This window comes from Mustela nigripes, chromosome 7, assembly GCF_022355385.1.
Source record: "Mustela nigripes isolate SB6536 chromosome 7, MUSNIG.SB6536, whole genome shotgun sequence".
NCBI classification, from domain to species: domain Eukaryota; kingdom Metazoa; phylum Chordata; class Mammalia; order Carnivora; family Mustelidae; genus Mustela; species Mustela nigripes.
The window spans coordinates 135,298,386-135,438,841 of record NC_081563.1 but is presented as its reverse complement, the minus strand read 5'-3'; the positions used below and the strand labels follow the sequence as shown (position 1 = coordinate 135,438,841).

At 53.3% G+C, this 140,456-nt stretch overlaps 3 protein-coding genes and 1 long non-coding RNA gene across 6 annotated transcripts; all 4 read right to left on the bottom strand.

Moving 5' to 3' along the window:
- Positions 1–37,017: 37,017 nt before the first annotated feature.
- On the bottom strand, positions 37,018–40,528 carry LOC132022818 (uncharacterized). The gene is made up of 3 exons (XR_009405741.1): positions 40,314–40,528; positions 40,108–40,208; positions 37,018–38,541 (listed from the first exon to the last, which is right to left on the bottom strand). It is a non-coding gene; the product is annotated as an uncharacterized LOC132022818 (long non-coding RNA).
- Positions 40,529–48,244: 7,716 nt separating this feature from the next.
- Positions 48,245–71,218, bottom strand: RBM38 (RNA binding motif protein 38). 2 transcript variants are annotated; one of them, XM_059407285.1, is made up of 4 exons: positions 70,858–71,218; positions 69,922–70,045; positions 69,372–69,426; positions 48,245–48,399 (listed from the first exon to the last, which is right to left on the bottom strand). In XM_059407285.1, exons 1-4 carry the CDS (start codon positions 71,092–71,094, stop codon positions 48,300–48,302), a joined length of 516 nt encoding a protein of 171 aa, XP_059263268.1. In that variant the 5' UTR covers positions 71,095–71,218; the 3' UTR covers positions 48,245–48,299. The 2 variants fall into 2 exon arrangements, with proteins under 2 accessions (XP_059263268.1, XP_059263267.1); XM_059407284.1 differs by lacking the exon at positions 48,245–48,399 and adding an exon at positions 55,873–57,517 and having other exon boundaries at positions 70,858–71,185.
- Positions 71,219–83,558: 12,340 nt separating this feature from the next.
- Positions 83,559–103,877, bottom strand: RAE1 (ribonucleic acid export 1). Its single transcript, XM_059407283.1, has 12 exons — positions 103,676–103,877; positions 101,046–101,142; positions 100,374–100,478; positions 97,804–97,896; positions 92,923–93,009; positions 91,925–92,011; positions 91,729–91,800; positions 90,783–90,890; positions 87,660–87,766; positions 87,502–87,577; positions 86,766–86,960; positions 83,559–84,009 (listed from the first exon to the last, which is right to left on the bottom strand). Exons 2-12 carry the CDS (start codon positions 101,133–101,135, stop codon positions 83,923–83,925), a joined length of 1,107 nt encoding a protein of 368 aa, XP_059263266.1. The 5' UTR covers positions 101,136–101,142; positions 103,676–103,877; the 3' UTR covers positions 83,559–83,922.
- A 6,512-nt stretch (positions 103,878–110,389) lies between these two features.
- SPO11 (SPO11 initiator of meiotic double strand breaks) lies at positions 110,390–122,917 on the bottom strand. 2 transcript variants are annotated; one of them, XM_059408025.1, is made up of 13 exons: positions 122,712–122,917; positions 120,604–120,717; positions 119,250–119,338; positions 118,536–118,602; positions 118,212–118,320; positions 117,663–117,749; positions 116,959–116,995; positions 116,528–116,637; positions 115,058–115,157; positions 114,724–114,761; positions 113,754–113,830; positions 111,196–111,307; positions 110,390–110,697 (listed from the first exon to the last, which is right to left on the bottom strand). In XM_059408025.1, exons 1-13 carry the CDS (start codon positions 122,840–122,842, stop codon positions 110,578–110,580), a joined length of 1,191 nt encoding a protein of 396 aa, XP_059264008.1. In that variant the 5' UTR covers positions 122,843–122,917; the 3' UTR covers positions 110,390–110,577. The 2 variants fall into 2 exon arrangements, with proteins under 2 accessions (XP_059264008.1, XP_059264009.1); XM_059408026.1 differs by lacking the exon at positions 120,604–120,717.
- Positions 122,918–140,456: the final 17,539 nt, after the last annotated feature.

Below are 140,456 nucleotides of genomic sequence, written 5' to 3'. Positions count from 1 at the left end.
CTGCAGCCCAGACACGCTCGCACGTGGGGGGTTGTTGTGCTTTTGCGGAAGTTGCCCCAGACCACACCCGTGATGCAGCTTGCTTTCTCTCCCCGCCAGACAAATCTCGGGCTTCCCGACCAGTCCGCAGAGAGAGCGAGCCCAGCAAACGCCGGCTCTAGCCAGACTGGCATCTGGAGGCCTTTTCATTCATTGCTCCTACCGAGGGCGGAGAAGTGCAAAGACCTCTGGAGATTTCTAAATTTGGTCAGAGTGTAGGAGGCTGCGCAGGGTGCCTGTGTGCTAAAAATACCAGGGGTAGAGGCTGCCCTGGGTGGCAGGGCACCCAGGACTCAGGACAGCTCGGTTTCATCTCCTCCTAGGACCCTTAGCACGCCCACAGGAAGCGGTGCCCCAGGCCACAAGGAGCTGGTCTCCAGGCGACCATTACAAAAGTTGCCCCACCCTGAGTTCCTTTCCCCTGGGGTCTGGTTACCCCATCCTTCAATAGGACTGCGGACCTTGGACCAGACCCGGATACCACTTCCCTGACATATACTCCTTTTCAACTCGCTTTTAAGAAATCAAATACAGGGTGCCTGGGTGGCTCAGTGGGTTAAGCCGCTGCCTTCGGCTCAGGTCATGATCTCAGGGTCCTGGGATCGAGTCCCGCATTGGGCTCTCTGCTCAGCAGGGAGTCTGCTTCCTCCTCTCTCTCTCTCTGCCTGCCTCTCTGCCTACTTGTGATCTCTCTCTATCAAATAAATAAAAAAAATCTTTAAAAAAAAAAAAAAAAGAAATCAAATACACTGGGGCGCCTGGGTGGCTCAGTGGGTTAAAGCCTCAGCCTTAGGCTCAGATCATGATCCCAGGGTCCTGGTATCAAGCCTGGCATCGGCATCGGGCTCCCTGCTGAGCAAGGAGCCTGCTTCCCCCTCTCTCTCTCCCTGCCTCTCTGCCTACTTGTGATCTTTGCCTGTCAGATAAATAAATAAGATCTTTAAAAGGAAAAAAAAAAAGAATCAAATACATTTATTTTTAAATAAAACCTCACAACAAGGCAGTAAATGGAAAACCAACATCACCCGTCAGAAATAGTAATTATATGTAGACAGCAATATGTAGCATGATAATAAATAATGCTATTGACATTTTTGAGCATTTATTCTGAACCAGGAGGGGCTCCCGACTCCACAGTATGAACTCACTTAATGAGTTGCCATAACGTGACTCCCTCCCTCTGTTGTCCCTTTTGGTGCAGGTGCAGGTGCCGGAGAGAAGAGGCTCAGAGCAGCGGTCCTGAAAAGAGACGAGTCATCTCCTAAACCAAAGGCCAGGATGACCTCCAGCACCCAGGGCCCCCAGCCACGCCAGACTCTGATTCTGACTTGCTTTCCGCATTCGCTTCCTCTGCTCATCTACTCAACAAGCATTGCTCAGCCCCCACAGTGTGCCCGGGGCGGGGGAGGGGGGAGTGGGGGGACTCTGTCCCTGCCCCGGAGAGCCCCCCTGCTCGAGGAGAAGGATGCATGTGGACAGGCCTGTGGTGGGCGTCTCCGAGCTACAGAGGTGGGAGGGAGAGGGCGTCCTCCAGCCTAGACTCGAGGGCAGGGGGGTGATGCTGGGCAAAGTTTCTCAACCTTTAAGGGTGATAGGAGGTAGGTGAGTGGAGTCAGGGACGGGGACAGGGCAACAGGGCAATTCAGGTGCATTAAAGAGGTGGATCGAAGTAGCTTTCATGTCTTCACTGACACCCCTATTGTTAACATGCTAAGAGGACTGGACCTCAGTTTCTTTGTCTGTCAAATGGGAATAATAGAGCCAGCCTCCTAGAGTAACATCCACGAGGAGGAACATATCATGCACCCTATAAAGCATTCTGGCAGTTCCTGCTACGGAGTAAATGCTCAAAATGTCCTTACTAATAATGACAATGATTATTGCTTCTAGCAAGTAATAGTGTTTTCCATATACGTAGCGTCATGGTAAAGATTTTTTTTTTTTTTTAATGTGCTGGATTTTTCAAAGTGAGTTAAGAAGTAGCATGCTCCCAGCAAGTTTAAGCTAATATCCATATCCCCGTGTTTGTTCTCATGTGCACACACCTTGGAATTTTACAAACACACATCAAAATTCCCCTGCGATGTCCACAGGTTCCTTTTCTCTCCCTGAGACTTTATTTAGAAAGATGTGGAAATCCAAGGCTTTTCTTTTAAACTAATAGAAAGTCATTTCCTTGGTGGGGAATTGAAATTCCTTACCAAATGGTAAAAGGAACCTAATAATAAGCAATATTTGTAAGTAGTACAACTCCCAGCGTGGGGCTTTCTAAGTCTAATCTAGGCGGGCACAACGTTCATCTTTTACAACCGATGTTTCCCTTCGCAACGCGCCATGGCCTCGCAAGGACATCCATCAGAGTCACCGAGCCCCAGCCTGGAGGCAGTGGCTTTTCCCCCTTCTCTCCCCACATCCAAATGTGCTCAGCAAGGCATCGAGGAAGAAGATGGTGCTTTATGGGAAATTAAAAATCTGGAATTACTGTTTCATCAGGTGACAGAAGAAAGAGCGCAGGCTGAGTAAGACCAGCCGGGTCTCGGGTTCCGGCCACCTCCTCCCACTTGTAAGGGACGCCAGGCTTGTTCCCTCTCTGTAAGACAGGCCACCCCTTGGATTCTTGATTGCGCTTGGCACAGACCCTGGTACCTAGGAAGTGTTAAGTGAGTATCTCCTATTATCATTACTGTCCATATAGACTGAGGGTAAGCCCGCCCTTTCTGCAAGGGACTTGGAGAACCCCATGGGATAGCCCTAGACAGCATCTGCCCTTTAGAAACAGCCTTAGAAATTTGGCCAGAGTGGTGCCTAGATGCCTCCGGTGCTGAGCAGGGTGAGATCCAAGGTCACAGCCAAAAAAGAAACAGAACCCCAGGTAAAGAGGCTGGCTCTATTATTCCCATTAGACAGACAAAGAAACTGAGGTCCAGTCCTCTTAGCCTGTTAACAATAGGGGTGTCAGTGAAGACATGAAAGCTACTTCGATCTTTTTAGAACTTTTCTTTGCAGGGAGTACAAACCAGGGGGAAACCTGTGCCAGCTCCCTGTCTCCACCCCAAACACCCTGTGCCCCCTACACACATGATGCGCAGACAAAACCTTGGCTGATCCGGGATGCCCACCGAACCCACAGCTGGAGCGCGAGTGGGGAATGTGTGCTGCTCCCATGACAGTAATCCCCGTGGGATGACCAGCCCGTGGCGAACGTTCCAGGCTCTCCCCACTGCAAGCACCTGGTGCTGATTATCTCATTTAATCAACCATCCCTTGAGGGAAATGCCATCATTATTCATCTCTTACAAGTGAGGAAAGCAAGGCACAGAAAAGTCAAGAAACATGCTGCAGGCTCCCCAGCTCCCAGGTGGACCTAGGATTTGAACCCGGGCCGTGTGACTGCAGAGCCCAGGTGCCGGAGCCCCCAAGACCTGCCTCCCCCACCCACTGCCGGAGCTGGATGCTGATCTGAGCCTCAACGGAACGACCGCCCTTGGCCACTTAGTCCTTGACCTCAGAGGCAGAGCTGTCCTCTGGGAGAGCCGGGCCGAGGGTGGGGACAAGAGAGCCTCTCTGCCTTGGGCTCAACGTTTCAGGAGGTGTCATCGGACGGGGACGTGTGTTCCAGGAAAGGGGGCTGGCCTTGGCGAGCTGTGGCAGGGAGGCAGGGAATTCCCGAGGCCAGAGTAACAAGGGCCCGTCCAGGAAAGCTCAGAGGTGGGGAGGAAAGGGACACCGCGGCCCCTGCTCACCCCTGAGCTCCCTCTGACCCGCTTCATTCAGACCGAGCGCCGCCCGCTAAACCCAATGGCTACCTGACAACTCAGTTTCTGGAAACGAAGCTGTCCATTACCTCACAGGCACCCAGGACTTGGTTTCTGTGGGAAGTAGACTGCTGCCTTCCCAAGACATCAGGCCTCCACCCGCCGGGCGCTGGGTTCTGCCGAAACCCAGATGAGCAGGAAACGGACTCTCCCCCAGAGCCTCCGGAAGGAACGCAGCCCCTCGAGGCCCGTGTGGGACTCCTGAGCTCTGGATCTGTAAGAGATCAAGCCCCCAAGCGGATGGCCCTTTGTTACATTAGTAGCAGGAGGAACCAGACCCAGTTCTTGTTTTATTTCAGTTAAACTCTTGATCGGCCGGTGGGGCTGGCATTGGTGCGGGGTGTGCTGGGAACTTGGTAGTCGCCTGGTCCAAAACCTGCATCGGAGTGTGGCCGGGAGGAGGGGGCCAGGCGGGGGCGGCCAGGGGAAGAGGTGGTACAGGAGCGAGGAAGGCTGCTTCCCTGGGCCCCTCAGGACAGGAGGGCTGCTCGGCCGGACACCAGAGACACACCATGCGTGCTGTGCACTCGTTTTCTTTGTCTATTGCGACATTCTCTATGTCGGAAAAGGAGACAATCCTTAGATTCCTAGGAGAGGAAGCTGCTAAGATACATACTAAAGACCATGTCATTCCACTTCAGTTATTTTGAAGGTGAGCAAGAGCAGCCCAGAAGGGCCAAGGAGCTCATCGGAGGCCACACAGCCAATCACCTTAAATGGAGCAACACTGTTTGGTCCAGCTCCCACCTGCCGTCAGATGGTCCTTCTGAACAGATAGGATTTGGCAGAACATAGCAGAAACTGTGGGTTGTCTCCAGAATCTGTGTTCCTCTCTCGTTCCATTTACAATTTTAGCTGGTCACAGGACCACCCAGGATAAAGATACATTTTCCTTGCAGTGAGGTGTTGGCCGTGGGACACAGCGGTGTGGAAAGTGTTCTTAAAAGGAGCAGAGGACCCCCTTCTGTCTTCCTTCCTCCCGGATGGAAAGGAGGTTTGATGGCTGGAGCTCAAGCAACAATTTTGGAGCATGAGGATAGCAGAGTCACAAGTTGAAAAAGGCTAAGACCCCAAAAACTTTGTGAAACCTCCCTAGCCAAAGCTAAGTTAAGCAATAAAGGGGGGAAATTAGCAGGTTTTCTAGGAGATAAAGACAAGATACTTCCCAGACAACGTTTTAGGAAAGGCCTTTTATGTCCTCCATGACTATTGCCGATCCTTCTCAATTCCCATCCTGGGGAGGAGGCTGTTGGGTCACTTTCCTGAGGTGATGCTCTGTCTGCAGGGTCCAGGATGGTTCAGCTTGGTGCACCCCTGCCCTTAAGAGTGTTTCCCATTGGCCTGTGCCAATCACATGACCATAACTAACCCCACAGCCCCGGGCAGACTGAGAAATGTAGGGTATATCCTGGGCAGCCCCTGCTCACACTCGGGGGTCTGTTACTATGCAGAGAAAGGATGTCAGAGGTCACAAAGGTCCTTGCCACATGAGGGCTTGACAGCTACTGAGGAAAAACAAATTCAGTAAGGAAGTCCCTTGTCCCATAGGCACAGAGCTCTGTTGTCCGTAACTCGCTCTCGTAGGCCGAGACAGATACTGAAATCAGGGTTGGCCCAGAGAATCCAGGCTGCGAGGCCATGTTTTCCCTTCCAGGAGTCAGGCCGCCGGCATTGGGAACGTATCACCATCGCTAACTTAGCTCGGCAACCTTGTGGGTTTCCTTCGGCTGCTGTACGAGGCACCACAACGTCCGTGTCTTAACACAACACACAATTGTCCCCTTATGGTTCTGGAGGCCAGACATCTGGAGTGGGTCTCCCTGAGCGGCAGTCAAGGTGTCGGGAGGGCTGCGCTCCTCCCGGACGGAGGCTCTGGGGAAAAATCTGTTTCCTTGCCTTCTCTGGCCTCTAGCGGCCTCTTCTCCCATCTCCAAAGCGAGGAAAGGCCCGTCTTCGCTTTCTCACACCGACACTGGCCCTCCTGCCTCTCTCTTCCACGTTCAAAAGACCCTTGTGATGACTCTGGGCTCGTCTGGATAATCCAGAATAATGTCCCATTCAGAAGTCGGCTGATTAGCAATCCTACTGCCGTCTGTGACCTTCATTCTCCTGCCGTGGAAGGCGACACCTCACGTGTTACAGGGACTCGGAGGGGGACATGTCTCGGGGGGCCTTATTCTGCTCCCACAGCATCCTTGGGAAAATCACTTGTCTGAGTGTTTCCTCGTGTCTGACTCCCACGGAGACTGGTGTGAACAAGAAGCAAAGGCACCAAACTGGCCACCTGCTGGCTTTTTCCCACCACGGGCCGGAGCGGCTCTCCTCACCTTCCTTCCTCTGAGTCAGCGGCTGACGTTGGTAAACCGGCCCCTTTCACGCGAACATGCACAGGTCCTATTTCTCTTGACCTAAGGGTAGATCCCGCACCCTGGGCCTGCTCGCTAGGATGATGGCAGGGACTGGCCTGAGCCTCAGCTCCCGCAGGCCCCGCTGCTCCCTGGTGCTTGTCACCTGGTCCGCTGCTTCCATCACGTGGCCTGCCTGACCCCGCAGGAGTGCAGTTCATACCATTTGCCAAAAAACAAAAAACAAAAACAAACAAAACAAAATATACACACACAAAGAAAACCCCCAAAATTAAAAAAAAAAAAAGAAAACCCCCAAAATGAAACAAAACAGGGACGCCTGGGTGGCTCAGTGGGTTAAGCCGCTGCCTTCAGCTCAGGTCATAATCCCAGGATCCTGGGATCGAGTCCCACATCCGGCTCCTTGTTCAGCAGGGAGCCTGCTTCTCTCTCTGCCTCTGCCTGCCACTGTGCCTGCTTGTGCTCTCTCTCTCTCTGACAAATAAATAAAATCTTAAAAAAAAAAAAAAAGAAAAAAGAAAAAAGAAACAAAACAAAACAACAACAAAAAAATCCATTATGCAGAAGGTGCCCGATAAAGGGTGGTTAATATTACCCCTGTTGGCAAAGATGCGTTAACACGCTGACTCACTCTCGAAGCTGGGTGTGCGTGAGAACTCCCGAGGGAACTTCGAAAACTCCTGGTGTCCAGACCAGTCGCGCCAGAACCTCCGGGGTGGGGCCCGGTTGAGGGTTGCTACAGCCCCGCAGGGACCCCAGCCACCTAAACCCGCAGTCAGAGCTCGGGCAGCTGCCAGCACTCCTTGCAGCAGACCTCCCTCCCCAGCCGTCCCTCTCAGAGGGAGAAAAGGGGCAAATGTGAGCCTTGCGGACCTATTCACCAAATGCCTGTGGCTCGAACAAGCCTTTGCTGCCTGAGCGTCCATTTCCGGCTGCAGACACCTGAAGGCTGGCTGGAAGCTTCTGGAAGCTTCCAACAGTGACCGGTGTGGGCTTCTCAGACCAGTGAGGGGCAGATTCCAGACCCCATAGCTCTATTCTGTCCTAATCACAGACCCCTGGGGTTAGAGCCTAGGCGTGGGCCCCTGACACCCCAGGAGGCCCGTTCTGGCGGCTTTCCCAGTGATTTCAGGTCCTTTCTGCTCCTCATTCCGGGGATTCCGAGGATGGGAAACCCAGGAGAAAGAAGCACCCCATTTATGAACCGTGTTGACTGCATCTGCAAGCATTTATGGAGCTCCTACTGTGTGCAGGGCTCTAAGTGCTAGGGACAAACCAGGCTGAGATCTGGCCCTTGGCAGAGCTTACGTCTGATGGCAGGAACAGACCCCAGTGAAAGAATCAAGAGGTGTGCTGGACCGGGCCGGGCAGAGGGCGGTGGTGTAGGTATGATGCCGGGGGCTGGGGGGGACAGCACACATGCGGCAGGCAGGGAGAAGAGGCCGGACTGAATATGTTTCCCCACTTTCCAAGAAAACATTCTAACATTACTTCCACGGAGAAAAAGACTTGAGAGAGAAAGTCCATCTGAAGGGAGAGGCACAGAAACAGAAGAGAGAACTCTCAGCTGCGCCTTCGGAAGGAGCCTCGCCATTTTACACACTGGAGGCCCCACTGCTCTCTGCCAGCCCGCTGGCGTGTGACCACGTTCCTGCATGTAAGCCCCCCAACAACCACGGGGCCCCCCACGGGATCCAGCCCGCCCAGGGCCACAATTCAAACACCTTCCAGGCCGGGCAGGCGACCCAGATGGGCAGCAAAAAGAGAGACTGCGTTTTCATGTGAACATGGCCCGTTATTCTTACACACCGGCCACTAATTTGTAGTTTTTAGGAAGATTCCTGTTTGCTAGAAAACACCATCTGTGCTAACTTTGCCTGTGGACTCCCATCTCCCCTCCTAGTTGGCTGCTCTGGGTTCCTCCCGGTCCTCCTCAGAACACGGTGTCTCCCCGAGGCTTCCCATGACCCAAAATAGCCACAGGCCGGCTATTTTTACGGGACTGTAATGGCACAGGTCTGAGGGGCCAAGACCAGGGCGGTGCTGGGACTGGAATCCTTTATTACGCTTTATCATCCAGCCCCGCATGGACACAGTGGGGTGGGGCTGGAGGCATTCAGAAGCCCAAGAATGTTCCCACCGGTGACTGCAGGGTGGGGGAAGGCAGGCAGCCCTGGAGGACTATACACTGGACACCCCAACAGGTGGAGCCCAGTGGGCAGGCAGCCACAGGGAGGAAGGCGGTTTCCCGCCCCACATCCACTCAATCTGGTCCTCTCCCGGGGCCTAAGGGAGACATTTCCCTAAACATTTGCACGGCAGTTGCCCGAGTCCTCAGTCAAAATGCAGGCAAATCGAGGGCTGTGTCCCAGAGTTCATCCTTGTCAGATGCCCTGAACTGAGCGCTCCAGGGAGAGCGTGTCTTTCTTTCATCCCCCAAATGCATACTGAGCACTGGCTTTGTGCAGGCCGTGTGCCGGGGGCTGGGTCGCCAGAGGGAGCAGACCAGCCTGGGCTCACGCGCCCAGCGCGGAGATGGACTCACAGAACTGCGCCGTGCCCCTCGCAGGAACCGGTGTCTGTCAAGTGCGAGGGTAAGATGTGAAGCAGGATTATGTTAGAATAGTCTTTGCAGCTTCATTGACAAGACCCTCAGACTGGAAATGCCCACCGACAGGGGATGGGGAAGCAAAGGGTGCCTGATCACAATAGGATATTCTAGATTACTGAGAGCAGAGGAGACACCGAGCCACAGGGACGCAGCTCAGTACAGGCCACGAGAGCATACTGTGGACTCCCACCCAGAGATGTCTCCAGGGCAGGAAAGTTAATGCATTGGGCTGGGAATAAAGACAGTGGTTAGCCATGGCATGTATTTGGGAAGTCTCACGCACCTGTCAGCTCGGATTTGCACCCTGTTTTCACGCCTTATCAATAAAAAGTTTACATGAACTAACAAAGCAGGGAGGAGGGTGAGGAGGGGAGGCTGGGCCAGGAAACAGCGCTAAGACGCAGGACACCCAGTTAAATTTGAATTTCAGGTAAACAAGGAACCACTTTTGAGCCTAAGTATGTCCGGAATACTGCCAGACCCACGAGGCGTGTGAGCGGGACCGTGTCCCCCCCCCCCCCCCCCCCCCGTGTCCCCAGAACTGGCTCCCTCCGTCCTATCCTGCAACCTCTGGGCAGAGGTTGGCAAACAGCACCTCCGTTCCCCAGATGGGCCGTGCTGGGGTGCCCGGGCTCTGCACGGAGACCTGGGACTTGCGGGCAGGGAGCAGGTAAACAAAAGCCCGCAGCTGCCGACGGGACCTTGCAGCCTCCCGAGAAAAACATAAAATGGGGGTGACAGCCAGAGCCCGATGGATAATGGCCACGAAAGGTCCCCAGGGGCCCACAGCTATTAGGTGCCTCTGTTGTGATGAGCAGCATTTATTGGATGCCTGCTGTGTGCCCCACATCCCGGCACTTACTCAGAGGAGAACTTTGGTAAAAATGTCAGTCAACTGGATGAATGAACTGTTGGTTTGTGACTGTAACCCTCACGGGGGCTCTCACAGCCCCACATACCACACGGGGGCGGCTTCAGAACCCTCCCCTGAAGCCTTGGTTTCCTTCTCTGCAAAACAGATGACAGCAACTGGCCTGCAGAGCACGGTTCTGGGTCTCGCCAACAGTCCTTTGGGCCAGATGACGCTCAGCTGTGGGGCTGTCCCCCATCGGTCGGGGTGTAGCGGCTTTCCTGGCCTCGACCCCCAGACGCCAGGCACATGCCCCTCCCAGCTGCCACAACCAAGGAGCGTCCCCAAACACCACCAAGCGTGGGGGTGGGGGCTCGACTGCTGGTTGAGGGCCTCTGGGTTGTTATGAAGATGAATGGGGTGGGCTGATGTCGGGGAGGGATGGAGCAGGACCCCCCAGCACTTACTAGTCGCCGTTGATGGGGGCATCTCACGCCAGGGCTGGCTTCTAAGCCTCACCCAGCGCCCAACTCCCAGGGCCCACTCAGAGGGCAGGCTCTGAGGTGGCGGGTCTGGGCCAGGACACAGCTCTAACCTGACTTTGTTTACTGTGTTCTGTTTTTGTATATCGTTGGCCGGGAAAGGGAGCTTGGTTTTTTGGCTTTTTTTTTTTTTTCCGGACTTTTTTTTGCATTTTGATTTTTTTTTAAGTTGCATTCGAATAGCATTTATCTTGAGGCGCTTCCTGTGCCTGAGGGACTGCCTCCCGGCCTCGCTCTATTCCCAGTCCTGTGGGAAGGGCTGCAGGAGGTCTCCGTCAGGCACGTGGAAAAAATGCACACCCAGAAGCGACACTGTCCTGCATCTACAGCCCACTGCTGTATCCTCCTGGCTCTGAGGCTGTGGGCAGCAGCCTGAGCTCTGGAAGCCTCAGTCTTCCCCCACTGCAAAATGGGGCCAGTGGTGTTCACGCCTCCTGCTGGCAGGGGTCTTGTGGGAATTAAATGAGATTATATACACAGAAGCTCTTGAGAAGGCTGAAAAATAACAGTCACTGTCAACTGGAAGGCAGGGTCATGTTCAGATCCATGGCGCTGAGGCCAAGGAGATGCTGGGAAAGCCTGGGACAGGCCGGGGAGCTGTTGCTGGTGACTCCGCAGGTGGGTCTGGAGGGTAGGGATGGGCTGAGAAAATCCATGACACTCAAGTGAAGGGGCCCCTGCAGGACGAGGCTTGGAGGAAGGAGCTCTGGGGGCAGACAGATGCAGACAGCGCGCCGGGGGCAGCCCGGGAGTAGGGAGGCCTGGCTGGAGGGGCCGGTGGAGGGCCCAGCAGCAGCTCAGCTGCCCTCTCGCCAAGCCGGTGGGAGGGGGACGTCCCGGTCCCCGCGGAGAGCTGCAGAGAACAGTCACCACACCAGCAGCCACCTCCCCAGGTGCCAGACCTGAGCGAGCAGAGAGGGACTCGCCCAGCACCACTTCCTCGGCCACCAACCCCATGTGCCATTTTGGAGGCTGGTCTGGGCCTGGGGACAGGCAGCGACTCACTGGGTGGCCTGGATGCAGAAAATCAAACTGAAAGTACAGAGCACCATTATTAGCCTCCATTATGGGTGAGTAAGTTGAGGCTCAGAGAGGTGGGTAACCTGCCCGTTGGTCACCAGCTAATACACAGCAGAGGGCACTGATGCCCGGCTCTGTCCCATTCGATTATAAACGCCTTCTTCTTTCCCACTGGCCTCTCCCCCCAGGGGACTCATTTTTGGCCCAATTCCTCTCAAAAGATGCTTAACATCCTCCTGCACCATCCGGTTTCTCTGTCTGTGAGAGCTGCCTGAGGGGAGACCCAGGACAGAGGCCCGCTTGGAATCTGAAGATGTTGTTTCCCTGGGATGACACACCTCCACCAAGCAGCTTCCTGTCCTCCTCAACCTGAACCCGGTCCCTTTCCCAAGAGCCCGGGGGGAGGGGCGGCCTCCAGGAAGTCAGGCTGCCAGGGGCTCCGCTGCTGTGCTGAGGTCTGATTTCAGCAAGGAAATTGGCCAAGTCAGATTGCAGATGTCAGAGAAAGTTCCTCAAAAATCGTGTGGCAAGGGAGGCGGGGAGGAGGGTGTCCCACACCTCCCACACTTCGGGCTGACATATACGTCCATCTACCTCAACAGATTTCTCTCCTGCAGCTAACACACAGGCCTGTTGTCTTTCCAGAATTGCTTAAGAGTAAAAACAACGCCGCTGAGGTATCACGTCGGCCTGACAGAATGTGACAAGACCATTCCGTCTCTGCCGCCCTTTTGCAAAACCCCATAGCCCTGGTCCAACCATGAGAAAACACACCAGGCAGACCCGGGCTGGAGGGAGTTTCACAAAAGTCCTGAGCTGCGCTCCCCAGGATGCCCGGATCACCCAAAGCAACGAATACTGGAGAAAGTGTCATGTCCCAGAGAAACAAGGAATCCTGAACGAGTCCCCGCGTCCCGGACCGGCCCTGGAGCAGGGAAGGGAGGGGGAATACTGGTGAATTCTAAACAAAGTGTAGACTTTAGCGGATCATAATGTGCCAGTATCAGGCTCTCGGCTGGGACAACTGTACCCTGTACCAGTGTCGGGTAGGATGGTAACAGTACGGGAAGTTCAAACTGATGGAGGGCTATATGAGAACCCTCCGTACCTTCTTTGCAACTTTGATTCCAAGTTCAAGGGCACCCTTGAAGTGCACAGGGAGTCCCAGGGAGCTTGTATATACAGAATTGTACAAAGCCAAAATTCTAACTCCTTTTCAGCCCTTCTGCCCCAAATCCACTCCCCAGGAGCTAAAATGTGATGTGTGGCTTTCCTTTGCCTTCGGGGATTTCTTTCACTTTTTTTTTTTTTTTTTAAGTTTTTTATTTATTTGAGAGAGAGACAGCGCAAGTAGGGAGAGGGACAGAGGGAGAGGGAGAAGCCGGCTCCCTGCTGAGCTGGGATCCAGACTTGGGACTCGATCCCAGGACACTAAGATCATGACCTGGGCTGAAGGCAGAGGCTTACCCAAATAAAACCACCCAGGCGCCCCCGGGAGTTCTTTTAAAAGGCTCTTCCGGGGCACCTGGGTGGCTCAGTGGGTTAAAGCCTCTGCCTTTGGCTCAGGTCATGATCCCAGGGTCCTGGGATCGAGCCCCACATCGGGCTCTCTGCTCAACAGGGAGCCTGCCTCCCCTCCTCTCTCTCTGCCTGCCTCTCTGCCTACTTGTGATCTCTGTCCGTCAAATAAATAAAATCTTCAAGAAAAAAAAAGGCTCTTCCAATGCCAGATGACCCATCCTTTTGGAGGAGCCCCGAAGCATAATGGGCTGTCTCCAGAAAGGTCCCACTTGGTCTCACTTCAGAGAACATAAAGCCCACACGGTCTGAGCTTCCACCTGGCGCTAGGCCCGCTGCCCCCTCGCCTTGTCTCACTGTCGCTAGCCTGAATCACAGCCAACAGGGATGGAGCTGGGATTCGGGCTAAACCTGATGGCAAAGCCCTCACCAGTCACACCACCTCCTAAAGCTTCTCCTCCACTAGGGCACATGCCCCCTCTCCCTGTCCCTGTCCGCACAGACCAGCCACATCAGCGTCACCTGGGGACTGGCTAGAAATGCCTCCAGCTGCCCTAGCCTGCTGGGTCAGAACGTGCCTTGTAAGGCGCTTCTGGGGCCCCGGTGGGCACTTAGAGCCTAAGAAGTCAGCTTGGACACTCTCCCCTTGTAAGGGACTCCAGCGAGAAGACCCCAGGCCCATTGTGACTCCGGAACCCACGCTGAGAGCAGGGACAGCCAGGCCAGGAGGCACGGTGACGTGGCTCAAGGACATCCGGGTCTCACGCTTCAGCCAGGCACTTAATTGGCATTTTCTTCTTTCCGGCCCAGGAAAACGGCTTTAAAAAGCTCCCTTAGAACGCAGCCTGGGAACCCTGGCATGGCCAGTCCCTCGAGTCTCTGGGGAGGCCACTCTGCCAGGCCGGGCAAGGCCAGGAGAAGATGCACGGATGCAGAGGTCCGGGCTGGCCCCACACAGGGCTCTCCTGCAGCCCCATGGGCAGCTGACCACCCCTCCCCAAGGTTGCAGCCATTTGGGGGGGACTTATACAACCTCCGGCACAGAGTATGCCCTGGGGCAGGGAGGCAGCTCGAGAGAGGGTGTAGACGCAGGACACGCTCTTCTCTCCCCCAATCCCTGCCCTTTGTGGGGTCTGGAGCTCCGCAGACTGGATGTAGGACTGTTTTAGCCACCCACAGCCCGTAGTCTCTGCAAGCTGCTGCACCCACATCCCAGCCTCGACTTCCCCATCTGTAAAATGGAACTCAGGAGGGTCTCCTGAGACAAAGCAAGACGGTACCGTAGAACAGGGCAGCAAGCCCTGGCTCAGACTCAATGAATGCCAGAAAGGTCAAAAATGGACAAAAAAGCAGGAGGATCAAAATGGGATGTGGCCGGATACCCAGACAGTGCCCGAGGGGCTCTGCACCCAAGTGAGGGAACAACGTCAAGGGGATACCACACAGGAGGACACAATCCTTCCTGAATGTGGACACAAGTGCTCTCCCCATGGTCGGGGCCACCGCAGGGCCCCCAGCCGCTCCAAAATCCAAGGGCAGGGCCTGGTGACAAATGAAAATTCGGGACACTTATTTGAAACGTTCTGAGAATTTCAAGACAGTGACCTCAGAGCATTAAACCAAGATGGGGGCCCTCAGAGTTCGGGGCCCTGAGGAGCTGACCAGGTCACAGGCCCGGGAAGCCAGCCTTGCCTAGGGGCCTCTCTGCCTTGAGAGTGAAATCTAGAGACCACTGCAAACAGAGGCCTTTACCCTCCCCTGCCAGCCGGGCCCATCTGGCCCGCCTGGTGGCTCCCCATCGGTCAAAGTGCAAATGGGTCGGCGGTCGGTGTGGCCCACACCATTATCAAGAGGGGCAGAGGGAAGAGGGGAGGAGGCTCTGGGAAAATTCAGACTGTCAGCAGACAGCTACAAAAGATTGAGGCCCTCGGCGTCGGCAGCCAGCAGGACGCCAGACACCTGTCATGGTACCAGCCATGGCACTTCTCTCGTTCCTGTGGTCCAGGAAGAAAATCAGCTCGTACAGAGGGACACCATCACCCCCTCCCCCATTCCAGGCAGGGGCAGGCAGGCCCTCCGAGCCGTCTATACAACCCTTGGGCACACTGCGGAGGGAGCCCGGCATCAGGTAGAACCCCGTAGCGTGGGGGGGCCTTCCCAGAACAGCCCTAGGAGACCTCCGGCCAATGGCAGCCAAGGGGACAGGCCTGGGGCCTACACACTGGGGGAGGCACACTGGGGAAGGCTCCTGCTGAGGCCTTGACGCCTCCTGGAGCCCTTCAGATGGGGGCGCACAAGGGAAGGAAAGGAAGCAAAGGGATTCTGGGGGTGCCTGGGGATGCCTGGCCGGCTCCATGGGTGGAGCAGCGCGGCTCTTGAGCTCAGAGTTGTAGGCTCAAGCCCCGTGGTGCATGCAGAGATTACTGTAAAAAATAATGATAACAAGCTCTTTAAAAATAAATAGATAAATAAACAGAGGATTTTGGCAGGGGTATCACCAGAGGGGCAGGCAAGGGCCCGGGGGTGACAAGGCCAGGTGACAGGAGGAGCACGGGAATGCAGGGCAGGGGATTAACTCCTCCCCGCCAGTAGCGGTGGCCACAGACTGAGACCAGGCCCTGCTCTCGGGGTGCCCAGATTCTGGGGTGACCACAGACAGACAGCAACCCCAGCCACGCATGAGCCAGGCCATGTGTAAGTTCTCCCTACAGACACGGTGACCAGCACTGTTCCACACGAGCTCCACTCACCTGGCAACAGTTCCGCAACACACCACCACCAGTCGCTAGAGGAGGAGCCTGAGGGTCAGAGAGGGGCCTCCTCTCTGGGCTCACGCAGGGGTCAATGGCAAAAGCCGGATTTAGCCCAGATTCAAGTCATGTTCATTTTCTTCTGCCTTCTCGCTCCTCCCAGCATGCATAAGCGGAATCAGTCTCTTCTTACGGCAGCCCAGAGAAGGCAGGGGTCCAGGGGGCTTGCCTGGGGTGACAAGAACGCAACAGTGGGGGCAGGAGGCATCATTTGACCCAATTCTTCTTCTAAGCCAAATGACATTTGATTTTTGGAAGGAAGTCCTGGGCTCCCTCCCCCACCACTGGTGGGCTTCGAAGGTGGGCTTCCCCACGGGGTCCCATGTGTGTGCGCAGAAGGGCCTGTCCTTGGTTCATGGTCTGCTGTCAGCATCTGGAAGTTCTTCATTATTTCTGAAAACAGGCCTCCATTTTCATTCCGCATTGGGCCCTACAAATTCTGCTGCTCGTCCCATGCCACTGTGCCGGGGTCATGCAAAGGCAGGGTCTCACCCCAGGTGGAACATTCCAGGAGCTGGCTGGCCAGACCACCTTCATTGCCTTGACATGCTCAGTACTGGAGCCCGAACTGCCCCTTATAGGGGCAGATCTGCAGCCTTTGGCTGGGCCAGAGCTGGGGAACTTGGCTGGAGCTAGAACACCCCAAGACGGGCAAGGCCTTACCAGATGCCCCAGGAAGATGTTCCCCCTCCCCAGAGCTCCTGCTGTCTACCCCTCACCCCTGCACTTCAAGAAATTTGCTGGCCGCTCTCCCCTTCCCAGTCAGGGGCGGCGTCGCCCTCCCAGGAACAGCTGCACCTCCTTCTGCCCTGGGCTCTTCCCCCCATCTCCTCCTCCTGCGCTGGAGCACGCATCTCCTCAGGCTGTAGACGTTCCCTGCATTGATTTCCTGGCCCCGGGTGGGGTGGGATGGGGAGGTGTTTGTGCCTCTCCGTTTGTCTCACCAAATGCAAAGACAGTTGTCACCTTCGACACCACTCTCACCTCCTGCTTCCTAACCCGCAGGATGCATTCCCACATCTTCTGGAAAGAGTACTCAGAAAGTTCTTCAGGACCCCATCGCACTTGAATCCCTGTGTCTTGGGCAGCAAAAGCCCTGCTCCAAGAATCCAAGGGTGGCCACAAGGCCCAGGCCTGACTGATCAGTTTATTCCATCCTCTAGGCCTCAGCCACTAGTTCAGGGAGAAGAACGTGACTCAAATTGATATGATCTGAGTTAATTCTATGAAAGCGTTGGGAAGAAAGAACCGGACTTTCTACTGGAAAGGGAAAGTGGGAAGATGTAAACTTTGAGCTGTCCGGGGCCGATGGGAGAGGAAGACAGAGCCAGAGATAGAGAGAAATCAAGTCCCGATGACAGCATTTGAGCCCCTGGATCCAGCCGTGCCTGAAGCTAGACCAGATCATTTCAGCCACATAAACATTGTCTTTCTGGGGTACCTAGGTGGCTCAGTAGATTAAAACCTCTGCCTTCGGCTTAGGTCATGGTCCCAGGGTCCTGGGACAAGCCCCGCATCAGGCTTTCTGCTCAGTGGGGAGCCTGCTTCCCCCTTTTCTCTCTGCCTGCCTTTCTTTCTGCCTACTTGTGATCTCTGTCTGTCAAATAAATGAATAAAATCTTTAAAAAATAAAAAACAAAAAACATTGTCTTTCTTACGGCAGTTGAGTCAAGTTTTGTGTCACGCCTGCCAGAAAGAGCCCTGAGCAATGTACTGTCTCCCTCTGTTGTGAAGGATACAGCTGTTCATGTACAGAACCCACACTCAGCTCTCCAGCACAGTTGCCCAGGACTTGGAGAAATTGCTAAAGCTGGCCAAAGGAAGGTTTTGGAAAGCAGCCCATGCTTCATGCTGGTTTTTCTTTCTAAGGCTCTTTGGCCAGGAGTCCTTCCAAAGAGAGGTCTTGTGCTTTCCTGTGGCACAGAAGAGGTTACATCCCTTATAGCAGGGGGAATCCTGGTCCCAGTTACAGGGTCCCTGCAGAATTCCCATCCCCTGAATGTGGGCAGGACTGTGACTATGACTAAAGGTCAGTCCCATGAGTAAGTTACTGATTCGTTGACTTGGAGTTCACCAAAAAGGAGATTATCCTGGATTGGTCTGATCAAATCAGGTGAGCTCTTCAAAGGAACCAGGCCTTTCTGAAAGTAGGCACTGAAAGTGTGAGAGAGCCTAATGAGGGCAGTCGCCTGGTCAGACCTATGAGCAGCCTCTAGAAGCTGAGAGCCATCCCTAGCCCACAACGAGTGGGACAATGGGGTCTCGTTCCTGAACTGCCAACAACTTAAGGGAGCTTGGAGGTGGTTCTTTCCCCACTTAAGACTCCAGATGAGAACACAACTCAACCCACAACTTGTCTGTAGCCATGACTGACCCTAAGCGGAGAACCCAGCTACAACGTGCTGACTCCTGACCCACTCCCTTATTACCCTGAGATAATAAATGGGTGTTGTGTAAGCCACTGAGTTTGTGGGAATTTGCGGCATTGGGGGTCCCTGGATGGCCCAGTCGGTTAAGCATCCGACTCTTGGTTTCGGCTCAGGTCATGATCTCAGGGTGGTGAGATGGAGCCTTGTGTGGGACTCCTTATGGGGCGTGGAACCTGCTTAAGATGCTCTAAAAAGGAAGGAAGAGAGGGACGGGGGGAGGAAGGGAGAGAGACGGAGGGAGGAAGAAAGGGAGGAAGAGAAGGGCATGGGAGGGGAGGGGAGGGGAGGGGAGGAGGGGAAAGAGAAAGAAGAAATGTGCAGCATTGGAAATGCACACACCTCTCCTCTGCCTGGCTCACTCTCTCTCCTCACTCAGGTCTCTGCTCAAATGTCCCCTCCCCAGAGGCCTTGCCTGACCTCCCGTTTCAGGCAGGCTCCTGTCCCGTCACCCCCGCCCCGTCACCCATGCTCATAGTCCCGCATCCCATGCTTGCTGACTCAGGGCCAGCTCCCCTTTGGATCTGGAACTCCGGAGAAGAGCCTTGCCCTGTCTGGGCCCCGGGCCCCGGGAACTGGCCGGTGAGGACGCCTCGCTAGCACCAGCCGAACAAACGAGAGAGTGAGTGAATGAACGCATAAGGAAGTCAATGACGAACCACCAACTTAATTGCCCACGAGCGCTGCCAAGTTGCAGCTCTTGTGGGGAGCAGATAAGACTGCGGTTTCCAAAGTTCCGCTTCCTCTTGAGCAGCTGAGACGCTCCCCATGACCCCTGTGGCCGGGGCCGTGGCCCCCCCTCTCACAGCACATGTGAACAGGAGGCTCGGCGGCCTTCTCCACAGAGTCCCCTGGCAAAGGGAGGCCGGCATCCCAGGGCCAGAGCGGCCCCCCGGTCTGTGTGGTCTGGGCCTATTTTCTGACCTCTCCATGCCTCGGTCTTTTTATCTACAAAATGGGTACAGCAAGAGTTTACCTGGCTCCCGAGGCTGCCTGAGGATTAAATGAACACATACACGTGCAAGCTGGGAATGGCCCCAGCCAGTGTCCAGTAAGCAGGTGTTAGCACAGAAGCAAATGTGCCGTGCTACGGAGAAGGGTGGTCTTGCTTCCCTCCCCTTCCCCCTTCTTGGGTGCAAGTTGTGGCACGTGATTGGCCTGATCTGGGGCACGGCCAGGCCAGAACAGGGAACGTGACAGACCATTAGTACGACAATGTCCCACGGCCATGGGTAGAGGGGCTATGTTGGTAGTGGAGGGAGTGTTTTGCCATGTTGCTCCTTTTGGGGGACTTGCCCGGAAGAAGTCCCAGGGCCCCCCTTTTCCTGTCCCGAGCAGCCCCTGAGTCTCTCCGTTCCCACCACCAGCTTCGCTCTGGAAGACACCAAGGACACAGAATGCCCAGCTCCCAGCCAAGAGATCACGCAAAGGCAGCTCTTCGGTGAAGACAAATTGGGGAAGGGGGCTCAGGCCTGATGGGCCCTGGGCACTCTGGCTGGATGACCCTGGGGAACGCAAACACCTGCCACGCCCATCGCCAGGCTCGTGTCCAAGCAGGGACCTCACCGTCCAGGAGTGGGGCTTGGCCAAGAGCCACGGCCTCCCAGGGGGCCGGAGGGAGGAGCGTGCGCATTGCTCACAAATGGTGAAATATACATCCCATCTCTGGCTGGCTCCCACCCCAGGCTCCTCCGTGCCCCTCCTCCCGTCCTCCCTCGAGCTGGGTCCCCCAGTGCAGGGCAGAGCAGAAGTGTCCTGGAAACACGGTGTCGACAGCACATTGCCCCAGACAGGCCCTGTTGCCTTATCTCACCCCTGCTCCCAGGCCGGGCCTCCGGCGCATTTCGTCACCGGCCCCGAGCGAGCTGCCAGGCCCGTGGAAGCTGTGCTCAGCACACGCGGAGGGAAAATTCCCAGTTGACACGCCAGCACATTGACTGAGGCCAAGCTCAACCCAGGATCAGGCAACCTTCAAGGAGCTCCCAAGCATGGACACAAGGACATGCTCCCCAAGGGACGCCGTTGTCTCTCTGACGGGCCCCCTAGCCGTCCCCACCTGTCTCTGCAGCCAACCTGCCACCCAGAAGGGCTGACCCCCGCCCTCGATGGAGCAGGGCGGGTAGACAAGAGAGGCCCATGTTCACTGACAGCCAAGGGCTGGCTGGTCATAAATCAGGCCAGCTCATCGACCACAAGAACCCCAAGCTGGGTCAGAGCCACACAGGGTGGGGAAACAGAGGGCCTGTGGGACGGGAAGGCACACATGTCATCGTAGCTGCCGGGCCTCGGTTCCACCCCCTCCCTCCATGTTTCGTCACTCTCTCTCTGACCCTGCCAGAGGGAGCTCCTACCTAGAGTCACTTGGGGAACCTACAAAAATAAAGATGTCTGGGCCCACTCCAGCGATTCTAAGGCAATTGGTCTGCGGTATGACCCAGGCATCAGGATTTTAGAAGCCCTTTGGATGACTCCAAGGGCAGCTGAGGTTGAGAACACAAGCTCCAGGTTCAGAAGCAGAGCCACGGCCCACAGGCTTGAAGGCTGGACCCCACCCCACTGCGAAGATCACACAGTCTGAGGTGTGACCAGAGCCCTGGAATTGTGCAGTGCATAACGTGCAGCATGACCCAGCAGCCATGATAGGGGCACAGGAGAAAATGAGTATCCAGTCTCCTTTGGGGAGAAATTACTACTTAAATGTGCAGATTTGAATCCTGGTCTCACTGTCTGCTCAGGGGATTTGTGCTCAGTTCCTCCTGCTACCAGTCGTGGAACTGATGGTCTCCGGAGGGACAGAGGCAGAAAACAGAGAATCTCACAAATGAATATCAATAACAAATTTGACACATGCACTTGATGGAAAATATCAATAAGGTAAGGGTGGAAGGCCGAACAATGATGTCTCAAATTCGTCCATGCCCCAATCCCCAGAACCTGTGAACACCCTAGATTATGTGGCATAAGGACTCAGGGCTGCGGATGGAGCGAAGGTCACTGAAAGGCTGACTTTTTTTTTTTTTTTTTTCACATATCCACTAGATTCGTTTTCCTTAATTTGAAGCACTATCTACAATTGATATATGTTACAATTTCATATGCATCGATAAGCTTTCAGGCTGTGGGGTCACTTAGGCAGACAACAGGATACAGAAAGGCATTGGGGATTACAGAGTGGAGTGGGAACATGTAGGCAAATTAGAACAATCCACTTCTAAGGGAACAAGTCAAAGACGGTGTATGTCTTTTTTTGAATTTTAAATTTCTACTCCTTATTTTATTTTACATTTCAGTTTACATTGAGGAAATCTTCGTTATTTTAAATACATTTAATTATTAAAATTATTTATTTATACATTTATTTATGGAGGGATAGTGAACACGTAACATTATGTTAGCTTCAGGTGTGTGCCACGATGATTTGATGTTTGTGTCCACAGCAATGTGATCACCACAATAGTCTAGTTAATGTCCCTTGCTATATATTGTCACAAAAATTTTTCTTTTTTTTCTTGGGGTGCTGAGAACTCTAAAGTCTACTCCCTTAGCAACTTAGCCATATGCAATACAGTATTATTGACTACGATCACCACGCTGTACCTTCCATCCCCAGGATGGACTTATTTATCTCAACAGCTGACCTAGAGGTGAAGACATTATCCTGGATTGTCTAGATGGGTCTGATGGAACCACAAAGATCCTTCAAAGTGGAGGATAACACATACTTAATGTTTATGTCAATTATGCCTCAAGGAAAAAGAAGTGGAAGAGAAAACTAAAAAAGAGAAGCAGAAAGACAGCAGATTGAGGACCTCCTTGATGTGGCTGGCCTGAGGATGGAGGAAGGGGCCACGAATCATGGCACCGACTCCTGCCAGCAACCCAGACCAGCAGGAAACAGGGGCTCCTTGAGCCTCCAGAGGGGAGTGCAACTGGCCAGCATCTTGCACTTGGCTTTGTGAAACCCAGCACAGAGATGGGGGAGACCCTGCACCTCTGACACATGTAGAACGTGGTAGTAGGAAATGCATATAGTGTCGTCCGGTTTAGGGGTCGGAGAAGGAGGCTTCCCAGAGAAGTGGAGTTTGAGGTGAGACACACAGGATGAGCAAACATCGACCCAGCGAAGGGAAGAGGCAGAGGTGCAAGGGCCCTGAGGTCAGAGGGGACCTGGTACAAGAAAGGGAGGAAGGGACTGAAGCCCAGTGTGGCTGGAGCCCCAGATTCCTCACCCGTGAGACGGGACTGTAACAGTGTCCCCTGATTGTGATGAAGAGGGCCCGGGAGCCGTGTAGCAAAGTATCCGAAAGACTGGGGTCTGCAGTCCGACCAGACCTGCGCTCAAAGCGCAGCAAGCCTGGGTGACTTTGGCATGCTGTTCCCCTCTCTGCATCCCAGTTTCCCCACCTGTCAGGCTGCTGTGAGTTTTAGTTAAGAATGTGTCAGGCAAGAAAGGGGAACCCTCCTACACCGTTGGTGGGAATGCAAGCTGGTGCAACCTCTCTGGAAAACAACATGGAGGTTCCTCAAAATGTTGGAAATAGAACTGCCCTTTGACCCAGCAATAGCACTACTGGGTATTTACCCTAAAGATACAAACATAGTGATCTGAAGGGGCACGTGCACCCGAATGTTTATAGCAGCAATGTCCACAATAGCCAAACTATGGAAAGAACCTAGATGTCCATCAACAGATGAATGGATAAAGAAGATGTGGTATATATACACAATGGAATACTATGCAGCCATCAAAAGAAATGAAATCTTGCCATTTGCGACAACGTGGATGGAACTAGAGCGTATCATGCTTAGCGAAATAAGTCAAGGGGAGAAAGACAACTGTCATATGATCTCCCTGATATGAGGAAGTGGAGATGCAACATGGGGGGTTAAGTGGGTAGGAGAAGAATAAATGAAACAAGATGGGACTAGGAGGGAGACAAACCATAAGTGACTCTTAAACTCACAAAACAAACTGAGGGTTCCTGAGGGGAGGGGGGTTGGGAGAAGGGGGGTGGGATTATGGACATTGGGGAGGGTATGTGCTTTGGTGAGTGCTGTGAAGTGGGTAAACCGGGCGATTCACAGACCTGTACCCCTGGGGATAAAAATATATTATATGTTTATAAAAAATAAAAAATAAAAAAATTTTAAATTAAAAAAAAAAAAGAAGTTAAAAAAAAAAAAGAATGTGTCAGGCATGCTCAACAAATGCTGGGTGTCACTGTTAGGAGATGGAGGCCCAGAACTGGAGAGGAACGTGCTCAGGTTCAGAGCCTGGTAGCTGAGCTGGGTGGAAATGAGTCTCCTGGCCCTGGCCTTGGACGGGCCCAGCTTCTCTGTCTGCAGGGCCATAACCTGAGGCTGAGAAACTCACACCAGGAGAGCTCTGTGAGTGTGAATGTGCACATGTGTGTGCACATGTGTGTTTCAGAGTGTGTGGTTGTGTTACAGAATGCATGCATGCAAATGTACACATGAGAGTGTGAGTGTGAGTGTGCAGGAGGGTGTGTCTATGTAAATGTGTGAAATGCCAGGTGTGTCTGCACATAAACAGGCATGTGTGCTGTGAGTGTGTGTGTGTGTGTGTGTGTATGTGCACCTGTGGATGTGCAGGTGAGTGTGTACGTGAATGCACACACATGAATAGGAGTGTGCATAAATGTACCTGGTGTTGTTGAATAGAGGAGTGAAGATACTTACATGGTTGGAGGACAGACAGACAGTGGCTAGTAAGTCCCTATGTTTAATCAACATCAGTCCAGCCAAACTGGGACAGTGGAAGAAATACTTAACAAAAGGCTCCTGGCCCTAGTGGGTTTCTTGCAACTATAGGCTCTCATTTAGGAGTGTTCTTCCAGAAGGCAGCTCACCCTCAAGGCAAGTTTTACAGAGATGGTAGGGGAGGGGCAAGGAGCAATCCTTCCCTTGAAGAGATTTTGGCAGCCCCAGCTCTGGGCACTTACTCTGTACTGGGCACCCCGCTAATGACTTCACAAGCATCATCTCATTTAGTTCATGCAACAGCCATGTTGTTCACTTTACAAATGACAAAACTGAGGCTCAGGGAGCTACATAAGACTCAGTGTGATATACTGAGTTTTGAAGACTTTAATTCTCTATCCCTCTCTGTATATAAAACACTTTGCAAATGACTTTGCGGATGCAGCCATCAAAGTTTAGGGGCGCGTGAGTGGCTCAGTTGGTTGAGCAACTGACTCCTGGTTTTAGCTTAGCTCATGATCTCAGGGTCCTGGGGTCAACACCCATGTCAGGATCCGTGCTCAGTGGGGAGCCTGCCTCGGATTCTCTCTCCCTCTCCTCCTGCCCCTCTCCCCACTTTTATTCTCTCTCTCAAATAAATTTTTTTTAAAGGGTAGTGTTAGGGTGCCTGGGTGACTCAGTGGGTTAAGGCCACTGCCTTGGGGTTGGGTCATGATCCCAGGGTCCTGGGATCGAGCCCCGCATCGGGCTCTCTGCTCGGCGGGGAGCCTGCTTCCCCCTCTTTCTCTGCCTGCCTCTCTGCCTGCTTGTGACCTCTGTCTGTCAAATAAATAAATAAAATATTAAAAAAAAAAAAGGGGGTAGTGTTTACTTCCCCACCTCTAGAATCTGGGTTGGTCTTGTGATTTGCTTTGGATCCCAGAATTGCTGGAAATGACTTTTTACCATACCTTAGCTTAGGCTCACACAGCCTTACATGCTTCTTCTCTCTCTCTCTCTCTCTCTCTTTCTCTCTCTGTCTCTCTCTGTCTTTGACTCCTGTCTCCATCAAGAGAACAAGACTGTCAGAGAACTCGCTACCCAGTTGTCTCCATCACCTGGATGATAGCCAGCTGCTCCCCAGAAACAGCGCCTCCGGCTGACCCAGCAACTGACCACAAACACATGAAGGATCCCAACTCAGACCTGAGGACCATCCAGGGGATGGTTAAACTAAGTTGCCGAGTTCCCAAATCGTGTTGTTTTAAGCAACTAAGTTTAAGGGTCATTTATCACACAGCAACAGCTAGATGATACACTTATAATCATACGAAGCCAGGCTCATTGGACTCCACAACCCGTGCTCTCGACCCCTATATTCAGCTACCTCCCAGAAGGAGAATAAGCAACAAAGCCCAAAGCTGCTAAAAATCCCACTCTGGCTTCCGAAATGTCATGTACACCTTCTTTGGAAGATATCTAATCCCCGTTCTCACCCACCTTGAGACCTCCTGGCTGGGTCTGGCTCTTTTCCCTCCTTCTTTCCCCAGAATCCAGCAGGGATGGGGCACTTGCGTCAGCCTGTGGTTTCCCCCGAGCTCCCATTTGATCAACACCAACCCTGCTCATTTCCGAAGTCAGTTCAGAGTGTTGGCAGAACGAGCCCAGGGTTTCTACACGTACATATCAGCCGCTATGATAAAAACCAGCTGTAAGCTCTAAAAACAGCCTCTGCGGGCTCCCAGAGAGGCCAGGTTCCCCGCTACGGAGAATGAACCCCAAGGTGGGGCACCATGTTCTGGGGAGATGAACACCTGCCACGCCCGGCAGTCCTGGGCCAGCCCAAAACCTGCCTGTGGGCTGGGCAGAGCCTGAGTCCTGGGAGCAAACTCCTCCAGGAGACTTAGATAGGGAGCCGGGCCCTCTCCTCGGGGAAGTCGAGGCAGGGCCCAGAGAGTACTCCAGAGCAAGGATGTAAGCTGGCCTTCTTGTCAAGTACCTCCCTTCCCTTCTGCTTCTCTCTCCCTGTGTCATCACCTTCATAAATAAAAGATCAGGCTGTGGAGGGAGGCCACCCAGGCTCCGTCCTCGAAAGCTGAGCCTCAGCTGCCTTGGCCACATGAGGCCCGTGCCTCAGGGGCAGTGGTCAGGGCCCACAGGATGTGCGGGTGCGGAGCTGAGCACAGGGACGGGCCAATGAGCCAGTGTCCAGCAGCTGCCATTCCTCCCTAGAGAAGGGTGGCAGTGACGGCGACCCCGCCTCTCTTCCTCTCCCTCATCCGTGCCCTCCTTCTGGCCCCCAGTCCTCTCCCTGCTCCCCTTGGGCCCCTGGCCTGGCTCCCCGGCAGGTTCAGAACCGGGGCCCATCTTGCTGAATTCCACCTGCAGCCTGACCCCACTGCTGGGACTTGCCCCACATCCGGCTCACAGAGGGAGCCTGGGCAGGCACGCTGTCACCCTCCTACCTCTGTTAACTCTCAAAACAAGCCCTGGGGGCTGTTGGCTTCACGGCTGTATCCCAGCGCCTAGAACGCTGTGTGGCACATAGTAGGTGCTCAATAAATGTTTGTTGAGGGACCAAAGGAATGAGCAGGTTTCTTATCATTCCCGTATTACAGATGAACAACTGAGACTCTAAGAGGTAGGTTAGCCTTAGCATGTAGCAAAGCACAACCCTCGGAGGGTGAGGGAACCCAGGCTTGGGTGGATGAATGGTCCCAGAGTCAGGGTTTGAACAGAGTTTCTCTGGCACCAAAACCTGAGTCCTAAACACTGATGACTGCCTATTTTCCTGCCTCTCCTAGCTGATTTCTCCAGCTCAACATGCTTGCCATCCAGAGACCATCATGCACACGCTGTGTGGCCTTAGCTAACACACAACCTCTCTGAGCTTTGGACTCTGCCTCTGTAAATTACACAGGAGACCAACCTAGCTGCCCTCGTGCAGGATTTTCCTCAGCTCATTTTTCATCCAATTTCTTGGTATCTAGTGCTGGCCGTGGCATGCCGTTGGTGCCAAATAAATCTTTGTTGATTCATTAATTGAAAAGACAAGTTTACTTTAGAGCACAGAAGTCTGCCCAGAAGCTCTGGGTCGATTGTCTCCGGGAGCCTATTTCTTCTCTCTCCACTTTAAAGAAAGAAATCGCAGAAGGCAAGAGAGCCACCGGGCGCACGGCTCATCCTACATCAAAAAATAGGCAAGTGCACGAGAAGCTTTCCATTAAATGAAACGTGGAAGGAGCAGAAGCCACGTGGGGTATGATCCCAGCCTCAGGGGAGGGCGTCGAACACCAACTCCTGGTTCTACGCTCTTGGCTGAGAAACGTTCCACTTTCCTCCACCCCCACAGGAAGCTGATGGCTCTTCCCTTCTGTGCCAATGTCTTGCCAGGCTCTGAGAGATGCTGGTGAACGAGCTAGCCCACTCCCTACCCTGAAAGGGCCATCCAGAAGGTTCTGAGTGGAATCTCTGTGTTTCCAACAGAGCAGCCACCAGTTCCCAGTGAGCACCTTCAAGTGGCAGGTGGGTGGGCTCTGGAGATCATAGAGAACTTTCCAGAGAGGTGGGGGCGTCCCCTGTCCCCCCAGGGCCAGCATCAAAGGGTGGCAGCCACGAGGGTGGCAAGCCCCAAGCCCCTTGCAGGAGCCTCCAGGGGGTAGCCCCCTTTTACCGCACCAAGGAGAGGCTCTGGGCTCTCGGGACGTCTGGTGCCCTCCCCCTCCAGGGCTCCGCAGCTCTGCCAGGCTGCCCCGTCCAGCAGAGGCCCTCCTGGCCCCCCCGGGGGTGAGAAGCTCACAGACAGCCTTGTCTGCAGCGTCCCGGCCAGCCCCCGCCAGGCTGGCTCGCAGCAGGAGCTGCACACGCTCGCCTCCGGTCTGTGGGAGCAAAGCTTACTCTGGGCTTGAAGAGAGCTGTAGGGAGAGCATGTTTATTTGGGGCAGATCTCCTGGCCATGACTGCGGGGACAGGGTCACTTTCACTTTCAGAGACTTTATAAACCCTTCCTGCTGACCCGACCGCCACGGCTAGGCTGAAGTGTCCAGTGGACCCGGCCCAGGCCACACACCCAAGCTGCTGGGGAGAGGGAGGGCACAGGGCCCCAGGACTCATGCAGGGTCCCCCATGCTCAGAAGGGCCCCATGCTTGATTTAATGCTCTGCTGTTGCCATCTTGTAAGACTTGCTACTCTCTGAATAGTGGCTGCACAGTTTCTGGGCCCCCAATTCTGTAGCCAATCCTGGAAGAGGGGTTCTGAGGGCCCAGCAGGTGAGCCCTGGGTCCCTGAGATGCTCAGATCCTCCGGAGAGACATCTGCCTCCGGAGAGGCGGTGGAGAAACGCTCACTATCCCTGGCCTCCTCATGGCCACACTAGGGCCCCAGGTGCCCAGCCTTCTGCAGACATCCTTGCTTGCACAGCTGGGCTCATGGAGGCTCACACACGTTCGCCTGCACTCACGCGTGCTCACACACGCAGCAGCTGGTCACGCCGAGCCACAGGCTTCCTGCTCGGGAGACCGTAAAGTGCCTCTCCAGCCCGCCCAGGCTACTGAGAAATCAGGGATGGCTGCACAAAGCTGGGGAGGGGGCGTCCGGGACAGAGGGAGAGCCCCCGCCTCCCCCAATCTCCCAGGAAAGGAGGCATCCCCTCCCTGGCCCAGGATCCCCTTCGAGCCCTCGGCACCTTATCCCATCGAATCCCCGCAGCCAAACCCAGGTCGGGTTTGTATTATACCATTTTAAGCATGAGACACTGAGGTTCCAAGAAGAGAAGCTGCTTGCCAAGGCAGAGAGCCTTGGCAGGAAGACTCAGGGGCTCCACGCTCCACGGCGGCTCCTGAAGTACGACAAGCCTCCTGGTCCCCTTGGCGCCGCCCACCCCCCCGCCCCCCAGCGGGCTTATCCCTTCTTCCAGGTCCCTGCCTGCAGGGGTCTTGTGGCCCAGGGGACTGCTCAAGCTGGTTCACAGGGATGGAGGTCCACCCTGCCCCCCAACGGCTCACACCCCCACCTCACCACGGGCACGGGTGGGGCAGGGTCCCTTTGCTCCAGAGTCCCTAGGCCCCCGCCCCAGCCCTTTGGCTGGCCTCACCCTTTGACCTCACAGACCAGGCACCAGGAAGGGCTGCAAGGCGTGACTGGTGACCCACAGGGGCCATGAACCAGCGAACACCACAGGGGCCAGGACAGGGACACACGTGCACTGCGGGAAGGCAGGCCAGCAGGGGCTCCCTCAGGCCCAGCAGGGGCTCCCTCGGGCCCAGCAGGGGCTCCGTGGCCGCAGCAGGAATTCGGGGAATCTTGACTCTCAAGGTTCTAAATGGGGCTCCTGAAGGTTCCAAACAGAACATTCCAAGGATCCCAAACGGAGGCTCCTCTCCCGGGGGTGCTGAATGGCCCACTGGCTCTGCTCGCTGCCTCAGGCTCAGCGGGCAGGACAGTGCGGTGGGAGGAAGCGGGGAGCAGACAAGCCCGCCGCAGCCCGCGAGCCTGGCCAGGCCCCGCTGCCCAGGCCTTATTTGGTCAGAGCCTGCGATGGTCCTGCCACTCGGGCTGCAGCTGCCGGGGCACCACCGCCTGCTCCCGCCCACCTGTCCTCCTCCCCAGGCCTCCTGGGCTGGAGGTGGGCGGTCTGGGACGCGCGAGATCCCCAGGGTCCCGCCCGGGCTGTGGCGGCCTCCCTGGGATCGCAGCCCAGGGGATGGGAGAGGGATTCCCCAGCTTTTGCCTATATATGGCCGAGGCGAGGCAGCGGTGCTTGGACGGGCCCACAGGCCCTGGACGTATTGTCTTAAGAGGGTGTTTGGCATCGGGCAGCGAGGCCTTGGATTCTTGTAAAATCCTGGCAGGGAAATTGTTTGACAGCTCTGACAATGTTCTGGAATCTCCACGAGAAGACTGTCCCGGAGGGCCGAGGGCACGTGGTGCGCCAGGCCGGTGAGCTCGGGCAGCGGGCTCGGGGCTGCCTCCCTCGGGGGCCTTGGGCAGGGAGCACACCGACGGGGCCTCTGTGTCTGGAGCGGCAGTGAGTGTGCGTGGCACGTTGCCCCTGGACTGAGGATGCAGGAAAGCACATGGGTTCAGAGGGTGCCCATGAGGTCACCATGGGGGTTGCTGCCGGCCTCGGGGTTCTACTGCATGTGGCTGCCATGGAAGGACAGGTCCGTCTTTGTCACTTCATCCAGGCCTCTCGGGCCCCAAAGAGCTGGATCTTCCTGGCGTCCCTGCTGACCGATGAGGAAGCCAAGGGATCAGAGAAGGAAAGGGATTTAGGACTCTGGGCTCTTCCTACAACCCTGTGGGGGCCTGCGCAGGCCAGTGTGCATTGTTCACAAGTGTGTTCACAATTGCGCCCTGGGCTCAGCTCTGGGCCAGGCATCCACCTAGGCTTGGGGCAACCACAGTGAAGCCGCTAAGAAATGCCTTGTCCCCCAAAGAACAAACATCCTGTCAAGTAAGGCACACCGAGGTCTCTCTGTGCAGACAATCTTTAAATTGAGGCCTAAAGTTGAGAAGGAAGCAGTCCTGGGAAAAACAGAGGTGGTGTTGCAGGCAGAGGAAATAGCATGTGCAAAGGCCCTGAGGCAGGGAGAAGCATGGTCAGGCCCAGGCCAGCCAGGAGGCCAACATGGCTGGGGCAGAAGATGCAGGCACAGGTCACAATCCCAGGAGCTTCAAAGATTCATGTCAGGAGCAGGGATGGGTTTTATTCCAAGAGTAGCGGGATGCTGCATTTTAAGCAGACATCTAATGTAATCATATGGGCTGTCATGTATGAGATGTCTACACTTGGCTACGTGCTGTATGTTCATTTTCTCTTCTGATTCTCCAGCATCCCTGTGATGGTAGTGGAATCCTTATCCCCATTTTACAGATGAGGAACTGAGGCTCTGAGAGCAGAAATGAGGTGCTGTGTCATTAATATGGGATAGGACAGGAATTCCTCCCTCGGCTCTGCCTTATGTCAAAGCCAGTGCCAGTGCAGACTGCCCCCGCTTCCTTCCCCCACCCCGCGAGGCACGGGGCCAGAGGGGAGCCGCGCCATGTCCTTGGGCATGGCTGACCCCGTCCCCTTTCCACCTGCCGTCCCGCCCACTGCGCCCCACGCACGGCCTCTTGCAGAGCGGGGAACAGTGTGCCCTCTTGTGCCTGGGACTTGCCCTGTCCAGCACCGCAAGTCCTGTTTCCCGGGAAACCCCTCCGTCCAGGCACAAGATGGTCATCACTTGCCCTGCAGGTGGCCCACTCAGGGGCTTGGGTAGCTTGGACCGGAAGGGAGACATCCAGGTCCGCCGCGCCCGCACACCTGGCCCCACGCCCGTGTCCGCCCAGACCAGGAAGGGGCTGTGGAGAGGAAAGCAAATAGCAACCCCTGTGTTGCCCGCCTCAGCCTCCCACCGGCACCGGGGCAACGCCACCTGCTCCCGGACAGCCGGCGACAGCAGGACAAAGGGAGGGCTGGGGCTGCCTGCCAGGGAAGCAGAACGCGGGAGCAGGCCCGGGAACAGGCCAAGCAGGGCGGGCTCGTCTCCGCAGTGGGGAGACTCAGAGGCACGGAGGCCGCCTTTGAATCTAGGGGCTCTGGGCCTTGAGCCTCTTCTGGACCTCAGTTGGCCCGTTTATTAAAGGGGAAGGCAAGGATAGCCGGCAGTAGCCGGAGGTTTGCTGAAGGCCAGGCTCTGAGCCAACCGTCACCACCTGGAAATCTCGTGCTATCCTGGGGAGAAAGGGCTGTTAACTCTGTGCAGAGAAGGACCAAAGCCCAGAGAGGCTGAGACAGCTGCCCCAGGTCACACAGCAGCTAACTGTCAAGCGAGGATTTGAGCCTGGGACCATTTGCTTCCGACCCAGGCCCCGTGCAGGAGAGAGCACTCTGCGGAGGTGGGGAGCAAACCCCAGGCCCCAGATGGTGAGAACCGAGGAGAGGCGAGGAGGGACCAGGCTGGTGAAACCCACACTATTGGGGCTGATCTTGCTGGGGACCAAGAAGGGCCATGGCCTGCAGGTCCCAAACTTGAGACCAGCTCTAGGGCTCTGACCACGGCCTCTGACCTGCCACCTGCTTTGTACTTATATTTACATTGGCTCTTCTTATTTTTTTTTTAACCTATATAAGTTTATTTCAAAAGGAAATTCTCTATCAACAATGTCAGTGGGAAACCAGTATCACCTGCCTCTAATAGAAGATAGCCCTGAAAATGAGCACAGTGGAGACAAACCATAGATAATACTGTTGCCTGCCCCCGCCCCTGGGCCTGAGGCTTCTCTGTCTCTGCCATAAAGGGGGCTCGGAAGGGCGGGCCAGCCTCTGAGACACGCCGAGCTTCCAGCCGAACTGAGAAGGACAGGAAAGCCACTGAAAGGGAAGGGCCACCTCCCCGGGCGCCTGCCCACCCCACGGCAGCGCGGGGCCCACGTTTATGACACACCCATCTGCACTGGCCCGTTCTTTAGAGACAGGGAGGCCGGGCCCCAAGAACAGGAGCCACGGTTCCTTGAGAGTCTGAGACACGTCAACACTCACACTAGCCTCTCAAGTGCCACCAAGCTGAGTCCCCTCCTGTGCCCTGCTCAAGAGACGGAGGATCTCCCAGCTCTGCCCTGTGACCCCTCTCTAAAACGTCATGATCTCCTTGAAGCCAGAGTTGCCTGGGCTGCGGCCCTCCGTCCAGCCCCTCTGACCAGGCAGCCGCTAGCATTCCTGCCCCCGGGGTAGCCCTGAGATGTTCTAGGCTTTAGGTCAGGGCTCCGCTCCCATGAAGGCAGCGTGAAGGGTGCTGGCTTGGTTCCCGGGGCAAACACACAGTGCGTTTGCTGGCCGGCTCTGTGGGCTGGGACTAGCTATCTCAAGACCGACACCAACGGCAGGTCTCCAGGAGGGTGGCTCGCCCACATTCCAGAACCACAGGCCGGGGCATGCCTGCCAGGCAGCGGTCTCACAGTTAGCACCCGGCAAAAGCAGAAAGAAGCCCTTTTATCCTTTGGATTGCCTCATGGTGACAGCACACGCCCACGGAGCTACATGTCACCTTCTCTTAGGTGGACAAGTCAACCTTCATGCTATAGAACAGGAGTGTGGGGTCGGGCCTTCCCTCTCTGAGTTGCACAGAGTGGGGGGCGGGGGAAGCGCATGGAGCGCACAGGGCAGCCTGCCCTCAAACCTCAGCTTGGCCGCTGAGCACCTGAATGACCACAAAGACGGGGCCGGACTCCATGTGCTCCCAGGTCCTCCTCTGCGGTGCGGGGGTCAGAAAACACACAGCTCTCCGAGGACTGAAGAACAAATACACGTTCAGCTTTTCTTACAGAGTGAGCACTCCACAAATGTTAGCCGAGGGCATCTGGGGTTTTTGGTCTTTGTTTTTTCTACCCCTCCGCACTTTTAAAAAAGGCAACTGTAAATGTTTTTGTCCCTGAGGACCGAGACATGTTGCCAAAGGACAAAACGCTGGGTCAGAGGGCCTGTGCGGTTTCTCAGCACTTGTTCCTTGCACCGGAGATTGACCTTCCAGATCGGAATGTGTTTACAGCGAAGCTGATGTGTCGTTTTCTCCACATCCCTGCCAGCACCGGGTTTTATCACTTTATAACTGTTTCATAATTTGATCAAAATGGAGAGGGGCTTTGTCTGCATTTCTTTCTTTGCCTCCAAGTTTGTGCATTCTTCCATGTAGCAGCTGGCTATTAATTCCTCAGGGATGAATGGTTTGGTGGCCTCCTTTGAATGTTTCTCAAGGGGCATCTGCGACTGTCCCTTGTCAGGTCCACATTTGGAAGCATCTGAGGAGCAGGAAAGCGAGAGGGGAAAGGTCATAGCTTGGGATGGCAGTGAAAGCTTCTACCCCACCCACACCACCCCCTGCCTTCCCTTCCCCAGAGTGTCTTCAGAGCCTCCCCACTTGAGGAAATCCCTTTCTGGGACTGGGGTTGCAGGCACTGCTGCTGGGGGAGGAAGAAATGGGGGACCAGAAGAATTGATGGCATTCTTAGAGCAACAAGCCGGTTGCTGAGGCAGAAGGGTAACAGACTCCATTCCTATAGCTCCGACAACTGCCATCCTGCACCCCAGCCCCACTCTTCCAGGAATCCCTGGGTCCCGAGAAGTTTTCCTTCCAAACTATGGGGTCAGAATAACCCCCTCCACCCAGTCATGACATGGTGATGCCTCTCTCTATTCCTTGATCACTTGGGCTCCTGGTGCTATATTGGCAAGACACCCAGAACCCCTTCTTGGGTCCTCTACCACCTGGAATCATCCAAGGACCCCAAAATCATCCTTAACAGTAGGGGTGCCATTGCTTCCCCCCCCCCCAACTTCACTGCTGTTATGGCACCCTGTGACCACATGGGGTTGTTGTTGGAGATGGCCCTGGAACACCCCTGCAGTCCGTGCCCACCTGGCAGTGAGGCCTGAGCTGGGTGAAGACCCACTGCCTGGGTTCTGGGGGTCACCCACACTTGAGACTTGAGGTTACAGCTCTTGGGGGGTCACTCCTAAACACTTAGCAGAAGGACAAGTCACATCCCCGACCTACGCACATCCTAGGTCCCAATACCGAGCACTGCATAGACCTTGCCCAGAAGCCCCCTGGGGGGATAGGACGGCAGCGTGGACAGAGACGGAACTGGGGCCCCCCAGGGTAATTTTTCCAAAGTCACTTGGCCAGTTAGCACCAATTCAAGATGAAACCCAGTGTCTGGACTCCCCGTCCAGTGCTCTGAACATCTTTGCATTTAAAGGCTGCCAGGGCAAGTCTTCTTCTGGGCCCACAAAGCCAGGCAGGATGTGACCCCCGCCTGCTCCCCAGCCCTATCCTACCTCCTCATCCAAATTCAAAATCCTTTCCCGCCTGCCTGTGCACCTGCCTCCGTCTCCCCGCAGTCTCCCCCTAGGCTCTCCAGGGCGGCCTCTGCTGCCTGTCACCTGCTGCTGGGGCCTCTCCCTGCCTCTCCCTGCGGGCTGTTCCCTATGACGTTCCTTCTCAACAGTGTGCTTGTCGCCCGTGTCCTGTCCACTCGGCCTTGAGCGTACACCCCAAATCCCTGCCTCTCTCCTCCTCCACGGTCACCTTGGTCACCACCTCCTTGGCCAGCCCCCCGCCACTGACACTTGAGGCCGTTCTGGGCTCCGCTGGGGGGTGAGCAGTGTCGCTGACCTTCACCCTCTAGATGCCAGGACCACTCCCACCCTAGCTGGGATACCGAAGACACTTCCAGACTGCCCAGTGTCCCTGCGGAGCAGAACCGCCCCCAGCGGAGGAGCCCTGGTCTAGACTCCAGCAAAACAAAGCTGGTGTCCGCTGTCTGGTGGCGTTCCCCGATCTTTGGATCCCAGCCCTATCTTGGTGGCCCACAGCACGGGGACCTGCTGGACCTCAGCCACCCCTCTCTCCAGCTTGCCCCGCCCCCAACCCCGGCACCCGCTGTCCCCTCCACCGTCGGTCGTCCTCCAATCTCTTGTCCCATTCCAGGCCCTTCATGCCCTTGGGGCCCCCGACCATGCTGCCGGAGTGCCCCCCCGCCCGTCACGGAGTTGGGAGCTCACTGAACCTCAGTCTTCCCGTCTGCAGGATGGGTTGACCCTTCTCCATCCATCTGCCTAATTTATCAACTTCGTTGCCTTTCCTGGAGTCACTCTGGTTCTGTTTCTCATTTACAGACATGTTTACTTATGTCTCAGCTCCATGGGGCAATACAGCCCCGGGCACACAGGAGACAATCTGGAACCCCGAGTTCCACGAGTGAGCCAATGAGATGAGGGTGCTTCTCCCGGCTTCTAGAAATGGATCCCGACTTCCCTCATGGCTGCGAGGGAGAGGGAGAGCCTGCCAGGGAAGCCAGAGAGGGTCCCTTCCATGGGCCTCGGGCCCTGAGCCCACCCCTACCCCTGCACTCACCCCTGCCCCCAGGCTTTCTGGGGCTCTTGGGGAAGAATGTGGAAACCTGTGGGCCGGAAGCAGCCGCAGGCCCGGCCCTCCTCAGCGGGCTCAGATCGTGAGGTCTGGTGTCTAATTATAGAAGGCAGGTCTGAGAGGAAGTGGCAGCTCTGATGAACGCCCTGGGGTTTGTTCACTGAGACCGTCCCCATGGGGAGAGGAAATGTGTGAAATGAATTCAGCCGCCAGGCTGGGGGGCCTCCGGCTCCTGGCTGATGGGTGGCCTGGGAGCAGGCTCTGCCTCCCACGAGCATGTCCATGGGAGTGAGCCTCACCCTCTCCGCACCTTGCTTTAAGAGAAAGGGATCTGGACCAGATTCGATCTTCCAAGGGGCTGTCCCATGGTGGTTCAGGCAGGGGCACCAGAGTCGGGAACTCTGTGAACCTCAGTCTCCCCGTCTGCAGGATGGGCTGATGGGAACCGCGCCCTTCAGAGAGTCTTGGGGAGGATCAGTGGTGGTGAGGCCCACACCACCGGTTGGCCGGGGATGGGGTTTGGCGCAGGATGGGGTTTGGTCGGTGCTCCGTGTTGTCAGATCGGCGAGGGCCAGTCAAAATGAGAATGTGGGGTCCCTTGCTCAAAAGAAGCTAGGAAATTCCAGATGGAGACAGCAGAGCGAAGTTAACCCTGGTGCAGGGCCCCTCTGAGTCCCACGTGACTACCGAGGCCCCCTCCACACCGGTGACATGGGTGGGGGATGCACCCCAGGGGGCAGAAGGGGGTAGGAGATGGGGTGGGGGTTCCTTACAAGGATGGATCCCTCTCTACAAGCTCAACCTGCTGTGGAGAGGAAGACACAACGTCAGAGCAGCACACGCAGCACGCGGAGGCTCACATGCAAGGCACAGCGGCAGGCACAGGACAAGGTCCTAAGTGGACAGTCACCATCTGTATCTGGGTAAAGACCAGGGTGGGAGGCTGAGGTTCCCATATCCTCTCTCCCCCCGAGGCTGGCTCTGGGTGGGGAGTTAAAGCAGGATTGAGCTGTATCTGTAACCTTTCACTTCTTGAAGAAAAGAAGATTAGCCCCTAATGTGACAAAAATCACAAGAATGTTTAATTCGGGGTTGGCGGTTTTATTGTTTTCGGAAGCATTCCGTACCTTTTAAATTTTCTAAGAGTTTACCACTTTCAAAAGCTTGTAACAAAGCCACTGGATTAGAAAGTACCTATTCTTTTACTATCATCCTGTGAGTAAGGTGCCTCAGAAATGCACGAGCATTCATTGAGCACCTACTGCATGCCTGGCCCAGGGCTGTATTCCAGGGAAACAAGTATTTCCAAGTATTTCCAAGTGTTTCCCCTCCAGGAGCCCAGAGCCCAGCAAGGGGGACAGAAATCGGACATGAATGTCCTGTGCCAGGACTCATGTGACACAGCCCCGACCCTGGCATGGGGCTGCCACTTGGTCACTTTCACAGGAAAGCGAGATCAGGTGGTTTTTGGCTCCTGCAGAAGGACCCCCAAAGCTTTGTAGGAGTCCGCTGCTAGGTACCCAGGGATGGGGGTGGGGGGCGTGCGCCACAGCAGACACACTCAGACACAAGCACGGGTGGGTGGAGCGGAGCACCCAAGGCTGCCCCAACCCCGGCCGAGTCCCTTAGATGAGTCAGAGGAATCACCCTGAATTTTCAGCAGCCTTTCCCGCGGTAATGAGGAGACTGACCACAGGCAGGACAGCCTGCCCCTCTCCCCAGTCCAGGCTTCAATTTTACAGAGGCCTGGGCTGGTGGTCCCTGCTGGGCCAGCGGGACAGGCAGTCCCCTGTCCCTTGCCACATTCTGTCATTTCTGTCTTCTTTGTTTCAGCTTTTTATTTTGAAATAATTTAAACTTGCAGAAAATGTATAAAGAAAATGCATATCCCGGTCCCCCAGCTTCTCCTAATATCAGTGCCCTACATAATAGCTCAACTGTCGGAACCGAGACAGCCACGTGGATGCGGTAGCACTAACACAGACTTTGTTTGGGGTTCACCAATGTCCCCCTGTCACGTCCCCTTCCTGTTCAGGGATGCCCAAGGCTTTAGTGATCATGGCCTCCGTCTCCGGCAGCCTGGGGAGGCTCTCTGCTCCTCTCTGGTCTTTCATGGCCTTGCCATGTCTGAGGAGGGTCAGTCCCGTATCGTGTACGTTGTATTTCAATTTGGGTTTATCCGATGTCCTCTCGTGTTTTAAAAGAGAATTCACAGTCCATAAAATGCGCCCTTTTACACACACACAATTCCGTGGCTGGGAGTCTGCAAAGGGTTGTGCAACTGTCACACGAGCAAGTCCCAGAACATCTCTCTCACCCCAGAAGGAGGGCCCCTGTCCCCCTTCCCATCCCCCGCATGGCACTTTCTCTGGTTCGCTCTCTCTTCGCGACTCTGTTCCTGCTTTTCTTTCGGTTTCTGTTCGTGTCTCTGCCTGTGAGTCACACTGTCGCTCTCACACATGTTCTGTTTTTCTCTGCGTCTGCATCTGCCTCCCTCTTTCATTCAGAAAGGGACACAGGCCAATCCAAGAAAATAAATGAAGAACAACCAGAGGGCATGCTCAGGACTCTGGAGTCAGACAGGGAAGGGATAGAGACTATCTGAGAGTTCCAGCTAGATAGGGCAGCCAGGGGACCCCTCTGAGGAGGTGACAACAAAGCCTATCCTATGGGAGGAAAAGCAGCCACTGCTGGGACACATCCAGGCAGAAGGACAGCATGAGCAAAGGTCCTGGGGTAGAGAAGAACCCCAGGGGACAAGCCAGGGAGAGACAGGGGAGCGAGACAGGGGCCTCCCTAGGCACCAGGTTCACGGGCCCTGAGGCAGGAGTCTGAGCCAGCCCACTGCAAGTAAGTCACTGACAAACCTCAGAGAACCTTCCAGCATCCCCACTGAGGGCCAGACCGATTCAGCTCTGCCTTGGAAAGAACCTGCAGGGGGAAAGCACAACCTGGGCTGAAAACAAAGTCTGTGGACTGATTTGCCCAATTGTCTGCTTCAGAAACACAGAGTGCTTGCTGCACGCTAGATGTTAGATCCATAGGGGGCTCTGGTGTAGAAGGAGCAGCAGCCACCCCCTCCCCCTGACCGTGTAGGGGAGAAAGGCCCGTGCTGACAGCTGACATGGTCGCGGACTCCCCCAGCAGTGCACGGTGGACAGGCACAGACGAGCCTCGAGGGGTGGCGCACCTCACAGTGCAGGGTTCTGGAGTGGAAGTCCATGGGTTCCGGTCCGCGTTCTGCGGGGTATCAGCTGAGCAGCCTTGGGGATACCAATCCCCCTCCCTGAGCCTCAGATCCCTCCTCTGTTAAGAGGCCCAGCTGAGAGCTAAGAGAAAACATGCTGAGCTCCCCTGACATTGGAGAGCCCTCCTTGGCCAGCGGCTGTGGACGGACGGCTGGATCTCCCAGAGGGTGTGGTGAGGCAGCTGGGGGAGGGGGCAGCGGAGGCAGCAGCTGGCTCCTGGCTCCTGTCCTTAAGTCACTGAGGGCAGCACCAGGCCGGCTGGCTGGAACCCAACAGCCTGAGTCTCATTTGTGATGCAAATGGCTGGCAGTGGCTTGGGGCCAGGGCACAAGTCCCCAGCCAGGGCCCCAGCTTTTATTCTGAGTGGAGCCTGGGGAAGGAAGGAGGGGGAGCCTGCCCCCAGCAGCCCAGCCTCGGGGGAGCTTTCCAGGTGGGTTAGGGGTGAGCTGGGTCCCCAAGGCAGGGGAGACACATTCCTGGGTGCTGACAGGGACGGCTGCGGCTGGAGCCACCCTCTGCTTCACCAGTGGCGGGAGTGGAAAAGTGGTGGCTGGCCCAGGGCCCTGTCCCCCTGGAACCTAAAGGTCACAGGTCCGGGTGATCGCCCTAGGATCCCGCAGAAACCAGAGCGCTGCTGCGCCATGCCCCACCATTTCTTGGCCATGCGTGGTGGCTCCGCAGCCCCTCCTGGACGCCTGGCAGAGCTGTGGCCACGCTGACCTTCTCCCTGTCTTTCTCTGGCTCGCAGTTGCTGCCGGGCTTCCCACAGGCTGTTTCTTCTGCCTGGAGTGCCTTTCCCTTCCCTGACGCTAGTCTAGCTGTGGGTCTCTGGCCCCTCATGCTGTACATGTAATTGTATGCATATTCATTTTCTTAGCGATGGTCCCACAAAACCTGCCTCTTTCCCCAGTGGGGGGATAATGTCCCCTGACGCTCTCGCCCCCCCCACCCCGTCCCCGATTAGCTGAGTAGGTCACATTCCCCATTAGGTAATTCATTCTTTCAACATTTACTGAGGGACTTTTCTAGGCACTGGAGACAGACCAGGGAACAAGACAGACAAAAATGCCTGCCCTGTGGCCCTATACTCCCCCAGGGGTACAGGTAATCGACAGACAAGAAATGTTCCAGCAGTAATAACTGGTAAATGTTGGTTTGAGGTGTGACCAGAGCTACAGAGAAAAATGAGCACAGAGCATGGGGCTGTGATTTTTAACAGAGCAAGGTAAGAGGAGAGCCTTGTGGGTACCTGGGGATGAGCAGTCCAGGTAAAGGGAACAGCACATGCAAAGGTCCTGAGACAGAGGCTCACCTGGGAGCGCTCCGCACTTCTCTGCAGTGTTTCTCAGCCTGAAATTAAATAATTATTCACATGATGACTTCCACAGTTTCAGTCTTACCACTAGGACCTTGTATTTAATACTTGTTTACTAGACAAATGGAGAAAGGACTTACCGATGTGTTTATTTGAAGGGAGGGGTTGAACTAGTGAAGTTGTCATGGAGCCTCAACCTCGCCCTGAGGCCCCTGGGCAGCTCCCAGGCTGGAGTCCCTGCAGGCCAAAACCTGGACTGGCCCTCGTGTCTGGGGACAGGGCAGCAGGCAGCTTTTCCCAGGAGCCTGGGCTGGCACGAACAGCTGAAGAAGAACAGGGAAGGCTCCACAATCTCTCAGCGTGGTCGGAGGCCTACGTGAGCCCCTGTAGACACCCCAGAAGGAGCGGGAAAACCACAGGGCTGGGTAAGGGGGCAGGTTCTTGCCAGGTCACTGAATTTGGAAAATGAATTTTAAAAGTATGGCCCTTCAAGGCATATTTCAGGGAAGGGCACCTCACAGGTTGCGTGTGGCTCCTTGATCTGGGCGAGCATGGAGAGACCAGCAGGCACAATACAGGTGAGTCCAAACTGGAGGTTCCAGATGCTTCCAGGGAGAAAACTGGGCATGGGACAGGATGGGACATACTTGCCTCTGTGACGCTTAGTCGAGACATTGGGGAACAGAAGCTGTGCAACTATCCTGATGAAAACGCCACCACTATTCCCAGCAGGAAGGTGCCAGCCCACAGTTGGCCCAGGGTGCAAAGGAGGCTGGGGCGCTGGGGCTTGCCGCTCCTTGGGACCCGTGTGTGCCCTCCTATCCACTAAACCAACCACCCCCGCAGCCCGTCCCCGCCAAAGACCAGCAGCGCTTCCCCTCCTCTTCAGGGAGGAAGGGAGGGCGGAGACAGCTGGGGGTGGCAGGTGGGGACCTCAGGGAGATGTCAAACACTATTCTGGGCGGCCAGGCGGAAGCAAGAGCGGAAGTCATGCTGGCGAGACCATCTTGGCTCCATCACAGCGAACATGGAGATGCTGGGGGAATGGTACCCAGGGGAGGGGGGAGAGCAAAGACGCCAGGGAGCGCTCCTCGTCAGGCCCCATGCTCCCAACCCCAACCCGTAGGAAGCTGTGCCAAAGCCACGCTGGGCACCTGCTTTTGTTTTGGTGGGGGGCTGGGGGGAGCGGCTTAATGCATTCATCCCTACCCAGTTCCCTAGCCGCTGTGCCAACCTCGGCCTCTGGTCCCAGACCATGCTCTTGCTGTGCAGGCCTCCCTACCCTCCATCCTGGCTGGGTACATCCAACCTCAGGGCCTTTGCACATGCTGTGACTGTTTCGAACCGCTCTTCCCACTGTTGCCTCTGTGTATGACCTCTGTCTAGTGAGCTGTCTGCTGGACCCACCTCTGACCTGGACCTTCCTGATTCTTCTCCAGCCACTTCCCTGTTTGTTTCCTTCACAAATTTGTAACTCAGTGATTTCTTGGCTTGTTCTCCTGAGAAGGCGAGCTCCTATTAGGGCAGTAGCTACACCTATCTTTTTACTGCTGCACCCCCAGTGCCTGGGCCAGAAGAGGCATGAGCATTTGTAGAAAGGGCAGAAGGATCTGGAACCAGCCGGGGCCCAGGGCGGATTCCCCAGAGGAAAGCGAGGGCACAGTTACAGAAAGTTGGCAAATGCCCACAGCGACCTGAGCACAAGGGGGCAGGTGGGAGGTCCGACCTCACAGAGAATTTGCTGTTTTCCTTTCCGGTAGGGAAGCTGGTGCAGAGTGGCCTGGGAGGAAGAGTCCCAGGCCAGCCCGCAAAGGTGATTTAGAACCTCCAGCAAACTTCTCCCCAGCTGAGCCCCATGCTACTATCTCCTACCCCGGGGGCCGCATTTCCAAACTTATGCAAGAGAAACAGGGAAGCCTTTCGGTTACTGGGAAGCATGCTTAACTGGGACACAGAGTAAATAAACTGATATTTATACCACGGCCCCACCGGGTGGCCACTTGGCTCTGAGGCAAATATGGTCAAAACTGAGTGCGGACGGCCTCGGAGAAGAGTGAGGCTGTCCCCAGAGGAGCTTGGTGGGAGACGTCCACATCCCACACTCCCATGGACGCCCCTGATCACCCAGGAGAGTCTAGAGGCGGGGAAGGGGTCGATTCTCCTTGTCCCCATGGCCCCCAGATGAGGCAGCTCTGCTCCTTTCCCCGGGGTCTGGATTTCTGAGGGCCTTTTGCAGGTCTGCTGCTGGCGGGTCCCGTGCCCGGGGCAGGTACCCATGTCCCCCATGAAATTTCTCATGAAGACACGCCCCACGCTGCCTCAGGTGACTTCTCAGCTTGAAAGATTATTTCCTTTACATTCTTTAGAATCCATATGTTCCATGGGCCTGGCCCTGGCACCGCGGCTGGTTCAGAGATGGGTCAGACACGCTCCTGATCCACCCCAGCGCCCAGTCCAAAATGGGAGACATGCATTAAATGGGCAAACAAAGAAACACACTGAGATGCCCAACCCCGAAGGTTGCTCCGGAGGGGGAAGGCAAGCAGGGCGCAGAGTGAGGGGAGGGAGCAGGGAAGGGATGGGCACAACCCATGAGCCTCTGTGGGAAACACACTCCAGGGCAGAGGAACCTGCCCGTGCAAAGGCCCTGTGATCTCCTTCCTTCCCAGCTCCTCTCTGGTTCTGTAATGATCTTGGTTATTGTTTGTTTGTTTGTTTTTAATTAATTTATTTATTTGAGAGAGAGAGAGAGACAGCATGAGCAGGGAGGAGAGGCAGAGGGAGAAACAGACTCCATGCTGAGCAGGGAGCCCGACATGGGACTCGATCCCAGGACGCTGACGTCATGGCCTGAGCCGAAGGCAGAGGCTCAACTGACTGAGCCACCCAGGCGTGCCCTGGGATGATGTTGGTTGGTTGTTTCCTTGCTGATTGCCCATCTCTCCCAGGGAGCTAGAAAGCCCCCTGGGGGCAGGAGTCTGTCCACTTGGCTCCCGGCACTATCAGCAGAGCCTAGAATAAAGTCTGTACCGCAGGAGCTGACGCGTGTCAGCGCCGTTCACGGAACGCAGAACCCATGAGTGCGCTGTGCTCCACAAAACCGAGCAGAAAAGCCAAAAAACAGCGAGGTCCTCTGAAGAGTGTTTATGTCTGTGTCACCCTGTCCTAGGAGAGAAATCTGGAGGGACACACACCAATGTTATCTCCAGCGGGTGGCCTCGGATGTAATTTCTCACTGTACTTGGCAGGCTTCTGCTGCCTTCCAGCGTTTTACTGTGAGATTATATTTATTTTTAATCTGATTGTTGTCGCTGTTGTTGTTTTAGCATCTACAGGAGCAGTATGCATTTGTGGCTCCATGTTCAAAGAGAAAAGTTCGTGTTCACTAGGCACAGCCCCTCGTCCTGCCCTGAATTCCCTGAGTGCACCTGTCATCCCAGCCCCCGACCCCCAGGGTCACACCTCATGGTTGGGGAGGAGCTGGTCCCCGTGTCCACACACAGGCCGTAGGGCCAGAGGTTGGGGCTCAGGGGCGAGTGTAGGTGGAGGTCAGGGAGAGGGCTGGGCCCCTCTGGCCCCTCCCCAGTGCCAGGAAGCTGGCCGCCTCCCTCCCTGTGCGACCTGGGGACACAGCCCCCCACAGTAACCCTTTCCCTGTTGAGGGCCACCCCTGCCCCTGATCAGGAGCTCTACCCCGCGGGGCCGGCTAAGCAGAGACTCCGGGTGCAAACGAGAAGGAAGAGGTAACTCTCCAACACATCATTCAAAACAGAAGTGACATGCACGCATCCATCGAGCAGGGAGGGCCCCCAGAGTTCTGGGTTTTCCCACGGTGATTTCTGTTGCTCTCTTCTGGAATATTCTTTCAGTCTTTCCTCATTTCTCCAGAATTGCTGCCTTGCTGGTTTCTGAAGAGCTGCTTGGTGAGGTGTGCCCGGTGAGCGGTGGGCACCCCCCACCTCCCCCGCGCCCCAGCCCCAGTGCCCCCCTGTCCCTCATGTCCCCAACCCCCGTGCCCCTGTCCCCCATGCCCCCAGCCCTGGTGCCCCCCAGCCCCTGGCAACCACTACACTGTCTCAGTACACTCGCTGCCTGTACGGACTGGCCTATCCCGGACACATCGTGGGAAGGGGAGCACAAAAGACGGGCCCCCACAACGGCTTCTTTCCCTCAGCATCTCATCCTCAAGGTTCGTCTGTGTTGCAGCATCTCTCAGCATTTCCTTCCTTTTTATGGCTGAATAATATTCTTGTCGTATGAAGAGACCATATTTTTTCACTCATTTTTCAACTGATGGACATTCTGGCTACTATGAACAGAGCTGCAGCCAGCACTCATGGACAAGGCTGTGTGTGGCTGTTTACTTTTACGCGTCTCGGTGTGTGTGGCTGTTTACTTTTACTCGTCTCGGGTAGACACCTAGGGGTGGCATTTCTGGGTCCTGAGGCAGCTCTCTGTTTAATCATCTGAAGCCCCACTGGGCTGTTTTCTGCCGCACATTCTACCAGTAGAATTCCAACCCCTCCACATTCTTACCCACCAACACCCACCAACTTACCGACACCTACCAACACCAACCAACACCCACCATCTTACCAACATCCAACAATGCTCACAAATGCCTACCAACTTATGAACACTCAACAACACCCACAAACCTATCAATTCCCACAATACCTACACACACCCATCAATGACCTGCCAGCACCTGCCAGCATGTGGTATTGACTGGCTTCTCACTCTAGCTATTCTAAGGGTGGGAAGTAGAATCTTACATTTTTGCTTTGATTTGTAAGCAGTGTTATTCTTTTTTTTTTTTTTTTAAAGATTTTATTTATTTTAGAGAGAGAGCACACAAGCGGGGGGAGGGGCAGAAGGAGAGAGAGAATCTCAAGCAGACTCCATGTTGAGTGGGGAGCCTGACACCGGGCTCGAACTCACGACCCTGAGATCCTGTCCTGAGGCGAAATCAAGAGTCAGAAGCTTAACCACCCGAGCCCCCCGGGCACTCCGGCACTCATGTTATTCTTTAACCCAGTTTAAGTTGTCCTGAAAGTCAGCCCCCTGCTACACTCAGGGAGGACCTCAGAGCCCATGTAAAGGAAAAAGATGGAGGCCCCCAGCTCCCCTGCTCTAACCAGCTGTACTCCAAGAGGATTCACCAAAAAATATTTTTTTTTAATTTTTTATTTTTTATAAACATATATTTTTATCCCCAGGGGTACAGGTCTGTGAATCACCAGGTTTACACACTTCACAGCACTCACCAAATCACATACCCTCCCCAATGTCCATAATCCCACCCCCCAAAAAAATATTTTTTAAACTGAACCATGAAGACCCTAAAAAGGAAACAAATGTGAGTTCTTCCTCTAATCGCAGAGAGCAGAGTCCTTTCCGATCTCTGAAAGAACTGAAGAGAAAAACAGAAAAAAAATAACGGCCAGGGGGAAACATAAAAAAATTGAAAAGGACTGAACATGACAGTTCTCAGGCCAAGCCTCACCCTAGAATCATCTAGAAGCTCTTGAAAACACAGCCATGCCCTGGCCCTTACCCCCGGAGATGGGGATCCTGGGTGGGGCCTGGGCAGGGCTGTTTTGAGAAACTCCCAGAGGCAGGTTTCGAGGCGCAGTGAGGACCGGAGCCCCGATAACAGGGATTGCTCTGGGCGGGGCGGCGAGGGCCTTCTGCTTCTACCACGGAGCGCAGACGGAGCCCGGGGTGGCTGACCCCTGCCCCGCGGGGGTTGGGCCAGCAGCAAGCGATGCTACCCGTGTGGGTCCCCTGAGCTCCTGAGCTCCTTGGAACTGGAGGGGTGGGGAACCCTGAGCCTCCTCAGAGACGGACGTGTTTTCTCGGGACGGGCAGGCAGAGCAGCAGGAGCAGCATGGGTAGCGACAAGGCACTGCCCCCCACACCCCAGGGCTCGTCCCTCTCCCTGGCCCTAAGTGCTCTTCCCAAGTGTGTCTTGTGAGGCGCTACGAGCCATCGCTCTCCATCGCTTTACTGATAGGAAAACTGAGGGTCAGAGAGGGTGAGTGACTTGCCCGAGGTCACGCAGCTTGTAAGGACTCAAATTCAAGCTTGAGTCTGTCTGATTCCAAACCGCTGCATCATGAACCCTTGCACTAAACGCTCTTCTCGGGCAAAGTTGACTTTGCGGAGTGGGAACGGGGGCTGGCAGTCTCTCCAACCCTCCATCTGTCTGTCTTGCCATCCCTCGACCTCTGAATCCGTCCCTCCTTCCCTGACTCTGTCCTTTCTTCCATCCACGCAGCTGTCCCTCTCTGCGCCCATTCAGGGCTTGAACTGCCTGAATGTCCTCTAGTTAGACATCGGGCCGGGAAAACGTATGTGTGCCTGATGTGGCCCCTGCCATGGTCCCCACTTGACTCTCACCCGTGGCTCCTACCAACAAACTAAAATGCCTCCCCAGAGCTTGGTGAGAGGCCCAGTAAGGCCGGCCGGGGACGGTAGTGAACTGGAGCGCGCGTTTCATCATTGCTGTAGGGGCAGGCGGGCCCAGGGCTGCCAGAGAAGCTCCGGTTGGTGGCTGCTCTTTCCTTCCCCAGAGCCCTGAGAGCATCTCTCCGCGGCAGGAAATACACCCGCGCGCCTCATGGCTCATCGGGGCTGCATCCTACTTCACATCCCTGCTCCCTCCAGTGGACAGCCTAGCCGCAGGTTAAGGGGCTGGCTTTGGGGTCTGCCAGCTACTGGCTATGTGGCCTCTGGCAAGCTCCCTAGCTACCTTGAACCTCAGTTTCTGCGTCTGCAAAATAAGGACAGTGTACACGCATCTTGCAGAGCGATGTGGGATTCAACGAGTGGATACCGCGGAGCGGCAGGCGCAGGACCTGGCACAAGCTAGGTGCTCCGTCAGGGCCGGCGTCTCTGACCTGCCCGGCCCAGGAGGAGGAGCACAGCTGCCCCACACCCCTCGTCACCCCGGAGGTTTCTCTTAAACCTCGGCTTGAGATTCAGGACGGTGGCCTTTTTCACAAGCCATCACCTCAGCCTCGGCTCGCGGGAGCCAAGCAGCCTCCTGCAATGTTGTCCTCTGCCTCGGCCCGGCAGAGTTCAGGACGTCCGCTGGTCAGCGACTGGGTCCTGCTGGTGTGGGGGTGGGGCTCCTGGGCAATGGGAGCCGTAGGGTCGGGCAGGGGCGAGGCCTACCCTCTGAGAGTGGCTACATTGGGGGAACGCAGCCCAGAAACCCCAGTCAGCTCCCAGGAGGAGCAAGAGGTTGCCCAGATTCACTCCTAGGACGTGCGGAGGCCGCGCTCAGGCCCTTGGCCCTGATGCTGGCGACAGTAAAAGAAACAGCTGCTCAGAAAAAAAGAAAAAAAAAAAGTAAAGAAAAGAAAAGAAAAATGAGAGAAAACAGGGATAGGGGTGGGGAAGCTTAGACAAGGAGACCCGGGAAGCTATCTGGGGGCTGGGGAGCAGGGGTGACATCTCAGCGGACACCCAGTGACTTTGGAACTAGGACTAAGGGGCAAGAAGGAGCCCAGCAGGACATCTGGTGGGAGAGTGGCTCCTGAGAGCGGCGCCTGAGAGCCGCCAGGGCCGGCTCACACCAGCCAGGGAGGCTGAGACCAGGAGCTGGGATTTCATTCCCGGGCAGTAGGGAGCCAGAGAGGGCTCTAAGCCATTCTGTGAGTTACCTGCTTAGAAAATCAAGGGGTTTGTCATAGAAAAGAGACAGGAGGGTGTAAGAGCAGCTGCTGGACCCCCACTGGCTCGGGCTGGTTGGGGGCACCCGGGTCAGTGGGAACAAGCCGACAGCCGCGGAAAGAACCCCTCCCCGTTAGTATCCGGAGTCCGTGAGCTCACACTTCGTTTTCTGATTTTTATGACTCAGCCGGGAGGAGCGCAGAGCTCTCGAGTAAGGCTGCCTGCGGTCCGGCTGCCACTCACATCAGCTCCATGTCCTTGCTCCCGGGCACACGCCTGTCGGCAGAGTATCTTAATACGTTTATTTTAGAAACCCCCCCAACCATGTTCATTTCATAATTTAGAAAAAAAAACAACAACTTTATTTTTAATTTCTCCAAAAATGTCCCCATCACAGGAGCGGGGAAGCCAGCAGGCGGCACCCGGAAGCAGTGGGAGACAGCAACTCACTTGTCTCTGACGCTCCGAGCTCTGGGGGCCGGGCTTGGGGAGGTTCTCCCCATCATCGACGGCCAGGCCGCTGCGCACCCCGACGCGTACTCCAGGCTGCGGGGAGAGTGGGCAGGGGAACGGGGCTGATAAGCGGAGCCGGGCACTTATCAGCCTCCGCAGGAGGCCCGGGAGGTATCTGGAGGGCCAGGTGCCCACTCCACGCCGTGCCCTGCGCAGACACCCAGCCCCAGGGCGCTCTGGGCAGCTGCCCCTTCCATTCTGGCTGTGTTTGGATGGTCCCGGCCCAGGGGCTCCCAGTTTGGTGTTTCCATCTCTGGAGCACAAACACAAGTGGACTCAGCCACCAGGGCAGGGACTGCGGAGGGTCACACGCCCAAGCTGGCTGTGGGGTGAGGACGTGAAAGAATGGGGCGGGGACCTCGGGCAGGGCGGTATGTGGCCTCCAGAGGCAGGATTCTTGGGCCGGAATCCTGCCTCTGCCATGCACCAGCTTTCCTGCCTGGGCAAGTGGCGGCGTGCACCCGCCTTCCCGGCCTTGGCTTTCCCATCTGTGAACAGGGCGCAGTCAAGCTCCCCCAGGCAGCTGGGAGTGTTCGGGGAAAGGAGAGACACAAAGCCATAGGAAGTGTTCAATCCCTGTCAGTTCTCATCAGTTCTCATCAGTCCTGGGGCTCCAAGGACCACCCCCATTCCCCGCCTGGGGGTGGCTGTCTCACGGGACTGCCAACACGGGTGCATGTCCACAGGCAGGATGCTGAGAGGCAGGGGGCGGGGTTTATAGGAATTAGGGTGGTCTTCTCCCCTCCAGACTCCACAGCTCACCTAGCCTCCCTGCGGGCGTGGGGGCTGGGGGTTCCACGAGTGTCCCCCGCACGCTTTGCCTACCCCCTGCCACGCCTGCAGCGCGTGGTCTTTCATCCTTGCCATGGCCCGGGCAGGGTGGCCACGGTGACTACCCCACATGCAGGTGATATAACCGTGACCCAGCCTTCACCCCAGGACAGGCAGTGGTAAGGCAGCAGCAGAGATGGGGGAGCCCCAAGCAGCTGGCCCTTTGCACTGCGTGATAATGGCCCTGGGAGGAGGGGTGCGGGGCAGGGGGAACAGTGGGAGGCCTGGCCAAGACGTTCCACTGTAAGCTCCTAGAGGCCACAGGCCAGCAACACGGCCCTGGGGCCAGGCACACCAACCTGAGCCTGGAGCAGCCATTTCCAACCACGTCACCTTGCCCCTCCGAGCCTCAGTCTTCCCTTCTGTAAAATGGGACTAGTAACCCACTCCTTGGGGGAGGGTTCTGGCAATGAGGAAATGAGCCAGCACACGGGAGAATATCAAACCATACCTCCAGGGAGTGCTAGACCGAGAACCCCACTCGAGGGCTCCCCATGTGAAAGCACTTCGGGTCTCAAGTCCCACTTGAGCCTGACATGTCCTAGGAGGACTGTTCACCAAACTTGAATACATCAGAGAGGAAGAAGTTCAGCTGTCACCCCTCAGCCACCCCCGGGAGTCAGGGGACGAAGTTCCGTGAGCATTCCCAGCCTCAGTTTCCACATGTGTGAAATGGGCACAAAATGATAGTAGACTTAGCTCTGCGGGCTGGCGTGAAGGTGGAGAGAGGAAACAGGCTGAGTCGGTGACAGTCTTCACAAATCCCCACGTGACCGTTATTTCCTGGACGTCCAGCGTTATTGCTGGAAGAGCCCGACACAAACTACAAGTTGTCTACTACCTAAGGGACATTCTGTTTTCTTCCTTAATAACAGAAGGCTTCCTGGGGCGCCTGGGTGGCTCAGTGGGTTAAAGCCTCTGCCTTCAGCTCAGGTCATGATCCCAGGGTCCTGGGATCGAGCCCCGCATCGGGCTCTCTGCTCAGCAGGGAACCTGCTTCCTTCTCTCTCTGCCTGCCTTTCTGCCTAGTTGTGATTTCTCTCTGTCAAATAAATAAAATATTTAAAAAAAAAAAAAAAATAACAGAAGGCTTCCTGTATCGAGGTAGCTCTACACCCAGCCGAACACCTAGCCTCCCTCGCAGCTAGGGATGCTCAAGTGACTAAGTTCTGAACAGAGGAACATTCTGGGAAGTCTCTGAAGGAAGTCTCAGCTTGAGGTACACTTTTCACATTCCTCTTCTTCCTTTTGCTGCTTGGGACTTGGAAATGAGGGCTGGAGCTACCACAGCAATTCTGTACCACGAGACAGTCTTGAGAAAGGAAGCCATGCTCTGAAATAGTATAATGGGAAGTTAGAAGGAGCATGAGTTCCTGATGACTGTGAAGTTGTCATTGAAACTCTGTACTGCCTACTTCAGATTTTTTTTTTAAACATGGGGAAAACAACTTGTAGCTAACTAAGAAGCACTGTTATTTTGTGTTTTCCATGTATGTCACTCAATCTAATTCTAAGTAATGCAGGCCCATTGAGACTATGTATGTCCAGAGTCTTGGTTGCAAGGGACAGAAGAACAAAATGAAATAGGCTTATGGAAAAGGGGGAATTTTTTAGCTCTTATAAGAGAAAAGCCCAGGATCTAGCTGCAGGCATAGCTGGATCAAGGGGTTCCCAATGGTGTCACTAAGACCCTATTTCTTCTTAACTCCTCACCTCTACTTGCCCTTGTCCTGGCTTCCTTCTCAGGAAGTGTCTCCATAAGCTCAAATCTTCCCTCCCCATCACCCCCTCCCTCCCAGCAGCTCCTGACTTATCTGCTCCCAGCTTGGCTTCCCAGCAGAAAGAGCTTCCTTCCCCAGACGTTCTCGTAGAAGTCCAGGACCGACTCTCATTGACCCAAACTTCGTCACATGCCTATCCCTAGGAGCCAATCACTGGGGCCAGGGAAGTAGAACATGCTGATGGTCTGAGCTATGGAGTGGAGATGGGGGCGGGGGTGGCCAGCTCCTCTAAGGAAAAACCAGAGCATGTTTGCTGAGGAAGGGGGTGGCACCTGCAGATGTCCCTAGGGATCATCTCATCTGTGCAAGCAACTGAGGAGCAGACAGGCCAGGGGCCAGGTGAGCCCCGCCCCCACTGCAGAGTAGCATGGAGGTGACGTGTGGCCCCATACCCAGCCTGTCCCTTCGGGATTATAACACCGGAGCAGGAGCAACAACCCAGCAGTCTCAGAGAAACCCTTTTCTCCTTCTCTCCTCTTTGGCCCTCAGTTTGCTCAACTGGAAAGTGGGATAATGAGGCTCCAACAAGTAAAGGAAATGCCTCCCACCCCCGTGGCTGGAACCCCACCCAGCTCCCGTGGCAGCAACAGTCCCTGAAGTCCAGGGGGGCCTCTCCCCACTACAGCATCCTGCCCTGGCCTCGTGTCCCTGCCGGCTCAGACACCTACCCACAAACTGGCGGGGGATAGGGGGACCCTCTGTGCACCTGCCTCCACCTGTGGAAAGGGGGGAAACAGGACCTGCCCGAAGGGCCCATGGGGAACAGGGAGCCCACAGATTTTGAGCACTGCCCAGGCCTGGGCACAGGGTGCATTGATCCCCATTGCGGGGTCTGTGATCACGCTTGGCTGGCTGGGCAGGTGCCCTGCAAGCCACAGTTTGCTAGGGACACGACCCCAGGAAGCTCAGCACAGAGCAGGGATGTGCTGGGAGGGGACGGGCAGGGGGTCTCATGGAGACGATCGTCGCTGTGGGCCACTGGAGCTGCATCCCACAGGGGAACACGCACCCCAAGTTATTCCCCACCCCCAAGGGTGAGGGAGGGGGTGCTTGCCCAACCCCCACCCAGCTGTGTTTGGGGCCACTCCCAGAGGCTCATCTCCCCAAGGCCAGAGGACAAGAGCAGGGGGCTAGCGGGGGCAGTCAGCAGTCTTCTGGTGAGCCAGGAGGATGTGGAGGGTCCCTGACGTCCCGTCCGCAGCCGCAGCCCCAGACACTTCCCCGCACTTCCCTTTCTGCTTCCAGGGCAAACCCTCACTCCCTTCTTCGGGACCTCAGCCAGCCCAACCCCCACCCTCCCACCGGCACCCTGTGAGCCACGGGGCCTGGCTCACCGCCCACGTCCCTCCTCCCAGGTGGGTCCGACCTGTGAGTCCTTCCAAACCCTGGATGTTGCTGACACACTTAACGTGGACCCCAGACCCCGGCAGCGGCTCTGGGCTTGTGGGTGCGCATGTGTGAGTGAATGTGTGCCTGTATACATGGGCACAGGGGAGTGTGCTTGCCTGTATATACATGGGTGTGTGTGTGTCCGTGTGTAGCATATAGACGTATGTGTGTGGGTGTGTGACTTGTGCAGTGCCTATCTATGTGTGCACATCTATGAGTGTGCACGTCTGTGTCAGTGTGTGTCTAGATGCGTGTCTGTAGGGATCGGGGAGAAAAGGAGAAAGTGTGTGTATGCGTGCATAAGCACTCGTGTGTGTGCGCGTGCCTGGACCTCTGGGTGTGTGGGACCAGGGATGATGGGACAGATGCAGATGAGGAAGGAACTGGGGACCCTGGACCCCCTCCTTGAGCCCACGCCCCCTAAGCTGGCTGTTAGGGACACAGGCTAAGGGGACAGAGACCTACCCTTGGAGGGTGGTTGCAGCCCCTTTCTCGAAGAGGCAGAGGGAGGTGGAGGCAAGCCACACTCTCTCGGCTGGGCTGGGTGGGGCCAGGGCCCCTCCCCTCCAGGGCAGACCCCTTCCAGAATGTCCACCCCCAGGGTGACTGAGACCACTGGTGAACGGCGGTCGGCGCTGGGCCTGACCTGGGGCAGCGCAGTGGAGGTTAGCAGCTGGGGGATGGTCATTATTTACAGTCCCTGTGGCCGAGGCTGGCGGCCATGGTCACAGCCACCCAGGCTCCACAGCAGCCTGACCTGCCTTCCACTCGGCGCCGGCGACTTTGGAAACTCTCTCCGGTTTGCCACCATCCAGAGCCCTTGGGCCTGGGACCCAGAGGGTGTTTTCAAGGCCCAGAGGCCTGTCCCAGAGGCTGCCACAAGCCGATAGTGACAGGAAATGGGCTGGCAGCAAGTGGCCCTCCAGATAACCCTGACAGCACCCGCAAGCCCCTGCCGGGCCCCTAAGCCTTTATCAGCTGCAGCAAATGTCTCCCCTGAACTGGGAGCCCCACGCTGACCTCCCTGACCCCTTGCCAGTGTTTGCAAACTAAGACCCAGCAGGCCGGGAGGCGGGGGGACAGGTCCGGGTCCCTGGTAAGAAAAGCCAACACGTCTGGCAGGATCTCACCCAGCTTCACCCTGGGAACCCTGACCCTTCCTCAACCAGAGACCAGAGGTCCTGGGCCACAGAAAAAGGGGATTTGTAAATCTCCAAGTCAAAGTCACTGGAAAAGGCCCAAGGAGATCCCTTGGGGACCCCCAGGGAAGATGTAGAGAAGGCGGCCCCAAGTCCACCCCAAGCCCCCTCCCCACATCAGGGCGACCCCATCTCACTTCAAAGCCCAGGGCAGACCACATGGAGTAGCGAGTGTGTCCTGGGGTCAGATCCAGCTCTGTGCAGGCGCTCGGCTCACCATACTTCCTTCTGCCCCAGTCCACGTGGACACTGCAGTCACTGGTCTCTGTCCCGCCCTCTATTCCTCTGGCCCAGCCTCCCCCGGCTCAAGTCTGCCCTGCATGCTCCACCCTGAATGGATGGTCCCAAAACCCCTGCCAGAGGTCTCTGATCCTTGCTTATCATCAGCTGAATCAGGTTCAGAATGCTTGCAGGCTCCAGGTTCCCTGAACTCAAACTTCTGGGCTGAGAGCCGAAGGTGGGACTCAGCTGGTAGAAGCTAGAAGACTCTATAGCACGTGCAAAGGGCCTGTGGTGGGCTGTAACTGGTGTGTCCAGCCGACAGGGAGGAGGCTAGTCTGGGTCTCATAGTTCACAGTGATAGCATTGGCTTTTCCCTCTAGGACCACCAGGAGCCACAGAGGGCTCGGAGCTGGGAAACGCAGTCTCACTTACGCTGAATTCTGATCAACATATCATAATCCTAAATCCTGGTTGCACATGGAGCATGGACTGTAGGAAGACAAGGACAGAAGCAGCAAAGGGGCCATGGGGAGGATCCAGGAAAGAGTGTGGTACCTGGGTTGGGGGGCAGTTTAGCTGGCAGAAACTTCTGGACATGGAGACAAGTTAGATGTAAAGATGAGGGAGAGAGTTAAAAGGACCTGGATTCTCTGGCTCAGTCAGAGACGGAGGTGACAGAAGGAGATGGGGACAGATTGCAGGGTATGGGGCCCAGCTCTGCTCTGCGGGGTCAGGGGATGATAAGCCTGGTGCCTGGCATACACCTGGCCCCAAGTAGGCCAAAACCACGACTTCCAAGCCTTTGCTCCAACTGGCCCCCTCACCAGGGGCACCCATTCCATTTGCCCCTAAATTTCCAGGAGTCCCTCCATTCTGTGCAGCCCAGCTGGGGCGTCTCCCCCACCCCATCCCCTCCAGGCTCAGGGGCCTCCCCATTGACAGCATCAATCAGACCACACTGTGCTAAGTTTGCTGGGCCGTCTGTGCACCACTATCCCTCCGCAGACTGCACACCACAGCAGGACCATCCCTGGGTCCCCCAGCTTCCAGTTCCATCACTTCTCTAAACCCATCACCTGCCACTTTCTCCTCACTACCCCTTCTCCACAGCCACACTGGCCGCCTTGCTCCAAGCACCTACCCCAGGGCCTTTGCACTTGCTGCCATCTGCCTAGAACTGTCATTCTCCAACACCCTGCGATACCTCCTTCATAATGCCAATCAGTATCTAAAATGACCCCATATATATGTTTGTTAGGTCTCCCCCACTAGATTATAAACCCCAATGGGTAGCATCACGTCTGCTTGGTTTATGACTCTCCCTAGTGCTTTGCTTCTATACCAGGTACATTTCTTAAATTGAATGAATGAGTGAGTTAATCTCCTCTCCATCCTTAACACCTCCTCCGTGAGTCCCCCATGATTTCTCCAGCATGGAGCTGTGGCTCTAGCAGAGTTCTGTGAAATGCCAGGACTACCTCTGGCCTGGGCCCCCTCAGCCGCACACCGAGACTTCTCTTCCTGTGACCTTGCACCCTGCCTACCAGCACCTGTTGGGCAGCTGGCAGACACCTGTGCTGTCCCCTCGGCAGCCATTACTCAGGCTCTTCTAGAAACTCTGGCCCTTGTCTTGGGGAAGTGCCCCCCATTCCATGGGATACTGGGAGCCACCAATCACACTATGCCTGCCCCCGGCCCCAGCCATCGGTCCAAGCCATCGGTCCCAGGACGCAGCCCAGAGCACGTCACTGATGCTCAGCCCGTCAGCCCTCCCCTGCACTTGAAGCAGACTGCGGGGAGCAGGCGCCCAGGGTCGTTGGGGAGCGTCTGCTCCTTCCCTACATCAGTGGGAAGGTGGGTGGCGATGAGGTGGGCCGTGGGTGCCCCATCACTCTGGATGCCCCTAGGCTGGCGCAGGGCAGGAGCTCAAGAAACAGCCAATTACAGCCGCCGGCTCCCCAGCCCTGACACGGGCTGACCAGAGAGCAACTGGCCCACGATTACTGTGGCAGGGGTCGGGGGTGGTGTCGAAGGCCCCCACTTCGAGAGAGAAATCACAGACCCACTTTTTCTTTAAAGAAAACAAGTTTTATTTTTATAATCAGAACGTTCTAATAAAAATATTATTATAATATTAGCTACCTGTATTTTCTGGGCCTTGGCTCTGTACCAGGCGTGCCGCGAAGTGCTTGCCCACGTCGGTCAGCCCCCTGAGGCCTCCCACTTCCCTGAGGTAGTCGGAAGGAATGCCCCCAGTGCCCCCGACTCTGCGGCCCGCCCTCCCCAGATGCCTCTGCCCATCTCTTCTGCCAGGCTGCCTCTTGGCTCACTCCCCTCCCCTCCCCCTCTGAGCCACGGGCCACCACACAGCCCAGGTATCCCACCCGGGAATTCCCCGATGGCCTGTTGGAAGCCCCCCCCACCCTGAACTGTGCCCCCAAGGAAGGTGGGATGTGTCTCGGCTCAGGCCCGCCGCCCAGGCTGGTGCACAGCAGGTGATGGCACAAGGGAGGGTGGATGGGCAAGACCATGGGGTTCTGCACTCGGAGGCTTTTGCCACTCAACCCCCCCTTGGCCAGCATCACCTCGGGCCCCACTCTCTCCCACTCTCTGAGGCCGAGGACGGGGACAAGCGCTGAGACAATTTGCTGTCGCCTAGTGAGACCAGCCTGGAGACGCCCCCCCTCCAAGGGGCTCCATGCCCTCCAGCTGGCAGACGCCTTATCACATGGAAGTACTGTCACTGTGTCCTCGGGCGGGGCCGGTGACCCAAGCGAGTTTCTCAGAGTCAAAAATAGGATCTGGATTCTTGGTGGTGGGAGTTCCGGTTGAAAAAATAGACGGACATTCTGAAATCATCTTAGTAGCAAAACATCGACGGTAAGAAAAAGAGTTGCAGCTTCGACAAAAAGGGACATTGCCAGCGGCCCTGCTGCGGCGGGGAGCCTGGGCAGGGGGCAGGCCGTGCTCTAGAAGGTGTGAATTCCGGAGGCCGGTGCCCCCCGCCCCTGCAGCTCAGGGCCCCATGGATGCACCTGCAGCTCACCCCTGCCCCCACGCCCTTGGGCGGCGCTGGACTAAGGCATCTGGAGCGGGACAGAGTCTGCACAGCCTGCCGGGCAGCTGGTCCGCAGAGGGGGCAGGTCCTGGCGGTGCTGGGGGGCGGGGAGGGACGCGAGACACGGGAGGAAGAGCGGCGGTGGGGCGAGGTGCGGGGAGATGGGTCCCGGGTGCATCTCCGGACAGTGTTCGGTCAGCCTCGTCCCCCAAGGTCCTCCCCCAAGACGCCGCGGGGCCTGGATCGAAGGAGACGCGGCCTCCAGTCCGGCTGGGCTCAGGCGGGCGTCCCAAAGGGTCTCCGGAGGCCCCGTACGGGGCTGCGCCCCGGAGCCACTGGCCGGCGTGGGGGTGCGGGTCCGCGGCCCCCCTCACTGCATCCGGTCGGGCTGCAGCTGCGGCGGCTGGTACTGCACGAAGGCGGCGGCGGGGGCCGCGGCCGACAGCGCCTGAGGCAGGGCGGCCGGGTAGCCGTAGCCCACGAAGCTGGCGGCCGTGGCGGGTGAGGCGGCGTACGGGTACTGGTCGAAGGTGGCCGGCGGGTACTGGGCATAGGCTGGGCTGGCTGGCGTGTACTCGATGTAGGGCGAGGACAGCGACGGGACGGGGGCGGCCGGGATCACCACACTGGGCTGCACGATGGCTTGCGGATAGATGTAGTGGGGGGTCAGCCTGTGGGGCCAAACACAGAGGGTCAGGGCGAGGAGGCAGGGCTGGGGAGGGCGGCTGCGGGGGGAGGCTGTGTTCCCCGACCCTGGTCTATTTCTCGTTTGTGAAACGGGTGCGGCCATAACCCACCTTCTCTGAACACACCAGATGGGCTCCTATCCCAGGGCCTTTGCACTGGCTGTTTCCACTGCCTGCAACGCACTTCCCGCAGCTATCCGCAGAGCTCCCCCTGCCCCGCGAGCCCTTCCCAGGCACCCCCAGCCCAACCCTATGCTCCTCACTCCTGCTATCCCCCGTAGGGCCAGCTATGAGTGGGGGGGTGGTGGGCAGACTTAAAAAGGATTGACAGTTTTCAGACAGTGACAGCAGAGCATCAAACCCGGTGTGGGCCTTCTGAGCACAGGTCACTGCGAGACTGCCCAGGTCACACCCCAGCACAGGTCACTGCGTGACTGCCCAGGTCACACCCCTGCACAGGTCACTGCGAGACTGCCCAGGTCACACCCCACCCCTCCACCTCCCTGCTCATCTTCCCAACATCTGCGATCCGCCAAGTGACATCCTGCATGAAGTACGGGCTCTCCCCCACTCTGTCACTGGCAGCCCAGGGCCGGGCCCAGAGCAGCTCAGCAAACATGTGCCTAGCCGCTCTGTGAGCGATGCAGTAAGGACATCGATGAAGATGAAGAGGACAAGGAGAGGCCCTGGGAACGAGGCCCCAGTGCCCACGCCCTCACACGGTGACAGTCACACGGGCCCTCAGGCTGCCCTTCATGGCATCGTCTTGTTTCACAACAGAGAACGGAGCTCAGGGCTTCAGTGACCTGCCTAGGGCCCCACAGCTGAGTGGACCACAGCAGCATCTACAGGACAGGTGACAAACCAGAGGAGCCCGAGTGTCCCCTGCAGGGGAGAGAGCAGCAGCCAATGTCCCTCCAGAGCACGCCACACATGGCGGCCGCGAGACCAGGGGCTTCGGCTCAGCCCCCCAAGGACAGAGACCAACGTGGTTTGTCCACGCCACAACAAGCCATGTTGGACACACGCCGGTGTCGATGACCCCTCAACACTTGCTGAGGGAAAGCCGTGAGACACACATGGTAGGGTTCCACCGACAGACAACCTGCTTGCGAGCAAAACCCAGGGGGGAACGCGGTCAAACCGCCAGGGGCTTCACAAGGGGGCTGGGATGGCCACTGAGGGCCGAAGACAAAGCTCTGAGTTAGACAGGGCGGCCGCAGCACACGTCTGTGAATGCTTTCTCGCCTGAAGAGGGGAGCTGTTCGGGGACCCGTCCTCACCAGCACAGCGCGGCTCCCAGAGGGACAAACCCTGCAGGAGGGTGAGCCACCGGCGAGGGCAGAGAGCCGGCTGGGCCCAGGGCGGCCAGGGCCGGGACGAGGACCAGTGGGGGCGGGCAGGGCACAGGGGATCTGGGAAGGAGAGGGCGTCTGGTCACACCTGCCCGGGCCTGAGGGGTCCCCAGCTCCGACCTCAGCACCCTTACTGCTGCCGTTTGCCGTGCTAGACCTGCGGTGGTCACCGGTGTAACATGCCCCTGCGGTGGTCACCGCAGCAACATGCCCCTGCAGTGGTCACCGGTGCAACATGCCCCTGCTGGTTACAGGCTGCCCCCCCCCCCCCCCACGCCCCAGCTGCTGCAGTGTTCCCAAGGAGCCCTGGGCAGCTTCCCCCAGGAACCCTACACTCTTGCTCAGGACCAAAGCGCCCACTGCCCCTGCCCCAGGAGCCTCTGCCAACCGCCTCCGTCCTCCCCCACATAAACAAGAGGCTTGAACAGAGCCAGGCTAAGGTTCAAATCCCACTCGGCATCCCAAGTAGCACAACGGCTTTCTCCCGTGTCTGCTCGGGACAGGGATATGGCAGTGAGCAGAGTGCACAGCGCCCGAACCCCTAGAGCTTGGGTTCCAGGACGGGGACAGACACACCAACAATCCAACCCATGAACTGGAGCAGGACTGCAGGGAGCGGGCAGGGAAGGCCTCCCGGAGGAGGCAGCAACTGCACTGAGCCCAGAGGACAAGACAGAGCTAGCCGCGGGGAAGAGTGTTGCAGGCGAAAGGAACAGAAAGGAAAAAGAAGTGCGTGCACTGGAGGACCAGGACAAGGGCGGCAGGCTGTCTGTCCACTTGAGACCAGATCCCCAAACCCCTCGGCCCTCCACACCTCCGCCCCGCCCCAGCTGCACGCGCCCTGAGGTGTCGTCAATGTTCAAGGCCATCCCTACCTGGGCCCGTACCTGCCACTGCCTCCCCCGGAGCCCTCATCCCAGGGGTGTCCTCTGACCCCACCCAAGGCTGCTCCATTCCCTCACCTCCCCTGCATCTCAGCTGAGCCACGGGGAGGGCTCTGCCCCGGCGCCTAGCTCCGGAGAGTACCGAGCACCCGTGCTGCTCGAACGACCTGTGGGACGAGTGTCCCCGCTGAGAAACACAAGGGGCTCTGCGGTCGGGACGCCTCTCAGGAAAGGGGCCAACTGCAGATATGAGGAAGCGTGTCTTGGTGCAGCGCCCACTGGAACGTCCCTGGCCCCATCGGTGTCCCCATCCGGCTTCAGGAGCCTCAGGAACATTCCTGAACTGGCAGCTACGGAAGCATGAAGCCCAGAACTTCTCCAAACATGGGCAGGGATGCCCCTGCCTGAGACACCCAAATGTTTAATAAAACATTGATAACACACCCAAATGTTTGATAAAAACATGGATCCCCTGCAGACCGAGAAGTCAGATAGGGTCTGGGAATCTGCACTGGACAGGCCCCCCAAGGATTCAGATATACAACCACACGCCAGACACACTGCCTAGACCCGGGCTGTGCTGTCCACAGCAGGACGCAGGGCTTTAAAAATGACAGGTTTGTGGTCATATCCCAGCCCCTACCCCCGGGTCCAGCCAGCGGAGGCAGTGGCCACACTTAACAAGGTTCTACACTCTCCCCTGCCAGGACCCGACCTCTGTCCTGAACACACCGACGTGGTGTGAGCCAGTATGTTTTAGGTCGGGGAGGAAGAGAACCCCCCATTTGCGGACACATCAGGAGACCGCACCTCTGCAGCATTCACCTCCTCCCTGGGGTGCCGCACCCCCCAGCCCTCTGCGACAAGCCTGAGATAACTTACAAAGCAGGAGCGTCACCCCATTCCCAGAGACGGACGGTGAGGCTCAGAGAGGCCTGGATGGCACCGTCACACGGCCAGGGAGCGGCAAAGTGGGGCTGGCCTCCTTGTCCATACACTGCCTGAGACCTGTGCCCGCAAGGATGGGCGCTGGCTGGAGCCTGTGACCCTGGGCTCACCTCAGGGGCCAGCCCAGGTCTCCAGGAAGCCACCCAGATGGCAGATGGCAGAGCAGCCTCAGTCCATGACCCGGCAGCCCCCGGTGACTCTGTCCCTGCTGAGGAGCTCAGTGTATCCAGAGACTGGACCCTGGACAGTGTGTGCACCCCAGACTCAGATCCAAAGGAAAAGAAGGAATGGCGGCAGGTCCTGCTGCACAGTGAGGCCAGGAAAGATGATGGCGCTGGGTGAGTCGAGCAGAAGGGGCCGCAGAGTAACCCCCCGCCCCCCTCCCAGGCAGGGAACGGGCCCCACGCCATCTCCCTCCTGCACGATGGCCCCCACAGCTCTGCCTCTGGGGACTTAACAGAGGTTGGCCTCAGGGCCCGCTGTGAGACCGGGGACCCTCCACCAGAACACCAGATCTCAGCCCAGGCGACTCTGCCCCTCGAGGGACACCAGGCCATACCCAGAACATTTCTGTGGTCCCTCAGATGGGTGGAGCCCGAGGAGGCCACCGGCTCCCCACCAGGCACAGGACAGCCCAGCTCAGAGAATCCTCTGGCATCACAGCTCCTCCCATGCGGAAAGAGCCTGCCAGACGAACTACAAAGCCAAGGGCGGATACGAGGCTCTTCGGTGCTTTCACGACCAGATGCCCTCGCCCGGGGCCGGGAAGGCGGCCAGGTGGGCATGGGCAGAGCTGGAGGGGTGCGCCCACGCACGGGCGAGCCAGTGACATACACGCACACAGGGGACCCCCGGGCTCTCGGGTGAGAGAGAACACCCAGCCAAACCACCTGTCTGAGGACAGCCCCACACCCTCCCCGGGCCACGCGGCAGCAGGGGGAGGCCGTGGCCCCAGCGCACTGGGGACAGGGTGGATGTGCCCAGCAGGTTCCTCGCTGCTCCCACTATTCCCCAGAGAGATCAGGACGCCGCCGGCCTCCACATTCCTGATCTGCTCTGAAAAGGGCACGGCCCTCACAACACTCCGTGCTGACCGAGGCTGGTCCGCCGGGCCTGCCCACTCTCCCTCCGCCACAGCCCTGCTCCACCGCATCCACCCAGCCTCCTCACTCCCACCCCCGGTCCCCGAATTCTCCCTATTCTCCACGCTAGCGCACCCCCCCCCCAACCACATCTCTCCAGGTCGAGCCTCCATCCACCACAACACAACGCAGTCCCCACCCCAATCTGGTGGCCAGAGGATCATCTTAAAAACATCCAAGAGGGCGCCTGGGAGGCTCAGTGCGTTAAGCCGCTGCCTTCGGCTCAGGTCATGATTTCAGGGTCCTGGGATCGAGCCCCGCATCGGGCTCTCTGCTCAGCAGGGAGCCTGCTTCCCCCTTCTCTCTCTGCCTGCCTCTCTGCCTACTTGTGATCTCTTTCTCACTGTCAAATAAATAAATAAAATCTTAAAAAAAAAAAAAAAATCCAAGAGACCACCAGGTCACCGCCAGGACCAGACCTCTCCTGTGACCTCCACACCGCCCAGAACCAAACTGCTCCCCCACAGCTCCCCACACAACCAGGCCTCAAGTTTCCCCAACTTATCTCCACTCACTGTCCCCACTCCCACCAGACTCAAGGAGCGCCTCTACCACAGGACCTTGGCACCTGCTACTGCCTCTGCTTGCAGACATCTTCCCACAGCTAAAACCTCATCTCCTCAGAGGCTTTCCCTGACCAACCCCCAAGGCCAATGCCAGCACACCCCACTCACCACCAGTTTTATTTCCTTCTCACGACCTGAAACCTCCTGGTCATTTTCTTTCTGTTCTCCTGTTTCCTCCACAAAAACAAAACCGAAGCCCTATGAGGGAAGGCGCTTGGGCTGACTGCTGGGTTCCAAGCACACAGCACATCATCTGTCAAGGGCTGAGGGCCCCACGCAGGCCCCAGGATGGCTGGCACCCAGGTGGCAGAGAAGCTTCCCCCAAGGTTGCCAACGGTTTCCTGGGCCAGCAGTTGAAGCTCCTCTGAAGGCTCTAGAAGCAGCCCAGCCTGCAGCAGCTCTGCTCAGCAAGTCACAGGTGGGTGGGGGGGGAGGCTGAACCTGCTGGCTCAATTCAAGGCTGGCTTTGGTGTTTGCCAGGTGCCTGGCAGCCCCAGCACTGCCTCTGTGGGGATGGGACCGCCCTGAGGCTTCGATGCTCTGTGCACCCCGGAGAGCCTGGCAGCACCAGAGACTCAAGCACACAGCACATCATCTGTCAAGGGCTGAGGGCCCCGGGCTTGAGGGAGGGCAAGGAAGAGCCCCCAAGCCAGCCAAGGCACACAGATCTCTGTGTCCCAGCCGCCCCGGCCCAGCCCCAGGAGAGCAGCCTTGGAGCCCTGGAGGGGGAACCGGTCCAGGCAGCAGCAGGGTTCCTCCTGCCAGGTACCATGACGACCTGTGGGACTGGACCCTTGCGGCCCCAGTGCAGGCCACCGGGGAGCCGTGATGTTAGCCAGGACCCAAGGTGCCCATGTTAACCACACAGCACCCCCACTGACTTGGCCCAGTGGAAGCCCAGGGGTCCAGACGCAAGAACCCGGACTCTGGATCTGTTTCCCCTTCTGTCAGCCAAGAGAGCCACTGAGCCCAGAGCACCCAGTGGGTCCCTGGAGGTCCCTTAAGAAGGCAGAGGTCTCGGGGCTCTGAGCCGCAGGGCCGGCGAGCTCCCAGATAGACGGGGTGCTGACACGGCCAAGGGCAGCCAGCACCCAGGGCCCAGACAACCGGCCACACTCTTCGCACACTCAGAGCAAAACTCAGCCAGAAGGAATCGCTGCAACCCTAGAGGCTTCCATTTCTGAATGCAAAGCCACCCCCAAAATAAAACAGGCAAATGAGCCCATTTCACTTTTTTCTGCTCCCTAGAGGTTTTGGCCTGCTGTATTGGGACACCAAGGCAGCCGCTGGGGGTGCGGTGGAAGGCTCTGGACGCAGGGAGGGGCCTCGAGCCGGGCGACAGCACCGCAGGAAACAGGCCCTGCACCCGGGAATCCCCGTAGGGGGACGTGAAGGCTCCCGGGGCCACCCGCCAGCAGGCAAGGGGTGGGGGTAGCGGGCACAAGGCAGGTAAGATGTACAGTCGTGGGACAGCACCAGGCCTGGGCGCGGCATCTCCATCCCAACATGTCCGAACCCGAATTCCCACTGTTCCCCCAAACCGTCCCCCACACCTGCCTCCCCTTCCCGAAGGTCGATCCAACCTCCGCTTGTTCAGCGCAAAGCTCTGGAATCATCCGGGGCTCCTTTCACACATTCTTTAAAATGTACCCAGAATCCCACAGCTGCTCACCCCAGCGTCGGAGCCGGCAGCCACTATGGCCTTGCACGGGGACTGCCATGGGGATGGCCGTGGGGACGGCCAGAGCCTCCCTGCTGGCCTCGGCAGGGAGGGCCCGCGCAGCAGCCAAGGGATGCTCTCGAGACACGAGGCCCTCATCCCCCTGGCTCACCTCCATCCCACATCAGTCAGAATAAAATCTAAGCGCGCCCCTGGGCCCCCCACTCCCCACTCCCCCCTGCTGCTCCTGCTGGCGCTCCAGCCCAGCTGCTCTCCCCCCACGGTGCCTCCTGCCACCTGGGCTCCCTGCGCACGCCCCTCTGCACCCCTCACAGGGCACAGCTCCCCCTCGTCCCCAGCCCTGGCCTGCAGCAAAGGAAGCAGGCACCTGCGGACCGACCCGGCTGAGTGAAAGCCCTCCAGCCTCCTCCTCCCCCGACACAGGAGGCAGTGGGAGCCTGATGGCAGACGTCCCCCCACGACCCCGCAGAGCCCTCATCCTGCCCACACGGAGACGGGGAAGCTAGGGAGAAGTCATGGCCCAAGGCGAGGCACACAGGAGTCGTGAAAGGACCTCCAGCCTCCTGGGTTGGGGCTCGGGTCTCCGCAGCAGGGAGCCTGGGAACACTCCCCGGTCCCCCCTCACCGGCCCCAGGGCACACCCACGCAGTGGCCGGCTCCCAGCCGGGGGGCAGTGGGCCGGAGCGAGGAGCTCCTCCTCCCCAGGAACCCCAGGGCCGCCCGGAGGCTGGTTTCTGTTACAGCCACCGCCGCCGGGGGACAAACAACAGGTGTGCACGGGCGGCCCACGGGGAGGGCCACACGCCGGCCCACGCCTCGCTCCAGTGGGTGCCAAACAGGAAGCTTACAGTGTGGGGAGCAGGGCCACCCCAGGCACCCTGAAAGTAAAAACAAGCCGGGTGACGCCACAGCAGGCACCAGCTTCCTCCCAGGCCCCAAGGCCTCCGGCTCTGACCTCACTTCCTGCCGTGACCCCCAAGATGGTAACCACCCCCCACCCCACAAGGCTTTGCCACTCACTCCCCCACCACCCGACGCGCCTTTATTTACTTTGGATGTGAAACAATGGTAGAACCCCAAGAAGCTGCAACAACAGTCAGGGAGGTCCTCCGGTGTCCCCCAGGGGTGACAGCTACCACCACCCAACGTGTTACCAACACCAGGAGCCTGATGCTGGCTGGCGGCTCTTAGCTAAGCTGGAGGCCCTGGTCAGATGTCAGCCCTTTTTGGCATGTCTGTCCGGGACACTCCGTCACCAGCCCAGATGGCCCGCCCATCGTGACAAGCACCAGGCAGAACCACCCCACACGAGGACCTCCCCCCAACCCAGGGTTGCTCCCCCCAACACCACTGCTGGACCCTCACGGGCACAGAAGAGTCCTTAATGGTCTGGTGTCCCCGCAGGAAGGCGAGCACCCTGAGGCGGGGAACCGACTGTGTCTGTCTTCTGTCAAGTATCCCGGGCCCAGGGCCTGGCATCCAGCACACTGAAGGCCTGACGAAGGACAAATGGACTCTGAGCCCTGTGTGCGCCACGCTTCTAAGGACACGGCCATCTTCCTGTCCATCCCCACACCCCCTCCCACCCTGGTGACCTGGGGACTGGGCACAGACCCCTCAGCGCACACACGCCTGTGGCCTAGTGACGGCGAGGGCAGTGGGGGCCTCCCAGGGGGACTGGACGCTCTCAAAGTCAGGGCACACCCCGTCTGAAGAGGATTCTGTGACGCTCGTCTGTCCTGGGGTGTCTGGTTCTGGTTTGTCCAAGAGCGGCCCAGATGGAGGTGTAGGAACCTCATGGAAGGAGGGAGGGTGCTAGAGCCTCCCAGCCGCACACAGCAGAGCTCAGGCAAGTTTCTCCCCGCCCAGCTCACCCAGAGCCTCCACAGGCAGCTAGGTCAGCAGGCCTTGTCAGGGTGCTGCCGCGAGATGGGTCCCTGAAAAATCCCAAATCTTACTGCGTGGTACCTGCATCCTGGGCCCCGGTATGAGCTCGAGCACACCCTGGGATCCCTGCTCCAGCACACAGCGACCCAGCTATCTGGGACCTGGGGCCTGGCCGCCCCCACAATCCCCTGGCACGGAGCGGGGCTTGTGGTGAAGGGGCACGAAGGCCACAGCAAGGCCCCTTAACAACAGGGGCGGGGGCTGTGCCCAGAAAAGCAGCTGGCTCTTCAAACATAGCCCAAGGAGAGGCTCCAAGTGCAGCCAGGCCCAAGACAAATCTCAGATCCTGGCAGGCCTCGGGCCCAGGCCCGGACACATACCCTTTAACACCAGGAGGTCCCTTCCAGGACAGACCCAAAACTGCCCCCAACACGTGCCCTCTTCAAACAGCTCCGAACTTTCCTGCCTGTGGGCTGCGGACTGTCCCACCCGGGCAGCGAAGAGACGCTCAGCTGGGTGGCCTGTGGCCTCAGTCGTGTCCTCCCGTGATGTAGTCACTTGTCACCTGCCAAGAAAAAACCCTCCCAACCTCAAACCTTCACCCCTCAGTTACAGGACACGGAGTGCCAGGAAGGTCCTGAAAACTCCAATCTGCTTTAAAAAACACAGGGCGGGGGAAAAAGCTTTAACACGTAAGAAGTTCTCGGGGCGATCTTCAGAGCTGACGTTTAGGACCCAACAGGCCAAAAGGCTCGTGCCGCAGCCTTGCCCGAAAGCGGGGCTGTGGAATCTCTGTAACTGTCTACGCCGCAGGCTCGGAGCCAGGAAGCCTGCGGGAAGTTCAGCCAGGCAGGAGAGGGGTTAACTGCTTTCAAAAGCCCGAGCTGCCCGGCTCCGGCTCCCACCGTGTCCTGGGCCAGCGGCAGGCCAGGCCTCGCTGCCAGCCCCAGCGCCCGGCGCCCACTGCTGAGTCAGGCCGGCCGCGCTCCCGCCCGATTGTTCTCGTTCGCAAAGACAAAAGACAAAAGGGACGCTGACGGCCCAACTCTCCGGACTGAGGGGCACTGTGGGGGGTAGGGGGGACAGCTGACCCCGGGCAGCCCCGCCCCACCTCTCTGGGGACAGCACCCCTAGGGGCCCCTCCCACCACCCCAGAGCCCAGCAGGGCCTGGTGGGAGGGCGGCGTGACCCTGAGAGGCTTCGGTCCACCAGCCGCTGGAAACGAAGAGCTGGACGGTCCCTCTGACCCCTTGTCCCTGTTTGGGTCTCCGCCCCCTGGCAACCGGCAAATAGAGCTGACGGCCTCCTCATGTCACCGGTGTCAGATGCCAGCCAGAGATTCAGTTACCAAACACTGTCACCTGAAGTCAGGAACGCACAGCAGTAAGATCCATGCTGACCCCCACTACCCTCGGGTGCATGGCATGCAAGGGGCCCTGAGGGGAAAGGCTGGGGCACCCTTCCCAGCCGCCTGCCCCAGAGAGTGGCGGGGCAGACTGTGGGTTCGGAGCCAGCCAGCCTGGTTTCAGATCGTGTCACTCAGGTCACCCTGGCAGACCATGAACCTCTGCCTCAGTTCCTCATCGAGCAAGTGAGGATAACATCGGTTCTGACCTCAGAGGGCTGTCGTGAGGACAGGAGGGAGTGGGGGCCAGGGGCACCGAGCACCCAGCCCCAGCGGCTGGCACTGCGGGGAGGGCTTATCATTTCCATCCGGGAAACAACAGATGAGGCACCATCACCGGCCGAGTGGCCTGGCTGGACCGTGTCGGAGCCTAGACTGGAACTCCGTAGGCTCCAGAGGCGGAGTCTTGATGGTTATTGGAATCTTAGAGCAGCTGTAATGGATCAGAAAAGAGCTTGAACTTGAGAGGGGAAGGCACTGCTTCATCTGAAGCAAGACGGAGCCGCAGATGCTCCCGGCCTGTGCCCTGAGCTTCGTGCACCTGGCCGCCCCCTCCGGCTCCAGTCCCAGCCGCGTGGGATGGACCTGGGGAACAGAGCCAAGGCTATGGAAATTGAAGAACGCCCTCCCCGTGTGACCTGAATCCCAAAGAGGATGGACTAGGGTGATGGCAGGTGTCCCCAGATACCTTCCAAGACAGCTCCAGGCGCTGATGAAGCAGATCCCAGGGCAAGAAGGAAACCCAGAACCACCTGCTCCCGGCCGCCCCCGGGCTCCCTCCCGGAGAACAGACCAAGAGCCGAGCTCCCACACACGCCAATCCACGTCAAGGCCACCACGCAGACACAGATGCTGCCTGTCTGGGCAAGCACCCCCAAGTCGCCCCCGAAGGGAGGTGACAGAGCAAGTCCTCGGCCATCTGTCTGACCTGCGCAGTCCACCCGAGCCCAGCTCCCACCCTTGCCCAGGAGCCAGGCCACCCCTGAGCTTGGCCTTCCTAGGGCAGACGCAGACACACACTCACACAACGTGAAGCACAAAACCCAAGGCCAGAATCTGGTCTCTGAGAGCTTAGGAAGTGCTGACACCCTACAATGGGCCAACTGTCTGGTAACGGCCCTTGCCACCCTCATCAACCTGCTCCTGGCCCTGGGGCACACGGCCGACATCAATCACGGGGCTGGGAAGTCACACCACAGGGCAGGCTCCTTTGTGGCCCTGAAGTGCGTGTGCCCTTCCCCAAGCAGCTGCCGAGACTCAGTAGAAGTTCAAAAAAAAAAAAAAAAAAAAAAAAAGTGAGGAGCGAGTGGGATGGGCCACACCAAAGCACAGCGGACAAAAGATCCACAGGCCCGGCCCCCTTGGGCTGGACATCTGGCCTGGGGCCTGTCTCACCTGCTGCAGCCCTCCTAGGCACCAGACCCTGGGAGGCAGAGACCTGCTGCCACCATCTGTCAGGCACCAGAGCAGGTCACCAGGCCCCCTGAGGAGAGCCCAGTCGCCAGCCCCACAGAACGTGGGCCATGTTTCTGGAGTGCTCCTGTGCCCCCGCCGGGCCCAGCCAGAAGCTCTCCACCCACAGGACTCAGAGATGCCGCTACCGTCCATTTCCCAGGGAGGAAACTGAGGCACAGATGGCTGCGTAAGCCACTAGAGGCCACACACCTAGCAAGGGGGAAGCCAGGACTGGAGACTAGGCTGGCAGGCTCCTGTGCCCACGCACTGTGGCCTCCGTCAGGGAGTGGAGAAGCACTGTCTGCCTTCTCTTAGTTCTCCCAGCCTACCACGCCCTGCCCGCCCTCAGAACACAATCCCGTTTCTGGGAATCAGAGAAAGTGTGGAGGCGAACAGCACAATCAACGCTGTGGGGCCAGCAGCCCCGGGGAGAAAAAACACCCTTGGACCGAGGGGCGCCCGTGGCCTGCTCCGGGTGGTCTGCCAACCCTGCCCCCAGCAGCCACATCCACTCACCCGTAAGTCCGCTGGATCAAGGTGGGGTGAAGCTGCTGTACACCAATGGCAAAGCCTAAATAAAATGAGACAGCAGCAGTCAGGGGCTCGGCCTCAGCCCAGGGAGCAGGAGCACACAGCTGTACTCCCTGCCCCCAGCCCCAACAAAAGGGACCCATAATGGGCTTCCTCTACACTCCCAGGCCACCATCCCACCAAGCCCAAAGCGCCCTGCCCAAGCCAGACAGGGTGGCAGCAGCCTCTGGCAGTCGGTCCTCCCACTCTCCAGCCCCGGGAACCACCTTCCTCCCGTCCTCCAAGACAGCTGAGGACTGGGTGACGTGCCCTCCTCACCCTGCCCCACGCCTAGGGTGCCTCCCATGCCCCTAGACCAAGGTGTCCAGCTCCCAAGCTGGGGGAGGACGGCCTCGTGACGGTTCTGCAAGCACATGATAGCAGACAGCCACTCCTGGGGCAGGGCCGCGGAGGGGGGCCGTTTCCACCCCACAGATACCAACACTGAATATAGCAATCAAGGCGAGCCGGGGAAGGAAAACACAGGCTCTCTCACCCGTCTGGAGGCTCCTCGGCTTGGCACCCAGATAGGCCAGGTTCACGTTGGCCTTGCGGCCGTCAATGTTGGGATTAGGGTCTTTGCAAGCTCTCTCAGCTGCTGCCCGGTCCGCCATGGTCACCTGGAGGAGCACAGACGGTTCAGGGGCTTCCCTTACTGGGTGGGAGGAGCGAAGGGTTCTGCTCCCGAAAGAGGCGCTTACTTCCCCCTCTGCGGGGGTGGGGGTGGGGGACAGTGACCCAGAACCTCTGGCCCCATCCCCACTGGCCTCCCACCCTGGGGCCCTCCCGCTGAGGCGCCCCTGGAGTCCAGCTCCTCCCTCCAAGTTCACGCGCTGGGAAACCCAGCCTTCAAGGACAGAAAGGATGCCCAGGGGAAACAGGGCACCCTCCCCCGCCCGAGGGAAGGCAGCGGCCCCAGCCCTTTCTGCCCGCCTGCCCGTGGGGGGGCGGGGTGCGAGCGTCCTCATGGGAGAGGCTGGGGGCTGCTACTTAGAAGGGAAGGAGGAGACAATTCTTCAGGCCCTTTTTTACTTAAACTGATGTTTCTTTGGGGGCGGTTAAGGGAGCTTTTGTAAAATACTGGAGAGGGGGTACTAAAGGCCTCCAAAGCGCCCTGAGAAGCCTCGGCTCCTGCTTGCTTGTTGCTCCAGGAGATCCTGGCAGCAGCCAACTGTCCCCAAAACCTCTCCGTAAACTCAGAAGTACTAACTGAACTCAGCGGCTCTGCCTTTTAAACCGGGAGCGGGGTGGGGGAGGGAGCCGGGGCCAGGTAGCGGCGGCGCGACCGGCTGGAGCGTGAACCTCCGCCCCCGAGCCCAGGAGGGGGCGGCAGGTGCCGGGGCGGCTGGGCGTGCGCCCGCCGGTTGACTCAGCGCCCCCCCGGCGCGGTAAGTGCGGGACGGAGTGCGCGCCCGGCCGCGGGGCCACTTACGAAGCCGTAGCCGCGGGACTTGCCCGTCTGACGGTCGGTGATGACCACGGCCTCCTCGATGTCCCCGAAGCCCTCGAAGTACTTCCTGAGCGAGGCGTCGGTGGTGTGGTAGGGCAGGCCGCCCACGAAGATCTTGGTGAACGTGGTGTCCTTCTGCGAGCCGTGCATGGCGCCGGGGGCGGCCGGGGGCCGCGGGAAGCCCGCGCTCGGAGCGCACGGCGCGGGCTGCAGCAGCATGGGGGGGGGGGGGCGCCCCGCCGCCTACAGACCCGGGCCGCGCGGCGCTGGGCTCATGGGCGGCGGCGGGGAGCGAGCAGGGCAGCACCGGCGCCGGTCCAGCCGCCGGGCCCGTCCACTCGCGGGCCGCTCGCGCCGTGCGCGCCTCGCTGCGCTGCGCTGCGCTCTGGCCGGCGCTGCGGGCACTCTGCGCCCCGGCGCCCGCCCCCGGGCTTTGTAAGCGGCCCCGCCCCCAGCCAGCCGATGCCCCCGCCCCCAAGCCGCGGCCCCGCCCCGCCACGGGCGCGCAGGGGCCGCCGGGAAGCGTAGTCCCGGCCCCGCCCCGCCCCGCCCCGCCTCGCCTCGCCTCGCCTCGCCTCGCCTCGCCCCGCGGGCCACGGAAACCCTGGGGCGGGGCGGGGCGGGGGAGCGGCGGGCCGACTCCACTGTCCCTCCGCAAGAGGGGCGGTCCGCATACCCGCCGGATTCCCAGCATTGCCCTCGTGCCGTGAACTAGAGGGGAGCGATGATGGGTAACATGTTTATTGAGCCAACATTTATCTGAGCGCGAGGTAAGATACGGCAACATGTATTAGAAAGTGAAATGATTTGTGTTTATGTGCAAATATGATTCCTTCGACGAATCCTTTTCAGGGCCCCTCATGCAACAGGCACCCCAGGATGGGGCCGCATGGGTGCATGGAACATACACTCTAGCCCCACGGAGTTCTATGAATAAGGCAGGTCAACGTCAAAAATATAGTGTACAACCGGGAGGGACAGAAACCTGGCATCTGCCATCCAGGAGGGTCTAGAGTGATCGCAGAGACCCCCGGAGGGTGTCTAGGCAGGGGGAGTTGTTCTGGCCTCATCAAAAGTCCATCCGCAGCTGATATCACGGATTCCTCCCTCTAGATGTGCGACCCTGGGGGAAATGCAAGCTCAGGGTGGTCTGGTCCCTCTGTCCTTGCCCCAGCCACAGAAACAGGCCATGGCAGGGCCTCTGTGAGCTCCACACCAGGCAGGACTGGCTACAGAACTCGTTCAAACTCATTAGCAATTTCACATCGAACAGCAGAGCAATAAACCGATGCTGAGTTCGGGGCGTTGAAGCTGGCCCCGGCATCAGCGCTCCCCGCTGGCGGGTCACAACTTCGGGCAGAGCAGGGGGCTGCTCCGGGCCTCCAACCCTCCGCATGGCCAGGGGCAGCTGTGCACACACTAGCGCCGCGGAGAACTGCAGCTCTAAGTGAGGTCACTTTGGGCGGAGCCTGTCGCCTTGGGGACAGTGGAACACAGGCCGGGGTCTGCCGGACTGGGAGTGGCACGGCCTGCCTTGTGCCCTGGTGTTTCAGGTGTTCATCCCGCACCTTCTCTGTCTAGGCTGTGTTCGACTCCAGACAGAGACTGTCTCGAGTCCGAGGTCCCCTGGCCCTGCTCGCCCTCCCTTCCTCAAACCTGTGCCTGAGCCTCCCCCCGACTCGGGGAGGGGGGCCCCCATCTTTATCAGTCCTCCTAGGACACAGTCCTCTGTCCCACCTCATTCCTCCCTCAGTCCTATGGCTCATGTCCCTCCAACACCCCGGCCACACTCCTGCCTCCTTTATCCTGCTGCTTTATTTCCTTCGAAGTCCTCGGGTTTCCAGACCCCGCCCACCCGTGCGCTTGGGGCTCTCCCTCTTATGCTAGGTGAGATCTCGGTCTTGCTCAAGCCGAAGGCCTGGCATGCAGAGGGCCCTCGGCAAATGTTTGTTGAGTGAATGCACGATGAAACGGAGGTGAGGAGAGCTCCACCCCCCAGACAAGGGGCCCTTAGAGCGCCCTTTGGAAACTTTGATTAAAGTGTGGCCTAAACGAGTTTCCTAGAGGCCTGGGAAGGCGGCCGTCACTCGGCCGCGTGATCTTGGGTAAGCGGAGTCCCTTCGGCCCGGCCTCAATTTCCCCTTCCGTCGCAGACAGGGCCTCTCGGAGGCTGCCCCAGCGCTGGCCAGGACGCACTTGAGCTGGTTGGGCGGCGCTTTTGCGGCGGGCGCCGGCAGCCGAGGCTCTCCGCCTACAAGTCCCAGAGCCCCCTGCGCCCTGCCCCGCCCACCCCGCGGCGGCCCCGCCCGCCCCGCGCCCCGAGCCCCTCCCGGCGAAAACCTGGCGCGGGAGGAGCGCCGGCGTGGAGCGCGGCTGCACGCGGGCAGCTGGCGTCTGCGGCGCACGTGCTGGCGCCGCGGGGTTCTGGGGTTCCGGGGTTCCCCAGCCAGGGGCGGCCGCCCAGGGCGGGGACACAGGCTCGGGAAAGCGGAAAGCGCGGGGCTCGAGCGGGGCGTTGTCCACGGCGGGCTGGCTGCGTGCACCTCGCGCTCCTTGGCCCCGGGAAGGGGATCCCTCCTCCCCGCCCCTCCCCCGGGCGGGGGGCCGTGTGTGCCCTCACGCGCCAGTGCTTGGGTAGGGGTTCCTTCACTCGTTCACTGTGGCCCCCTGAGTTTCTGCATTCCTGACCGCGCCCGTCGGGTGGCGCCGCTTGCCCACGTGCCCCCATCTCCACTTGGGAATCCGCTCTTCCCCCTTCGGATCCTTATGAATGGCCCATCAGGGTCAGGCCCCGGGACGCTGCTGGTAGGAAAAACAAGCCTCCACGGCCGCCACCACCCCGAGGGCTTGCATTTCAGGAGTGGAGAGACATGAATGAATGGCGACTGTTAGGTCTAGGGGTCTAGGGCGGTGAGAAGACAGCAATAGGTGTTCTTCAGAGTCAGAGGCCTGTGGGAACCGGGGCGAGCCAGAGCCACACTGCAGGACAGGGAACAGCAGCGAGAACAGAATGCAGAGGCGCAGGGCCACCAACGTCGATCCAACAATTTTTGAGTGCTGGGCACTTTTACGTGGTCAATCCTCGCACATACCACTAATAATGATAAAGTTCATTGTTTGTTTGGGGCCAGCTCCTTGACTAGGTGACCTGACCTATATTAGATGATCTAACTCAAAACAGCCACCGAGGAGGCCACAGAGGCTCCAGGGGGCTTCCCCAAGGCCACGGAGGGCTGTAAATGATGGCCAATCCATGGTCTCATTTATTCTCTCCATAGCTTTTTTTTTTTTTTTTTTTTTTTTTTTTAATTTGACAGAAACACAGCGAGGGAGGGAACACAAGCAGGGGGAATGGGAGAGGGACAACAGACTTCCCACAGAACAGGGAGCCCCATGTGGGGCTGATTCTAGGCCCTGGGGGATCATGATCTGAGCCAAAGGCAGACACTTAAGGACTGAGCCACCCAGGCACCCCTCCCCATAGCTTTTAAGGAAGACTTGTCTCCCCACTTTGAGGGCTGGGCCCACTTTGAGGGTGGGACCACAGAGAGTTTAAGTGAAGCAGAAGTCTTGGGGGGAAAGCCCAGACTCACAACGCTAGTCTGGAAACGTGGGTCCTTGCATGAGACCGTGCCCGGGTGTGGCCATGTGTGGGTTGAATTGCGTCTCCCCACCCCCCCACCCCCCGAATATGTTCGGGTTGTAACCCCTGGACCCGTGAATGTGACCTTATTTGGAGGTAGGGTTTTTTATAATATAATCAATTTAAAAGAAGGTCATATTGGATTAATATGGGGCTTAATACAATAACTGTGGTCCTGGGCGCCTGGGTGGCTCAGTGGGTTGAGCCGCTGCTTTCTGCTCAGGTCATGATCTCAGGGTCCTGGGATCAAGTCCCGCATTGGGCTCTCTGCTCAGCAGGGAGCCTGCTTCCTCCTCTCTCTCTGCCTGCCTCTCTGCCTACTTGTGATCTCTCTGTCAAATAAATAAATAAAGTCTTTAAATAACTGTGGTCCTTACAAGAAGCCCATGAGAAGATGGGCATACACGTGACAACAGAGCAGAGGCTGAAGAGAGACATCTACAAGCTGACCACGCTTGCTGGTGGCACCGGAAGCTGAGAGAAAGGCACGCATGGAACAGACTCTCCCTCCTTCACGTGTTCAGAGGGAATGCCCCCCTCCTGACACCTTGACTATGGACTTCAGGCCTCCAGAACCATGTGCGAATACATTTCTGTCATTTTAAGCCACCCACTCTGTTGTCGTCGGCTGCAGCAGCCCTAGGAGACTCACGCAGTTGGAGGTCCTGAGGAGGACAGAGCTCTGAGTAGATGAAATCCCACAGCCACAGCCTGTCCCTCTTGGGTCTGGGAACAGCCTTCAGAGCCCACCGAGGGTCCTGGGACTCCCGGGTGTCATTCCCGGACCCAGGCATGGGTGGCAGTCCTGTACCACTCTGGGCTTCAGCTGCTCAGCCGGCATGGGGGGGGAATCCAAGTAAGGGTTCTTCCACTTACAACAACCTCCTCCTCCCCACCCAAGCTCCACCAGGAACAGAACCAGCACCTGCCTTCCCTGCGCCCCTCCCGGCGGTCCCCAGATCCTGGTCTCTTCCCCTCGGCAAGCAGCCAGGCTAGGACCCCACCATCCCTACCTGCATCTCAGAGGCACTGTCTGGTCTCTAACATCCCTCAAAAGCTAGTGTCCCTGCCCAGCCACCCCCGCCAACCTCCATGTGCTTCTCTAGGGACTGACTGTCTCCCTGCCAGAGGCCAGCTCCAAGAGGACAGGCTGCTGTGACCCCAGGGCCTGGCACAGGGAAAGCGCTCTGTCCGTGTGTGCTGAGTGAGGGAGCGAGCACACATAGGAGCCCATTCCAGAAGACTGGGAGTGGGGGTGTGCAGGCATCTTCGTGGAGCCCCAAAGAACTCAGGGTTTCTGTGGCTTCGGGCTGGATTCACCTCAAAGCCAGGCTGGGGATTGGGAGGGCAGCGTGCAGACCTCCCCCTTACCCGCCCCCCGAACTGGAGGCTCAGGGAACCTTGAAATGAAACATGAGGGCGACAAAGGAAGAAGCGCAGGAGACTTCAGGCTTGCAGACTTTCTTGGGCTGGGTGGGTCTGACTGGCCGGCAAAAGGCTTGGCTGGACGCCTGCCTGCTCCCCCTCCGCGGGTGGTGAAAGCCACTCAGCTCTCTTTGTGGGCACCGGTGGGGGGTGGGGAGCAGAGGGCAGGCAGAGCCCAGACAGCGCCACGCTCCTGTTCTGCATGCATCACACCTCGGCCAGCGACAAGCCCCCTGGGCCTCAGTTTCCTCAGCTCTGAAATGGGCATCATGGTAGCAGCTTCCTCATAGATGCCCTGTGAGCCGCAGGAGGAAAACAGAAAGTGCTGAGGTCATCCCTGTGCTGGGAGCTTGGTTAATGCCTCCTCCTGCGATTTTTTGGGTTTTGTTTTACCAACACGCCTCTGTCTGCAGCCTACACAGCCACCTGTGGCCCGGTGGGGAGGGGGGAACGTCGCCAGCCCTCCCACACAGGCTCCTTCAGGGGTTCCCACGGCTTGTGGGGCAGAGTCCCGAACCCCTCTGTTGGAGATGCTTTCCCAACTCCCAGCCGGTGTGGAAAGGCCCAGCCTGCCCCAGCAATGTGCCCTCTCAGCGGCCCCCAACTCTTTGTGGGCCTGGGCTCCCCGGCAGTCTGCCGAGACCTTACTCCCTTCCTCAGACGGATGGTTTCAAACAGTAAGCTGGTTAGCCGTGCGACGGAGAAGAATCACCTTAAAATACAGCTATTAAAACGTTTTTTAAGGGGCGCCTGGGTGGCTCAGTGGGTTAAAGCCCCTGCCTTCAGCTCAGGTCATGATCTCGGGGTCCTGGGATCAAGCCCCACATCGGGCTCTCGGCTCGGTGGGAAGCCTGCTTCCCCCTCTCTCTGCCTGCCTTTCTGCCTACTTGTGATCTCTGTCAAATAAAGATTTTTTTTCCAAAAATCTTTAAAAGAATTAAAAAAAAAATAAGTGTGTGATACAGGCATGTGTGTGCCCTTTTGCTGACGCGTTAAGTCACAAGAGCGAATGGTGGTTTTAACGGTGCTTGTGAAGGAGCGATGAGCAAAATGTCCGGCAGCACCGTCCCCTGCGTGCCACAGAGCCCCAGGATTCAGGGTCACAGCGGCTGCCACAAGAGCACTCATTGCCTGTGAAGAAGACTCTTTCCCCATCAAGTTCACGACCCTGCATTCCGCCCCTGGGCTGGGTGGGTCTGCGGCCCTGCTAAGAACTCCTTTGCATTACTGCTCCAGCGACCCACCCTTTACGGCTTAAAGCAACACAGATCTCTCTCTTCCTCCTTGTTCTGGAGGTCAGAGCCCCGCAGGGGTCTCCCTGGACCAAAGTCAAGGTGTAGGCAGGGCTGGTTCCCTCCGGAGACTCTGGGGGGCAATCCGTCCCCTTGCCCTTTCTCAGCTACTGGGTTCCTTGGCCTGCAGCCCCCGCCCTCAGAGCCCGCTGCTGCTCGGTGGTCTGTCCCACGCCGCAGGAAGGGGACACTGTCTCCCTCTGCCTCTACTCCCACCGCTACCTGAAAGATGATCTCCCCATAATAAGGATCATCTCCCCGTCTCAAGGTCCAGAGCCTCAGTCACATCCGCAAAGTCCCTTTGCCATATGAGATAGCGTGGAAAGCAGGGGCCATCTCGGGGCTAGTGGGGGTGTTTCGTCAGCGGGCAGCGTGGGCCACTGCCTCGGTCACCCTTAGGAAAGTGGCCAGTGCTGATTTAAAAACATGGATTATAAGCACGACAGTTCCCACTCTGAAGCTGCACACCTGCCACTCTACAGGTTAGCGGGTGTGGTGCGTGGCTCATCCCTGAGCTTCGAGACCTCTGTGAGGGCCGAGGCTGGAGAGAGGCTGAGCCTGTCCCCGCAGTGGGAATGAGGGAGCTGGCCTGCTTCTGGGGACGGCCAGGCTGGGGGCCTTCCCCAGCAGGTGCAAGAGACACTTGCCCCGGGAGCCCAGGAGTGTGTTGGTGACGGTGCCTGCAGGTACCTCGTGGACATGGGTCTGTTCTGGCCCCACGGTGGGGGCAGGGGGCACCATGGTACACGGTTGAAAGAGGAACAGCTACTGGGAACGCTGTCCTAGGGAGCTCAGGCTGCTGTGGCAAAAGACCACAGACTCGGGGGCGGGGGGTGGGGGCTTAAACGACAGAAGTTTATTTCCGCACAGTTTTGGAGGCCGAAGACCACGATCAAGGTGTTGGCAGGGTTGGTTCTTTGTGAAGCCCCTGTCCTTGGCTTCACATGGTCTCTCCTGTGTGTCTGTGTCCTAATCTCTTCCTAGAAGGACACCAGCCACACTGGATTAGGGCCCATTCTGATGACCTCGTGTAATTTAATCACGTCTGTAAAGACCCTGTCCCTCAATGTTGTCACATTCTGGCGCACTGGGGGTTGGGACTAACCACAGGGATTTTGGGGGGACACAATTTATTCCATAACATCTACTTACTCTGCTTTGGCAGACAAATGACAGAATTGCGCTTCGGGCCTCCCATGTGGGTCACCACGGGGCCCCTCCTGCAAAGTCCCAGTGAGGCAGCCGAGGACTGGGGTCATGTTACAGGAGGTCTCAAGAGAGGAAGTGGCCCCTGGAACCAGGGGACATGCCACACACCTGAAGACAGTGGGAAACCCCATGCCTTAAAGAATTCCCTCAGCAAAACTCAGCCTCCGTTGCACTTTTTGCTTTAAAGGTCATGCCCAGGACTCCTGGGTGGCTCAGTTGGTTAAGCGTCTGTCTTGGGCCGTTCAGGCCGATTCACAGACTCCTGGGATCAAGTCCCACGTCCGGCTCCCTGCTCAGCAGGGGGTCTGCTTCTCTCTCTCTCAAATAAGTAAAATCTTAAAAAAATAAAGGTCAAGCCCAGAGTCAGAAAGATGCGGAGTAGAAATGCAGATTTACGTGGTGCCTCAGGCCCAAGGTCAGGAGGGGGCGCTCAGCCTGCTGAGGAAGGCCCCGGAGCACAGAGAGTCAAAGGCAGCCCTTCCAGCCCCTGGAGTCACGGTGACACTGCCCTTCCGGCTACCAGTGTCACGGCTCCAAAGCAGAGGAAGGGCCTCCTGCTTCCGAGCCGTCCTCCCTTCGAGAAGAATCGGGAGCAGGAGGCAGCATGGCCGGTGCCCCAGCGACCCGGGGGCCAGCGTGGGCTAGGGCACCCCGGGTGCTGGTGGCTGAGCTGCTTCTAGCCCTTTCGTCCACCCCGTCCCTGCCCGCCCCTGCCCAGGAGGAGACTCCAAGGATGAGCTCGCCCGCCGGGTCGCTCTAGGGCCTGCCTCACGTTTTCAGCAAGTTTGCAACAGGCTTTTATTATTTGCTTTGGCAACAGCCCTCATCTCCGTATTTCTCCGTGTATCGATGCAAATTCACAACAGACTCACAGCGGGCTAGCCGACGGTTTCGTCTGCTTCTGCGGTGACACACACCTGTTGTCACACACACACACACACACACACACACACACACACACCTCTTAGTACGGCAGCCACGCGGTTCTCCTGCCTCCTCCGCCTCGTGCAGCTGGAGCTCTGAAATCAGGGCACCGCACTTCGCAGGCAATCCCGCCGCTGAGCTGGGAAATGCTCGTCGCCTGCAGGCGCCAGCCCAGCCCCTGTCGCAAGAGTGGGATGCTCCTGCAGCCAGGACGGACGTCCCCCGACCAGCACATGTGCGTCTAGAGCGTTCAGAGTTACTAAAATTTGCCTCAAAGTGGCCCTGTTGGCCACCAGCACCCATCCGGGATGAGGCTGGCATTTCCTTCTCTTTCTGTCCCAAAGCAGGACGGGTTAATACCGATGGTGAGTGGGGACAGAGTCGTCCACACCACAGCCAACAGAACTTCCGTGTTCCACAAGGAAACCGGGCAGTGGTGGTGGGGGACATTAAATCTTAAGTAGGAAAATCAGGAATCTGACCTCTGAAAAATTACCGAATTTCGTATTTTCTAAGGAGGCCATCAATCCTTGTAAAGGTAAAAGTGTATAATTTTAAAGGATATTTTTCTAACAGGATAAATAATTCCTCATCCCCACTTCCCAACTATCTTACAAGCTTGGTAACACCACCACGTGGGGAGCCCGCACTCACTTCTTCCAACAAGCCTAAGTCCCAGCAGGAGAATCCGCAAAGGCTCCCTGCAGCCCGGCCCAGGGGTCGTGGTCGCCATCTGCTGGCGGCCTGGAAACAGGGCCTGGGACTGCCCGAGGCCTCCTCCCGGAGGACATTGTGGGTATTTTGGGATAATTTGGTCCTTTGGGAGAGGAACTTCCGTGGACGTCACCCCACCTGGAAGTGACAGCAGTAGCAGCTAGAATTTGAGCTCTTACTATGGACCAGCTACAGAAGCACTTTGCAGGTTTGAACCCTGAACACTCTCACCCACCTTTTGCGAATGTGTTTAATGTCTCCTGTCCTACAGATGAGGTCCCTGGGGCTCAGAGAAGTAGAAATCACATGCTCACGGTCCCGGGACAGGACTGCGAGGCAGGCAGTCCATGTCCTAACTATGTACAATGCTATACGGGTATTTCAAAGGTCCTATTACAGTCCGTAGACGGCCCTTCTCCCATCTGGGGGGCAGTGCAAGGAAGCAGTCATGACCCTTACACGTGGCAGTGTTACCTGTCCTCAGCCGCGTAAGACGTGATGGGGGAAAGTCTCAGTCCAGGACATGATTAACGTCTGTCACACATACACGTGTAGACCCACACAGACACACAGAATGGTAGCCCGTTGAGCAAACGGTGATGCTTACCATCACTGTGTGAGGTGGGGAAACGTGTATATTTTAATGCAGTCCTGCAGCTCCATTAAAAATACGCTAGTAGCAACAACTAGTCATTTCACAACCATGATCATGAATTAGTCCGGAAAATGCTGACTTCTGGGTTCCTAATGTGTTTGGTAATTTCTCATAGAGCCTTTCCTTCAAAGGAAAATCACATTTCAGTTGAATGAAAAAAAAAAAAAAAAAAAAAAAAAAGAGCGCATTGACTTGGGGCGCCTGGGTGGCTCAGTGGGTTAAAGCCTCTGCCTTTGGCTCAGGTCGTGATCCCAGGGTCCTGGGATCGAGCCCCACATCGGGCTCTCTGCTTCCATCGGGAGCCTGCTTCCTCCTGTGATCTCTGTCAAGTAAATAAATAAAATCTTAAAAAAAAAAAAAAGTGGATTGACTTAAAGAAAAATGAGGAAACCACGATGAAAATGGTGACCGAATGAATGCTTGGGGAGCTGCATGGGAACCGGCCCCGAAACACCCCAGCAGGCGCCTGAGCAGCTCCTCGCGCGACAGAACCCCGCCCCGCAGGAGGAAGAGCGAGGGCATGAGCCTGCCGCCCACGCCGCTCTCCCAGGTCTCGCCCATGGCAGCCTCGCATCCAGGCCCAGGACAGACCAAGCCGTCCCTCCCATGGGTCGGCCAGGCGGGGTTCGGGAGGCCCCTCTGACGGCAGGGGACTCTGGAGAAGCTCGCAGACCCACACACAGAGCACCACGTTCCCAGGCCATTTTGGGGGCTGTCTCCCAGAATACGCGGTGAGACCAAACACGGCAGGAACAGAGTTGGGCCTTGCTGCCCGCGGCTCCCACCTGCTCGGCCCCGCCTCTGAGCTCTGCCTCCTTTCTTGCGAGTTCTCGCTGCCAGGCTGCGTCCACGGTGACTGCCAAGTGTGGCGTCGCGAGCAGAGCAGAGCAAAGGCCTAGGAAAGCCAAGTGGAGGCGCCACGCGAAAGCAGCCTGTTAACTTCAGACTCTGGCTGGTGGAGACACTCCCCGACACGCTCGGTGATTTTCGTGATAAAATGTTGGAAAACCTAAGTGAACAAGACAGCCTGTCTTCTCCACGAAGCTTATGTACCCTTCTTTCCAGGAGAGCGGGACCTCTGGTTTTAACTGGGTGTAAATCTTTTTTTTAGCTTTTATTTGAGAGTGAGCGAGCGAGCGAGGGAGCACGTGCATAGAGAGTGAAAGGGAGAAGCAGACTTCCCGTGAGCAGAGAAGCCAATATGGTACTAGGTCCCAGGACCCGGACATCATGACCTGAACCCAAGGCAGACCCTTAACCAACTGAGCCACGCAGGCGCTCCATGGGTGTCCATCTTTAATGGCACAGTGACTTCTCTTTTATTAAGGCCGTCAATATTACACTTGTATCTTTCTGAACCAGAAGATGCTGGCGAATCCACAAGCAGCATGTAGTATGGGTTCCTGCAGGAGTGATCTTTAAGATGGAGAGCTCCTCAGACTTCACATTTTAGAAAACACGAAAATAATTATCTTAAGAAGTTCAGCAATTTCAACAAATATTTCCTGGTTCATTGAGAGTAAACCCATAGCAGGCTTTTATGCTCTAGGTTCTGGACAGCTGGAGAAATGAGCCTTGGCCCCATCTATCAGGGTTCACATCCCTGTGGGCACCAAGGAGCTCCCTCACTCCTGGTTTCCGGTACCCCAACATGGGTAACTTTGGTAAATGGACTCCAGCAAGTTTTAAATTAGCCAATGGCACAAACTACCTATCCCCTTGGTGATGTGGAGGCCCAGTCTTGGAAAAGAACACTGCAAAGCTCCTGGTTTAGACTCGTGATTTCGAGGTCTCCTTTTGAGCATCACATCACTAGCTTGTAAAGAGCATTACAAAGCCCCCGCTAAACCGGTGCGCACAGACGCTGCCTCCGTTCCAGCAAAGCCGGCTACGGGGGTGCCTGCGCCCGACTCGCAGAACAGTGGTCCCGCTTGCGCTCCCTTCCCCACAAGCACAGGGCTGATTCATGGAGTGAAGTCTAAGTAAGTAACTTGAAAATTCAGGCTTTTTTTTTTCTCCAGTGCACTCGCCTTTCTCTCTCAAAAAATACATTTTCATCCGAAAAGACAGAACGGAAGAGTTAATGAGTCTGATTTTACTTGTGACCGGACTACCGAATAATTTAAACCATTCAGTGCAGGCAATCTCTTCCAGTAGAAAATTTTATTTTCATTGCTTTTCATGAGAAGGCAAACACAACTTACAACACGGTCAAAGGCAGATTTCCAAGCTCAGCAAGTTACGTTTCCGTACCAGCCCCGAAGAGTCAAGCGTTAAGCAGCATTTGGGATCATGGGGTAAAAACACAACAGACTCCAAAGTCAAAGGTTAAGCTGAATTTCACTTCGGATACTTACCAATCAAGAATCTCCATGACACGGAATAAAAATAGCTACCAGTACTGGGGCACAACTGAACAGCACTGGGGACAGGGGGCTCAGGTCCTAACCTGGAGGCCACACAAACATCACCCACTCGGGCTTGTTCACAAAGGCCTGCCCCTCAGCACATGGGGCAGGCCCCGCTCAGGCCACGGGGACCTCTGCCCAGCAGAGCCAAACAGCACTGGGGAGGTTAAAGATGGCACGGCGGAAGCAAGAGAAACACATCCAGCCTCTGCTGGCCTATGCTCGCCGCCACCACTAGGCGCTCCATGCGGCAGGCACAGCTCAGGATGCCCTCTCAAAGGGGCACGGCTACTGCATGTCCCCAAGGGCGGCTCCAATCACAAATCAAAACCCAGGACGCTGTGGGACAGGATGACCACTTCAGAGCTTAGGGGGCAGGCAGGGGGAGAGACACACAAAGGGAGTTTAGCAGGGAATCTTCAAAATATTTTATTACAAAATACAGTACAGCGCTCATAGGATGTTTCCCAATGTTCTCGAACACATACACGGCTGAATGAAGCACGACAAAACACGTGGCAGTCGCCCGCAGGAATCTAACTTCTAGAATCATTTCGGTCCCCGTGGAGTTACAGAAGAAATCTGTAACAGGCAGTGGAATGGACAGACAGTCATCGTGGCCGGCGGGGCTCCTGACTGCTGATCGAGGACATTTTCTCCAGGGCTTGAGTCCACATCCAGGGCTGACAACCTACCAAACACTGGGACCCGAATCCGTACAAAGACGAGGCAGAGTGGAGAGGAAACAACTCTGGACAACCCAGAAGTCTCCGGCCACTATTTCTTATTCCTGGGTTTTAGCTCTTCGGCTGCATTACGCAGGAAAATGTAATTTTTCTTTTGGGGATTATAAAATTCGTGTCCCTAAGGGGCGAGAAAAACACACACAACAATCTTATCATTAAAGTGTAAAAATCAGCATTTTATGGGCACTTTGTATATGCCAAGTCCTGTGCTATGTACATATAATGTATCTGGGAGAACAAAACAGGTTTATGGAGGGACAGAAAAGCCAAAACGTTAAACAAATTTAAACTTTGGTTTCAGAGGAAAGGTTAAGGACTTGGTGGCAATCTGTCTTCAGTGACCCACGCAGAGGCATGATCTTTTACATATTTTTCAGAGCTAAGGCCTCGTTAACCCCTCACTTCGATGCCGACATGACCGCTGCAGGAGCAAGCCGGCCCACACGGACCCAGAGAGAAGTGCAGTGGGACAGTAGGGGGTCAGTGGGTCTGCCCTCCAGGGGAGGCGGGAGGGGAGCCATGCGAGTCTTGGGGAGCCTGGAAATCGGGACCAGGATGGACTAAGAAGTTCCATGAAGGGCGGACTAAGGCCTTCAAACATCATCCCCCAGGGAAGAGCACCAGCGGCCTCAGCGGCTCTAAGGGGCATCCACAGGGATAGGACAGCAGAGGGGGCGGTTGGCACGGCAGAGCAGCGGGCACCTCAGGTGTTGGTGGACCGTCGCAGCAACCTCAGACCTTTCATCCCCTATGACTGCGATTTTATGCCCAAGAGAACTGTCCTTAAACCAGAAACAGTGTGAAATTCAGAAAGCAACTCTTTTTAAGTGAAAAACATCACGATGTAAGTAACTCCGAGTAACTCCAAGTGTAAGCGGACATGAACCGGTCGGACGGCTTCGTCCTGAGCGGCGCGCACAGCAAGGCGCCTTCTCCCCTCTCCCAGCCCACTCCAGTTCGCCAGCGCCCACACCACACAGCGCCCTGAGCGGCACCGCACGGGAGGCAGGGAAGGGGGTGGGCGGCGCAGCCCCAGGCAGCCGAGGCCTGGGCACGTGGACTAGGGCAGGCCCCGTGTGGAGAGCCAAGGTCCCGGCCACAGCCTGCTCCAGCCCCAGCTCGGCAGGACCGGACCAGGCGTCTTTTGCAAAAACTACACATGCGGCTGCCACAGGCGGGCGGACACACACGTGGCGCACTGGCCCCACGGACCGCCCGGCAGCGGGGCCACTCAACGCCGGGGCGGACGCTACAATCCTTAGGGTGAAAGCAGCCACGCCACAGAGAGCACGTGGTGCAGGACTCCTCTGACATAGAGTTCTGGAAGACGCAAGCTTGTCTACAATGACAGGAAGCAGGTTGAGGGTCGTGTGTGTGTCGGGGGCAGGATGGCGGCAACACGCATGGAAACTTCTGGGGGAGCTAAAACTGTGATCTTAAACAAGGAGGTTATCTGGGCTGTGGCGATGGTCTGCTGGGTACAGACAGACACCGAACGCACCCACCAGGCACGAGCACTGCTCCTCCGGGGCACCTCGGCAAAGCGGCTTCCAGAGACACCGCTCCGCTGCCCGGCCCGCATCCGCTCGGCCCCGGCGGGAGGGGGCTCAGGTGGGGAGGCCGGGCAGGCCGGGGTACTGCCGCTAAAGCCACCAGACAGGGCCAGCTGCCCTGTGCTTCTGAGAAAGAACCAAAGGTGACGCCGAGACCCCCATCGAGCAGTCAGTGACGGACTCAAAGGCGGACCCAGGAGAGGCAGCAAGCCCGGAGGCCAGAGCACGCGCGGGCCGAGTCACCGGCCTTCCAGCTCCTAAGGGAAGGTGCTCCGGGCAGGCCGCGCGTTCACACAGCCGAGGCGGGATGCTGGGAGGGAAGTGGAGGGCGAGCTCAGGAACCAAGTCAGATAATGAAGGGTCACTGGTTTGCATTGGGAGAACCCCAAGACGAACCAGTCAGCTCAGAGCTGACGGGGAAGGGTGGCCCCCAGGAGGCAACCAAAGGAACGGAAGCCGGCAGGTGCCAAGCCCGCTGCCATGGTTGTCGGTCGGGGACAACAAGGGTTCTCAGCTACAGCCCTGGCATGGCTGCGGGCATCGGTGTGTCTTACAGACGGACGAGGAGCTGGTGGGCAGGCAGAGAAGGTGCTCGCAGGAGGAGAGAAGGGAGGGGCGCCGGGGAGTCTGGGGCGGGCGGCGGGCGGAAGGAGATGGCAGGGCAGAGGGGCTCGTGTGCGGATGGAAGGGAGACACTGAGGAGGGCAAAGCCTTTCTGGGTGAGGCTGGCGACCTCACCAGTCAGGAACCTGGGCAGCAAGGGCAGAGCAGGGAAAAGTCTGGAAGGCTGCTGCAGAGAGGGGGCTGGTGGTAGCCCGAGAAAAAGGAACAAACGATCCAGGAGACGCAGCTGCTGAGAAGCTAACGCGGGGGCTGTCGGCCAGCGGCCTGGAGCCCCAGTCCCGAGTCTGCTCCCCTTATCACCACGCCCGGAGGCCCCCAAAATGCAGCCACGACCCTGTCGGCCCCTAACCCCCTCTCCCAGATAATAAAAAAAGAAGCAATTTCTCCAGCGAAAGCCTCAACACCTGGCCCCACCGCGCCCCCTCACTCTCTTACCGCTGCCCTGGGCCTCCCTGGAGTCTCTCTGCTTCTCGCCTCACAATGACCAGACCCTTCCCAGGGGCAGTTCCCAGGGAAAAGGCTCCACAGGTATGACCCAGTCCCCACACCTTGTGAGGAAGGCCGGCTATGTCCCTTTGCAGGGATGGGACGGAGACCTTGGCAGGTCCAGAGAAGAGTCACAATTCAAGGCCAGGCCTTCTGACTGCACAGCCGGCGCCGCTGCCTCAGTGCGACCGGCAGGCCCGCGGACGCTCACCTTTGACCAGTCGTAGCTGGAGGCGTAGGCGAATATGTTTCCGTTGTGATTGAAGCAGCAAGCCGCTATCGGCTGGTCCAGCTGTTCGGAAGTTTTTAGTTTCGTCCTGGCATCTTTGTCCCAAAAGCTGAATCTGCCATCGGACCCCACCGTGGCAAGCGTGCCGTGGACAGGATGGAACGCGATCCCATTTACCTGCAAGGATTCACACGCGCACGATGAGCGGTGGAGGAGGGAGGCGAAACCAGGTTTGCACCGACGCGCCTCCTGCTCCGCTCCGAAACAGAACGGGCCGACTGCCCGCGGAGCGCGGAGGAACCAGACATGCTCCCGGAATGCCCTGGCAGCCCAGAACCGAATCGTGTCCCTTGTTACGAACACAAGGCAGCAGAAGTTAACAAGTACGCAGCCAGCCAGGACGCCAAGCAGTGGACCTCAGGAAAGCGCCGTTTCTTTCTCAGTTTCAGCTGAGCGTCTGAGCGGCCGGGCAGCGCTCAGGAGGAGAGGGAAGGCCCTCCTGAGGGAGCCGTCCGCTTGCACTCAGCAGCAGCACACAGACAGCAAAGACGGCCAATGTGTCACAAAAACAGAAAACCAGCATCTACAGTATAAGCCACCGGTCTCTGCCCGTGAACATGCACGATGACAGAGGGAGCTTTCCTGGCCCGTAATGACTCAGCCACCCACCTCCAAGTCTAGTTTCTAAATCTCAAAGCTGAAGTTTCTAAAAACATACCGCATAGATGTCCTGAGGAGCTGAGGTATTGGTTCCGTTCGAGCGGTGACATTTGAAGGTAAAGTTATCTTTGGCGCTGAAAAGCAAAGGCTCAAATGAGTTTTCCATTCTGAAAAAGTCTCAAGTGGAAATTCGCCAAGTGAACCGAGCCCACTTACGGATTTGGGGGGTTGATGTAGTGAATAGCAACCCTCCCCTCGATGCTTCCCAGGGCGAAACCAGTCGGCTTGTTCTGTTTGTCTTTAAAAATAGCCACACATCGATGCTATGATTTAAAAGAAAAAAACCAACACAGTATGTTATCACAAAGTAAGATACAAGACTTCATAACCAAGTGAAGGTACATAACCACCTCATTTTTGGGTTTCAGAAGAACCAGAAACACATACAAATGCGACATGTTATTTCTAGTTCCCTACCAAGCAATATTTTCTACCTTTTGAGAAACTACCTGTACTCAGCCCCGAGACTTTATGAACAAAATCCAGAGCACGCGCTGTGTCTGCCCCTGCTTGGCCTTTGTCCCGCAAGGGCCCTGCTGTCCCCCCAGCAGTGCACATGCCCCCCGGAACCCCGCCAGGTCCTATTCCGGCGCTGGCCCAATTCACAGCCCACCACTAACCAGATGGACACCCTGCAGCAACTCGCCCGATGTTTCTGGGCCTCTGTTTCCCCTCACGGAGAAAGGAAACAGCATCTGCCTGGTGATCACAGGGAAACAAAGGTCACATGGGACAGTGGACGTGGCCAGGACCTTCTAAACTGGGACCACACTATGCAGAAGCAACACGCTGCTTCGGGACCCAAACGAGGATTCTACTGAACTCTACAGAGGGTCCCATAAAAGAGCCCGTGACCCAGCTGCTGGGGCAGAGGACAGGGCCTGGGTGCTCACTCCTACCTTCCAGTGTGATGACCTGGCCTCCTCCAGAGGACCACCCACCCTACCCAAACTGAGGTCTTATCTTCCGTGAGGAGTTCAGGAAGCATGGGGGCAAGGTCAGAGCCGGGGGACAAAGCCACAGAAGATGGAGATAGAGAGCAGTTTCTGTTATTGCGACGCTTGCTAAAGCTCACAAATTTCCTAAGGAAATGGAAAAATACATGCTAGCTCTGTTTCTATACCATTTGCCTTTTTTTGAACAACAAGCCCGTTACTTTTGTGAGTGGAAAAAACATTAATGAAAAGAGGCAAAAGCCTGTAAGTCACCAGGAACCATGACTGTGCCTCCCATGCTCAGCACAGAGACCAGGGAACTGCACTGCCCTGGGGGCACGGTTTCCAAGAACACAGTCCCACAGTGGCCCTATGCAAATGCTGAGGCCCTGCCTCGGCAAATGAAAGGCCAGGATGCCTGGCACAGACAGTAGGAAGTGAAGGCAGTCACTAGGTTTTGTCAAGGAATCTGGGATTTACCCAAAGGGAAATGAGGAGCCCGTGCTGGGTTTTTAAGCACAGCTGTGGGAAGGTCAGATTTGCCATTGTAAGAGCTCCCGGACCCACGCATGAGGAGCGGACCAAAGGAGGGCCAAGATCTAAGCTCTTAGTCACACCAGGGACTTGGATTAGATGAGCAGGAGGGAAGGAGGGAAATGAACAGATTCCAGAACGCCCGCAGAGCAGAAGGGAACCTGGAGACCAGTGAGACGGGGGGAAAAGGAGGAGGCAGATCAAGGACGCCGCCCAGATTTCCGGCTCAGACCAGAGCCGGGCGTCCTGTCTCCTGAGATGGGGAGCACATGGAGGAGAGGCTGCTGAGGGAGGCAGGCAGGTGCAGGTTAAGGCTGTTTGTTCACTCAGCAAACATTGGCAGAAAACTTCCATGCATCAGATCTGGTCCCAGGTGCTGGGGATGAGGAGGAAACAAACAGAAATCCCCGCCTCCCCTGGATTGACATTCTAGCGGGCGACACGAGACAGGATATATGAAACATGTATGCGCAGCTCTGTTAAGACATACACGCACGCACGCACGCACGCACACACACACACACACACACACACACAGAGTCTCAGGGAAAGCAACCAGGGAGAAGCCTGACGAGAGGTAACATCTCAAGACCTGCAGGAAGTGGTCCCAGGTTTGGTGTGAGATACTGCTGGGCTGAGATGCTGGGAGACATGCAAAGGAGCTGTCAGACCGTGGGTGTCCCTCTAGGGATCCCAGAGCCGAGGTCTTTTGGGGATCTGGGTCCCCCTGCCCACAAGGTAGGCCCACATGACGGCGAGGACAGGGATGAGATTCTGCTTCAGTAGAGAAGGCGGCAGGCGAGGGCAGAGGCCTGGGGAACCCCAACGTGCAGCGAGAACGGGCAAGGAAGACAAAGCAGCCACCGGAGAGGCAGGGGGTAAGAGGTGGGCAGTACAGAGGCCAGGAACAGGGTGTTTAAGAAGAGATAAGAACAGTCATGAAAGCTGCTCTGCTAAGCTACGATGAGGGCTGCTCAGCGTCCACTGGAATTATGGATGAGGAAGCCATCGGTGGCCAAGGCAAAAACAATGTCAGTGGAGTCATGGGGCAGAAGCCTCAACGGATTCGGGTGAGAAATGAGTGGGAGGTAAGGAAACCAAGAAAGCTCACGTGAGATGCTTCACTGCAAAGGAAAAGGGTCCAGGTGGCATCGGAGGGTGTAGGGCAAGAGTTTGTTTTCGAGAATGAGACAGGAGCACGAGTCCGTGCTAGTAGGGCTGGGGGGTGCGGCAAGTGTCCAGACAACCGGGGGGTGTGTGTGGGGGGGTCAACCACAGAGCCCCAGCACAACATGGGCCTTCACAGAGCACAGACCTCACCTAACTGGCAGGAGTAAGGCAGGGTGCAGGCAGACTCCTAGATTCCCCAGGAAGAAGATAAGCAGTTCCCCACCATGATGTTCTCTGAGTAGGAGCTGAGCTGATCTGCTGAGACAAAGGCCAGAGGAGGGAGAGCCCAGGAGTGAGAAGAGAGTGAAGAAAATCTAAGAGTCTGTGGCAGCCAGGAGACTGCCGGGAGAAGCCTGGTGGCGTGTGGGCCCCGCAGAGGCAGAGCTGAGGCTGGACGCTAGGATCCGAAAGAGCCCGTCGTGGAGGCCACCGCTGTATACAGCAGCAAGATGACAGAGAAGTCAGGCTCCTCCAAGGCTGGCCAGTATCCGCTCACAAAATACGTGCACTTGTATCCTTACACTGACCCCTTCGAAAACACTTCTTGGTGTCTGAAAGCACATCAGTACTGCCCACACAGGCCCTGAACTGCGTACGACACCCAGTAAGCACGTGCTTCCTAACCGGACAGGTGACTCGCCTGATGCTTCAGTGGAGACTCTATCCTCCTGAACTCGGATGGTTGGTTCTCTAACTGGTAGACAATCAGTCCTCTCTCTGCAGTGGCCACCACAGCCATAGGGTAGATCTAGGGAACAGAGGAAAGCAAAGACATGCTTAAAATGAAGGAAAGTGTTATTTTAATACCAAAATATCAGATCCTTGTTTTTAGACTCAGAAAAATAAGTCTGAATTTTCTTAAGTTTAAAAATCCGATGATACCACAATACTCTTCATGAAAACCCAGGGCAATAATTATTTCAAAGTAGAACATGCATTTTTAAAAGCATAATTTTTTAAAACTATAAAACACAGGATTATTTTTAAAAAACATGGAGGAATATGAGGTGCCTGGGTGGCTCAGTGGGTTAAACCTCTGCCTTCAGCTCAGGTCATGATTCTAGGGTCCTGGGATTGAGCCCCACATCGGGCTCTCCGTTCAGCAGGGAGCCTGCTTCCTCCTCTCTTTCTGCCTGCCTCTCTGCCTACTTGTGATCTCTGACTCTTAAATAAATAAATAAAATCTTAAAAAAAAAAAAAAAAAGACTTATAATCAAATGGAGAGAAAAAGTTCTTCAGTTTCTCTTCCACTCAGTCCCCAAAGATCCAACACCACACCACACAGTCGGTACCCACTTTCCTACGTAAAGTAACTGTTATATATATATGTATGGTACGTGGCTCCCAAACATCTTCAAATAACAAATGAAAAAAAAAACTTGACAATCAGTATTTGGTATTTGGGGACAAATGCAGCACAAAAATCTCCCGATTTAAGGTAACTGAGGAAATTGGAACTACATCCTCTGTGTGTTCATTATTCAAGTTAGAGGGATTTTTAGATCACCCGCTAACTGCAAGATGTCACAAGGTAAGAGATCTGTATTTCTCTTAAGAGGACAGATATGAAGTTAGAAATTCCTTACCACATCGGCACAGTAACATCTTTCAGGGAGCTGCAGAACCATCATAGGATTTGATGATCGTGTATCCCAAAACTAAAATTTAGGAAATAAAAAAAACACCCCGTAAGTGACCATTTCAGAGCTATCATCCCAACAGTGGAAGAATTCACGTCGCTCCCGGCCAGGCCATGCAGCCCCCCTCACTGGTGTATCAAACCTTCAGAGTCTTATCCCAACTCCCGGTCATCACGCAGCTGTAGTTAGGCGCTTTGATCCAGTGTACGGTCTTCACGGGGGCATCGTGCTTGCAAGACAAAATCAAAACAGGTCAAGATAAATGTAACTACGTGCTAAGCACCTTCAGTTCTAGAAACTCAAAGAGAAAGCACACACTGAAATACTGAGGTCCTACCAAACACCAAATGACATCCAAGCCCTTCCTAAAGACCGCTGACACTCAATTTCACCTGAGAACGTATAGCTACCTTCCATCCTGACAAACGTTCATTTTACCTATAATGAGAGTCAAAGTAAGTCCCTCCCCAGGGAAATACTCAGAAATTACTAGTACAGTTTTATCTATTGACTCAGGCGGCGCGAATGAAGAGATCAAAGAGGAGCTTCTGGCAGCCAGTCACACTTACTGGGAGCCCAGAGTAAGCAAGGTCTTTCTGAAAATGGTTTTGGGTCAAGAGGCCCTTCCCAACCAGGTCGGACCCTCTGGGTCCTGCTTCTCTGAGCTTCATTACTTCTGCCCTTCGTGCCCGCTGTTCCTGGTAGACTAAGAGCTCCGGGGACGTGCACCCCTACTGGCAGTGCCTGGCACGGAGCAGGCGTTCAATACTCGTCCAGTGGACCAGTGTCCAAATGCAGCTGGTAAAAGGCCAGCCACACATGGCTGTCAGAACGTCAAACACAGGAATGTTGAGGCCCATCTGGAACATCTGTCTTTTACAGGCGTTGACGGCACTAACTCCTTAGGACGCCCCCCTCACCTACACACATACGGAAGATCCATGACAGACCGCCTGTGAAATGCCAGCAGGAGTAAGAATGGTTATCACCTTCGTGTTACTCTGATGCTAAAGAGGTTTCTGGAAAGCTTAAGTCTAACTGATTTGGTAGAGTCAACTGCAGTTTTCTATACTAGAGAATTAGAATTTAAAATTCATCACCACCCCAGGCACCAGCCTTTCTGGACTCAGTGTTTATTACCTGTGCAATCTGTATTGCCTGATTGCTGTTGAGGTCCCACATTTTGGCAGTTTTATCACATGATGCTGTAAATACTTTGCTCCCATCCTAAAAGAAAAATCAAGAAAATCTGTCATTCAAGAAAAAAAATATATACAATTTCTATTTGTCTATTAGGTTGATCATCTTGAGGCAGGCTTTGTTTTGCAATTTTTATTTTTCTAGTTTTTTGGGGGCCAGTGTATTATAAACTCCACTGTCATATACAAACACATTTTTTGCCCTATTTCTTTATTACTGATTAATTTTTCTAAGAGATACCAAATTAACAGGATAAAGAAAAAAATCAAACAGCATGGGAAGTTACAGAGGGAAAATGAAGACTCCTGTCCCTAACCCACTCCGTTCTCAAGGGCCACTGACTTCCTTCCAAGAGTAGTTTTTGCAAATCCTGCATCCCATATAGTACCAGGGGCCACCTACACAATTTTTTCTTGTTCTGGTTAATTCCAAGCCCCCCCCCCTTTTAAATATTTTATTTACTTATTTGTCAGAGAGAGACAGGCAGACAGAGTGGCAGGCAGAGGCAGAGGGAGAAGCAGGCTCCCTGCTGAGCAAGGAGTCCAATATGGGACTCGATCCCAGGACGCCGGGATCACGACCCAAGCTGAAGGCAGCTGCCCAACCAACTGAGCCACCCAGGCGTCCCAAGCCTTTTTTTTTTTTTTAAAGATTTTTCCTTACTCAACAGAGGAGGAACAAGCACACCAGCAGGCAAAGCAGCAGGCGGAGGAAAAGGGAGAGGCCGGGCCTCCGCCGAGAAGAAAGCCCAACCTGATGCTTGATGCCAGGACCCTGGACCATGACCCAAGCCAAAGGCAGAAGCTTAACCGAGTCACCCAGGCACCCCAATTTCAAGCCTCTGTTTGACCATAAGTTGCAAGAATGAAACAACGACCAGCTATAAACCTTGCACCCAGAATCATCGGTGGCGAACACTCTGCCACAGTTAGTGTGTTGCGCTCTCTGCACACGCACGTGCATCTGCTATCAGCATGCGCTTGTCTGGCTAGGTCTCTAATAGCTTTCTGAAGTGCACACCATAAAACTACACTAATTTTCAATAGTCACTGGTCCTACGGAAACTATAGAACAGCTTAACAAATTAGCAATCATTGTGTAGTGGTCTTAAAAATATTTAAATATAAAACTCATAAACTGGTCATACTTTTTTTTTTTTTTAAGATTTTATTTATTTGTCAGAGAGAGAGAGAGAGGGAGAGAGAGCAAGCACAGGCAGACAGAGTGGCAGGCAGAGGCAGAGGGAGAAGCAGGCTCCCTGCTGAGCAAGGAGCCCGATGTGGGACTCGATCCCAGGACGCATCATGACCTGAGCCGAAGGCAGCTGCTTAACCAACTGAGCCACCCAGGCGTCCCGGTCATACATTTTTAGAAAGAGAAAAAACTAAATGGAAGTCTAGGGCAGTGGTTAGCAAATTTCTTCGGAAAGGGCACATCTATTGAGTATTTAGTCTTTACAGGTCTCTGCTGCAACTCCATAACTATCATAATAGCTTGAAAGCAGCCATACACGGTACTTACATGAAGGACCATGGCTGTGTGCCAATAAAATTTGATTTACAAAAATACACAATGGGCCATATCTGGCCCATGGGCCATAGTCTGCTGACCAGTGACCTAAATTATCTCATCTCTGGTTTCAAAGTTTAAAGATTTACTGCCATCCTTCCTTAGCAAAAATGTCTTCCCATAAAACTCACCAGTTCTCCAACTAAAAGAAAAGCTAAAATCTGTTTTTTTTTTTTTTTTAAGATTTGTTTATTTGACAGACAGAGATCACAAGTAGACAGAGAGGCAGGCAGAGAGAGAGAGAGGGAAGCAGGCTCCCCGCTGAGCAGAGAGCCCAATGTGGGACTCGATCCCAGGACCCTGAGATCATGACCTGAGCCGAAAGCAGCGGCTTAACCCACTGAGCCATCCAGGCGCCCAAAATCTGCTTTTTGATCAGGGGAGTTGTAAGGATTGACTCCATAAATGCTTAGGATACCTATGTACGTCGTGGGCTACCCTGAGACTGAGCGACACACTGGCTCTCGATGTCATTATAAAATGCCCATCCTACCAGCCGCAGTGGGCACTACGGAGCATGCCTGATCCGCGGCGGTGCAGACACCGAGGCTCATCTGTCAAAAAGCCAGGGCAGAGAAACGGTACTTGCAAGCGCTCTCCAGCCAGCTGCTCCCCGCCCCTTTGCTATGGCTACAGAGCAAGCCATGTCCCTACAGCGCTCAAGAAATCATCTCCACCAAGTTTGGGTTTTATGCCTCAAAGGTATCTGGCTCTTCTGTGCTTCTGTGCTGTTGTCACAGGTGTAGCTTCCTCTCCCGACCGCTCTTCCCACCTCCCACGCCAGCCCACTCCCTTTCCTGGAAGCCTCTGAGGGAGGCGGTCCAGCACCTGGGCTCTGGAGCCAGGAAGGTCTGGGTCTGGGCCTAGACTCAGCCATTCACCACGCTCCCTCCGACAAGTCTGTCAACTAAGCCTGTGCCAGTCACTTTATGTAGATGCAGTCTCGCTGCCACAGAGTTCTACCACCTGCGGTTCTGTCTGTCCGTCCCGACAGACCAGGAGTTCCATGAATGTGGTATACGCCCACCTTGCCAACTTCCCTTTTCACTATATCCCCAGGGCTTTAGCGCCCTAGAAGAGCCTGATAATTACCTCCGTGATTAAATACCATCTGCCGTAATTATTATTACCTTCATTTACAAAGGAGGAGACAAATACAGGGAGATTAAGTAACCTGACAAAGTCAAAATGCCAGGAAGCTGGAGCCCCAATCTGAACGTGGGCCTGGGCTGGATGACACAAAGCCCGAAGAGTTACAGGCACACGGCCTTCTTCTTCTTCTTCTTTTTTTAAGATTTTTATTTATTTATTTGACAGACAGAGATCCCAAGTAGGCAGAGAGGCAGGCAGAGAGAGGAGGAAGCAGGCTCCCCACTGAGCAGAGAGCCGGATGTGGGCTTGATCCCAGGACCCTCGGATCATGACCTGAGCCAAAGGCAGAGGCTTTAACCCACTGAGCCACCCAGGAGCTCAAGCTGTATCCGCAATAAATGTATCACTTTTCAAACTGTTTTCACAGATCTATTATTAGTCTCATAATAACCCAATCCGATAGGTCAAGCAAACATTTTGCAGATGACAAAAATGCTCGGAGAAGCCTATCACAGCTCATGATGAAAACAGGAGCCAATTCTAGGGGCGCCTGGGTGGCTCAGTGGGTTAAGTGTCTGCCTTCAGCTCAGGTTGTGATCTCAGGGTCCTGGGATCAAGCCCCCCTTCGGGCTCTCTGCTCGGAAGGGAGCCTGCTTCCCCCCTCTGTCTGCCTCTCTATCAACTTGTGAGCTCTGTCAAATAAATTCTAAACAAAACAAAACAAAAAAACAGGAACCAATTCTGGCTCCTAAACCACCTCAAAACATTAACAGGAAAATAATTTCTTAATTATAAATTAAATAAGATCACATAAATGACTGGTGTCATTTGAAAATGACAACATAAACTAAGAGGAGTCTGGCAATTTTCTCACAAAGTTATACATAAAATCGACATAGGACACAGCAATCCCTCTAGGAGATATTCACCCAAGAGAAATGAAAACTTTTGTTCACAGAAAACCCAGCACACAACGGTTTATAACGGTGTTATTCGTAATGACCAAAATGGGAATCAGTCCAAATGTCCTTCTCCTGGTGGCTGGGCGAACAAACGGGGACAAAGCCACACAACGGGCCACCGCTCAGCATGAAGGACAAACTACTGACTGACAGAACGACCTGCGTGGGTCCCATGCGTGCTGTGCAGAGCGCAAGAAGCCAGACGCCAAGGGGACGCAGTAGAGGACTGTTCACGTGACACTCTGGGACAGGCAGAACCACAGGGACAGAAAACACATCGGTGGTTTCCAGCGGCTAGAACTGAGGAGCATGTGACAGAAGGGCAGGAAGGAATCCGCGGCTGATGTTCTGTATTGTGACAACTCTCCGCGTTTCTTCAAAATGACAGAATTATGCACTAAAAAGGTTCAATTTTATTGTCTGCAATTCTTATCTAATGAACCTGACTAAAATTACACAGAAGGCCTGACAGGGGCCTGGAGGCTTAGCTTCCTCAGCACGAATGTACATCTGTCTGCCCGTTTTCTTGCCTCTGCTGGGTTCAGCCGCTGGGCCGCGGTGGCAGGAGGAAGGCTGGGCTGTCACCATGTTGCCTCCTCCTTTAGGAAGGCGATGGGCCCCTTTACAGCCTCCTGCTGTGGCTCCCCACTTACCTTCCCTGCTGCTGCCCCCTTGTGAACGGTCCCTTCATTACAGTCTCCCCAATCAACAACAAAAGCTCAGAGCCAGATAAACTTGAACATATTTGTTTACATCACTGATGCTCAGGATTTGGGAGGAAAAAGAGAATCCCAAAAACCCAAAAGACTTCAAATGCCTATTAACAGAAAATGATTCTTTTTTCCTCTGGGATTTATTTTTGGGGATACTAAACTTTTCATTTTAAAATGACATAAATTCACGGCAGAAAGGTGGGAATGGCTTCCAGAAATTATTCAATTATTCGCTTAAGATAATGTCAATAAAACAATGAACTTTTTATGCAAGAACTTTCAAAAAAACCAATGCTAACATTAACTGACTGTATCACGAATATCAATACATTTTATACTGAAAATCAGAAACCTAGAATTCCAACAATGTGTATAAATACACAAAATTCGTGGTTCAGGTTATATTAAAGTAGAAATATATACATACTCCCAGATAACATGGGATTTTATGTTGTAGAAAATATGAAAAATGGGATGACACTTACATCGCTCCAGCAGACATCTAAGACAGGCCCTGTGTGCATCTGCTGGGCTTTTGGAATAGTCTGTCCACTATCTTGAACTTCCCAGCAGCGAACCTAGAGTGACATGAAAAATTAATGCAAACACAGCACCTCGTGACCTCTTCATGCACAGAACACCTAATAACTAATGGGTGCGACTTAAATATACACAAACTTCTCATATCAACCTAATTATCTAACTTGAAGAATAAAGCTACTGAGGGCCGCCTGGGTGGCACAGTCAATCAAGCGTCCGCCTCATGGTTTCGGCTCAGGTCACGATCTCAGGATCGTGGGACCCAGCCCTGCGCTGGGCTCCGCGGTCATCTCGGAGTCTGCTTGAGACTCCCTCCCTCTGCCCCTCCTGCTCATGCTCCCTCTCTAAAGTAAATAAACTTAAAAAAAAAAATAATAATGAAGCAACTGAACAGTCTACTCCAGTCGCTATTTTCCTGTATTTCCAAGCCATCAAAATATACAAATTCTTTTGCTTACACCTAAAACTGCAGATAAATTTATCACATTTATGAGATGTATTTGTCTTCTAAAGGAGAATGTCATCCATTACCATTCAGAGAATCAAGACCAAAGGGGAAACTTACCTTTCTTCTCTGAATACACTGGTTTTTTACAGTTTTTCCTGATTATAAACATAACGCATTTTACTTAAGAGATTTTGTAAATATGACAAGAAAATTAAAATATCACCTTAATCCCACCAGACTATAGTTAATAGTTTGTTGCGCTTTCAATGTTTCTATGCACACATATTTTCATCAAAAACCTAGATTATAGAGTACCTTCACTCTTTTAACTGAAACTTTCCTCCCTTGCATTATGAATTGCCAATAAACAATTCATGTTTTTCAGCAATAAATCACGTGGAGTCTTTCCAGAACTACATGTAGAAGCCAAACCTGCTCAACCATGACTACCTTCCTCTCCTGCTGTTCTTTCCTCAACCCCCTCACTGCCCCTCTGTTGCAGAAAAATCTCCCAAAATTTTAAAAATGCTAGTCCAGGGACGCCTGGGTGGCTCAGTGGGTTAAGCCTCTGCCTTCGGCTCGGGTCATGATCTCAGGATCCTGGGATCGAGTCCCGCATCGGGCTCTCTGCTCAGCAGGGAGCCTGCTTCCCTCTACCTCTCTCTCTGCCTGCCTCTCTGCCTACTTGTGATCTCTGTCAAATAAATAAATCAAGTCTTTAAAAAAAAAAAAAAAATGCTAGTCCAGCACACAAACATACCATAAAATACATTATTTGATATTATAACTTTCAAAACTTCCACTAGCATGAAGACTTTTTAAAATGAGGTTGGGACACCCAGGTGGCTCAGTCAGTAAAGCATCAGCCTTCAGCTCGGGTCATGACCCCAGAGTCTTGGAATCAAGTCCCACATTGGGCTCTTGCTCAGTGGGGGCAGGAAGCCTGCTTCTCCCTCTGCCTGCCGCTGCCCTTGCTTGTGTGCGCTGACAAATAAATAAAATCTTTTAAATAAAATAGGAAGACAATGCAATACAATGAAGTAGTAGCAGACAGTGGCTAGGAATACAGATCCGGGCCCACATTGCCAGGTCCGCAGCCTGACGGCCAGTCCCTCAGATGCAGGAGCTGGGCCAGCTACTCTACTCTACAACCCTAAGCTCCACATTCCGCATCAGAAGAGAGGACAACAGGATCACAGTGCTTTCGCTGTCAAGAGATTAATTCAGTTATGCACGTGAAGTACAATACTTCACCCCAGAGCGGTACAATACTGCCTCAGAGGAGAAGTACTCAGAGGCTGGGTATAAACTTAAGGATTTCTGATCGATACTGCCAACTGACCTTCAGAAGAGCTGTGCTTCCACACCTACCAGCGGTACATGGAAGGTCTCAGCTTTTCTTTGCTGGGACCAAGTGTTATTTTTTTAACTTTTCATTTTGTTAACTTGGTAGAGTCCATCACAGAAGTCTCAGTTTACCTGCTTATGAGTGTGGCTGAATGGTTCAAGTTCACGCTAACAGGCCACCTGCACTCCTGCGAAGTGCCTCTTCATGTCTGCTGAATTTCCCACCAGGGTTTTTTTTTTTTTCTTCCCCTACCAGAGTTTTTATCTTTCCTTCTGTGCACTGTGATTTCTTGTCCTTTTTTGTACATAGTAGGTTAAGTGTAACGTCTTTGCAGCATTTGTGCCATATCCAAAGTTGCAAAACTTTAATATCTACCTTAAGAACATTTGCAGGATACCTGGAAGTTTATGTATAGCACCATGGAGAACAGTCATTCTCAATGCCACTACATGTGACTTGGAAATCCATGCCAAGTCACTGAACTAGGGCAGGAGTTCTGAGTGAGGCCTATGACCATATGACCACGCTTTCATAACAGACGTCAGTGTGACAGGCAACGTCGCCTGCTCAGAAGGGCCACTCCCTCTAACTGATTTCTTTAGAATGGCCGTGAATACCTTTGCTTCATTCACTTGGGAAAGAATGGAGCCAAATGGAAAGCTAACCTCACCCATACAAAGAAATAAGTCTTCTAGAACATGTGTGTAAGGAAGACTTACATCGTTAGCCCATGATCCTGCGATAAGGAAGTTCCCAGGCAAGGTTGGTGGGCTAAAGGACAGACAACCAATGCTGTCATCAGGAGAGGATGTTACTTCAATATCCTGGGGGGGAAAAGTCAACGTTACAATGTATGCATCATCGATTTCATTCAAAATTGTTTTCCTTCTCACTGAACACTCATGGAGGATTTTCCTTGTGCTAAGAACTCAGTGAGTTAGACCTCTCTTGCTTTGATCCAAAATAGGAGTAATAAAGAAGCTAGTGGAAGGGCTAGCACTGCTGGGACCGGAAGCTGCACTCTCAATGAATGGCCAGGATGATTTCCACGTGCTGGCCCACTGGTTCACTCTGGCCCTAAAGTGTTCAATCAGAGTCATGGCCTGACCCCACCCCAGAGGAAATTCTCATTCAACAGTTGTGGGCCGGGCCCTGGGAATCCACAATTTTAATAAGCACCCTGCTAACTTAAGTGGTGAAGAAAGTCGGGGGGGGGGACAGGACACTAGCACAAGAGACACTGTTTCTGTGCTCCAAGTTTGAGAAAGTGGGCTAGACAAAGATTCAGAGCTTTTGCCCCAAAGAAGGCTCCCAAGCTATCTGGATCTCTCTCATTGTGGGAAACCCTGGCCTGTAATTTCATACAAGTCCCATGAAGCTTCATGAGGTACCTTCATAGGGTTGTGGTTATCTGTGCTTGTGCTGCCAAACATGCTGGTCCCACTAGTTCCAAAACCCGAGGTTGTCCCAAACAGACTCATTTTGGCCCTAAAAAATAATAGAAAATGTTAAGGATAGGTCTTTTCTTCCATAATCAATATCACTGAGAGCTAATATAAAGCCAATTAGGTCACAGAAGGGAAAAAAAGACTCTAAATGACTTGATGTCAGGTTTTTCTCTTCCAAAGTGATCTAAATAATGATCACCAGAGCACCTGGGTGGCTCAGTCGGTTAAACATCTGCCTTCAGCTCAGGTCAGGACCCTGGGAGCGAATCCCACATGAGGCTCTCTGCTCAGTGGGGAGCTTGCTTCTCCCTCTCCCTGCAGCTGCGTACTTACGCCATCTCTCTCTATGTCGAATAATTAATAAAATCATTAAAAGAAATGCAGAAAGTGCTTTTTAAATATGTACTCTTTTAGAAGAGTTTTTGACATATAGAAAATTGTACAGATAGAGTTCCCATACACCCCCATACCGTTTCCTTATTTTCTTTTTACATTTGTCACCATTAGTAAACCAATACATTACAGCAAAGTACTTTTCAATCACCAGCTAGAAGATAAATTCACCCCTTTCTTACATAATTTGAGACACTGAGCTTTGCACCAGGAATGTAACAATAAACCACAGAAGGCCCCACTCCTCCAGGTCTCCGCTCAGTGAGAGTTCACGTTCTTCTTAATAATTTCTATACTCTGGCTTAGGCCAATATCTCTGCATGATGTTACTAAGAAAAGCAAACGGTCCTGACAAAGATTCAGCGATTTCTCTGTAGGAGGAGTTTTAAGAAGTAATCCACTCTGGTGTGACTGGGTACCAAAAGGTCTGGTATTACGTTCTGGGCAACATAGAATGGGGAAATTGCTAGGGATTTTGGAAATGCACTTGGGATTCCCAACTTCAGGAACAAAATGAGTGCTGATATCCTGGCCAAAGCAACAGCTCTGAGCATGTTAGTATCTTGGAAAGCAACTCTGTGAGAGGAAGTGGTATGTGCCAGCTACTTGTGCCTCAAATGTGAACTTGCACTTGAAGCACTGGTTAACTGCATGAGTGAACAGAGGAATAACTGGGCTTGGACAGTCAGAGTCTAGGAACTAGCTATGTGGCTTTGGGAAGGTTATTTAGCCTTGATTTTCTCATCCACAAAAAGAGTCTCTGACATCCTGTTCAAGGAATCATGAAAACCAAGTGAGATCAGTCGCACACCTGGTGCCGGAAAATTCTTTCTTCTGTCCCTTTTGGGGATGAATTTAGGGAAAGAGCAAGGGTCATTCAAGTGTTAGTCAGCCTATGTGGACCACACACTATACAGGGCATGGGGAACCCTCAAGAAGTTCAGAGGACATCTCCAAGCAATCTCCTCGCCTGCCCCGCTTGCTGCATTCCAGCCCTACTGCTCTGGGGGCACCCTTTCCGCCTGTGACCACAGCAAAGTCAGCCCTGCCCTGCAGGATTCCTACTATCTGTTCCTATGACTTTGGATGATTCGCCCTCCCCCAAACCTCCAGCTGCCTCAGTTGGAATCTTCAGATCCCAATTCAGAAGTTGTCTCCTGGGGCACCCAGGTGGCTCAGTGGTTAAGCCTCTGCCTTCGGCTCAGGTCATGGTCCCAGAGTCCTGGGATCGAGCCCCGCATCCGGCTCTCTGCTCAGCAGGGAGCCTGCTTCCCCCTCTCTCTGCCTGCCTCTCTGCCTACTTGTGGTCTCTGTCTGTCAAATGAGTAAAATCTTTAACAACAACAACAACAAAAAGTTGTCTCCTGAGAACGCTGGGGGGATGCGGGCGGGGATGGAGATGTTCTCAATCTCTGGGGGTGATGTTCAGGTAACTGTATTCAACTTCCCAAACACATCAAAAGGCCCAGTTTTAAGTGGGTGACAGCAGGTAAGCTGTACGTGAATAAAGCTGTTAGACCTACCTTTTCCAAAAGGTCACCTGCTCAGAGGCTCCCCTGCCTTCCTGATTTAACATACCCACCCTGCCATACCACCACCCTGTTTTCTTCGTAGCGCCGGTCACGACCTGGAATTGTGTGCCATCAACCTCTTCCCCGGGAAAACGTCAGCTCCAGGAACAGAGGGCGGTCTGGACTCCTAAGATACGCCCGGCCCTCGGCAGGCGCCTGGGCCAAGGCGGCTGGTATTTCACAGACCCCGGACGGGGGCGGCGGGGGGCAGAAACAAAGCAACAGAACGGTTTCAGAGGAAAGTGCAACGAAGATTAGCGCGGGAGACCGAAGGGGACGGACGCCTTTCTGCAAGACCGGTCAAGGGAGGCTTCTCCGAGGAGGTGGGAGCTTGCGTCCGATGAGACAGACGTGTCAACGGGAAGAGCGCAGACGACAGACGCTGCCATCAACTGTGACCCTCCCGGTGCCTCAGTTTCCCCAAGAGAAGGACGAGGGGGTGAGACCCGGGGTGACCCCGGAGCCCCTCCCAGGGGCCAGTAAGGAAGCTCGCTAACCGGCCGGCTCGCGCCCAGGTGCCTCGCCGCGCGGCCCACTCCCCCGAGGGGGGGCGGGCGGCGTCGGAAGCGCCATGGCTGCGGGGAGCGAGGAAGGCGGCGCGGGGCCTACCTGGGAGTCACGCCGCGGCGGAGAGCCGGTGACGGGCAGCGGGGAGGACTCGGGAGCCGGCGAAACCGCTGGAGAACCGAGGAGGAGAAGGCGAGGTGCTGGGCACAGAAACCCGAAGGGCCGAAATACCGTCACGCCGGTGGAGGAAACTCCCCCAATTACCGCGGAAGCACCGCGCAGGCGCCGAGGAGCCACTTCCTGTGTCGCCCGGAAGGCAGGTAAGAACGCTGCTTCCCCCGCCCACGAGGCGACAGCACATGCGCAGAAGCGCCAGTGACGCCGAGGAGTCCCCGAGCCAGCAATTTGCCGATTGGTCGAAAGTTGGTGGGGCCGCCTCCTTGTTGCCAAGCAACCGTTTTGATACATTCGCAGCCAGCTGAGGGAGGGTCGTTAGTATTTTCTCTTGAGAATGAAAAGTCTAGCGTATTTCTGATTCCCGCCAACCTAAGTCCGAAGCCATCCTCGGAGAAGCCGACGGAACGCTGGCTCGGTCGGCGGAGAAGTCGGCCAGCCTGGGTCCCGGCCCCCACCCCGACCTCGTGTTTGCAGATTGAGGCGTCCTAAGCCATCCGGGGCTCCCTGGGCCCCGGTTTCCCTCGTGAAATTGGCATCATGGTGCCTGACTTCGAGGGGACTTCTTAGTTAGGTTCAAGTGAAGCCACATACGCGAAAGACTTCGCGAAGTCCAAGTCCGTAAGACTGGGGAGGGGCTGTTCAGACACAGACACACGTGCCCGCTCCAAATATTTCAGCTGGTGGCTGGATTTCTGAAGGAAAAAAAGAGGCAGGGGTCCGCTGAATCTTCTTGGCTAGTCGGTGTGGCCTGCGAACCGGGAGTCTTGGCATCCGCAGGGAGCTTTCAGACCCGCAGGACCTTGGTATAAAATGCAGATTCAGGGGCACGTGAGTGGCTCAGGTCATGATCCCAAGGTCCTCAGATTGAGATCCTGCTCCCCCACCCCCACCCCACCGCGTCCCTCTCTGCCTACTTGTGATCTCTGTCAAATAAATAAAATTTAAAAATTAAAAAAAAAAGAAAAGCAGATTCAGAAGGTCGGGGGAGGGGCCGAGAATCCACATTTCTAGCAGATTCCCAACTGAGCTTGCTTCGCCATGCGGGGCAGCAGACCACCCAAGAATCTAGAGGTATTTGGAACCATTTGGGGGAACTTCCTTAAAGCCCTGTTGCCTGGGATCAGGGAGGTTTCTGATCTGGTCGATCTTGCGGAGGAACAGAGGGAATGAGTCGTTTTTGATAAGCTCCCCCAAGTGCTCCTAAGATGTAGACGAGACTGAGAACCTCTAGTCCAGGTTGTGATAGTAATAATGGCTCTCTCTCCTTTTTTTTTTTTTAAGATTTTATTTGTTTGACAGAGATCACAAGTAGGCACAGAGGCAGGCAGAGAGGGCGCTGAGCAGAGAGCTCCACTCGGGGGCTCGATCCCAGGACGCCAGGATCATGACCTGAGCTGAAGGCAGAGGCTTTAACCCACTGAGCCACCCAGGCACCCCATATTAGCTCTCTTGAGCACTAGATGTTCCACCTCCTGTCATAGCCAGGGCAGCCCTATCAAGTAGGTACTGTCATCTCTATTTTTAAAAAAATTATTTTATGAAGCTGGCCAATTCTTTATTTGACAGAGAGAGATCACAAATAGGCAGAGAGGCAGGCAGAGAGAGAGAGAGAGGAAGCAGGCGCCCCACCCAGCAGAGAGCCCGATGCGGGACTCGATCCCAGGACCCCCAGATCATGACCTGGGCTGAAGGCAGAGGCTTAACCCACTGAGCCACTCAGGCACCCCTGTCATCTCCATTTTATAAGAAGGAAAACACAGTGGAGAGAGTTAACATTCCTGTCAGTTAAATTGCAGATAACATACCTGTCAGTTAAATCGCAGATTTAGCTGTTAATTGTTAAATCGCAGAGCCAGAGAAGTCCATCTGGTACCTATCTCCACCAGCATCATCTTGGAATCCTCTCCGACAAGTACTCCCTCCTCACGGACACCTTTCCTCATTCTTTCCCAGATGGACGATCTCATATGATCTCTTCTTTAACCTCTCAAAGCCCCCTCAGTGCTTATCATATTCCGTCTCATAAAACAGTGCAAGTATTTGCCTTGTCTAGCTTCCTAGACATTATGCCTTACTCCTATGCATACCCTTTGCAGCACCAAGCACAGTGTCTCTTACACACATAGCTGTTAGATCAGTATTTGTTGAGTTATATTTTCCATGCCTGAGGAATATTCCAGAAACCTCTATTATGATACAGATTCTCATATAATACTGGTTATCCAGCATACTTTAGAATAATCTTTCTGCCGTCGAGGGACATGTAACGGACAAGCTCCTTTTGCATTTACCGTCAGGGGAAGGAGAGCAGCAGCATGGGCAGCCATATATAACAAAAACTAACACTCCTTGACTTTTCCTGAACAGAGTTAGTCAAACACTTCCATGGATTATCTCATCTAATCCTCACAATGACACTATGGGGGCATTATTATTGTTATTTCCATCTTACAGTGGACAAAACCGAGGCCAGGTCGTAACTTGTTCCAGTCACAGAGTCAGGGAGTAGAGGGGAACTCGATGCATGTAGCCGCCCCCCCAAATCTGACTCCACACCCACAGATGGCAGGCTGCAGCAAGTCTCCCCACTTCTTCCCTCTAGAAACAAGAAGACAGAATCAAAATCACCTGTATGCATGGGTAGAATTATCAAGCCATAAAAGTATAGGCAAAAAATTAGCAAAAATAAAAAATAATTAGGGGTGCCTGGGTGGCTCAGTCTGTCGAGCCGCTGCCTTTAGCCTGGGTCAGGATCCTGGGATTGATCCCTGCCTCTAGCTCCCTGCTTAGGGGGGAGCCTGCTTCTCCCTCTCCTTCTGCTTCTGGTCTCTTGCTTGTGCTCTCTCTCTCAAATAAAATCTTAAAAAATATAAAATAAATAACTAAAATTCGGATATATCTGTCATTTGCATTGGCAAACACTTCTGCAATATTTATATTCCATTTCTAGGTGAATAGAAACTAAATACGCTTGTAAGCTTAGTATACATCTTTCATTTAAAGTGATTTTTAATTTTGAAGTTTTAATTAAAAAGTCCTACTATGTTAAGGTTTTGTAAAGAGCTTGGTTGCCAAGAAGCATACACGAAGTGCAGCTTTACGAGGGCTTGGGCGAATCCAAAGCTGATGATAAGGAATGGATTTTTGTCCAGAAGTAATACTCAGCTCCACGCAGGAATCCTCATGGTTTTACCCAACTACTTTTTCTATGTCTCAGACTCTTCTACCCCATTCCTAAAAGCAATGACTTGAAAATATTTTAAAGAAATATCCACCCAGGGACCTTGGTGGCTCAATCAGTTAGGTGTCCGACTCTTGATTTCTGCTCAGGTCGTGACCTGGGGCTCTGGGATCAAGCCCCACATCCAGCTCCACGCTCAGCAGGGAGTCTGCTTCAGGGCCCCCTCTCTCCTTCTGCCCCTACCCCTGCCCTACAAATAAATATGTATATAAATAAATAAATAAATAAATCTTAAGAGAGAGGGAGAGAGAGAGAGAGAAATCCCACCCAATAGTGGGAAGATTTGGGAGACCAATAGAGCTTTTGCCAGCAGAGGGCGCCTTTGGCTCGCATTTACAAGATTCGTTTCCTTGGGTTATAGACTTTTATAAGGGTAAACCCAAGTCCAAACAGAAGTAATGTTTCTCAACACTTTGCTACAAAAACACTTTGCTGCCAATATTTTTTCGTGCACACGTGCGTGTGGTTTAGCTTTGACAGAGTCTATCTTAGCATCCATCCATTCTTTTGAGTATCAATAAACAGGTACCTCTGTCAAACAGTTCAACCAAGATGCTCCAGTTAAAGAAGTCATAGATGGCAAGCCTGGGATGTTTTTGCCTTTTTTTTTTTTTGTAGAAACTGCAATGTTTTTTTTTTTTTTCCCCATGAAATCATGACGTCTCAAGTCACTCAGCACCATCAGTGATGACAGAAACCTAGGAATACTACAAGAGCTCTTAAGGAAAAAATAAGATTCTCTGACCATCTTTTTGTTGTACTAGTTTTTATTCACTTTCATTATAAAATTCCAAATTCCAATACCAATGTTCTTGCTTAATTGAAATTATGAAAATATGAAAAATAAACACAGTAGATGATGGCCGAGGGGATATCTGTTGTCAGTTACCATGTTAAATAGCCATCTCTTTTACAGTAATCCTTTTCAGAAAGAACTCTTGAGAATTAGAATTCTATATGGTTCCCAATAGCTACTAATGTTAGGTTTTCATCTGCATCAAAGATAGGCAGCAAAGCCAAAACACAGTGCATTTTGCTCTCCGATTTCCTTTTCCCAAATAAATGAAAATCATTTTAAGGAAGTTTCCATCATAAACTTGAAATGAATGTAATTCTCTAAATTGAATGTATCTGCAAGCCCCTTTCAAATTTTCTTTCAAAAAATTTTTGATTTATTTTCAAAACTTAGTGACTACTGTAGATTTTTCATTGCTTTCCATTTTGACAGAATGTCCTCATCCAGACACCTTGCAGCTTGGCCATGTATTTCTGGGTTAGTGATATTTTCCTTCACTTGTCAAAGTTCAGTGATATTAGATGTTAAGGAAGGTATAAATTTAAAGAAACACTTGTGGGGGGCACCTGGGTGGCTTAGTGGGTTAAGCCTCTGTCTTTGGCTCAGGTCATGATCCCAGGGTCCTGGGATCGAGCCCAGCATCGGGGCTCTCTGCTCAGCAGGGAGCCTGCTTCCTCCTCTCTCTCTGCCTGCCTCTCCACCTACTTGTGATCTCTGTCAAATAAACAAAAATCTTTTTAAAAAAGAAAAAAAAAAGAAACACTTGTGATATATAAAAATGTCTTTACAATTTGGGATAGTCTCACAAGTCAATTTGAGAGTCTCACAGAATATTCTCAAAATGAAATACTTGGTTTTGACGTGACCAGGGGAAGTAACAGCACTGTTGACGTTGCAGGCTTGGCATCGGGAGGACCTGATTTGACTGCTAGCCAACAGTAAGATCTGTAGACCATTCTGGAGCAGTGTGCCGCCTTGGCCACATGTAACACGCTTCTCAAGTACCAGTGTCGTGGCTAAAGCACGAGGCGTGGAGCCAGGCTCTGGGGGTGAGTCCCAGCTCCACTGCCTAGTACTTATGTGACCTTGGGTCAAGTTTCTGAGCAGCTCTGTACCTTTGTTGTCGTATCTGTGACATGGGGATGATAAGAAAGGTACCTAGCTCACAGAGTTTCTGTGAAGATGAAACTAGTTGATAATCAAAAGCACCCAGAAAAATACATGGCATGTAATATGTGTTCTACAAGTATTTTCTTTTCTTATTATATGACCTTATTTAATGTTTCCCAGAACCTCTGGAGTAGGGCCAGCTTCATGGATGCAGTCACGCCAGGCCCCATGCTAAGAAGAGCCCCCAGTGTGTGCTTTAATTCTCTGCTCATGTCTTGAGATTCTTAATAACTTTTGATGGAAGACCCTACACTTACATTTTGCCCTGGCCCCACATATTCAGTAGCTGGTCCTGCTCCGTTACTGTCCACACTCTGCCCCGTTCCTGCTACGTGGCCTTGGACATGCAACATCGTCTGTGTTCTCACCTGTAAACTACAGACGTAGTTACAGACCTGCCAGGGCCCTTGTGAAAGTTAAGATAGTGTGTAAGCCGTGACTGGCATAGGTAAGTTCTTAGAAATGGGACCCACTATTACTAGCATCTATCTTACTAAAATAACTCACCAACAATTCTGTTCTCCTCTAAATACATATTCTTGCTTACAATTACAGGTAACCTCAATGCAGTTAAACGTTTGCTGAAAGTATAGAATAAAGTCATTAAACTTTAGTTTTAACTCTGGAAACATTCAGATAGGGTTTTGAGGGGAGTTGATCAATTCCTTACTCTTACAGAAGGACCTTATTAAAAGTTGAGGCTTCTGTAAATCTTGAACATGTTTTATAAACATGGACTAGAGGGGAAGTCAAGGGACTTGATTTGGGGTGAGAATGGATAAAACCCTGAGAAAATTTTCAGATAAATTATTAAAAATAAAAAGCATACTCAGAAACAAAATTTAGTGCTTCAGACTGCATCCACCCAAATATTTATTCATGATAAATTTTACTACTTTCATGAGTGGACGAATGGGGGGGGGGTGACTCCTACACCATGAAGCAAAAAATGAAATGTTAGATCCTCTAATTCATTTTCAACTTCTCAAATTTAGGTTATTATTAGTTTTGGTACTAAAAAGATGCTTCATGCCTTAACATTAGTTATATTGCAGGAATTAAATATTTCTATAGACCATGATGGTATTTGTACAGTATTTTTTCCAATAAAATTTAGAAGTCAAAATAATATGTACTCTTTTATAAGTTACTTTAGAGTACAGGATAGAACTCAGGTTCTACAGAGAAGGATAAAGTCTTCCAAATAAAATTGTTTTGACAAAAAATATAAGTAGTGGAAAATTATTTTACCTCTACAGGATTAAGAATATATATTCTTTCCAAGATGATATCTACTACCAAAAATAAAACTAATGAAAAGCCTCTTACAATCACAAGATATATTGATATATTTTTTTGGTAATTAAAAAAAATATATATATTTATTTATCTATTTTAATAAACATATAATGTATTTTTATCCCCGGGGGTACAGGTCCGTGAATTGCCAGGTTTGCACATTTCACAGCACTCATCATAGCACATACCCTCCCCAATGTCCATATCCCCACCACCCTCTCCCGTTCCCCCCCCAGCAATCCTCAGTCTGTTTTTTGAGATTGAGTCTTTTATAGTTTGTCTCCCTCCCAATTCCATCTTCTTTCATTTTCTGATATATTTTTATATCCATCCTCCAAATTTTAATTTGTTGGGTAGGTACACTCTGGAAAGATAATCTGATGATAGGAAGGTCAAAGCTTGAATTTCTGCCTTCAGTTTAGAGTCTGCCATTATCTCCATCTGTCAATAGAAGTAAAGCACAGCTGTGACCAAGTCCTGCGCCGCAGCTCCGTCAACTCAAACTAGGAAATCTAGACTTGCCCCATTCCCAAAGCCATGGGCAATAGGTTTTAGCTTGGCCAGAACATTCCAGAGGTGTTCTAGAAAAAAATGTCAGAAGAATACCCAATATGGATGTCTTGATAACTAGGAATGCTCTGGTATCTTTATGTGATTTCTCTCTTTTCTTTCCTCCCCGCGTAAACTATGATACAGCCATAGACGATGGGTATAGAACTATGATGAGGATAAAAACAGGTCAGCTCCGTCTATCTGATCTTATCTGTTAGTGTTGGCATTGCAGTCTTTCAACAACCATTTACTGCTAAACACCACTCACATTAGTTGTTGGTTATACAACATTTCAAAGACGATACTTGCAAAATATTATGTGAATAACCACTATGAAAGTTAAAGGCAATAAAACATACGGCACTTGAATTTTAGAAAGAAACATACTTCTTTTCTCCAAAATGGTTGGCAAGTAACATAAGGTCTTTTCAGGACACTTTCAAGTTTCATCTGGTCCTGTTTTGTCAGCGGAATTAAAGTATCTCTAGGTATATTTAACCTAGAAAAAAAAATTTAAAAAAATCAGCAAAAACAGTGCTCTTATAACTTAAAGGTCATATACGCATTTTAATTTATTATACCATTTCAAGAAACTCAGATATAACAGATAAGCCAATTATTACAGGCCCTTCCTTTAAAAGCCAGAATTTGGGGGCACCTGGGTGGCTCAGTGGGTTAAAACCTCTGCCTTGAGCTCAGGTCATGATCCCAGGGTCCTGGGATCGAACCCCACATCGGGCTCTCTGCTTAGCAGGGAGCCTCCTTCCTCCTCTCTCTCTCTCTGCCTACTTCTGATCTCTGTCTGCCAAATAAATAAATAAAATCTTAAAAAAAAAAAAAAAGCCAGAATGTGGGGGATCTGACATGTCCTAGACCAGCAAGGGTTCAAATTCATAGTGGACGTCCATTGTAAATTGTTGTTTTCCTTCCAGATGCACAGGACAATGACAAGAACACCACAGACACTGGTGATAAACACAAAGCCAATGGCACTACCATCAAGTGTGTGGACACCCCGCGCTCTCAGAGCGCCACAGCCTCGAAGCAGTGGCCTAGAGAAAATGCATGGCCAGCAGTGAGAGTCACAGTGGGATCTCAGGCTCCATGGAGCTCTTCATTTTTTTTAATTCATGTGAACTTTCTGGGTCAAGGAAGTTAGTCTATTACTAATTTATTTCACTTAGGTGCATGTGTGTACACACACAAATACACACACCCCTATCTAGTTTTACATTTTTTTAAAAAAGGTGGATTGTAATTTTTTCTTGGTGTGTGTTTTACAAATAGAATAGCAGAGGTCCAGGATTTATGGTACAGACTACTTTTTGAAGTCACAAATCCTGGATTTCCCAGGAGAACTCTAGTTTCAAATAGTCTTTTTCAATGTGTCCCCACAATTATGATAATTTACCAGTGGCAGCTACCAGACAGTGTGACAATTTGATTAAAATTGGGGGTAAGGCCTTGAGGATTTCCCATGAAGCTATGTTTGTGGAGCCATCACACTCTGTAAAAATTTCATTGTCCATTTACTTGGAGCGGCTTCGAGGGCACTGGTAGGATTCATGAGATGCAGCTAGAGTTTCTCCAAGCCCTCCACCTTAATAATTATCAGATCATTTGTCTTGACTTTGTGTTAGGAAAGCTCTTCATACAAACAAATCACCCCCAAGGGATTTTGACCAGGACACATATACCAAATGGAACAAACTTCTATCCAAAAGAGTACAAATATTCAAAAACCAAAAACTAAATGTTTTCTTTATGCCCTCATTTTGTAAGAAGTGGCAATCACCCAAAACCTGTTCACGTTCCAAATTTAGGCAACAAGGACCAGGTAGCAAGGTTTGCTCATTGCTTAAAGAAATCCAATAAACACGTTTAAGTTCATTCACACTGGCCAATTAAAACAATGAAGTATTTTAAAGTATCACATTAGCAGAGATGAATAAAAGGGATCATATCCTGTGCTGAGGGACAGGTGGGCTCTCACTCTCCAGGAGAAAAAAAATAATTAACCTATCTGGAGGGCAGTCAAAATCTTAAAAATGTGCCTACCCTTTGACCCAACAATTCTGGGAATTCAGCCTTCAGGACTAAGGGACTAATTAAAGATGCAGGCACAGATTTAGTTACAGGAGGGGCCCATCAAAGCACTATTTATCAGAGGTCTGGAAACCACCCAAATGTCTGACTACGAGGCACTGGCTGAATAAACACTGGTACATCCAGAATTGGAACTCAGTAACAGAAGACACTAGAATGAGGTCATGGATACGGAAAAGTGATTTCATTGTGTTGTGTGAGAGAAGCAGACTACAAAGTAACAAAGCATGATTCCATTTTTGTGAACAAGTTAAGGCTACAGGCAGAGAGTAATAATAATTTGCATGGGTAAAGGTGTTCATCAGTAGGCGATTTTTATCTTGTTATATAATGATATTTTTTTCTATTATGAACATATATGCTAAACTTGCCAAAATTTAGGTTCCCAAATGTTAAGTAATCTTAAAATGAGATTTTTTAAATGAAATTAAAATTTTTAATCTACAGTACATTTGATTCATATAGCAAATGATGTTGTCAACAATTACCATTTCACTAGAGCCAATGTCTTATACTTTATGATTATAAAAATATTACAAAATCTTTAAAAAAATTAAAAAATAAAATTAAATATTACAAAATCTTTTAACCATAAGGTAAAACAAAAAATATTTTCTAGCTGAAAGTTCAGTTAACCAAATTCGTTCAAGGATTTTTGTAATTGAAACAAACATCAATGCATTTAATTCATAATTCTATAATCCTGTGTCATTAGGACAATATAAACAAAACGCATTAATAGCTTTCCTGTACAGTCACTTTTTCAGCTCATTGTTACATATTATGATGAGTCATCATTTTAAATATCTTAGTTTTACTAAGACTAAAATTAATCTCACCGTTTAATATCAGAAGGGAGGAGACCAAGCCATCTAATAGCTGGAACTGTGAGATTATGGGCCTCAAAAGACATCGCCTAAAATAAAGAGCAAATGCACATTAGGTGAGGCTAGTCTGCAGAAAACCGGCAGACCTATTTCTGCAGCCCCATGTTTCACTTATTAAGGAGGATAAAAACGAAAGACTACATACTCCCTGAACCCACAGAACTAAAAATCACCAGGACTTTTGCTAACCCTGGCTTTCAGTGAAAGTTTTAAACCGTTCTAGGATTTCTTTATTGCTTTTATAGACGTTAAAACTAAAAATGAACCTCTCTGACCTTCATTTATTGTTGTTCATGATTCTGTGTTTACATCTTACTTCACCATCCCTTACACCTAAATATATACGTCATATAAATGTATCTGTCAGGGATGCCCAAGGTGTAAACCGGTGGTGCCCAAACTTGATCATGCATCTGAGTCACTTGGGGTCCAAACCTAGAGATTCCAGTTCAGGAGGCCTGGATGGGGATGGAGCTGTGCATTTCTAGCAAGTTCCCCGGTAATGCCAGCACTGCTTGTCTAGGACCATACTCTGAGAACGACTGATGTATGGTAGTTCAGACTCTAGTGGTGACATTTGGTGATGTTTTCATTTTCCCTTACAGTGGGTGTAAAGGGAATCGGCAATGTCAGAATTCAAGGTTATATATAATTTTCAGAGTTTATTTGGCAATCAGACCTTGCTGTTACCCTGAGGTCCCAGTTACTTCAGCAGGCTGAGAGAGTGGAAGATTATATTGCCTCTTGCCCACAGCTAATCCCACTCTGTCATCTGTCATCGGCCGTAGACTAGGAGAGTAGCTCCCTAGCACACTTTGGGGGTCCTCAGCTATCTAAGGGTTGGTAAATGAATGCAGCAATCACCCTGATGAAAATGAACTACCTCAACATTGGAAAAGAAAAAATAATCTTCTGTACTTACCAGAGATCCATACTTGTAGATGCACATTATTTCTATGCCTGTAAAAAGAAAGTCACCTTTACAGTCCGTCTCCTTGCACGTAACAGGTTGGATCATGTGTACACTCAACTTTTCTTTTCATAGATACCACCAATAAAAAAACTTAACTGTTCAGTTCAATGCGCAAAATAACAATAAATTGCCTCAGATGACTACAGTCAGTAATTTTAATCTAATAACCATCTTCTTTTCAAGTGACTTATGGAAGTGTTCTAAGAGCAGAAAAGTACATCTATAAGTGTGACGGAGAGGATTTAGTTAGGACAACTGCTTCACACAGTCCAACGACAATCACCGTGTGGATCGGCGTCGACAAGAGCGAAAACAGGAATATGAAATGTATCCCACAGCTTCTTGACCAAAAGTCTTGTGTTCAGGTCAGGTACCCCCTTTCCCTAAAAGCAAGATTGAAATTACGCATTTTAATTCCAGCAGAATGAAACTGACAAAACCTTTTCCTTATCTTATCAACAATTTAAAAGTTAGAAAAGTTAGAGCACTTCAAATTTCAGGTGGAAGACTCGTGTGGACTGTGAAAAATGTCCAGTCTACAAAGCAGAGTGAAGACGCCCACCTCCGTCTGTCACTGTGACCCAACTACCCTGGTCCTGAGAAATGATCCCAAGCACAAACAGAAATAATAAAAATCAGTCACATCTACCAACAGGGACATGGAGAGGCAGCATCACACATGTCATTTGTCATTCGGCCCTCGTCCAGCAGGTGTCCCTGATTATTCCAGGGTTATCGACTCCTCCCTCGCAACGCAGTGTGGGAAGCTTACTACCCTTTGCTCACTGATGCCTGTGGCTGTCTGTGTGGCATCTCAGTGTATGCTTCTGGGTTCTCTGCCATTCTTGGCGCATACGTATGTATCTGTATCTGTATATGTATCTGTTTCTGTGTATGTATATATGTATGTATGCATGTATGTATAGAAAAGCAGACTTTCTTTGACGGAATTCATGTAACTACCTGATGTACAAACCTGCGGGTGGAACACAGAGCAGCTCCAGGGTTGCCACATTACAGCTGAGACAAGCCGCCATGGGGGAATGGCCTGTAGGTGACTCTGAGAGCCTGTGCAGACTCACTGTGGTATTAGAAAACCACTGCTGTTTAAGAATTGGAACCACCAGGGGCACCCGTGTGGCTCAGTCGCTTAAGCATCTGCCTTTGGCTCATGTCATAATCTCTGGGTCCTGGGATCAAGCCCCGCACTGGGCTCTCTGCTCAGCGGGGAGTCTCCTTCTCCTTCTCCCTTTGCCCCTCCACCTGGATCCTGCCCTGTCTCTTTCTCTCTCCCTAATAAAATCTTGGTTTTTTTTTTGTTTTTTTAAGATTTTATATATTTGACAGAGAGAGAGATCACAAGTAGACAGAGAGGCAGGCGGAGAGAGGGAGAAGCAGGTTCCTGTTGAGCAGAGAGCCCGATGCAGGGCTTGATCCCAGGACTCCGAGATCATGACCCGAGCCGAAGGCAGAGGCCCAACCCACTGAGCCACCCAGGCACCCTTCTCTCTCCCTAATAAAATCTTAAAAAAAAAAAAGAAAAAAAAGAATTGGGACCACCACTTTGATTTTAATCAGATTTGAGGATTTTAAATAACCCCCTTGGAAATTCTTACTCTATCACCCCAAAGGATGTGCCATGCAGATAGCAGAATGTTGTGTGAGCTGCAGACATAATGTTATAAACCCCTCTTGCCAATCATCAGCGTAGTATGTTAGTCTTGGATTGTAGTAAAGAGCGACAATATAATACCGTAACCATGATGCATGGGGACATTCTGTTGCAAAAGCTGTCATCCAGGAGTCGCTGAAATGTAGCATCTTTTTCTACAATTAATAGAAATTTTGCATCTGTAATTAAATCTGTGACGTTAAGGCTGATCATTGGAAGCCAAGAATATTTCCATTTAATCACCAGCTAAATAGTGATGCTGTAGAAATCAATTTTCAAACAGCTGTATAGTATATTCCTTTTTACCTTCATATATATAGACATCTATTCACATATTTCCATACCTCTCTCACCTACTAGACAGAGAGCCCCTAAAGCAGAAACCGTGTGTGTTCGTCTTGACCACTATAGGGTCTAGCATGACGGTTACACACTATGAAGGCTTGGTTTATCAAAATAATGGGTGAACGCACATTCTACGAGCTTAAATAGTTTTCCCACTCAAAGGATACTTCGAATTCCTTGAATATTAGATGGCACAGCAACAGCCTAAGTTAACAAAACAAGAGAGTTTTTATTTTAAATAAAAAGCAAGTTTAACCACATTTAAAGTGTATCCCCAAACCCTATTTCATTTTTCTCTGAATATATCAGTTATCAGAGATTTACTCCTCAGGTTAACTCCTCACTAAGAAGACAGACATGCCACCCAAACTACTTCCTGGCAGGTGATAATCCCTTGGAAACTTTGTGGCTACGGGCTTAAGCGGCAGAAAGTGGTGAGTTAAAGCCCTCCTTACCCTAGAGGGCACAGGTGTCTCCTGCTCATTTCCAGACTGCTGTTCAGGTTAGTGCTGTGGCCTTTCCAGGTGCCAAAGCCCAGCAAATAGCTCAGAATTAAATAGATCAATTTCCAAACCAGGAAACTGTATCAAGATTACGTCAATAACCATGCTAACATAGCCAAGCTCCATTCTACCTGAAGACAATAGTATATTTTTGTAAGGAAGGCATATCTTTATTTTAATATGACATTTGACAACTGGGATATTTTAAAACTGCATAACAGACGACCCCCTAAAGCATAAGCTTACTCACCCTTTAGTTTTATTTGAACATCTTAAGCTCCAAACTACATAAGAAAGCAGGAAATAAAATACATTTCAAAAACAAAGGATCTGAAAGGGAGTTAAAGCAGGTGCATGAATATGCTTACTGTGGAACCACAGGTACAATGCACTCTGGTGCCGTCTTCCTCCAGATACCTTAAGTTGCCAGCGATTAAACCTTTTGATGTAGATAACTGAAAAAATAATAGCTGTTTTTGAACACTGTTTCACTGACATATTTTTTAAAGTTTATTTATTTAAGCAATCTCTACACACAATGTGGGGCTCGAACTCATGACCTCAAGAGCAAGAATCACATGCTCTACCGACTGAGCCAGCTAGGCGCCCCTCACTAACATTCTACATGGCTGAGTCAGTCCTCACGTTCACCTGCCGCACTACATGTATTTTAGCTCAGATCGGAATTTAAGAAGCAAATATGTAAGGATATTAAGGAATTAAAGAATACTTAGTAATTCACTTGTTCTAGTCCATTCATCCAAGGGAATATACTGAGAGTAGATTAAATTCATAATGAGAGACATGTAGTATCAAATATTACAAAAACAAGGCACAGATTACATTTGTTTTTCTATTATGATTTCACACATATCTTTCGTCTTAAAATAAGATGTTTTGTATTAAATGCTACTTACTATATGTAGACTTATCCTTGGCATTTTTAACATACAAGAAATGTCATTGATAATATTGTCCACGACAGTCTGGTTACCGAAGAGTTGGCTGTCAGTATAATATAGGTCTCTATGAAAGTTAAATATATATTTTTAATTAGCCATATTCTCTTCGACTATGACAAGTACTGGAGTATTATTTGTAGGAGGCTTTAACTGCATGAAACACAACATACAAAGAAAGTAATTTATTACCCATAGTCTAGTCTTATGTACCACTTCAAAACATAATGGGAGTTAACCTAAATGGTCTTAAAGGAATGATTTACCAAAACAAGTATTTACCTTTTGGTTGCATAAGTGTTGCTCTGTACTAATTTATAAATCATTGACAATATTTTAAGAATTAGGGCTGGAAAATAAGATACAATGAATAAGTTACTCATCATTTCTCTCATTAATTCAAAACACACCACTATCAAGGATTTCGACTACCCCCAGTTACTTTCCATAACATTTTAAAAAAAGTGTCTTTCCAAAATAGAAGTACTGAGTACAGGATAATAATTTCCCAAAGGATCAAATAAAATTAATTGCTTTCTAAACAACAAAATTGAGAGAAAACTTTTCTTTTTTTTTTTTTTTTTTTTTTTTAAGATTTTTTTTTTATTTATTTATTTGACAGAGAGAAATTACAAGTACACTGAGAGGCAGGCAGAGAGAGAGAGAAGGAAGCAGGCTCCCTGCTGAGCAGAGAGCCCGATGCGGGACTCGATCCCAGGACCCTGAGATCATGACCTGAGCCGAAGGCAGCGGCTTAACCCACTGAGCCACCCAGGCGCCCGAGAGAAAACTTTTCTACTGAATCATGTACCTTGAAAATTTATTTTGGAATTATAATCTGTTTCCATGGTTACTGACAATGAAAAATTCTATAATTTTATTTCAGGTATAAGGGTGGTCTATTAAAGAACAACTAAAATTATTCAACTAGGAACAACTAAACCCAGGAAGTAGCCAAACTTACTTATTACTAAAAGCTAAGAAATATTAATTTACCAAATTTTTTAACTGATTTTAGTGAATCGCTTTTGATTTTTCTCGTGGTACAATGAGATGCCATCTGAAGACCCACAGAATCTTCAAACCTGTCATTTTGTTGAAAGGCAATAAGACAAAAAAAAGAATTACCTTCTGAACACCAAACAATATACACTTAATACACTCTTCTGCACATCATCTAAATCCATATTTCTTCTCAACAGAGGCACTGAAGCTTTAGGACAACTTCATTTACAATCTTAGAAAATTCCAAGTAGTAATAAGCTAATTACTTTGTGACATACAGAAGCACTAAAATAAAGAGTTTAAAAGAAGTGAATTAAATACCTTTGAGTGTAATGTGTACGTGTGTGTGTATTTAGTGTATAATCTGTGACATTTAGTGTATGTGAACTATTTTCACAAGTTTATTAGCATTTTGCTCATTTTAATATTTACTCATTAATTTTGCTCAATTTAACAAGTTTTGAACTATATTTCTGATTTACTTCCTAAATGACATTAAATGAAAGAGCAATTTGTTATTAGGTTGTTAAATTGAACTGCCAAGCCTGTCCTAAAGGTGGCAGAAGGCACCAGGCAAATAGGCTGAATGTCAGGGGCCTCATGGGCTTGATAAAATCCATTCTGCAAAATGATGCAAAGTAGGATTCAAACGTTTAGTTTGTATTAATTATACTGACCATAAAAGAATACTTAGTGACTAAGGAAACTCAAGATTACTTTTATTCTGTGTCTGTAACTCTTATTGAGGACTATTGTAGTGTTTTTCATGATCTAGACTCTGCAGGCTGAGCATCTGAAAAACACAAAAGATATGAGCAGGTTGGAGGGCTTTGACAAAGCTGTTTGCTGATTTTACTTTCTTGGGACACATGACTTAGCAGGGGGAATCTACCAGGAGAAAGAGCCTGTGTTCCGCACACATTTATTTTCCTCCCAGTATCAGGATTGCTTGTAGCTCCCCAGAGCAAGTACTTTGCTTTTGCAGTATTTCTGCAGAATTCCACTGGTCATATTACCCCACTTTGAGTGCTAGAAAGCTTAGAGCCCAGTTTGAAGCCTGCTTTTAGCAGAACTGTAAGACTTTATCATATGCATTTTGAATTCTAACCTCTTTGGGTGCTTCATTTGTTGTTCCTAGCATTGTTTTCCCTTTGCCTTATCTTTCACACCCACTTCTAGTTTATGTTACCTGCCTATGAGGTTTGAATTTTGTAAACTTCCTTAAATCCTTCTAGGCAGGGTAAAAGCAGTAAAAAGAGAGAAGTCAGATGAGAACTCAAACTCAAATAAATTCAAATAATGACACAGGTCTTGTATTCAAAAATTAAAAATGCAAAATGCCCACTTTATATTTTCCCAGCTTGATCTGTTGTCTATGGTGAATGCAGGTGCCTCATTCCTTGCCACGCTTGTGATGATGCCCTGGATAACACTTTCTATAGATCCAAGAACCTCAGAACTGAAAAAAATAAACACACTATGATTCAATCTTAATTTTAAATTAGACCTTTACAATATGTAACATTTCCCCAGATCAACATAAAAGTAGGTTTTGTTTCATTGGTTGTTTTTTATGACTTGGTAATTCACCTCCATACAAATCTCTATTAAATTTTGACATCGGCATTGCACTAAACCGTCTTTATGGTGGTTATTTGCAGAGAAATCTCATTTGCTTGTAGTTTTACTTCTCTAACAATTACCAATTGAAGTAATCTTTCCCTTTTAGACAATATCAATAACTAGACAGTGATTTATAAATATATTTTAATCTCTTCGTATTAACCTACTTAAATTCAAACTTGTTGGCTTGAAATACTACTGGTAAATGTTTCAATTAAAAATGATGTAATATTGGCTTTGAATTTAATTTCTTTCCCAAAAATGCAATGCAAAAAATATTCCAAAAGAAATAACTTCTTATTGTAACACATCACCCTGATTGATCTCATGCCTTAAATCTGCCCTTTGAATTTTAGTGATACAAAGAGAAAAAACTTTAATCACTACCATGGAAAGACTTGGCAACCATTACCCCACTTTACAGCAAAATAAGACGACCTAGCCCAGTTTTCTATGAGCTGACTTTTAATTTCACAAGCCATCAGCTTCAAAAAATGTTGTTCGGTTATAAATACCATTAGTGTATTGCCTAAGAAGGGAAATCAAATTAAATCTAGAAAATGCGCTCATGTAGAATGTTCTAATTCCCCCAGAAACTTCAGAGCTTGCTTTGAAAACGCACCTTCGTCAAAAAGGAAGGAAGGAAGGAAGGAAGGAAGGAAGAGAAAATACACATGATCAGAAAGCAAATCTTAAAACAATCAGTATTTTCTAACAGGGAGAGATAAAAACCAACTCAAGGAAAGATCTCATTTTTCCAGTTTGGAGAAAAAAAAAAAAAAACAGTTGCAAGGTAACGCTGTGACAACCTTGAAAATACAATTAGGTTAATCTGCATCTGAAATTCAAACAGGGACTTCCGGTCCCTCCTTTCCTCACCCTTGCAAGTTCTCCTCCTAATACTTTTATAAAAAACCGGTTTGGTTATGTTTTCCCACTTTGTGTGTGTGTGTTTTGTTTTGGTAGTTGGCTTAGTCTTCTCAAAGACAATAATTTGTTTAGGCTGAAAAACTTCGCTGATAAACCAGAATAGCAGATCCACGGGGGGGGTGGGGGTGGGGCGGGGAACAGCATCTTCAGTAAAAATGGTCAAGAACCTACATTCTCTGTAGCTAATTCGGAGCCGCGCCGCCGGGGAATCGCAGTAACCCGGCTCCTCAGCACCGGGCAATCGCAGTAACCGGGCTCCTCAGCACCGGGCTCCAACCAACCTCGCCAGCCGCCCACTGCTTTAACCGATTTTAAATAAATCACTTAAAACGTGTGTAAATCGTTCTCTCATTCTCCACCGCTTCCACGTTCATTTTGATAAAACCCGATGGAGAGAGAACGCCCAACACTCAGCTTCTCTCTCTCTCTCACACACACACACACACACACACACACACACACACACACACTTCTGAAAGCTTTTTAAGCTAAAATGGAACCTAACAAGAAACTGTTTTAAGCAAACACAAAGCCAAGCTGTGCCCTCAACTCCCTGACCTCTGTGACTCTCAGGAGACCTGCGAGCCTCGCTGTGGGGATGCTCCTGGAACATTCTAGAAGGGGAACATTCTAGAAGACAGGAGGGGCGGGGTCTACCCCCGGGGCTTTTTGAGTTCAAAAAGAGAGAGGGAGCTCTGAGGAAAGGCTTTCTCAGAGCTCCCGCGTGACGGGCGAAGCCAAGGGGGTCGCTCCTGGGGCCGCCTCAGCCGGAGACTGGGGAGAAGGCGAGGGCCGCCAGCCATGTCCCTTCAGAGCGCCTCAAGCCCCCACCCCCTCCCGGCTGGGGACCCAGCTCCTCCCGAACTCCTGAGCATCGCGTCCCAGAGAGACCCCTTCTACCTCGAGGCCAGGCGCGTCCCCCTGCCCGCAGGCTCCCCACCGCCTCTCCTCAGGGCCGCCAGCAGGGAAGCCCTGTGCTGGTCCAAAACCTCGAAGAACGAGGCCTCAGGCCCCATGGGCGCAAAGGCCATGAGCGCTGACAGCAACGGAAAGCTCCAAGGACAGGAAGCCCACAGGCGACCACGACGGCCCTGCCGGGTGCTGCAACGAACCCTCCCTGACAGCCTCGCTGGTGACGTTGGTAGCACTTTCTAACTTTCTATCTGGGCATGCGCACACTTTGCCGCCCCCCCCACCCACCCCGCATGCGCATAACGTTGAGTGGAGTGCGCAGGTGCAACGCAGGGAGTTCAATCAGGTCCTCTCCCACCTGAGGGTCAAAGTGATGGGCCCAAGGGGTACCAGAATGATGTGTTTGGGATATTGGATCCAGTTTTCCTTGAAATGGATTTATGGTGGTTTTATTTGTTTCCTTGTTTGTTTTTAAGGGGATAAGAGGCCGTATTGAGGCAAAAATAGTACCAGCGATTTTTTTCATGGAAAGAAATAGTTCTGGTGATTCCCTGCCCCGTGTGCTTGACGCAGCCCTAGGCACTGGGTTCAGCTGTGGCAAACAAACAAGGCAAACAAAATTCCTGCCTTACTGATATTTTTATAGTAGCCACTCTCTTACGTCTCAAAACCATCCCAGGAGGTTGCTGATGTGGTCCTGGTGATTTCGCAGGAGAGGAAGAAAGCGAGGTCCACAGCGGATTCAGGCTGGGGTAACAGCCTCCCAGCTTGATCTCTTTGAAGGATCTCCAGATTTAGCAAATTAAAATACAGGACATTCAGTTAAGTTTCAGTTTCAAATAAACAACAGATACTTGGTTGTTTCTTTTTTTTTAAGGATGACTAGGTCCCATGCAACTTTTGAGACATACTGTTACTGGAAAACGTTTTGTTGTGTATCTGAAATTAGAATTGAACTGGACATCCAGTTTTCATCTAGCAATCCTGACATTGGACCACATCCTTGCCTGGCAGACTTGGTGAGCTGTCCCTGTCCATGTCCATGTCCGTGTCCATGTCCGTGTCCATGTCCCACCCCACCCCCTATCCCCCTTGAACAGAAGCTAGGAATTCTGAAGCCTCAGGGAAGGACTCTTGCCTCTGGGGAATGACGTCCTTGAGAGAGAGGAAAAATGGGGAGAGATTATAAAGCAGGGTAAGGTCCGGGGCCTGTGAGGGGCTTGGTCCTACAGGAATGGGAGGCCAAGGGCTTTGCCCCAGAAGAACCACCTGACAACAGGCCCCATTCAGAGAACTATTTTGTTCTCTCACTTCCTGGTTATTTGACAGTTTTGAAATGAAAACTGCTTTGCCATCAGAAGTAACAATGAGGCCCCGCCAACCCCGTTCATAATGATGGCTGCCTGTGCCAGGCACTGAGCTAAGGGCCTTCGTTATTATTATCACAAATACTTTGTCTCTGCCTACCCTGAGTTAGGAAGCATTGGTTACTGAGGACACTGCTGTGAATATGGCAGACAGAATCCTTGCCCTTTGGTTGCTCACCATCTAAGAAGAGGGTAAATAAGTGAAAACTTAAAATGTGAAGCTGGCAGGGCAAGAAGCACATTTAAATTGGCAACCCTAGGAGGTAAAAATTATTATCCCCATTTCACAGATGAAGAAACCGAGGCTTGGAGATGTTAAGCAATTTGTGCAAGATTGCACGTTGGAATATGATAGAGCTGAGATGTAAATCTTGCCTCCACCTTCAAGCTGCTACCACGGGGATAGGAGGCCCCATGGCGGGGCTGGCTTGGGAAGGGGCAGCAGAGACTTCTCTGGTGGTGGAATTACCCCTCTGGTCTCAGTTTCCCTCATGATGAGATGAGGGCAGTGCCACAGGTGGGCTCTCATTTATCATCCTCAATGTGGACCAAACAACAGGCCTTTGAAGGGAGAGAGCAAGTCAGTGACACCAGCTGGGCTGGTCTGCTGGGAGGTGCCTCTCTCCAAGGACTAGAACCATCTGTCTGGTTGTCTCTGCCGCTCTTGAGGACAGGCTGTTCCCTCTCACGTAGTGCTACACTCAGCCGGGAGCCAGCGGCCTCCCAGGATCTTCGACGTGAAGTGAAAAGTCCCGAGCGGGGCAGGGGCCTAGGGAGGAGATGGACACGGAGAAGGAACAGCCCCTAATCAATGTGACATCCTTGCAGGGAGACACCACAAGGGACCGACTTGAAAGGCGTTGCCATGTTCCGGCCGCAGGAGACCAAAGCTGGAGGCATTAGCTGCACTCAGGTAAGCTGCCACCTTCACATCAAAGCCCCGCCATCCCAGCCCCAGGCCCCGAAACCAGAAAAACAGATTCCACGCTTCCAGCCACAACTTGCAGATGAAACCGGGAAGCCACTCTGCAGCGTAGTCTCCCTAGTGGGTCCTTTCTTTCTGCTGGCTCGTGATGCTCGGCACAGGGACAGAGAAGGGTCTCAAAGCTGTGCTCAAGCTGCTTTTGGGAAAATGGAAACATTTTCCCCAAACCCCACTAGTGGGCTGGGCCTTTCATCCAAACCCCACCTGGCATCCGGAAATTTGCCTGGGAATCAGAGCCCCCATGCAGGTTGGCAAGGAACATTATTTAAATTAGGCATGATTATCATAGGGAAGGATGGGGAGACCCTCTGGTGAACCAGACAGGAGATGACGCCACACTTGTTACCTTTGAGCAAGGTGGTGTCTTTAGCAAATGTGAATGGATTTTAACGTATTATAGATTCTTGAGAAAAAAAAAAAAGTAAATGCTACAATAATTTGTGTCTGGGGGCTTTAGCAGTTGTTTTTCTTTTGTATCTGTGGGGTTTTTTAGGTCTTTAAAAAATGTAAGAATTATATATGCTTTTCATAAAATATTTACGTAATTCAGAAGGTACAGCGTAAGAGTGAAACCCCCTCCCCTTGCAGCTACTCACCTACCACCTTCATTTGTCCTCCTGGGGCTCTGTCATCCTCTGAACACTGGAATTGCTCCTTTTTGCCCCAGGGCCTTTGCACTTGCTCATCCTTTAACAGTTTGCAATGTTTTGTCCTTTTTCTCTCCTACTCCTTGCCCTCCCTCCCCCCAAATCCAGCTTTGCTGATCCTCCTGTATCCTTTAGATCTCAGCTGGACATCTCCCTGGACCACCCCAAGTCTTGACCCCTGTTTCCCCTTGTCTCAATATACCTGCATTTTCCTACCCTGTCACCCCCACAGGGGTGAGCTCTTAGTACCCCACAGTTGCAGTGTGCCTGGCACATAGAAGGCACTTGGTCATGTTTGTTGAATGAACGAATGACCCCTTGTGGGATTATGTCCATTATCTACTTGTAGTATTTCAGCTCCGACATCTCTCTGCGCATGCCCAAATAAGCATCACTTTTTATATGAATAAGACGCTACTCAACATTCTTCTGGGATTGCTGCCACTGGTCATAATCATAACCGCAGTTTGCTGACGGTCAGACACTGAGCCAAATGCTCCACACACAAAATCTCATTTACTCCTTCGCACTGTGTGAGGGAGAAAGTTGAGGCTTGAAGAAGTATAAATAAACCTTCTGGGTTTCTTAGAGAGGCATATGAGAAAACTCTGACAGGAACAGCGTCTCAGCTGTCAGCTGCTATACCAACAGCGTCTCAGCTGTCAGCTGCTATACCAGGTTGCCTCAAAGTCAAGGTAATTTCGTACTGATGAATTAATTTGCCCATTTTTCATGACCAGTGATTATACAACAGGATGTGTGGTATGGAGTAGATCAGTGAAAGGAAGATAAATCAAATTTTAATAAGATCAGCAAAACATTTGGGAGCATGTGGGTCATCTTACTGATGCGGGCATGGTGGTTCCCCCCCCCCCCCTTAAGATTTTATTTATTTATTTGTCAGAGAGAGAGAGAGAGAGAGAGAGAACAAGCGTGCACAAGCAGGAGGAGTGGCAGGCAGAGCAGACAAGGAAGAAGCAGACTCCCTACTGAGCAAGGAACCTGATCCAAGGACCCTGGGATCATGACCTGAGCCAAAGGCAGATGCTTAACTTACTGAGCCACCCAGGCACGCATGGTTGTTTTAGAGAGAGAGAGAGAGAGTCGCATGGACACAACACCAGCTTCCATGACTGTCCACCCCAGCCAAACTTTTTCACCTACATCCACCCCCTTCCCAACCCTCCTTCCAGACTATTTGGAAGCAAATTCCAGGCATCATATTATTTCATCTTAAGTATTTAAACAGGTATCCCTAAATCACAAGGACTCTTTCAAAAAAAAAAACAACACCACCACCACAATTCCATTTTCATAGCAGAACTTCCATTCACAATCATCCTTGAATATCCCGCAATACTCCATCACTGCTTAGTGTCCCCCGTTATCCCATGAAATGTTTTTATAGGTTGTTCTTGTCAAGGTGCAGATAAGGTCCATGCATTCGTGGCTGTTGGTTGATAGGTCTCTGAAATGTCCTTAGCTCCAAAGCTTCCCCTCTTTTCCTTCCTTGCTCTTATTTGTTGAAGGCACTGAGTCATTTATCCCAGAGAGTTTCCTGCAATTAATAGCTTGTGGACTGCACCCCTGTGGTGTCACTTGACATGTTTTTCTGTCCCTGGTATTTCCTGTAAGGAAGGAGGTTAGATCTAGGGGCTCGACTGGTCCTGTTTTGATCATCCACCCCCCCTCCCTTCCTTCCTTTCTTCCTTCGGCAAAAAAATATGTCCTAGGTGGTTTGAACTGGGTAGGATCTCTGCTGGAACCTTCGAGGACCTCTGTGGCTGGGTTTTCCAGGTAGAGAAGCTCAGAGCCAACCTGAGCCTCTCATGAACAGAAGGAGAAGCTCACCCCAGGAGGTGAAGTCACGCTCAGCAAAATCCTGAATCCCTTCATGGAAGACCAACCCAGAGGAGGAAATCCAGGGAGAGCTCTTCGAGCCACGACTTCCCTCGGCCGCAGATGCCAGTCTGTGGATTTGCGGGGAAGCTTTCTCCACCTGGCTGCCTCTTGGCTGGCCAGTAGGCAGAGTCTTCTTGCTGTGGCCCAACCTGACTCATCCCCTCTGCTTTTTATATCTTCCTCACACCCCAGCTGGGCTACTCATCGCTCCCCTGCACCCACCCCGTGTGTCAGAATCCTGGCCTAGACACACCCTACCACCCCGGTTTTCCAGCCCCGCTCCAACAGCCAGTCTTGGCGTTATTTGACAAATCAGTTGACACTAAACAGCGACTTGCTTTGATTTAAAGGAGGCTTTAAAACTTTTAAGTCGTTCTCGTCCTCCTTCTCTGCCAGTTCTTTGTCGTCTTTTTTTGTTTATCTTCCATTCTAAAGACTTCCTGGCAACAGGCTCGGATAGGAAGAGACCTTTTACAAAAGACCAGAAGGCGTCTTTAGTGGCCAAACCCGAGGTGATAACACGCTCCTTGGGCGATTCCCTCTTCCCTTCTCCTCCCCTCGTGTGCACAGGTCCACACCAGAAGGCCTCCCCGGTCTCCATCATGACATGAATCATCGGGCAGAGACCAGTGCTTGTCTGGCACCCAGGGCTCTCCTTGGCATCAAGACTCAACAAAGAGCGAGACCGCCAAGTGCCATACCCACATGGCCGGTACTTCGGTGGAGAAGACAGATTATAAAGACAACAAAGAAATCTACAACATAAATGCAATGAGGTTGTGTTGCTGGGAACACACATCATGGTATGAGGACAGGAAAGAGTAAAGAAGTGACCAGAAAAAAACGGGATCATGAAGAAGGGCCTGCCGCAGGCTGGAAGGAATGGCACATGCAAAGGGCCTGAGGAGAGATGGGGTTGGAGAGCCAGCCGTGTTAATGGATCGTGTGAAGGATGATGGGAAGGTGGTGGCAAGAGGGTGGGCAATGGCCAGGCCGTCAGGGGCCGATCAGCCAGCGGGAGGAATTGGGACTTTGCTAGAAGGCAAGGATTCTAACTGGGGCAATTTTGCCTCCACAGGATATCTGGTGGTGGTGGGATATATTTTGGGCTGCCACAGCTTGCAGGAGGTTGAGGGGAGGGGGCGGATGCTCCTGGCATATAGTAGCACAAGGTCAGGGATGCTGTTAAACATTCCCAAGCGCCCAGGGCCATCCTCGCAGAAGAGAATGTGTCGATACCAAATGTTAATGGTGCCAAGGCTGAGAGAGCCTGGTCCCAAGGCAGGGGAGGTCATCAGAGGGTTCGGAGTGAGAGACTGATACAAGCTGAAATAAGAGAATGGAGCGCAAGGGAGGGAGGGGGAAGGCAGCAAGCCTGGGGAGAGGAACTGCTCCCCCGCTCCCCCGCGTAGGTGAGCAGTGCTCCCGGACCAGGTGCTGTCCTCCAGGAAGGAGAAAAGGCATGGGGTGGGGATGCGTGGTATCAAAGTCAGAGAGGGTCACACGTGTTTTGGAAATGCTGGATACTCCATCAAGACAGCAGTCTAGCGTGAATCCCAGAGCAAGACTCGATAGGTTCAAACCTTGGCTTTGCTGCTTGCCAGCTGTGTGATCTTGGGTAAGACTCGCAATCTCTCTGTGCCTCAGTTTCTTCATTTCTAAAGTAAGGACAACAAGAGTACCCACCTCACAGGCTCAGTGCGGAGAGTTAAGTTGCTCATACGTGTACGTGAGTTCATATATGCCTGGCATGGGGTGGGCACTCAGCAAGCATTGCCCTTTATTAGAGCAAGGCCCACGTGGGGCGTCAGCAGGCTCTGCGCAAAAACCTCATGAACCTGTTTAACCCACATTTACCAGACTTACTTTTTCATGACTTTTCCTCATTGACACTCAGAAAACTGGAAGTCCTTAGAACACACTTTAAAAACAGCTACCCTGAGATATAATACACTGATCACAAAATTCACTCTTTTAGAGTCCTACTTCCAAGTAAATTTGCAGAATTGTACAACCACCATTGCGATCCACTTTCAGAAGATTTTTGTGTTCTTCCCTCTCCCTGCCCCTGGAAAAACCCCCAGTACCTCTTAGTCCCTTCTCATTCTGCCTTCCTGCAGCCCCCTGGCAACCTTCTGTCTTCATACATTTCTGTTCCGGAAATCCATATAAATGCGGTCTCCCAATATGAGATCTTTTTGACTGGTTCATTCAATCAGCATGTTCTCATTCCTTTGTATGGCCAAGTCATTCCACCCAGTGGGTGGAAGAACACAGTTTTGTTTACCCATTCATTAGTTGATGGGTGCTTGGGTTGTTCCTGCTTTTATGAATAATGCTGCTACGAACGTTCTTGTACGGATTTTTGTGTGGACGTGTGTTTTCATTGCTCTTGCGTCCAGACCTCAGTGAAACAGCTGGGCCAGCATTTTAGCAGAAGAGGGCGCTCTCTGAGACACATTGATGCTGCCACTGCGTGCACTCGGCCATTTTCCTCCCCTGCCCCCACAACTCCTTTCTCTTTCCACCATGGAGGGTGCAGGCCTGAACTTTGCCACTTCCCAGCTGCGTGATCCTGAGCAAGCACTGTGCGCCTCCCTGAGCCTCGATCTTCCAATCTGTAAAGTGGGGATAAGATGCAGGGAAGTTGTTTGTGGAAAGCACTTGTTCCAGTGTCTGCCCGTCCTTCAGCGGAAGCTGGTAGCATCTCTCAATGTGTCCTGTGAGATCTTACTGATACAAGCAGTGTATCTTGGCAGATGGTGTGGACAGATTCCTGAGCTTGTCTCTGGGCAGGACACAGGATGTGCACATCCTCACGTCGGCTAGTGTTTGCAAAGTAAATCTCTGAAGTGGCCGCCTCAAGGGACATTCCCCCGCAAGGGCCCATCATACCCATCCTTGTCGATCTGTGACAACCCCACTTTTCCAAGGGTGGGAAATGGTATCCCTTTACGGTTTGGCTTTGGGTGCCTGCTGCTTTACCTGGGCTATTTTGCTTCTGTGGACACACTTTGAGGTAGGTGCTAGTGTTGCATTGTGTCACAGAGGAAGAACCTTGCTCTTTGTGGTGCAAGGCTGGCCCATATGTTTGGAACACAGGCCATCTGGCTCTGATCCCTGGGCTCTCTGCCTCGGCTTTACTGCGCCTCCCACGGAGCCCAGGGCTGGCAGCTAAACACAAGAGAGACCTCATGGTGACTATTTAAGACCATTAAGAAAATCTAAGAAACATGTCCATCCTTCCAGTCAACATATACTTACTGAGCAATTACTCTGTGCCAGGTTCTGCAAACACACAGTGAAAGTCCCTGTCCCAGAGCTTGCCATCCAGGGGGGCAGGGAGACAGAATACATCTGTAATACCCCATAAACTCCATGAAGAGGAACAAAGCAGGGTTAAGGGGCTGGGGAGTGAGAGGGGTGATGTTTCTGCAGGGAGGGTCGGGGCATCTTCCCAAGGAGGCGCCATCACCATCACCATCCCAATCACGAGGAGGTGAGTGGTGAGCCCTGTGGGCACTTTCCAGATGAGCTCTTTGGAGGCACAAACAGCACACACAGGCTTCTAGGGAGAGCACAGATGGGATGTTTGAGGAACAAGGAAGCTGGAGGAGCCTCAGGTTGGCTCCCCCAAGATTCTCATCCTCTGCTTATTCATCCAGACTCGAAGCTACGTGCTGCTGGGCAGGAACTTTGCAATTGTGATTAGAGCCCCGAGTCTGTTGACCTCAAGATGCAGAGGTAAGCCGGGGGCATCGAACCTCATCGGCGGAGCCCTTGGAGCGTGGAAAGTGAGTCCTGTGTGGTTGGGGGTGCACAGGAACAGTCAGAGGGACTGAAGCCGAGAGGATCTGCTGTGCCATTGCTGGTTGGGAACCACAGGACGTGGTGGCCCTCTGGGACCTAAGAGCTGCCCCAGGCCAAAAGCCACCAAGGAAATGGGGCTACAGTTCTGCAACCACGAGGAATGGAATCCTGCCAATTACAGGAATGAGCTTGGACGAGAACCTTCAGCTCCTGGAGAGAGCACAGCTGGCTAACACCTTGACTGCAGCCTGAGCGGAGAACCGCGAAGCTGTGATGTCCTTCCAACCTACACAACCGTGAGCTAATAAAAAGCTGTTGTTTCAAGCTGCTAAATTGGGGTCATTCATGACATAGCATAGAAGACGGATGTGGGGGTGGTGTAGCTAGACAGAGGACGCAAGTGGGAGACAGAGAGGGTGAAGCCCAAGAGTAACAGGCCAGATTCTGCCAGGCTGTGCCTTTGTGCCAAGGACACCGGAAACGACTACAGTTGAGTAACTCTCAGACCTCCTCACCGTCCTGGCTTTTCTCACTTCCCATCCTGTCCTGTGTTTGTCCCATCCCCACACCCTGCTCTGTCTGTCTACTGATGTGTGTTTGCGAATTGGCTGGGACCCTGTTGACTGTGAGTGACAGGAAACCACACAAATTACTTAGCCCTCAAACCCAGGGGCTACAGGAGTAGCTGGATCCAGGAGCTCAAGTGTTACTTTCAGAAATCTGTGTCTTTCCGTCCCTCTACTTTGCTTTCTTCTGCCTTTGGCTCTCATTGTCAGGCAGGCCTTCCCCCACGTGGTGGTTGAGATGGTCACCAGAAGTTGTGAGTCACATCCTGTCCTCTTCAAAACCCAATCAGAGAGACCCCTCACCTTCCTACATGGCTCCCCTAAAAATCCTGGATGACCTGGGATGGCCCAGCTTGGGTCACGTGACCACTACAGAACCAGTCGCAAAGGGTCGGGGAAGGAGAAATCCTGGGGGGAGGCCTCAGCCATGGACCTGTTCCTAGATGTGGGGCTCAGGGGATGGGGAGCAAGGGGGCTTCAGGCCTACCTTGAAACCTCCTGGACTGATAAAGGGGAGGGTTGGTCCCTTGGGGTCCTTAAGGAGGTCACTGGGAGGCTGTGAACAGCAGAGGAGGGAAGCAATACTGGGGGGGCAAAGTCAGCAGATCCACTAGGAGCCAGCTCTGCCCACATCTCTGGGTGTCGTGGGTGCTGTGGGTGCCGTGAGAGCCAGGGGCACCATGGGCGATACAGCTTCTGCCTGGAGATGCCAGAGCCTTACCCCCGTTCAACTCCGATCGTGGGGCCTTCATTCCCCCCCTCATTATCTCTGCATCCTATTAGAGCTTGGCACAGGCAGTGGGAGCTGTGGAAACACCACACAACCCTGCCTTTGCCCTGGTTGTTTACTGGAGAAAGAAATTTAGCAGAACAGATGCTTGGACCCCTGGAGCAACCCTGGGAGGCTCTGTAACAGTCATCGTCATAGACAGATGCCGAGAGAGCAGCTTGGAAAGTCTGTGCCAGCCCCAAACGATTGAGGGCCTGCAGCCAAGTGTGAGGCCGGCTGGAAGGTCCCAGCTGGAGGGGAGCCCTGGGGTGGGGCTGGCCCAGCGGGATGCCCCAGCCCACCGCCTGTGTGTGTGTGCGTGCGTGTGCACATGCGTGTGTGTGTGTGTGTGTGTTGGGGGGCACCAACAGTGGCATTTTCTCCCTGTTACTTTTTAAATGCGGTGTTGGAAACAGCTCAGGAGGACAGATGTGCTGGTTGGTTTGGAGACCCTCCCCTCCTCATACACCAGTAAGCCTTGTGCTTGGCCTTACAGTGGTCCACAAGGATGCAATGGGTTCCCCTCTGCCCCTCTAGCTCCGTCCTACTGCCGGAGCTACTTCAGCCTCAAAGCCCCCTTGCTGAACCTGGAATGCACCAGTGCAATCTTTTGTCTCAGGGCCCCTGCACCTGCCGCCCCCCCCCCCCAACGACACTCTTCCCACATAGTGCCCTGTGGCTTGCTGCCTCCCTCTCCTTAAGCTTCGGCCCCCTTAAGACATGGGACTTTGGATCAGGCTTAGTGATGCTGCAATCAGCAACCCTAAACTCTCTGTATCTCGGCACCAGGAAGGTTCCTCTCTCACACTCATTGCATTGCCATGTCATGGCATGTCATGGCATGGTCTGGGGGGTTCTGATGGCTGCTCAGAGACCCAGGCGGACCCAGGCTCCTCTCCTTGGATTTTCTCGGTCCCAGTGGCAGTGGGAAGGGACCATGGCAAGGCACACAGTGCTTCTGCAGTTGCACTCAGATCTGGCACCTGTCACGATTCATTGGCCAAAGCAAGTCACAAGGGACCAAAAGGAGGACCATGACATGGGGCTGCACAGCCCAGGACTACCCCTTTCCTGAAACTCCCCGTGACCGTGCCCCCCCCCACTCCACTGTAGTGCTCGGCCGCACCACTCCCTACCTGACCCGTTGCTACATGATCTGCCTTCTTCCCCCCGAAAATCTAAACCCCAGGAAGTAGGGTTTGCCTGGTTTTGTTTGCTGCTAAACTGCGGGCTTCAGAACACTGCCTGGCATACCAGAGGCCCTCAGTAACATTTAGTCAAGTCGATCAGTAGGAGTATGAGAGGTTGTTGACGAGGGATGTTCCCGGGGCTGGGCCCTGTGCAGACTGCTCTTCGCCCATGAGCTCATTATAGCCACACCTCAGTCCCATGGGAGAGGGAGGTCTATCATGACCCCCATTTTCCATACATGGAAACTGAGGCTCAGAGGAGGCCAAGACACTTGCAGAGGCCACATAGCGAGTTAGTGGGCAGTGCCAGCCTCCTGACATCCGAGAGGCCCCGTAGGACCCGGGTGTGGGGGCCCGACGGCCAGGCATGGCAGCTGAGCATCCAGTGTGTGGGGGGGGGTTGTGTCCTGGGAGTGGGGGCAGAAGACAGAGTCACAATGGCATGACCTTGTCATTCATTGGTCCCCGGACACTGGGCTTAGGGAAGCACAGCTTAATTCATGCTCTTGAATTCGCCCCCTGAGCAGAGGAGGAGACTGAGGAAGGGCTAGGTGTTTGCAGGGCGTCGCCTTGTTGGAGGGAAGCTGGGACTTCGGCCCCAGCTGCCCAGACATGGAGGCCGGAGACCTACCCACAGCCTCCGACCCACCCCAGCGGGGGAGGGAGCAAGAAGCCCACTAGCATCCTCACGGCCACGGAGTCCCCTTGGTGCACCCGCTGGACCGGCTGCTGGGTGCCTTCCTGCCTGGCAGGGAGCAGAATGCTTTTCCTGCTTTCTTCCCACATGTGCTCTTAAAATGACCCGAGTGGGTCCTTGACCTTCCTTTGGACTCTGTCTCCCCCTCCCCAACCCTCCCAGGACTCTGCGCTCTCCCGAGTGTGGCTGCTCTGCTCACTGGCCGGGCCTTCCCCTTCAGGTGCCTGGGTTTCATCCCAGCTCCTCCGCAGAGTAACCCCGTGTCCGCAAGCCTCCCTTTGCCCATCTATAAAGCGGGGTCGCCCATCACACCGGCCTGAGAGGGTCGTGAGGATAACATAACTCAACGGTGCAAAGTGTTCAAGCCTTAGGAGCAATCCTTGTTTCTGAGACCTCTATGGGCACCAAGGGTCTTTTCTAAAACATTCAGCGGCTGTGAAAATTGGCACATTCATTGGCTCACGGCTTGGAAAAGCAGGGGTGTTGCAAACACGCAAATATTCTCCAGCGCTCGACAGGCTTGACTCAGGTTTTTCGGATACACAGAGGAAACTGCTGAGGCTGATAATGGGAACTAGCACTGTCCGGGTTCACTTTTTCGAGGCAAAAATGCCACTGGTGTCACATAATCCCACTTTAGTAAATGATATTTCACTTTCCATATTATACATTTCTGAAATGTTTGAACTGGTTTTGAAGGCAGCGATTATTCTGTAATCAGGACAAAGGGAAAAAGGTATGAGCCTCATAGAACAGAAGTCACTGAGGACCTTTGTGTATCTGTGACTTTGCCTCCCTCTGTCCCTGACTCGGCTTCAGACAGTGTGAGGGATCTTAAAGTACAAATCTTCATCCCTGCTCTTTTGGGGGAATTCTTGATTTACAGCTGAATAAGAAAAGAGTAAATGGCTCTTGGATGTCTGACAGTGGTCTCACCATAAGGACATTGCTCGTGCCCCCGGGCTTGTGAGCTGGCACTCAGCCCACCTGTTCTTAATCCCAGATAGGGGCTGCCTCCTCTGTGGCCTGAGAGCAGTCAGCCCCTCGTCCCTACCATGGAGACAGCAGCCACAACGTCCTCCTCACCTTGCATGCTGCTGCTTCTAACCACCTTGAAAACCATACCCATACGCTTTGGCACTGTAATTAGTCCTGCATGTGGAGGTGGGCCCGGCAGCAGGACAACCCCTTGAACTAAAAATTATCCCAGTGTCACTTGGCATCCACGCATGGTCCTGCCACTCAGGTCTACTCGCCAGTGGCAGCTTTTCTATTGAGCAGGTGGGTTTCCTTGAGAAGCACTGCCCGTAAGTCAGACCTTCTCAATCAGCTCATTAGCGTATTATCCAGACAAGGTAAGATTCTGGAAAGAAAAGAGCAAGGAGGCAGGCAGAGAAGAGCTGTCACCACATCTGTAGTTAGAGAACCTCTCAGGGGATGGTCCCGCTGTCACAAGACTTCCAGTGACCAAGAGCTTTCATTTCTGCCGGGTTCATGATGAGGAGTCAATTTTGCATCTCTTTCAGAAGACTCATTGGCTTGGCGGTCAGGACCAGAAACAAGAAAGCCTCCCTGAGAGGAGCCCAGCTACTCAGCTGCAGACACACTTGGCTCCGGGCTGTGTGGCTTGGACTGTATGCTCTGTGGCCAGAATCCCTGGGTTCCCACCCAAGTTCTGCCAGCTATTAGCTGTGGGACCTTGGGCCAGTGATCAATCCCTCTGGGCCTCAGTTTCTCTATCTTTAAGATGGGGATGTTGAAGAACCTTCCCCATAGGTTGTTAGAAGGATTAACTGTGGTGATGCAGGTGAAGGGTTTAGCACAGGTCCGGGCACATAGGGAGTACTCAGTAAATGTTAGCCCTCGGTATCACGGCTCGTACTTTTTTAAAGAAGATGTTATTTATTTGAGAGAGAGAGTGCTCGCATGAGTTGGGGGTAGGTGCAGAGGGAGAGGGTGAAGCAGACTCTCTGCTGAGCACGGAGCTCCATCCCAATACCTGGGGATCATGACCTGAGCCAAAGGCAGATGCCCAACCGACTGAGCTACCTGGGCGCCCCCCTGATACTACTTTTCTCATTAATATTAGTATCATCATCTTCTGATTGCAAAGAAAATATAGTCAATGTAAGCACATGCTCAAACTCTGGTCTGTCTTATGCCCCGTCCTGGTAGATGAGACCCAAGGGCCTGCATACCATGGTTTACAGGAAAGCTTTCCTGCCCTAATGAAGAGAGGCGGGATCAAAGGGCAATTTCAAGGTAGTTAGAAGAAGCAGCATGCGAGGTAGGGAGGACATGGTCTCGTGGCTTCTGTCTCCAGGGAGGAGGTGACCCCTATCTGGGATTAAGAACAGGTAGGTTGAGCGCCAGCTTGCGAGGGGACACGAGCGATGTCCTTACGGCGAGATCACCGTCAGACGTCTGAGACCCATCTACTCTCTTTTTACTCAGCAGCAAATCAAGAGTGCCCCCCAAACAGCAGGAATGAAGATTTGTACTTTAAGATCCTTCACGCTCTCTGAAGGATGTCCCATCTGTGTGTGACAGCGGGAACTGCCGCAGCATCTCGTGACCACGAGGGGACAAGCCGGTCTGGAGTGGAGACGGCAGAGCAAGAGGACTCTGGATCGCTGACCAGTTCCCAGGGACCCTGATCCCTAGTGGAGCCGCCCATCAGTGGTCATCACATTCTGGGAAGGAAATCCACTTTCTATCTGTTTTGTTGTTGTTGTTTTCAAGAAAGAGAGAGAGAAAGAGAGAGCACAGGGGAGGACAGAAGGAGAGGGAAGGAGAACCGTAGCAGGCTCCATGGCTAGTGCTGAGCCTGACACAGGGCTCCATCTCAGGAACCCTGAAACTCTGACCTGAGCCGAAATTGACGGTCAGACACCAACCAACTGAGCCACCCAGGGGCCCCTACTTTCTTAATGTCTGATCCACTTCCAATTGGCAGCCCTGTGACCTGCTGTCAGACATATTGTCACCGATGAATGAGTAGGCCCAGCCTTCCCAGTCCTCCAGGGTCTGACCGACGTCAGCCCTATGTGGCGGGGACACAGAAGCCCTTGAGTTCACAGCTGCAGCCAAGCTCGCAGTAGGTGAGACGCCTTCCCAGAGCACACACTGCGTCTGCACCCAGTGTCTGCTGTCACCATTACGCTGAGTCCTCCGGGGCGTCTGAGGCCATGTGGGTTATCCTCCTTTTACCCACGGAAGTGCAGAGAGGTTAAGGAACTTACCCCCGGGGCCCCAGCAAGAAGGTAGTGGAACTGGGGCTTGAACCCAGGCCTGTCTCCCCTGTGGGAGACAGCTTCTCCTGGGACAGGAATCCTGCTGTCCCCCATGGAAGCACTTTTTTTTTTTTAAGATTTTATTTATTTGACAGACAGAGATCACAAGTAGGCAGAGAGGCAGGCAGAGAGAGAGGAGGAAGCAGACTCCCCGCTGAGCAGAGAGCCCGACGTGGGGCTCGATCCCAGGACTCTGGGATCACGACCTGAGCCGAAGGCAGAGGCTTTAATCCACTGAGCCACCCAGGTGCCCCTTCATGGAAGCATTTTTTAAGGATCAACGAATCCTGCAGAGTGACGTTGCCCTGGGATCCTGGAGGTCCCAGCTCAGGGCCTCCACTCCCGTAGCTGCTCCTCCCTATGTCTGCTTGGTCCCGAGGCGCTCCCCAGGGATGCAGGAAGAGCCAAAATCCCCTGGCTCAGCTGCCTGGCTAATAGAACGAGAATGTTCTTGTCAAGATGGATTTCTTTTGGGGACGGCCAAGCTAGCCACGTACTCGGCTGCTCAAGACAGAGGACAAACACAATGTGTCATCCAGGACTCCGCTATGGCAGCTGACACTTGTCCTTCGATCCTTGGGGCTGGATGTGCGAAGACGGGCTTTGCACGCCCAATCCAACCTCACGGCGGTGGGGGAGGGTAGTTTTAGTGATTGTTGATGACTTTGGGCTCCCTTCCCATGTCTCTGTCATTTCCCGTCTTCTCCCGAGGCGACTCTCAGTGTCAGCCGGCAGATGTCAGTCCCCAGGACAGGGTGTCCTTTCACCGAATCAGCCCGTGGAGGGAACAGCTGGGTGCGGTTCTGGGGGAGGGGCCCCTGGTGGTCTTCTTCGATCCCTTAACACCACCTGCATGAGGGAATTCCACAGCCTGGTGGAAATCCGCATCAGACACTGTTTCTGTGGGCTTTGAACTCGATCCCTGGCTCTCGGTGGATTTCCCCAAAGATCCTTATCCGGGACACCGCACAGCTGATTCCCTTGGGAGCGCTGGAACCAGACACGAATGCAGTCATGACCGAGCTCCCTGGGGGCCCTGGCGAAGGGAGAGAAGCTGGAAGGCCATCAGTGGAGGCGCCGGTCCTCAGATGACCGCGTCCTACGGGGCGCCGCTCGTGTGCCTCACGACTCGTTGTCAGAAGATAATTGCACGCAGATCTGTTTTCTTTTTTTTTTTTTTCTTATCTGGTTATTGGCAACTCTAAGATACCCACCCTCTTCTGCATGATTTGCAACCAGGGAAGCTGTCCATTTCATCACATGCTTGTAAATCCCTGTCTCGGCTGCTTCTCAGTGCGTCCAGCTGCGGCATCTGGGGGTGGGGACGGCTTCAGCATTTGACCTGGTTGGACGTTCCATCCTGGGGGTCTAGCCTCTTCTGGGCCAGTCACAGAGCAATGACCTCATAATTTGCGTTGTGCTGATCTTTCTGCCACTCCCTCAAGGGTAGGCAAAATGCAGGACTGGAGAGGCACCCTTCCGAGGTCGCCTAAGCAGGCTGGTGCGGTGCACGTGCACGTGAACAATCTCTTTGGGGGGGATGGTCCCTCTCTTCACCCTGTGCCTTTGAAAGCCGGAGCAGGCACGTGTGGCTTCTGCCTCCGCAGACCGAGCCCATCAACCATCCCTCCCTCTCGACATTCCAGAATGCCTACTATCACTTTCCCCGCTCTGTGATGGCATTTAATGTCATTGAAGTGTGACAGAGTCACCAATATATTCCCTTTGGGATTTTTCTCCCTGTCTGCCCCTCTCATTGTAAAAATCCCACATTTTCAAACACACTGTAAGTCATTTCCCTTCCGACTCCTGCTATTCTCTCATCCTCTGGGCTGCTGTGTTTTTCTTCATACCACCGTCTGACATCGGATCACATCTGGTTCGGTATCTGCCTCTCCGTTTCAGCTGGTTTCCTCCCACTGCAGTGGAAGAAGTGCCAGGACGGAGGCCTTGCAAGTCTTTTGGGTGCTCCATTCCCGGTCCTGTCTAGAACAGGACCCTTGGGACCGCAGGAGTGCAACCGGGCCTTGATGATCAACGGCACTGATCCATTCACTATATACGAACTGTTGAAATTCTTGTGGTGTGTGTTGGATACCAAGGTCAAATGCTACAAGTCATGGATGACAGGATGAGACGTTGTGCCTTGTGGGTGTTGCACTCCTATTACTGTGTTGATATGGAGAACCATGAGGCATGTGGTCTGTGAGCTGGGCTCTAGCCTCCAACTGTCTGGGTTCAAGTCTGCCCCCAGCACTTGCTACATCTGTGTAGTTGGGCAAGTTGCTCCGGCCCCTCGGTATCAATTTCCTCATCTGGGAGTAATGTTAGTACCCACCTCCCTGGGACACTGTCCGGATTTAAAAAGGTAATACATGTAGCACACTTAGAAAGATGCTCTCTGCAGGGTCTAGGCTTAGCAAAGGCAGCTGTGATAATCCTTACAGCAGCCTCACTAAGCAGGAACCGCTATGCTTCCCATTTAGCAGGTTGGGAAACTAAGCAAG

Excerpts from the sequence above, each read along its gene's own strand:
- RBM38 (XM_059407284.1), bottom strand. The coding sequence starts at position 71,094 with ATGCTGCTGCAGCCCGCGCCGTGCGCTCCGAGCGCGGGCTTCCCGCGG. Across the intron at positions 69,427-69,921 it reads GCCGAGGAGCCTCCAGACGG|GCTTTGCCATTGGTGTACAG; the intron begins GTGAGAGAGCCT and ends CATTTTATTTAG. Across the intron at positions 57,518-69,371 it reads TTGATCCAGCGGACTTACGG|GCTGACCCCCCACTACATCT; the intron begins GTGAGTGGATGT and ends TTGGCCCCACAG.
- RAE1 (XM_059407283.1), bottom strand. The coding sequence starts at position 101,135 with ATGAGTCTGTTTGGGACAACCTCGGGTTTTGGAACTAGTGGGACCAGC. Across the intron at positions 87,767-90,782 it reads AGTCTCCACTGAAGCATCAG|CATCGATGTGTGGCTATTTT; the intron begins GCGAGTCACCTG and ends TTTAAATCATAG. Across the intron at positions 86,961-87,501 it reads CTCCTCAGGACATCTATGCG|GTAAATGGGATCGCGTTCCA; the intron begins GTATGTTTTTAG and ends GAATCCTTGCAG.
- SPO11 (XM_059408025.1), bottom strand. The coding sequence starts at position 122,842 with ATGGCCTTTGCGCCCATGGGGCCTGAGGCCTCGTTCTTCGAGGTTTTG. Across the intron at positions 118,321-118,535 it reads AACACTTATGCAACCAAAAG|AGACCTATATTATACTGACA; the intron begins GTAAATACTTGT and ends TAACTTTCATAG. Across the intron at positions 116,638-116,958 it reads TAATATTCAAGGAATTCGAA|ATTTAATTACAGATGCAAAA; the intron begins GTATCCTTTGAG and ends TTAACGTCACAG.